The 144,179-nt window shown below is 33.6% G+C and overlaps 8 protein-coding genes across 12 annotated transcripts; 1 reads left to right on the top strand and 7 right to left on the bottom strand.

Annotated features, from left to right (window-relative positions):
- Positions 1-33,809: 33,809 nt before the first annotated feature.
- On the bottom strand, positions 33,810-39,510 carry LOC144847362 (acetyl-CoA acetyltransferase, mitochondrial-like). Its single transcript, XM_078703659.1, has 13 exons — positions 39,439-39,510; positions 39,027-39,083; positions 38,368-38,485; positions 38,121-38,216; positions 37,606-37,706; positions 37,352-37,444; positions 36,813-36,965; positions 36,348-36,399; positions 36,142-36,234; positions 35,547-35,660; positions 35,307-35,371; positions 34,725-34,882; positions 33,810-34,492 (listed from the first exon to the last, which is right to left on the bottom strand). Exons 1-13 carry the CDS (start codon positions 39,508-39,510, stop codon positions 34,372-34,374), a joined length of 1,293 nt encoding a protein of 430 aa, XP_078559785.1. The 3' UTR covers positions 33,810-34,371.
- Positions 39,511-39,729: 219 nt separating this feature from the next.
- Positions 39,730-48,214, top strand: LOC144848539 (uncharacterized). Of its 3 annotated transcripts, none has more exons than XM_078705334.1 (9): positions 39,730-39,813; positions 40,205-40,386; positions 40,507-40,554; positions 40,860-40,936; positions 41,100-41,154; positions 41,516-41,699; positions 42,118-42,224; positions 42,321-42,433; positions 48,066-48,214. In XM_078705334.1, the coding sequence occupies exons 2-9, from the start codon at positions 40,210-40,212 to the stop codon at positions 48,085-48,087; spliced, it is 783 nt and encodes a 260-aa protein (XP_078561460.1). In that variant the 5' UTR covers positions 39,730-39,813; positions 40,205-40,209; the 3' UTR covers positions 48,088-48,214. The 3 variants fall into 3 exon arrangements, with proteins under 3 accessions (XP_078561460.1, XP_078561461.1, XP_078561463.1); XM_078705335.1 differs by having other exon boundaries at positions 39,757-39,817; positions 40,208-40,386; XM_078705337.1 differs by having other exon boundaries at positions 39,765-39,813; positions 40,208-40,386.
- A 1,560-nt stretch (positions 48,215-49,774) lies between these two features.
- On the bottom strand, positions 49,775-55,174 carry LOC144848474 (uncharacterized). The gene is made up of 2 exons (XM_078705233.1): positions 55,095-55,174; positions 49,775-52,490 (listed from the first exon to the last, which is right to left on the bottom strand). The coding sequence occupies exon 2, from the start codon at positions 52,460-52,462 to the stop codon at positions 49,967-49,969; it is 2,496 nt and encodes an 831-aa protein (XP_078561359.1). The 5' UTR covers positions 52,463-52,490; positions 55,095-55,174; the 3' UTR covers positions 49,775-49,966.
- A 918-nt stretch (positions 55,175-56,092) lies between these two features.
- Positions 56,093-116,421, bottom strand: LOC144848461 (uncharacterized). 3 transcript variants are annotated; one of them, XM_078705203.1, is made up of 13 exons: positions 116,337-116,421; positions 77,278-77,426; positions 73,119-73,270; positions 72,769-72,867; positions 68,903-69,001; positions 65,461-65,562; positions 64,768-64,866; positions 63,558-63,656; positions 62,718-62,894; positions 62,457-62,570; positions 61,811-61,951; positions 60,411-60,581; positions 56,093-59,804 (listed from the first exon to the last, which is right to left on the bottom strand). In XM_078705203.1, exons 3-13 carry the CDS (start codon positions 73,227-73,229, stop codon positions 56,967-56,969), a joined length of 4,050 nt encoding a protein of 1,349 aa, XP_078561329.1. In that variant the 5' UTR covers positions 73,230-73,270; positions 77,278-77,426; positions 116,337-116,421; the 3' UTR covers positions 56,093-56,966. The 3 variants fall into 3 exon arrangements, with proteins under 3 accessions (XP_078561329.1, XP_078561328.1, XP_078561330.1); XM_078705202.1 differs by lacking the exon at positions 116,337-116,421 and adding an exon at positions 104,475-104,607; XM_078705204.1 differs by lacking the exon at positions 116,337-116,421 and adding an exon at positions 104,475-104,607 and having other exon boundaries at positions 60,417-60,581.
- On the bottom strand, positions 104,849-106,507 carry LOC144848263 (serine/threonine-protein kinase 36-like). The gene is made up of 2 exons (XM_078704977.1): positions 106,425-106,507; positions 104,849-106,172 (listed from the first exon to the last, which is right to left on the bottom strand). The coding sequence occupies exons 1-2, from the start codon at positions 106,505-106,507 to the stop codon at positions 104,951-104,953; spliced, it is 1,305 nt and encodes a 434-aa protein (XP_078561103.1). The 3' UTR covers positions 104,849-104,950.
- On the bottom strand, positions 110,983-112,215 carry LOC144848262 (uncharacterized; the record flags this gene model as incomplete). The annotated part of the gene is made up of 1 exon (XM_078704976.1): positions 110,983-112,215. A coding segment is annotated over one exon (420 nt), but the record flags the coding sequence as incomplete, so codon positions are not given.
- Positions 112,214-115,255, bottom strand: LOC144848471 (uncharacterized). Its single transcript, XM_078705229.1, has one exon. It carries the CDS (start codon positions 115,250-115,252, stop codon positions 112,295-112,297), a length of 2,958 nt encoding a protein of 985 aa, XP_078561355.1. The 5' UTR covers positions 115,253-115,255; the 3' UTR covers positions 112,214-112,294.
- Positions 116,422-136,315: 19,894 nt separating the features above from the next.
- LOC144848986 (uncharacterized) lies at positions 136,316-140,281 on the bottom strand. Its single transcript, XM_078705938.1, has 2 exons — positions 140,255-140,281; positions 136,316-139,777 (listed from the first exon to the last, which is right to left on the bottom strand). Exon 2 carries the CDS (start codon positions 139,753-139,755, stop codon positions 136,498-136,500), a length of 3,258 nt encoding a protein of 1,085 aa, XP_078562064.1. The 5' UTR covers positions 139,756-139,777; positions 140,255-140,281; the 3' UTR covers positions 136,316-136,497.
- Between the last annotated feature and the right edge of the window lie 3,898 nt (positions 140,282-144,179).

Here is a 144,179-nt window from a genome sequence, read left to right as displayed (position 1 = left end):
TATTAGGTGATGAACGGTGAGCTTGTAATCTTAGACTAGAACTCATCAATATATATTAACTATGTAGAGAGTGGGATTCATCCAACATAATATATTATAATATAGCAATTACAATTATCTATTACAGAAAGACGTATTCAATGCAGGTATTGTAAGATTGAGATAGAATATAGCTGAATGTTCTCATCATAATGAGTTATCAATGTAAAGCTAATGATGATGATGAACAATAAAGGGCGATCGTTATAAATGCAAAATGGTATATTCTAGGTAAAAGGATTGATCATTATAATGTTTCTGTTTGCTAGCCTATGTCAGTCTTGAGATGCTGTCCCAAAACACTTTGGAAGGAACAAAAAAGGTAAAACAAATATCAGCAAAAAACTAACAAATTATTAGTAAGTAGGTGTCAAATCTATGTATTTATGGTTGATAACAAAACTGCAGATTTAAAAAGAAGAAAACACATAATCTGCTGAGCTACTGTATTTATTTTAAATTCAGGTCTAGTATTTACGATTCTAAAGGAATTGTAATAACAAATTGAAAATATATAAAGAAAAAATAAATAGTAAAAAATAATTGAACAAATTCATTATTAGAGCCACTTTAGATCTGTTTGCAATTCCTAGATCTAAATTGTCTTGGTCATCAGAGATGTCAGTGTTTTCTAGATCTGTGTTTGTATAATCTGAGTTTTCATTTCCTAAGTTGTCTAGATCTGAGTTTTCATTTCCCAAATTATCTAAATCTGAGTTTAAATTAGAAAACCGATTACTACTGATCCATTCTAATTTAGCAATTGATGTTTCGTCTGTGATGTCTGAAAGGTCATTGCCCATCAGATTCAGCATACCTTTTTTCAATACTATTCCATTTCTTTTACATTCATTCAGTAGATACAAAATATAACCACCTGAAAGATTACAATCTGCTAGATTTACATGTTTTAGTTGTGGAGAGAGTTTTAATAAACAAACTAATTTAGTTTTTTCAATTGCAGCTAGGTTAAAAATCCAGCTTAAATCTAACTTGATCCATCTTAAAATAACACCTTCATGGCAGACATCTACAAGACTTTTCAGATTATTAAATGACAGGTTATAAGCACGCCACTGAAAAGTGGAATAAGCCATTACATTCACCAACTTAAAAAGTGTAACACCATCAATATCTGAAAGATTGTTTCCCTTGAGATCAAACATGCCATGTTTCAATACCACATTGGTTTTATCACATTCATTCAATAAATCTTTTATAATACTACCAGAGAGATGGCAATTTCTCATATCAAGACATTGTAGTTGTGGAGAGAATTTCAATAAACAAGCTAATTTTGATCCTTCAATTGAAGATAGGTCAAGTCCATTTAAATTCATCTTTTCCAATGTCAATATCCTACCATGTTGATCCCATGTATTTAAAAGACGTTTTATGTTATCAACTGACAGACTATAATCACACCACCATTTAGAAGCATAGTAATCAATACAAGTTAAATTTATCACCCTTAAAAGTGTAACACCATCAATATCTGAAAGATTGTTTCCCTTTAGAACAAGTATGCCAGGTTTCAATACCACATTGACTTTATCACATTCATTCACTAAATCTTTTATAATACTACCTGAGAGATGACAATTTCTCATATCAAGACGTTCAAGTTTTGGGGAGAATTTTAATAAACAAGCTAATTGTGATCCTTCAATGGAAGCTAGGTTAATCCCACTTAAATTCAATCTTTCCCATGTCAATATCCTATCATGTTCATAACAGGCATCGGAAAGACCTCTTAGGTTATCTACTGACATGCTATAATCTTTCCATTCAAAAGTAAAATAATTCATACAATTTGAATCCACCAACCTAAATAGTGTACTACCATTAATAACTGACAAATTGTTTCCCTTTAGAGATCAACCAATTCAGGTTTCAATACTACATTGTTTTTATCACATTCATTCAATAAATCTTTAATAATACTATCTGAGAGATGACAATTTCTCATATCAAGATGATGTAGTTGTGGGGAGAATTTTAATAAACAAGCTAATTGTGATCCTTCAATGGAAGCTAGGTTAATCCCACTTAAATTCAACCTTCTCCATGTTAATATCCTACCATGTTCATTACAGGCATCTAGAAGACCTCTTAGGTTATCAACTGACATGCTATAATCTTTCCATTCAAAAGTAAAATAATTCATACAATTTGAATCCACCAACCTAAATAGTGTACTACCATTAATATCTGAAAGATTGTTTCCCTTTAGATCCAGCATGTCAGGTTTCAATACCACATTGCTTTTATCACATTCATTTAATAAATCTTTAATAATACTATCTGAGAGATGACAATTACTCATATCAAGATGATGTAGTTGTGGGGAGAATTTTAATAAACAAGCTAATTGTGATCCTTCAATGGAAGCTAGGTTAATCCCACTTAAATTCAACCTTCTCCATGTTAATATCCTACCATGTTCATAACAGGCATCTAGAAAACCTCTTAGGTTATCAACTGACATGCTATAATCTTTCCATTCAAAAGTAAAACTAGACATGAAACTCGTCACTTTGACGAGTTAGTTATCCGCACCACGACAAACGCCACGTGCACGTCATACGTTGGAATATTGCACACAGATAAAGATTATGGCATTATGACAAGAACTGAAGAATATGACATGCTGTTAGTGCTGAATTTTGTGTCATATAGTATATACATGCAAACAGTATAAGCTGTATACATATTACATACAGTGTAGAATAGGTGAAATTACGGGACCCGCCATTTATTCCAATTTTTAACATGGCGACGGTATCAAAATGAAACACTTAGATAGCAATTTCAGAAGGAAATTATCTCAGGAACAACATATTAACGTGTAGAAGAAATTTGAATACGTAAAATATAGATGCGCACCCTTTTAAATGTGATGAACTATTACGCAAAATATGAAAATACGACTTTTTTTATTCAACTGGCCATATGATGACGTCACAACATCCGATTGGCAAAATGTTTACATGAATTCGTATCTACAATCCAATAGCTTCCAGAAAACGTTTTAATCGTGATTATCACATTTTATTCTTACGAGCTATTACAGATTAAAATTTACTGTAAAGATGAAATTAATGACCCACGTAATTAAAATTTTTAGGCATGATGACGTCATAAAAATTAAAATATTTTTATCTCATGCTAAAGAAAGTTGATTGACCTACACAATATATAAATGTAGGAGAAAAAGGAATACAGATAAGCGCGATGCGCTCCATTGAATGTGATGAGCAATAACGAAAGAGACAAAAATCCTATATTTTACATTCGTGTGGCCATACGATGACGTCACAATGTTTTTTTAGCCTTATTGATGCATGATCCGATATCTACAACTCATCAACTTCTAGATTTTGTAATAAAAATAAACGGTTAACGGTTTACTTTAGAAACTATGACTGTTTAAAAAAAGACATAATTTTGACGATTTTTTAAGCTTTTTCATAAAAAACGCGCACGAATTGTCTAATTCAACGTGTTCGTATGGCGTTATTTAAACTGGAAAAGGTCTAAATTGTTTTCAAAATCACTGGGAAAGGCTTGAAAAATATAATTCAAGAGAAAAAAATATGTTTTTAACGCTATGTGCGCACCGCGCGCATAAAAAATTGCGCGCCCGTGGGAATTTTTGACATGCTCAAAATGACAAGAAACGCGTAAAAAGTTGATTAGAAATTAATTTTGCGCATTTTGAAATTTTAAATGCGCGTGCGCGCGTAACTTCTTGTCAAACATGCCATTTTTAATCCGTAGAAAGTTTGCCCCTGATATGACTTAAATTTTGTCAAAGTGTCAATACTAAATGACTTTTGGTTTTTAATCTATGATCAATCATTGAAATTCATAAAATTGCGCATAAGTCACGTTGCGCAACTATGACGTCATTCAAAAATAGGAGGTGCACAACTTCACGTAAATGCCCATATGTTGTCAAAGTTATGAAATGTTATGTTTACACATTTTAGAGGAACATGACTCACAAAAAGGAAGGAAGGAAAGAAGAATAATACAGAACTAGACTAGATTTGAACTCGTCACTACGGACGAGTTAGGTTATCCGCAGAGCAAACGCCACGTGCACGTCATACGTTAGAATATTGCGCAGAGAAAAACGATTATGCCATTGAAAAAATATTTTGTGTCACGTCTAAGTATATACAGTTTACACTATATATTGTATACGTACTACATACAGTGAAGAATAGGTGAAAATAAGTGACCCAAGTTATTGACGCTTTTAGACATGATGACGTCATCACAATTTTTTTTTCAACGGTATATCATGCGAAATATAATTGATTGACCTAGACAATATAAAAAAATGGAAGGAAATGGAATACGGATAAGTGGAGATGCGCTCTATTAAATGTGATGAGCTATGAAGAAAGAGACAAAAATCCAATATTTTATATTCGAGTGGCCATACGATGACGTCACAATGTCCGGTTAGCCATATCGATTTATGATCCGATATCTACAACTCATCAACTTTCAGAATATGTAAAAAAAAGAAAAGTTCATCATGTAGTTTAGAATCTATGACTGTTTAAAAAAAGGCATAATTTTCACGACTTTTTGAACTTTTTCATCAAAAACGCGCGCAAATTATCCAATTTGACGTGCTCGTATGACGTGATTTTAAGTCGAAATTGTTTGAAAAGTTGGTAAAATTACTAGAAAAGGCTGGAAAAACATAAATCACGCATACACAAATAATTTTAGCGCTACGTGCGCACCATGCGCGCAAAAATGCGCGCGAGCGTGGGCATTTTTGAAATGCTCAAAATGACATGAAACGCGTAGAAAGTTGATTAGAAATTGATTTTACGCATTTTGAAATTTTAAACGCGCGTGCGCGCGTAACTTTCTGTAAAACATGCCATTTTTAATCCATAGAAAGTTTGCGCTTGATATAACTTAAATTTTCACCAAGTTTCAATAAAAAATGATATTTGGTTTTTTATCTATGATCAATCATTGAAATTCATAAAATCGTGCGTAAGTCACGTTGCGCAACTCTAAAATCATAAAACGAAGTTTCTTGCACATCTACAGTTAGAGGTAAATCTTCTGACAAAGTTATATAATCTTATGTTGACAAGTATTAGAGATACGCTGCGAACAAAATTCCGGGAAAGAAAGAAGAATAAAGAAAAAAAAAAAAAAAAAAAAAAAAAAAGATCCTGACAATAACAAGGGGTTATCCGCCAAGTGCGGATAACCAAAAAAAATATTGATCTCATACAATTACAAGGAGTTATCCGCTTGGTATACCAAGCGGATAACTAATAATTCATACAATTTGAATCCACCAACCTAAATAGTGTACTACCATTAATATCTGAAAGATTGTTTCCCTTTAGATGCAGCATGTCAGGTTTCAATACCACATTGCTTTTATCACATTCATTCAATAAATCTTTAATAATACTATCTGAGAGATGACAATTTCTCATATCAAGATGATGTAGTTGTGGGGAGAATTTTAATAAACAAGCTAATTGTGATCCTTCAATGGAAGCTAGGTTAATCCCACTTAAATTCAACCTTCTCCATGTTAATATCCTACCATGTTCATTACAGGCATCTAGAAGACCTCTTAGGTTATCAACTGACATGCTATAATCTTTCCATTCAAAAGTAAAATAATTCATACAATTTGAATCCACCAACTTAAATAGTGTACTACCATTAATATCTGAAAGATTGTTTCCCTTTAGATGCAGCATGTCAGGTTTCAATACCACATTGCTTTTATCACATTCATTCAATAAATCTTTAATAATACTATCTGAGAGATGACAATTTCTCATATCAAGATGATGTAGTTGTGGGGAGAATTTTAATAAACAAGCTAATTGTGATCCTTCAATGGAAGCTAGGTTAATCCCACTTAAATTCAACCTTCTCCATGTTAATATCCTACCATGTTCATTACAGGCATCTAGAAGACCTCTTAGGTTATCAACTGACATGCTATAATCTTTCCATTCAAAAGTAAAATAATTCATACAATTTGAATCCACCAACCTAAATAGTGTACTACCATTAATATCTGAAAGATTGTTTCCCTTTAGATGCAGCATGTCAGGTTTCAATACCACATTGCTTTTATCACATTCATTCAATAAATCTTTAATAATACTATCTGAGAGATGACAATTTCTCATATCAAGATGATGTAGTTGTGGGGAGAATTTTAATAAACAAGCTAATTGTGATCCTTCAATGGAAGCTAGGTTAATCCCACTTAAATTCAACCTTCTCCATGTTAATATCCTACCATGTTCATTACAGGCATCTAGAAGACCTCTTAGGTTATCAACTGACATGCTATAATCTTTCCATTCAAAAGTAAAATAATTCATACAATTTGAATCCACCAACTTAAATAGTGTACTACCATTAATATCTGAAAGATTGTTTCCCTTTAGATGCAGCATGTCAGGTTTCAATACCACATTGCTTTTATCACATTCATTCAATAAATCTTTAATAATACTATCTGAGAGATGACAATTTCTCATATCAAGATGATGTAGTTGTGGGGAGAATTTTAATAAACAAGCTAATTGTGATCCTTCAATGGAAGCTAGGTTAATCCCACTTAAATTCAACCTTCTCCATGTTAATATCCTACCATGTTCATTACAGGCATCTAGAAGACCTCTTAGGTTATCAACTGACATGCTATAATCTTTCCATTCAAAAGTAAAATAATTCATACAATTTGAATCCACCAACCTAAATAGTGTACTACCATTAATATCTGAAAGATTGTTTCCCTTTAGATGCAGCATGTCAGGTTTCAATACCACATTGCTTTTATCACATTCATTCAATAAATCTTTAATAATACTATCTGAGAGATGACAATTTCTCATATCAAGATGATGTAGTTGTGGGGAGAATTTTAATAAACAAGCTAATTGTGATCCTTCAATGGAAGCTAGGTTAATCCCACTTAAATTCAACCTTCTCCATGTTAATATCCTACCATGTTCATTACAGGCATCTAGAAGACCTCTTAGGTTATCAACTGACATGCTATAATCTTTCCATTCAAAAGTAACATAATTCATACAATTTGAATTCACCAACTTAAATAGTGTACTGCCATTAATATCTGAAAGATTGTTTTCCTTTAGATCCAGCATGTCAGGTTTCAATACCACATTTTTTTTATCACATTCATTCAATAAATCTTTAATAATACTATCTGAGAGATGACAATTTCTCATATCAAGATGATGTAGTTGTGGGGAGAATTTTAATAAACAAGCTAATTGTGATCCTTCAATGGAAGCTAGGTTAATCCCACTTAAATTCAACCTTCTCCATGTTAATATCCTACCATGTTCATTACAGGCATCTAGAAGACCTCTTAGGTTATCAACTGACATGCTATAATCTTTCCATTCAAAAGTAAAATAATTCATACAATTTGAATCCACCAACTTAAATAGTGTACTACCATTAATATCTGAAAGATTGTTTCCCTTTAGATGCAGCATGTCAGGTTTCAATACCACATTGCTTTTATCACATTCATTCAATAAATCTTTAATAATACTATCTGAGAGATGACAATTTCTCATATCAAGATGATGTAGTTGTGGGGAGAATTTTAATAAACAAGCTAATTGTGATCCTTCAATGGAAGCTAGGTTAATCCCACTTAAATTCAACCTTCTCCATGTTAATATCCTACCATGTTCATTACAGGCATCTAGAAGACCTCTTAGGTTATCAACTGACATGCTATAATCTTTCCATTCAAAAGTAAAATAATTCATACAATTTGAATCCACCAACCTAAATAGTGTACTACCATTAATATCTGAAAGATTGTTTCCCTTTAGATGCAGCATGTCAGGTTTCAATACCACATTGCTTTTATCACATTCATTCAATAAATCTTTAATAATACTATCTGAGAGATGACAATTTCTCATATCAAGATGATGTAGTTGTGGGGAGAATTTTAATAAACAAGCTAATTGTGATCCTTCAATGGAAGCTAGGTTAATCCCACTTAAATTCAACCTTCTCCATGTTAATATCCTACCATGTTCATTACAGGCATCTAGAAGACCTCTTAGGTTATCAACTGACATGCTATAATCTTTCCATTCAAAAGTAACATAATTCATACAATTTGAATCCACCAACTTAAATAGTGTACTGCCATTAATATCTGAAAGATTGTTTTCCTTTAGATCCAGCATGTCAGGTTTCAATACCACATTTTTTTTATCACATTCATTCAATAAATCTTTAATAATACTATCTGAGAGATGACAATTTCTCATATCAAGATGATGTAGTTGTGGGGAGAATTTTAATAAACAAGCTAATTGTGATCCTTCAATGGAAGCTAGGTTAATCCCACTTAAATTCAACCTTCTCCATGTTAATATCCTACCATGTTCATTACAGGCATCTAGAAGACCTCTTAGGTTATCAACTGACATGCTATAATCTTTCCATTCAAAAGTAAAATAATTCATACAATTTGAATCCACCAACTTAAATAGTGTACTACCATTAATATCTGAAAGATTGTTTCCCTTTAGATGCAGCATGTCAGGTTTCAATACCACATTGCTTTTATCACATTCATTCAATAAATCTTTAATAATACTATCTGAGAGATGACAATTTCTCATATCAAGATGATGTAGTTGTGGGGAGAATTTTAATAAACAAGCTAATTGTGATCCTTCAATGGAAGCTAGGTTAATCCCACTTAAATTCAACCTTCTCCATGTTAATATCCTACCATGTTCATTACAGGCATCTAGAAGACCTCTTAGGTTATCAACTGACATGCTATAATCTTTCCATTCAAAAGTAAAATAATTCATACAATTTGAATCCACCAACCTAAATAGTGTACTACCATTAATATCTGAAAGATTGTTTCCTTTTAGATCAAGCATATTAGGTTTCAATACCACATTGTTTTTATCACATTCATTCAATAAATCTTTTATAATACTAAAGGACAGATGGCAATTACTTATATCAAGACGTTGTAGTCGTGGAGAGAATTTTAATAAACAAGCTAATTTTGATACTTCAATTGAAGCTAGGTTAAGCCCACTTAAACTCAACTGTTCCCATATCAATATCTTACCATGTTCACAACAGATATCTATAAGACTTTTCAGGTGGTCAACTGATAGGCTATGGTCACAAAATTTAAACATTGAATACGTACAATCTGAATCCACCAATCTATATAGTACACTAACATCAATATCTGAAAGATTGTTTTCCTTTAGATCAAGCATGCCACACTTCAATACCACATTGTTGTTATCACATTCATTCAATAAATCTTTTATCATACTACCTGAGAGATGGCAATTACTCATACCAAGAAATTCTAGTTGTGGAGAGAATTTTAATAAACAAGCTAATTGTGATCCTTCAATGGAAGCTAGGTTAATCCCACTTAAATTCAACCTTCTCCATGTTAATATCCTATCATGTTCACAACATATATCTATAAGACCTCTTAGGTGATCAACTGATAGGTTATAGTCAGTCAATGTGAAATCAGCCTTGTCATTAGCAGCTAGATTCACCAATTTAGAAAGTGTAACACCATCAATATCTGAAAGATTGTTTCCCTTTAGATCAACCATGCCAGGTTTCAATACCACATTGTTTTTATCACATTCATTCAGTAAATTTTTTATAATACTACAGGAGAGATGACAATTACTCATACCAAGACATTCTAGTTGTGGAGAGAATTTTAATAAACAAGCTAATTTTGATACCTCAATTGAAGATAGGTCAATCCCACTTAAACTCAGTTCGTTCAATGTCAACATCTTATCATCATCTAAATAATCATTTAAATGATTAAGATAAAGATTAAAATTTAAACTGCAAAGTTCAAAATTCAGTTTTTTCAAGTTTGGTGAATATTTTAATAAATGAATCAGGAATTTAAAACTCACTGACTCGTCAACTGTTAAATCTGTGAAGCCAGAGTATTGAAATTGAAATTTGTCTATTACAGTTGATAGGATATCAATCTTATTGTCTTCCACAAAGGAATGCAACCTAAAATCCTCATATGAATACAAAAACAAATCATTATGTGTGATTATGAATAAATGAACGAACATAGCACACAAATTGGTTGGTTTAGTGGCTTCTACTGATTCCTTAATACGTAAAAGCCAATAACCAATCCGATAAAAAAAATCCTCATTTTCAAGGCATCTGCACATAAGTTGTATCAAATGTTCATTTTTCTCTACTTGAGTTGCCCTTTCCTCATCCATATCACATTTAGGGTTAATAGACAAGATATATCTATACGACTCGGTCATTTCTGCACATGTTTTTACCAGTTCTTTATCACTTGATATTTTTGTATCTAATTCTTTTATTACAGAATGTTTATGTTCTTCCTTTACATATCTGAAAAACTTTGCTAGTGAATTCAAATTAGAAGCTTTCACTTTCAACCAATGTTTCATTAATTTACCAGCATCAGCACCTAGGAATCCTATAGTGAATATGGTTGTCATATGTAGATATTTATTAGATATTATCATGTCACACTCCTCTTCCGTTATATCACCCAATTTACACTTCTCAGCAAGGTAAAACCCAGCTAATGCTTCTGAAACTAGCTTGTGTGGTGGAGAAAACATCTCATTTTTATCACTTTTATCAACAGGTGGATTTTTGTAAACAAATCCAATTTTAAGTGCCAAGTCCACTATTGATTTATCCTCAAACATATTTGTGAACTCAAACTTGTCAATTATTAGTTTATTTGTCTTTAGTCCTTCATAGATCCATTGACCTAATGCTAGTATTGGAGTTTTATATTCAACTGGAATTTTCTCAAAACTGGCAATTTCAGATTTTGTTTGGTCACTATTTACCTTGGATAAATATTGATTTAAAGTACAACAAATTAGTTCTTTGAAAAGATCTGATAAGTCATCTGGAAGGTTTTTGGATTTTTCCCATATTTTGCATATCATAAGTAATAACAAAGGAGATGAACACAATTCAAATACCGAATTTTCTTCTTCTTCTTCTTCTTCTTCGTATTTATTATCAATTAATTCAATAAATAATTTTTCCCCTAAATTTGGATCTTTATTATTTTCAAAGTACTTATAAATGTAGTCCTTTATACTTGTTTCACTGAATCCATTTACCTCCACATGCATATCACATTTATCAATAAATTTTGCAGTGTTTTCAGGTCGTGATGTTATTATTGTGGTATTTTTAAAATCTGTATTTGTAAACAGGACTACTGGATCACCAGCACCTTGCTTTAACTCATCTAATCCATCTAATAGTAAGATTATTTCCTCCCCATGGTTAATTATGAATTTTTTAATTAATTGTACAGACTCTTCATCGTTGTTTGTACCCATAAAAATAGTAAATGTTTCAAGATAATCTATATTAATAATAATGGCATCTAAGATTTTCTTTCCAGCCTGTAAGTCTCTGATATTTACTAGAAAGAATATTTTATCAGAAAATGTTTTATCTTTACCTGTAGCCCAGTTATAAGTAATGTATCTAAGAAGGGTTGTTTTTCCCATCCCCCCTTTACCTGTAAATATGATTTTACGAGAATTTATATCTTTTATCATCTCCAATATCTCTCCCAACGTTTTAGGTATTTTTTCTTTCTGGTCATGTTGGCTTCTGCTCTGTTTTGCAGCTTTTTCTTTATTCTCTTTCTTACTTGATTGAACTAACTTAAGATCAGTGAATAACTCTTCTATATCGAGGTCCTCAAGAACTACTGTTTCCAGTTTGTTGAAATCTTTATATAATTCTTGTTGCTTGTTTCTCAGGTATTCTTTAACTGTTTAAAAAAAAAATACATAAAGTTATTTTTCTTACTAAAAGGTGATAAAATGTGGTTATAATAACAACTTTTGTAGAAATGTTGTTCAATATTTTTTCAAATAAGACCATGGATCTCTGTTCCCAACAGTGCAATTTAATTCAGCCTTTAACCCACTGTTATCACTAAATTTGATAATCCCTCATAAAATGAGTCATCACTGTGAATCGGCCTTGAATCGTTTATTATAACATGGATATTTTTTTTTTTCAACATGAAATTTATCGAAACAGTTGGTGTTGAAATAATTTGAAAAAAATGCATCAGTAATTTTGATTCAAAAAAATTGTTTTTCATCTGTTTTATAAAAGTTATTGCGCACTACAATAGCAAATTCATTTCTGCGAACACAATTAAGCCCTTCACGATAATGGTGGATTCCAAATCATCTGAATGTTCGCTCAATTTTTAGTTTTATGAAAATCCTAATTTTGACAGGGGTTTTTTAAAGATGTATTGTCCCTTTGTCAAATTCCAAAAAAAAAAAAAAAAAAGATTTCGAAAAAAAGTGGGTCATTTTGAAGTATCATAATAGTTATTAACTTTCACCAAAAATTAGTCGAAAAAAAAATTATTTAACTGAAATACAGACGTTTTTTGGTTAAAAAAATAACTTTGACTTCCAGTCAAAGTTTTCGATCAAAACATATCTCATAATGCAACGCACTTATTTGGCTACTCTGTATGCATAATCATAAAACTTCTTTGCGATCTGTTTGAAAACACCTTCTCAACTGTGACTAGTTGTAAACAATCCTAATTAGCATCATGCATAATGTATACTCCTGGTTTGAAATCTTTGTTTACTTTCGCTCACGACAATTTTACAGACAAAGTGTAATCAAATTAATTTAGCTGTTAATTACGTAAAATTGTTGTTTTTGGCTCGAATTTTCGACTTAAAGTGAATAACTTTAATATTACTTTGATATGGCCAATTTAAATTTAGAATATTTTGAGCTTCATTTTTTTGTGTTTCAAGGGACAATACATCTTTAACCAATCAGAACAAAAATTACATGTCCAGAATCTATGAATATTCATCTTTAGTGTAGTGGGAGGAAATATTTTGTATGTATCCTTTTGAGTAACGATAATGATGAATTTAAAGCATGGCATCACTCAAAATATGACCAAAATATGACCTCTACGCTGTCAGCGGTTGACTAAAGTAGTTGTTTGAAAACAAAATTTGACAGGATTTTTTTTTCTCGAATTTAAAGATGTATTGTCACCCAAAAACATGAATGAATGAAGATTAATTAAATCAGACTTTGAATAGGGTATTTTGAAGTTTTAATAAAGTAAATCACTTCCGTAGAAAAAAAACGGGAAAAAATAATGTTTTCACTTATAAAATAACATGATAAATGGTTAAATTCAACCAAAAATCCATTGGCTGGCAGCCAATTTGACAATTTTTTTGCTTTAAATTACATTTTTTTTCAGGTAAATACATTTTTTCTATCAACTTCTACACCTGAAGTAAGAAGATTATTAGTAAAGTATGATTCACTGTAAATTCTTCAATCTTCCCTGATAAAACAACAGATTTATTTTTTTTTTACTAATGTATAAATGTCACCAATAAAATATGTGTTAATGGTTAAAAATGGTTAATAATTGCTGTAGATGATGATAAATACTCAAGTTATAAACATGAAGGCTAGTTTGGTATAGACTTTTAATTTGGTTTTTAAAATATTAATTAATTGATAATTTGTTTATATGATTAAACATTTTGAAAAATGGAACGATTCAGGGAGTAGACAGGACAGTGGGACACGATATCAATCTCAAGTGGGGGAGTTGAGTATAGATAATCTCACATTATTACCCTCTCAAATTTAACAAAATTTCTTATAAAATTATGACTTCACTCTTTGTTTTGCAGATGCTTGTGTTTTGCTAGATTTTGCAAAACTAAGAAAATGGCATAAATGATAACAGTAGTAAAACATAATAAAATTGAAATAAAATTATAGTCAAAAACTATGTTAAAAAATCAATTGTGAAATAAAAACATCTATAGTTTATAACTTAAAAAAAAATAATTAATTGCTATTATCTATGAGTTTCCATGACATGAATGATTGGAAATACTGTATATGTTTTAAAACTACAGGCAACCCAGGTAAGGTTCCATTAACGTTTCATTTGCAGTGCTCGTGCAAAAGTCGTGGAAATTGAATCGTAATGAATTAACATTTTAAAAATTGTAAGCGTGTGTATGCATGCGTTATATGCGCTGCGCATATAATTTTATAGTGATATAATAACATTTGATCTGAAATTTATGAGCACCAAATTTGGTTTAATTATGATTGCTGGCCATGAAGGAATACAGTTTTTTTTAATGACATTTTTGATTGCGCACCAGAAAAAGCTTATTACATAAGGACATGAGGAATCTACTCTGAAAAATTGATGTAGCTAGATGAAATTGAGACAAAACATGTTAAGGAAAGAATAAATTAATAAAAGAAATAAAGATTGTGAACAACATCATAATAATATATTGCATGAATGCATATAACATAATAAACATCATATTTTTTAGCTTATTAAAAATAATATTAAACAACTTACCCTCATTCATAACCCTGATCTGTTTGTTTTTTTCAGATACTTTAACAGCAATTGAAATCTTTGACTTTGACTTATTTTCTATCCCCCAAAAAATATCACTAGCATTTTTGTCAAGAAGTTTTGCAAACTTTTCTATTGACTGCTCTTCATCCTCTAGATGTTTATTCTGCTCCTGAAAGAACACAAAATCCCAAATAGTGGCAAAAGTATAATGACTTAGGCTGTAACGAGCAAGCATGGTTGATACTTTTGTTGTATTTTGTCGTAATGCTTTATAAAGTCTTTTGCGATATTCTGTTATTGGTTTTCCCTTTGTAAAGTTGTAATCTTCATTGTTGTTTGGATGCCTCAGTTTAAACTGTTCTATTAAATCTATCGCTTCCTTCTTCTCAGTAACTTTAGTGATGTCTAACAGAATTTCTACATCAGTAGGGTTATAACGAATATAACCTTTGCTTTCAAGTTCATTAAACCATTCCAGTGCTGGTACATCTTCTTTACTTAATACCATTCCAGAGCAGTGGTCATTGAGCAGAAGTCTTAGCCACAAACGGTGGTCACCTTCATATCTATCACTTAAACTTGCAAGGAATTTTGTAAATTCTTCTTTTCTTGCCATTTTCTAGTATAACATATATAAATAAATTTAAATACCTACAATTTAGTAATAATTATGTTACCAACATCAGTGATATATTATATAAATATAAAATAATTTTGTGTATATTCAATCTGCAGTACTGTTTCGGTCTTATTAGATCTTGTCACGTCAGTGCAGCTCAGGTTTCAAAATAATGCCACCACCCATAATATCAAACTTTGTATTATATTGTTGTATAGTATCTGTTACAATATATATTGATAGATTTATTTACATTTTGTCATCCTCCTATAAGGTAAATGTTGGAATGAACTTCTACTTATATAAAATAGAAATTTTGTTGATTAAGAAAATGAAATATATGTTATTTGATAGTATCTTTTAAATCAGTTAACATAAACTACTAATTACTGATTATTAAATAATTGTTTTAGTCCTACTTACAAGTTCATTATACATTTACCATTTATTTATTTATTTTGTTTACAATAAATAAGAATCATACCTTTGTGTTGCCAGGGATAAGTGTTGATGTAGTACTTGTAGAAGGTTGGTCTAAAAAGATAAAAATTTAAACTATAAATGTTTACAAGAACTAATTGATCAGAGACTGTTCCAGTTTAAATGTACTTCCTTGTAAACATAAATGTTATAAAAGCTTCAAGTTGTCTACCATATTAGTTCAATAATAATTGGTAATCATATTAGATTAGAATAATTATAAAATTAAAGTAAACATCATACCGTATGTTTTAGTTTGTTAAAATTAATTATTATAAAATTAAAATAAACATCATATTGTGTATAAACTTACCCTCATTCATAAACCTGATCTGTTTGTTTTTTTCAGATACTTTAACAGCAATTGAAATCTTTGACTTTGACTTATTTTCTATCCCCCAAAAAATATCACTAGCATTTTTGTCAAGAAAAATAATATTAAACAACTTACCCTCATTCATAACCCTGATCTGTTTGTTTTTTTCAGCAATTGAAATCTTTGACTTTGACTTATTTTCTATCCCCCAAAAAATATCACTAGCATTTTTGTCAAGAAGTTTTGCAAACTTTTCTATTGACTGCTCTTCATCCTCTAGATGTTTATTCTGCTCCAGAAAGAACACAAAATCCCAAATAGTGGCAAAAGTATAATGACTTAGGCTGTAACGAGCAAGCATGGTTGATACTTTTGTTGTATTTTGTCGTAATGCTTTATAAAGTCTTTTGCGATATTCTGTTATTGGTTTTCCCTTTGTAAAGTTGTAATCTTCATTGTTGTTTGGATGCCTCAGTTTAAACTGTTCTATTAAATCTATCGCTTCCTTCTTCTCAGTAACTTTAGTGATGTCTAACAGAATTTCTACATCAGTAGGGTTATAACGAATATAACCTTTGCTTTCAAGTTCATTAAACCATTCCAGTGCTGGTACATCTTCTTTACTTAATACCATTCCAGAGCAGTGGTCATTGAGCAGAAGTCTTAGCCACAAACGGTTGTCACCTTCATATCTATCACTTAAACTTGCAAGGAATTTTGTAAATTCTTCTTTTCTTGCCATTTTCTAGTATAACATATATAAATAAATTTAAATACCTACAATTTAGTAATAATTATGTTACCAACATGCTTCACTTTTGTCAATCAGTGATATATTATATAAATATAAAATAATTTTGTGTATATTCAATCTGCAGTACTGTTTCGGTCTTATTAGATCTTGTCACGTCAGTGCAGCTCAGGTTTCAAAATAATGCCACCACCCATAATATCAAACTTTGTATTATATTGTTGTATAGTATCTGTTACAATATATATTGATAGATTTATTTACATTTTGTCATCCTTATCCTTACGTTATCATTACTTGGAGCAATTCAATCAGTAATATATATTATTGGAATTTAAATATTTGATAAAGTTGAAAATAATAAGGACCACTTCCAACCATACAGTACTATATTGTATTTTACCATGTTGTATTTACAGTACTATATATTTGATATATGAATAATACAAATATGTATCAATTTAGTAGTTATAGCATTTAAGGAAATTATTATAGATAACCAAATGGTAGTTAATTCGTATTATACATTTTTGGTATTTTAGTAATAAGAGAGTGAAATATATGCATTTTACTCTTAAATAGTAAATATCGTATGATTATCAACAAAATTAATTTCTCAGCCATGAATCTTGAATACAAACTTTTGTGTTGCTATCAGTCAACCTATAATAGTAAACGTTTGATAGTACAGTAAGAAACTTGTCAAGCATGATATAACAAAATAAGTATGAGGTGCCAAATATGTAAAAACAAATTGTAGTATGGCACTACAAAAAAATAAGTATGAAGTGGTAAATATTATTTAAAAAAAGAAGTATAATGGCAAATGGCACTACAATAAAATAATTAAACAGCTATTTCATTTTTCAATGTTTTCATTTCATTGTCTGATATGTAAACATGTTTTAAGCGATTGCAGTTAAATTGTATACAAATAAGGAATGTTTATGAGTTAAAAATTAAATGGGGAGAAAATCTTTTTTTCTACTTTAATGATGCTGAGCAGATATTATTCAATACTCTTATCTGAGCTATTACAAGTATATTTCAATTACTATTCTTTGAAGTTGAATTATACAATAAAACTATCAATATGATATTCTTTAAAAAGGAAAACATATTTGTTAAATGAAATAACTGATTTCCATTTAAAATTGTATTATTTTGAGGGCCTATAGCAAGTAAATCAGCTTCCCGTGTCTCTTATACGTATTAGCTACTGTCAGCATACCATATTTATAACATTTATTATATTTTAAAACGTGTATAAATGTATGCATATCTAAATTTCAATAGATATATGTAACTAATAAATACATAATGGCATTTTGTACTGGAAATAAAACATTTATTATTTACCAGCCTAAACACCGACTTCCTTCTATTCTCAAAATGATTAAAAGTACAACTAAAGCAAACATTTATTTAATATGGTTAAAATACACTTTACAACTTACCCTGTTTTTGTATTGGTTGACACGGAAGTTCTGAAAATAAAAAGATGGAATTCATATTATACAGAGGTTCTTTCTATTATAGCCTTTAATTAAATAAGACAAAATATATTTTATAATAATAATAATCGTTATTTACCATTATTATTACGGTTGAGATATAATTAACTATTATATTTTATTTTATAATTGTTTGGCATTTTGGCATTTCTTTAAGTGTTTGATAAATTAAAATATCAATCAACAGGGCGCTCTTTCAGAATCATGCTTATAGAAAAAAACCGATTAACAATAATAAAATCTTGGAGACCCATATTATACTGTTGTAGGTTGGAATGTTGGTTGGTTTGCTTACATACAACGGAAAAAACTAATATTATATATGACTTTCAATAAGCTATTATGCTATTTGTCATTTAATTTCAATTGTTGTACAATATTTTTCAAAGTTGAATTTGTTGATATACTCGATTGATTGGGAACTTCTAACAAAACTATAATGTCCTTAGATCACAATGGTTAGGAAAACAATTCCAATCTTCCTGCCTCATTTGAGAGAGATAGAGATATATCTTTCTAAAACAAATTAATGCTTAACCAGCTTATAAATGATTGTGAAAATAACAAAATTGATATATATCAATTACTTACATCCTGATATGAAATCTACAGTTTTTATATATCAAAGATTTCCTGAGGGAATATTATGGAATACCTCATACAGTAGGTTTTCCTAAAAGGTTTTAGTCTAAAGCCACCTTGTTTTTGTACATAGCAACTTGTTTTTCTACCTGGCCTAGCCTACTGTACATCAATAGATTTGCGTTGCCTATAAATGTTTATTGTTATGCAAAGTGCCAACTCCCTATTTACTGCGTTGCGTGAGGAGGTGAGTTAGAGAATCAGTCTTGTGTGCCATGCTATGCTATTCAATAAAAAATTAAACTCTGTCTTTGAACTCTTCATTTATATAAAGAAAATGAAACCAGGTTATGTAATAGACACAATACAGTAAATTGAACATTGTTATTAGGCCTAGTATAATAAAGACAGTGCACTCTACAGGTTGATTTTGAATCACGAATTATTCACTAGCCTAGGGCCTCACACAATTTCAAAGCATCTAGCTTGAATATGAACCAACAACAAGCTAACCCCTATTGTTGTATTCAGTACTAAAACCTATTGTTGTATTCAGTACTTAGTTACACAGCATCTAACTTGAATATGAAAACAAATAACAAGCTAAAACCTATTGTGGTAGTCAATACTTTTTAAAAATAAAATCTTCTAGAGCAGAAAACCACACCTTGATGACCTAGAACAGTATACTGTAGTCGACAAAACTGCCTACTTTTGCATGGTATGCCTGAATCACCTAGAGAAGATACTGATCTAAAATTACAGACATTATTGAACTAAGCAATCTTGATCGAACCCATCGCCTAGGTAAAAGGAAGTTAGACGCAACAAAATCAAAACCGCGGCCGATTATCATCAAATTCTCGTCGTACCGTTCCCACTCAGAAGTCTTAAAAAACAACAAAAATGCTTAAATAATAGTCGATTTAATTGAATCTAACTAAATATCAACCTATTGGAAACATATCTGTTGCACAATAAATCTATTATTAAAGTAAAAATACATTTATAATTAACGCTACATGGTAATATTGTCTATTGAAAAAAAAAACTAAGGTGTAAAGAAAAAAAAACAACATACAATACTTGCTGCGAGTACATAGTTGCCAACCTGGAAGATCTGAACTGCATGATAGACTCCTCCACTTGGCATAGGGGCACCTAGAGCTCTGTCATGGCCCAGGGACAAACTCCCGGCGCCTGGGGCTCGTGAGACGAATTTGGTACGTTTAGGCGGTTTTAGAATGTTTACTTATGGAATGTTATCAGATTAAAAATATATTGTATTTTTAGGATATGTTTTTTGAATATGCCATTTTAATGTCACATACAGTCCACTGGGTTTTTGGTTAAATTTAACTGTTTTGTCTTTTTATAAGTGAAAACAGTTTTTTTACGGAAGTGATTGGCCTATTCAATGTCTGTCTTTACTAATCTTCATTTTTCATTAGTGGTTTTAGAGATTTAATAGTTGAAAATATATAAATAAATAGATTTTATCAAGGCTATATTTAGTTGGCATTAGTAACATAATTAACTATTAACTATTATTGCCTACTGCCATATCATAATTTGATATTAATTTAAGCTGATATTTTTGGCAATATTATTGTAATTTAAATACATAGTATAACAACAGTTTTACCTACAGTGCAATCTACAGAATATTAGAAACTTCAGGTAAAAAGAATATCATTCTTGCAATACTTTGTAGGTTTTCCCTTAAAACAAATCTATTAAACTCTATAAGCCACTTTCTCTCAAGCCAGGCAATCTACTCAGTATAAACGCTACTCTAAACAGTGGTCTGTACATTTCTATTGATGTTTATTGTTATGCCTTATAGCTTAACTATAATGTCCTTGGATCACAATGGGTAGAAAAACAATTTTGTCCAATCTTCCTGCCTCATTTTAGAGAGACAACAAAATAATGCTTAGCTAGCTTATATAATTGACTGTAAAAATAAAAAATTGATATCAACTTACATCCTGTACTGAATCTATAGTATATCAAAGACTTCCTGAAAGAGTAATTATGGAATACCTCATACAGTACATTTTCCTAAAAAGTAAGTTTTAGTCTAAAAAGCCACCTTGTTTTATGGAATTTCAATTTTTCTACTGAGCAATCCTACCTAGTCTGCCATCTTGCTTTTCTACCTGGCCTAACACATAACGTTACTATAAACCAATACACCTACGTTGCCTATAATATGTTTATTGTTATGCAAAGTGCCAACACCCGTTATACTGTGTTCTGTTAGTTACAAAATTAGTCTTGCATGCTATGCTATTTAATCGAAAATTGAACTCTGCGTTAATTCATTGTCAATCAATTCTATAAAGAAACTTTAAACCAAAAGGTTATGCTAACACAATACAGAACATTGTTATTAGGCCTAGTATAATAAAGACAGTGCACTCTACAGGTTGATTTTGAATCACGAATTATTCACTAGCCTAGGGCCTCACACAATTTCAAAGCATCTAGCTTGAATATGAAACCATAAGCTAAAACGTATTGTTGTATTAAGTACTTTTGAGTTACATGAATATGAAACCAAATAATAAGCTATAAACCTATTGTGGTATATCAGTACTTAGTTACACAGCATCTAGCTTGAATATATGAAACCAAATAATAAGCTAAAACCTGTACAGGTATTCAGTACTGTGGTTACACAGCATATAACTTCAATGTGAAACAAACAAATATTGTTGCATTCAGTACTTTTGAGTTACTGTACACGGAAATTGTTTCACACAAAGGAATTTAAAAATACAGATTTTGTAAACCAAAAAATAGCTAGAGATGAGATTCCAGGCCACATATTTCTATTTTTGTCTTTATTCCACACCATACAATATTGATTGCCTCTAGAAAATTCCCTGGCTACAACCCTGGACATGGCACCCTTGTCTAGTTATGTTACATATGGTAAAACAAAATATCCAAACAAAATTATAGTTTCAATCATGATTTTTTTTAAATCCTGACAATAGATATCTTGATAATGAATTTTGAAATAAAGTAGGCCTTTTTTGTCTGTCGCAGCAAACACAAACATGTCAAACCAAATCATTAATAATAATCTGTATGATGGTTTTCTCCCAATTACAAATTTAAATTTTTCAGTGATCTGTATAATCATAAGATTTGTAAAAATAATAGCAAACATATGTAGGTAGAGGTCTCAAGTTAATAGGAACAACTCTGGCTTACACTATTCCAATTCTAATGCTTGGTTCCCACTAGAGACAGTAAGGACGTAAATGAGTGAGTAAAGTGATTTGACTAATCAAGCGATGGACTATTCAAGTTGTCGCTTGTAATAGGTCAACTATGCTCTATCAAGAATAGTACATAAAGTTTATTGTTATAAAAGTTCCAACACCCAATTTACAGTGTCATAGGATGTCATATGACTTAAAAAATCACTCTTGCATGGTATTGGTAGCCTTTTCAATTGAAAAATTAACTATATATTTCTAATAAAATTTCAATAAAAAGGAAATATTATTTAATTAGGCTTCGTGTCACCCGCATTTACATTAGTAGGCCTACTGTACTATCTGGTAAATTAATGTTTCTATATCCTTTTAATTTTTTGTATCATACTATAGCAAAATTGACAATAGAAGAATTGTCGTTCGCGGTGGTACTGACTGGAGACAACATGTTAAGGCTGTTTTCTGCTGTAATTGTTGATATTTTCGCGGTAAGGGACCCAATCGCGAAATTCATGAAAATTAAACTACCACAAAAATAACAACATATCCAGTAATACAGAGTTGAGAAGAAGGAAAACTATGACGAGGATTTCCAGCAACATCAAATGACAAACATTTATTAGACAAGGATTGGCAGCAGCATCATCATCAGCTGTGGACAGAGAATGTTGGAGTGAAAAAGTGATGACCACTGCACTTGAGCAACCATATTTAAAAAAATTATTATGGCTTTTATTTCGTACTCATTGCAATAAAAGTTTTAATTGTGGGTAGATTACAAATATATAAAAAATCAATATAAATATAAATGTTGAACTTTCTGGCAGAAAACTACGAAAGCCCATTAATGCCATTTTAAGTATATGTTTATCGAACGTAATCCGTTCTAACGAATTAGTAATTCGTTTGAACGGATTAATAATCTGTTTAAACGAATTAGTAATCCGTTCAAACGAATTGCAACATATACAACAAGTGCCATATAAAGTATATGTTGTAATTCGTTTGAACGGATTACTAATCTGTTCAAACGAATTACTAATCCATTCAAACGAATTACTAATTTGTTTGAACAGATTAATAATCTGTTAAAACGAATTAGTAATCCGTTCAAACGGATTAGTAATTTGTTTAAACGGATTACTAATTTGTTTAAACGAATTACTAATTCGTTTAAACGAATTAGTAATTCGTTTGAACAAATTAATAATTTGATTAAACGGATTACTAATCCGTTTGAACAAATTACTAATTTGTTTAAACAGATTAATAATCCGTTCAAACGGATTAGTAATTTGTTTAAACAGATTACTAATTCGTTTAAACAAATTAATAATTTGTTTAAACGAATTACTAATCCGTTTGAACAAATTAGTAATCCGTTTAAACAAATTAATAATTTGTTTAAACGAATTACTAATCCGTTTGAACAAATTAATAATCCGTTTAAACGAATTAGTAATTCGTTCAAACAAATTACTAATTTGATTAAACGAATTACTAATTCGTTTAAACGAATTATTAATTTGTTTAAACGGATTGCTAATTCGTTTAAACGGATTACTAATTTGTTCAAACGGATTAGTAATTTGTTTAAACGGATTACTAATTCGTTCAAACGAATTAGTAATCCGTTTAAACAAATTAATAATTTGTTTAAACGGATTACTAATCTGTTTGAAAGAATTAGTAATTTGTTTGAACGAATTAGTAATCCGTGTAAACAAATTAGTATTTTGTTTAAACAAATTAATAATTTGTTTAAACGGATTACTAATTCGTTTGAACGAATTAGTAATTCGTTTAAACAAATTAGTAATCCGTTTAAACAAAATTACTAATCCGTTTGGACGGATTCCTAATTCGTTTGAACAGATTATTAATCTGTTTAAACAAATTAGTAATTCGTTTGAACGGATTAGTAATCTGTTTAAACGAATTAGTAATCCGTTCAAACCAATTGCAACATATACAACAAGTGCCATTTAAAGTATATGTTGTAATTCGTTTGAACAAATTAATAATTTGATTAAACGGATTACTAATCCGTTTGAACAAATTACTAATTTGTTTAAACAGATTAATAATCTGTTCAAACGAATTAGTAATCCGTTCAAACGGATTAGTAATTTGTTTAAACAGATTACTAATTCGTTTAAACAAATTAATAATTTGTTTAAACGAATTACTAATCCGTTTGAACAAATTAGTAATCCGTTTAAACAAATTAATAATTTGTTTAAACGAATTACTAATCCGTTTGAACAAATTAATAATCCGTTTAAACGAATTAGTAATTCGTTCAAACAAATTACTAATTTGATTAAACGAATTACTAATTCGTTTAAACGAATTATTAATTTGTTTAAACGGATTGCTAATTCGTTTAAACGGATTACTAATTTGTTCAAACGGATTAGTAATCCGTTTGAACAAATTAAAAATTGGTTTGAACGGATTACTAATTCGTTTAAACGGATTACTAATTTGTTCAAACGGATTAGTAATTCGTTCAAACAAATAAATAATTCATTTAAACGGATTACTAATTTGTTAAAACGGATTACTAATCTACGAAAGCACATTAATGCCATTTTAAGTATATGTTTTTCGAACGTAATCCGTTCAAACGAATTACTGATTACTAATTTGTTTAAACAGATTAATAATCCGTTCAAACGGATTAGTAATTTGTTTAAACAGATTACTAATTCGTTTAAACAAATTAATAATTTGTTTAAACGAATTACTAATCCGTTTGAACAAATTAGTAATCCGTTTAAACAAATTAATAATTTGTTTAAACGAATTACTAATCCGTTTGAACAAATTAATAATCCGTTTAAACGAATTAGTAATTCGTTCAAACAAATTACTAATTTGATTAAACGAATTACTAATTCGTTTAAACGAATTATTAATTTGTTTAAACGGATTGCTAATTCGTTTAAACGGATTACTAATTTGTTCAAACGGATTAGTAATTTGTTTAAACGGATTACTAATTCGTTCAAACGAATTAGTAATCCGTTTAAACAAATTAATAATTTGTTTAAACGGATTACTAATCTGTTTGAAAGAATTAGTAATTTGTTTGAACGAATTAGTAATCCGTGTAAACAAATTAGTATTTTGTTTAAACAAATTAATAATTTGTTTAAACGGATTACTAATTCGTTTGAACGAATTAGTAATTCGTTTAAACAAATTAGTAATCCGTTTAAACAAAATTACTAATCCGTTTGGACGGATTCCTAATTCGTTTGAACAGATTATTAATCTGTTTAAACAAATTAGTAATTCGTTTGAACGGATTAGTAATCTGTTTAAACGAATTAGTAATCCGTTCAAACCAATTGCAACATATACAACAAGTGCCATTTAAAGTATATGTTGTAATTCGTTTGAACAAATTAATAATTTGATTAAACGGATTACTAATCCGTTTGAACAAATTACTAATTTGTTTAAACAGATTAATAATCTGTTCAAACGAATTAGTAATCCGTTCAAACGGATTAGTAATTTGTTTAAACAGATTACTAATTCGTTTAAACAAATTAATAATTTGTTTAAACGAATTACTAATCCGTTTGAACAAATTAGTAATCCGTTTAAACAAATTAATAATTTGTTTAAACGAATTACTAATCCGTTTGAACAAATTAATAATCCGTTTAAACGAATTAGTAATTCGTTCAAACAAATTACTAATTTGATTAAACGAATTACTAATTCGTTTAAACGAATTATTAATTTGTTTAAACGGATTGCTAATTCGTTTAAACGGATTACTAATTTGTTCAAACGGATTAGTAATCCGTTTGAACAAATTAAAAATTGGTTTGAACGGATTACTAATTCGTTTAAACGGATTACTAATTTGTTCAAACGGATTAGTAATTCGTTCAAACAAATAAATAATTCATTTAAACGGATTACTAATTTGTTAAAACGGATTACTAATCTACGAAAGCACATTAATGCCATTTTAAGTATATGTTTTTCGAACGTAATCCGTTCAAACGAATTACTGATTACTAATTTGTTTAAACAGATTAATAATCCGTTCAAACGGATTAGTAATTTGTTTAAACAGATTACTAATTCGTTTAAACAAATTAATAATTTGTTTAAACGAATTACTAATCCGTTTGAACAAATTAGTAATCCGTTTAAACAAATTAATAATTTGTTTAAACGAATTACTAATCCGTTTGAACAAATTAATAATCCGTTTAAACGAATTAGTAATTCGTTCAAACAAATTACTAATTTGATTAAACGAATTACTAATTCGTTTAAACGAATTATTAATTTGTTTAAACGGATTGCTAATTCGTTTAAACGGATTACTAATTTGTTCAAACGGATTAGTAATTTGTTTAAACGGATTACTAATTCGTTCAAACGAATTAGTAATCCGTTTAAACAAATTAATAATTTGTTTAAACGGATTACTAATCTGTTTGAAAGAATTAGTAATTTGTTTGAACGAATTAGTAATCCGTGTAAACAAATTAGTATTTTGTTTAAACAAATTAATAATTTGTTTAAACGGATTACTAATTCGTTTGAACGAATTAGTAATTCGTTTAAACAAATTAGTAATCCGTTTAAACAAAATTACTAATCCGTTTGGACGGATTCCTAATTCGTTTGAACAGATTATTAATCTGTTTAAACAAATTAGTAATTCGTTTGAACGGATTAGTAATCTGTTTAAACGAATTAGTAATCCGTTCAAACCAATTGCAACATATACAACAAGTGCCATTTAAAGTATATGTTGTAATTCGTTTGAACAAATTAATAATTTGATTAAACGGATTACTAATCCGTTTGAACAAATTACTAATTTGTTTAAACAGATTAATAATCTGTTCAAACGAATTAGTAATCCGTTCAAACGGATTAGTAATTTGTTTAAACAGATTACTAATTCGTTTAAACAAATTAATAATTTGTTTAAACGAATTACTAATCCGTTTGAACAAATTAGTAATCCGTTTAAACAAATTAATAATTTGTTTAAACGAATTACTAATCCGTTTGAACAAATTAATAATCCGTTTAAACGAATTAGTAATTCGTTCAAACAAATTACTAATTTGATTAAACGAATTACTAATTCGTTTAAACGAATTATTAATTTGTTTAAACGGATTGCTAATTCGTTTAAACGGATTACTAATTTGTTCAAACGGATTAGTAATCCGTTTGAACAAATTAAAAATTGGTTTGAACGGATTACTAATTCGTTTAAACGGATTACTAATTTGTTCAAACGGATTAGTAATTCGTTCAAACAAATAAATAATTCATTTAAACGGATTACTAATTTGTTAAAACGGATTACTAATCTACGAAAGCACATTAATGCCATTTTAAGTATATGTTTTTCGAACGTAATCCGTTCAAACGAATTACTAATTCTTTTGAACGGATTAATAATCTGTTCAAACGAATTAGTAATCCATTCAAACGAATTGCAACATATACAACAAGTGCCATTTAAAGTATATGTTGTAATTCGTTTAAACGTATTACTAATCCGTTCAAACGAATTACTAATTTGTTTAAACGGATTACTAATTTGTTCAAACGAATTACTAATTCGTTCAAACGAATTACTAATTTGTTTAAACGGATTACTAATTTGTTTAAACGAATTAATAATTTGTTTAAACGGATTACTAATTCGTTCAAACGAATTAGTAATCCGTTTAAACAAATTAATAATTTGTTTAAACGGATTACTAATCTGTTTGAAAGAATTAGTAATTTGTTTGAACGAATTAGTAATCCGTGTAAACAAATTAGTATTTTGTTTAAACAAATTAATAATTTGTTTAAACGGATTACTAATTCGTTTGAACGAATTAGTAATTCGTTTAAACAAATTAGTAATCCGTTTAAACAAAATTACTAATCCGTTTGGACGGATTCCTAATTCGTTTGAACAGATTATTAATCTGTTTAAACAAATTAGTAATTCGTTTGAACGGATTAGTAATCTGTTTAAACGAATTAGTAATCCGTTCAAACCAATTGCAACATATACAACAAGTGCCATTTAAAGTATATGTTGTAATTCGTTTGAACGGATTACTAATCCGTTCAAACGAATTACTAATTTGTTTAAACAGATTAATAATCTGTTAAAATGAATTAGGGATCCGTTCAAACGGATTAGTAAATTGTATAAACGGATTACTAATTTGTTCAAACGAATTACTAATTCGTTCTAACGAATTAGTAATCTGTTTAAACAAATTATTAATTTGTTTAAACGGATTATTAATTCGTTTAAACGGATTACTAACTCGTTTGAACGAATTAGTAATCCGTTTAAACAAATTAAACAAATTAATAATTTGTTTAAACGGATTACTAATCTGTTTGAACGAATTAGTAATTTGTTTGAACGAATTAGTAATCCGTGTAAACAAATTAGTATTTTGTTTAAACAAATTAATAATTTGTTTAAACGGATTACTAATTCGTTTGAACGAATTAGTAATTCGTTTAAACAAATTAGTAATCCGTTTAAACAAAATTACTAATCCGTTCAAACGAATTACTAATTTGTTTAAACAGATTAATAATCTGTTCAAACGAATTAGGAATCCGTCCAAACGGATTAGTAATTTTGTTTAAACGGATTACTAATTTGTTTAAACGAATTACTAATTCGTTCAAACGAATTAGTAATCCGTTTAAACAAATTATCAATTTGTTTAAACAAAATACTAATTTGTTTACACGGATTACTAATTCGTTCAAACAAATTACTAATTCGTTCAAACAGATTAGTAATCCGTTTAAACAAATTATTAATTTGTTTAATTTGTTTAAACGGATTACTAATTCGTTTGAACGAATTAGTAATCCGTTTAAACAAATTATTAATTCGTTTAAACAAATTAGTAATCCGTTTAAACAAATTAGTAATTCGTTTGAACGAATTAGTAATTCGTTTGAACAAATTAGTAATCCGTTTAAACAAATTAGTAATTCGTTTGAACGGATTAGTAATACGTTTAAACGAATTACAACATATACTTTAAATGGCACTTGTTGTATATGTTGCAATTCGTTTGAATGGATTACTAATTCGTTTGAACAGATTATTAATCCGTTCAAAAGAATTAGTAATTCGTTTGAACGGATTACGTTCGAAAAACATATACTTAAAATGGCATTAATGGGCTTTCGTATGAACTTATTTGTGACAATGACAATCAGTAAATTGTTTACCAAAGTACTCAAAGTAAAGATTAAAATGCACAACTGCATTATAACGTCTAATGACAGGTTGACCCTTATCTCACTTTCTATTAATAGGCCCATTATTCTTAAGAAATCTCTAAAGTAAGTTTTACGACATTTACAAATACATGATGTCGCTTTATATTCATTTTTTATAGTTTCTTCAAACTTTGTAACGTTTGTTTAATTCTCTCTCATCTGATTCTCTAAAGGCACAGACTTTTTTGGCAATACCTCACCACTCTTTTAAAACCCATTTTTGGCCACTTTTTTGTCCTACATTACAATAATGTAAATGTCATTCTATTATAGATCCACTTATGATTTTAAAACCCAGTTAAAATTATATATCAGATAAGTGATGAAACTGTTTTGGTTTTTAATGTATGTTGCCATCTCTAAATTTTATATTTTCTTTTATATAGTCATGAATTTTAATCATAATGTTTATAAAAATGTTGTGTAATTAGATTTGAGCCCGGATACTGTACCAACAGGATGATAACTACATCAAAGTATATTTGCATCAGGGAGCTAAGTTACAGTATTTGGTCAGATGTTTGCCCTACTTTGCATAAATATCTATAGTAAGCATGTTTTAGGCCTACTAATGATCTTAGAATAAAACAAATCAAACAAACTTATTTGTACAAAAAAGATAACAGAACTTGCCTTAGCATGGTCAAATGAAAAGGTGTCTTGATAAACTTGGTTTCACAAAGAGCAGCACTACAGTGTGTGTGACTAACTGGTCAAATGAAAAGGTGTCTTGATAAACATGGTTTCACAAACAGCAGCACTACAGTGTGTGTGACTAACTGGTCAAATGAAAAGGTGTCTTGATAAACATGGTTTCACAAACAGCAGCACTACAGTGTGTGTGACTAACTGGTCAAATGAAAAGGTGTCTTGATAAACTTGGTTTCACAAACAGCAGCACTACAGTCTGTGTGACTAACTGGTCAAATGAAAAGGTGTCTTCATAAACTTGGTTTCACAAACAGCAGCACTACAGTGTGTGTGACTAACTGGTCAAATGAAAAGGTGTCTTGATAAACTTGGTTTCACAAACAGCAGCACTACAGTCTGTGTGACTAACTGGTCAAATGAAAAGGTGTCTTCATAAACTTGGTTTCACAAACAGCAGCACTACAGTGTGTGTGACTAACTGGTCAAATGAAAAGGTGTCTTCATAAACTTGGTTTCACAAACAGCAGCACTACAGTGTGTGTGACTAACTGGTCAAATGAAAAGGTGTCTTCATAAACTTGGTTTCACAAACAGCAGCACTACAGTGTGTGTGACTAACTGGTCAAATGAAAAGGTATCTTCCTTCAAAAAATGTGAAAAGCTAAATCAAAAAGCTGCATAGGCTGGGTAGATAAACAAACTCAAAATCAAAATTGTTAAAACTGCCTCAATATAAATATATAACACAAAATGTTTTGGGTATAGCCCATAGTCAAGTGAAGAGAAGTGTAACTAACATATATCAGTCACAATATTGTGAAAAGGTGTTATCTTTACACATGTACTGCGCATGCGTGAGGTCAGCTTTTTAACGAACCAATAAAAAAGTGGCTTGACTATATTTGCTAAATGGTTTTTATCAAGATTGGTGCGATAGCATTGTACGTCACAATTTGATAGGTAAATAATGTAATGTATAAAATAAAATAAATAATGTGACCCTCTGTTTATGATGGGATGTATTATTTTATTCCATTGGTTAAATAAGAAAAGAAAGAAAAGTATATTAAACTATGTTATTACATAAAGACATTTAGTTTTTTTCAGAACTAATACACATGGTGTACCGCAAACTTTATTTACTTTTATTTTACAGTAGTTGATACTAAACATAGTGACCCCCTGTTTATGTTGTGATGTATTATTTTCCTTAGGTAATATTGTAATGCAATAAGGTACTAATCAACTAATTTCATGTCCTAAAATTGAAGAGCACAACAATATTTATTTTGTGGTAGCAATCTTTTACTGTCAATAAATTTGGTCAAAGGTCACTCAACAAAGAGTTCAAATGAAGTGCTTTTAGTCTGATGTAAACAATCAAAGGTCATTAACAGAAATTGGTACATATCATAAAGTTAGTTAATTGTTTGTCATTAAAATTCAATTAACTGTCAACTTTCCTCAGAAACATACTATCTAGATGAGATATTTAATAATTGTGAAAAAAGTTCAATTGGCTTGAATTAGTGAGTTCCTATTGAAATTGCTATTCAAATATCTTCACATAAACACACTTGTAAAAGTAATTATTAATTGATGGATTCAGGGGATTTGAGGGTTATTCTTTTATTCTGAAGAGGCAACTTTTTATTTTTAAAGTGTAAATGTTATCAAACATATTTTCTGTCTCCCAACTATTTAGATTACAATAGAAATATAACAATGTTTAATTACAGTAAAGTGTCTGCTGGTATTGAGATGATTAATTAATTATTCATTATAGTCTTATACCTTTCAACAAACAAAAAATCAATGCTACTAAACATAATAAGATTTACTTATATATTATTTGGTTCTCATAGATGAATTACATCAATAACTACTGTCTAACACAATGGTTTGGCATACAGTACAAAAAGTCATGAAACTGGTGGAAAAATGTTAAAACAGAATAAGGCTATAAAAAGGCTTTAGTAAGTGGTAGGGCAAACTAAGCTGTGAGAATATCTTAACTTACAATACATTTTAGACTGGCTGGAGTTAAGCTTTGTCTCCTCACTCATCGGTTCAACATTTTATTTGGTATTATTATGTGATCAGCTAAGCTAAAGAAATTGAATACTGTAAATTGTTGGGTGAATATTTATAAGATTGTATTTTGTTTATTTTTATCGTTTAAAAGTAAGGGAAGTCTCTCACCTACTTATATCACCCTGGATACACTGGTCAAATATTGAACTAAATAGATACCAGGAACTAGGATCTAAATGATTACATCGTGCAGCAGCAATACTACAGATTCAATGGAGAATAACAAACTTTTGAGCATTAAGTTTGCTGGTTCTACTCCTAATGTGGTAATGTCATAAACTTCATAAAATTATTGAATAAAAATACAAAGTTACCAACCTGAAACAGTAGAGTTCACGTTTGAAGTTTGTTGGAACTAGTAGATTTGTGTTGGTTTGTTGCTGGTTTCAGAAAGCAGGTTCAGTCTGTGTTAGAGGCTTAGGTGCAGAGAAGAAAATATACTTCAGACGAATATGTACCTAGAGAGTAGTAACATGACAGGTTTAGGTCAAATGATTACCTTTAATCTCGCATATTGTCAAATTCATTATTCATCCCTATGTGGGGCAATTTCAAAATCAGGATTAAATAATAATATAATTTGTTTGTATATAAATAAATTACTACATAGTAGGCCTAATAATCAATAAAAACACAACAAATCACATCAAATTTAAACACTATACATCTTAAAACATCTACAACATTCCCTTATTTATAATAACGTTTGGCCCATATATATTTAAAACTTTTATTTAAGAGTTTAATACCGGTTGCAAAAAAATAATTTAATTTTTTGTATTGGGACCAAAACTGTTCACATGTTAAAATGCCATGGAGGTCTCTTAAATAATTAATACAAATAAAATTATTGAAGCTGGAAGCAGTACCCCTAGCAGAGGCATTGATAGGTCCTAAAGGGTGATCTAATCGAATGATGTGTTCTCATCTAATGATGATAAACATTTTGGATTCCATTTATGTATGAATTGTTTTAATTTATAAAATCTTTCATGGTATTATTAAATTAGTCCACACACTTACTTGACAATCAAATACACAGTGGTGCAGGACCCCAACAACTACACAGAATACCACTAGCCACTAGTAGCCTATTTAGAATCAATTTCTTTTTCATTTATTAAACAATAGTTATTATCAAATTTTAAAAAGGCATTGTTTCATTCATGCATGAAATGGCCCCAAAATGATGTCCTACTACTCTGTAGAGGGGGTTGTAGCTACTCTAGTTAATAGAGTAGTTGTAAAGTGAGCCCTCTATTGACGAGTATTAGGAAGCATTAATAGCGCAGACATGTTGGTTTTCTGATCGACTTGACACCGAGAGAGGGCGCCGCCGTGGCTAATTATTTAGCGCCCTCTATAATTGGTAAAAAGGTTGGATAAAACCATAGAAAATAACTCGGTTTGGTACTGTGCATTTTGTCATTAACCAATATGAAGGAATTAAAACAAAAAGTATCCATAAGGAATAAATAATGTAGAAGGTTTTACAGTGGGTTGATATTTTTTAATGTAGAATTATAGTATGTTGGTCACAACAAGAACCCTTTCATTCACTACAGTAGTATTAGTAATATATGTAACAAGATGTAGATAGCTTCAGTGTAATACTATACATTAATAATTTAATTAAAGTACAAGAAGTGAATTAATTGATCATATCAAGTTATTTTTCAACCTCATTTATCCAATGAATCTAAGATTTTCTTTGCAGCGAAATTAAAACGGACGAGTACATTTTAAAAAGGAGGACTTTTTTACATCTTCTCCGTGTTTAAAACACAGAAGGAGTTGCCTAATACTTTAACTACCATAATTAAACTAATAGGAAACCAAAAGAATATATATTTCAGTTAAGTTAAAGGACTTTCTAAAGCTTGGTTCCCAGGATGCAACGCAATTTACGTAGACGCAAATCAAGCGAGTTGACCAATGACAAGCGACTGATCGAATAATCCATTGCTTGCGATTGGTCAAATCATGTTGTTGCATTGGGTCTCTTGTGGGAACCAAGCTTAAGATGTCAATAATAAATAAGTTCACTTTAAGTGAAGCAAGCAGAAAAAATACTTCAGTTGCGTTGCATTTTAAGAATAACATTCTGTAGTCTTCTTTCAAATATTTTTTTCTTTGGTTGGTTGTGTTGTAACTAAGAAACTATTGTTAAAGATGCATTGTTTACGACTGTAAATCCCAATAGTAATATATAAATACAATCTTATTCCTTTCAGCACAGAATTCTTAAAAATATTTAAAGTCTTTCAATGACAATAGCAGAAGCTCCGCCACCTCCGTTACATATTCCGGCCAATCCCTTTTGTCCTGCGGTAAGATTGTGTACCATGTGACCAGTTATTCTTGCACCAGACATTCTGAATATAAAAGTATATACATTTTAGATCCAAATAAAAAAACAATTTGTCACAGGGTTGTGATAGTTCCTGTAACTAGGCCAAAAGTTCTGTTGTTGCTACTTCTTTATGCAATCAAAGAGTGAGTGAAGAAAAATTTCACTATATCTCATAATTATTTGGTAATGTCAAGAATTACTAAAAAAGAAATACTGTGATTTAACCCAAATATTTAGATGTCATGAGCACTTACCCAATGGGATGACCAATACTAACTGCTCCACCGTTGATGTTGACCTTGGTTGGGTCAAGGTTCAACGCTTTGATATTTGCCAACACTACAACACTAAATGCCTCATTCACCTCAAACATGCTGATGTCATCTTGGCTGACACCAGCTTGCTCCAATGCCTGGCAAATTCAAAACATGGTAGTTTTAAGCTATGTTTACACTATCAAACTAGTTTGACAAAAAAATGGGATTTGCCAAAATATGGTAGTGATATGACATCATCGTGTCCACATAAAGTTTGATAGTGTAGAGCTTTAAAGCCGAAACCTACAACTGGCAGCTTTGTGGTCATGTAAGCTAGGCCTGCTTCTGACCGCGGAGGTAGAAAATAAAGGAGAGAGCTCCAAACATTTTTCCACTTGTCATAATCCAATAACAGCATGTGCTATATCCCAGGATAAAAGTCACAGCGATCCTGTTAGCAAGGTAAGCTAACTAGCTGCTTAAGTTTTAACTGTTGCAATGGAACAAAATATACTCCGATATCTATATGTATACCGTGTTTCAAGCAAAAAATGAAGAGATAGCTTAGCAAACACTTACTTTTGGCATTGCATATGCAGGAGCAATTGGGAATTCAATGGGTGCGACAGCAGCGTCAGCAAAACCTAAATGAAATGAAGATGACAAGCAAGATGACTTTTAAAAAAGGACAGAAGTGAATGGGATAATCGTCGCACCATGTAAATAAGGTAGTAAGTGTGTGATAAATGGAGCATCTCTAACCGAACCTTGCCCGGACCACAATAGTTTAAATATAATAAATTACAGCTCTTTTCTTACCTAGAATCCTAGCCAATGGCTTCACACCAAGCTTGTCAGCAGCTTTTGCTGTCATCAGCACTAAAGCACAAGCACCATCATTGAGAGTGCTGGCGTTGCCTGCAGTCACAGTACCTACAGTAAAAACATATTTTATGAATAATTCAATTCAATTAAATTTATTCCGGATTTTACAATACAAACAATAACACATACATCAATATGCTACACCGGGGGACTCCAACAGCAAACTCAATCGCTTTCGATGGGACGTCCCAGCCAGCAGTGACACCCCTTTACAAATTTAAAATAAATAAAATAGATTTGCTAAGACCAAATTTTGGTTACTTCAAATCTGATCAAATACAAACTCATATAAGATCATAATAAAAAACATGACAGAACAATATAAAATTAATGATATTATTTAAGTCATAATACAAATAAATTTCATTAATAAATAGAAAAAACAACTAACTCTGATTGTAAATTATTATTACTGTCTTGAAATATTTTGTTTTAGGTATATGGATTGATTGCCGCTTACCTGGATGAACCGACAATAGCCGTTGCTCTCCCGGGAAGAGCTTATGATACAAAAAGTTCTTGTACTTACCATCTTTTTCAAATACTGCTCTAAGTGTCTTGATCTTATCAAAATTAACTTTTCCATATTCTTCATCTCCGGTAACCACCACATCTGGCTTACCTATCAAAAATAAAATATTAGCTCTAACTGAATTTGAATTTTACTTTATCGCACTAGTATATCTATCTAATTGTAAACACACATCATTTCTTGTTGTCATATGTCCTACACACCTCTCTTTTGTGGCACATTTACGTTGGTCATTTCTTTGTCAAAAACACCATCCTATTAATGAAAAAAATAATGTAATACAGTATTAAAATGTAACATATAATCTGAGAAATAATAATTCTGACATACATTTTGATGTTGGATGCAGTGATTATTATGGAGAAAACTGTATTTACCATTGAAAACTGCAATTGCAAAAACACTTTAAAATATGTTTTTCTATGGGGTTTTGGTCATTTTATGTGTATTAATAATAAGTCAAGATTGGATAAATATTGTAGTAGAGCTGTAGCTTGGGGTTATCTTGTCCAAGGCCTAGGGTTCAGCTTTTACCTACTGTAGAGTTATAATTCACAACTCCATTCTTCCTCCCCAGACCAAGTCGAAAATACATTTATAATATAAGAATGATTATAGTTAGTTCATCTATTATCAGGCAAAGTTGTATACAATTTGATCATGTTTACCGCTGCAGACTTTTGACTTTTCTTGTAGGAATTGATAGCAAACTCGTCTTGCTGTTCTCGCGATATGTCAAACTTTCTAGCCGTGTCCTCTCCGCAATTTCCCATGTGAAATTTGTTATAAACATCGGTCAATCCATCCTTCACTATTCCATCCTAAAATTTAAAAATATACCATTCAATAAATTCTCAAAAACCAGTGGTGAAGTCAATAAATATTTAAGGGTTCTCTTGTATTCAATTATAGATATGTTTTTCATACTTACGTAATGATACTTAAGAGAAATATTTTCCTACGTCAATAAATATTTTAGGATTTCCCTTACATTGTATTCAATTAGATAGAAGACAGTTTTTGACACTTACATAATCATACTTAAAGTAAATATTTTTATAAGTCAATAAATATTTAAGGATTTCCCTTGTATTTAATTAGATAGGACAGCTTTCAAACATACGTAATCATACTTAAGTGAAATATTTTTTTCACTTAAGTCAATAATCATTTAAGGATTTTAAGGATAGGAAACAGTGTCTCTTACCTCTAGACGATGGCCTCCATAGGATGGAGCAGAGCGACCCATTGTAAATGGAACATTTGACATCGATTCCATGCCACCAGCTACCATTACTTCCTACAAAAACAAGAGGCAAAAATGAAAACAATTTCTAGAACATTCTATAATGAAATCACTATGCCTTTAATAATAACATATTTATAGGGCCATTCCACTTCAAATAAACTTTCATTTTATGAACATCCAATTGATGAATTGTAAAAAAAAATGCTACATACCTGATGTCCACACATAAGGCTCTGAGCAGCCATCATGATAGACTTCATTCCAGAAGCGCATACCTTATTGATGGTAGTACATGGCGTTTTCAATGGAAGACCTGAATAAAGAAAACAAAATTATTGGTTTTTTGGGAGTTTGATATTTAGACACTGACACATTAGTTGACTTTTCACAAACCAGGTTAAGAATCTTGTATTGATATAGTTGACTATTAATAAACCAGGTAAAGAGTCTGGTGTTGAAATAGTTGACTATTAATAAACCAGGTTAAGAGTCTGGTGTTGAAATAGTTGACTATTCATAAACCAGGTTAAGAGTCTGGTATTGTAACAGTCGAGTATTCATAAGCCATGTTAAGAGTCTGGTATTGAGATAGTTGACTATTCATAAACCAGGTTAAGAGTCTGGTATTGTAATAGTTGACTAATTCATATACCAGGTAAGCCAGTCTTTTTTTCCATTTGATCAACAACGTGACTATGCTGATCATATATGGTTTTTAAATTCTTACCAGCTCCTAAAGCTGCCTGTCTGGTAGGGGCTTGCCCTTCTCCAGCCTGCAGTACATTGCCCATATACACCTCATCTACCTGCTCTTTGGAAATACCTAAAAATAAGCAAGATACTATCACCAATAAGTTCTGTATGAATTTGTTCGGTTATTTATTATGTGGAAATACAGTGGATGAAAAGATTTACAGTATATAAAATGAGCTTATTTTTTTTTTTCTATATGCTCATTCAGATACCATACATACCCGCTTTTTCAATGGCAGCCTGGATGGCAATAGATCCAAGCCTAGGGGCTGGCACAGATGACAAGCTTCCACCAAATGAGCCTATTGGCGTACGAACTGAACTCACTATCACTACATCCTGAAATTAAAAAAAAAACATTTTTTTTTTAGATTTGATTTTTATGTTCTGTCAAACTTTAGATATTATTTTTTGTTTATTTGTAAAGATTCAGCAGTTTCCCTTAAAGATATATTGTCCTCCTAAGAAAATAATTGTTTTTGAATGCCACATAATAGTTATTCACTTTGACCAAAAACTGGATCGAAAAGAAAAAAAATTCCATGAAAAAAATGTAATTTATAGCAAAAAATACCTAAATTGTCTCTCAGACAATGGTTTTTGGTTAAAACTAACCATTTCTTTTGTCTTTTTATAAGTGGAATAATTATTTTTTGTTGATTTTTTTTCTACAGAAGTGAATAACTTTCTTTAAAAAACTGCAAAATGGCCTATTCAAAATATGCTTTTATTAATTAATATTTTTTATGTTTTGAGGGACAATACATCTTTAAAATTGTGTAAAGTTATTTTTCAAAGGTCTACTCATGGTCTACTTTTCATTTTTTTTTAGTACTACTAGTACTACTACATTTTTTAACACGTTATTTTAAACACTTACATTCAAACCTGATATTGTAGTAAATCTGCGGGAGCATCCTCCACATACTCTGAAAACCTATATAAGAGATTTAAAAAGTAAAAAATAAGTCTACACATTGTGTGAATTTGTTAAATGAAGGCCCTCCCTGCACTATAATGCATGCACTATGCCTACATATACACTGCAGTGTGGCACTATTGCGCTCAGCGCCGGTAGTAGCGCGAGGGCCTTTTTATTCTAGCTAGGTAGACCTACCTAGAGGCTAGCCTAGCTAGGGCCAGGCTGGTCTGAAATTTAGTTAGTTAATAGGGCCTACTAGCTGAATAAATCCCTGTCTTTTAAACCTAAATATTTCTTCAATAATTTCATGAACATATAAATATCATCACAAATTCCAGAGACTTAAAATTATCAATTAAGTTTTCTTTACCTCTTTTACTCTCGTCAATTTACCCATGGGCGCTGCCATCTTGGAAATGTATAGACCATCAGAAGTTTCCATTTAGATTAAGGGGAGTTCTCAGTATAAAGCATTTCTTTTTATACAATAATTAAATGTATCTTATCTTATCAATCTTAAATAATTATTCTAGTTTGAAATGTAAAAGTAGAATATAGATATATGGAACAATGTTAATGTAGTTCATTAACGATTTAAACGTGTTTCCTTGTTTTTATAAGGAAATTATAAACCCCCTATTCAAAAATGGATTATTTGACACGGTCATTAAAGTTCAGTACGTGCAGTTTTTTCTGAATGAAAAATTAATTTTCATTTCACGATTTTAATTCTTCTGAATTAAAAGTAAGTATTACAATTACGATCATTGATGCTAATAATATTATTATAACGTATTCTAAAATTAGATTTGTATAATTGTGTTTTTGTTGAAGAATATTATATGAAAACGAATTATGTTATTCTCTAGGCCTGGGCCTATTGAGTATTGTGCATTGTGAGAGAGTGTTTGGACTAACCAATGATATATGTGTGGGTGTAGCTTCATTTGTAAAACTGCTACAACTAGGCTAGGCCTAGGAGCACTCGCATTCCATTCTTAAGTTATTATATATTTAACATTGTTTAACACTACTGTCTCAAAATGTCAATTTCACAAGTATATTCGATTAAAAACAATTTATTTTCATTTCATCATTATCCTATTTCATTTTCTATCTTTCATCCCTTTTTTCAGTAGAAATGGATGTTATCTTAATAGATGCAAATGCCAAAAAAGAAGAAAAACATTTTATTATTAGAAAGAAGAAGAAAGAAGAGAGAAGGGAACCGATAACAGTTTGTTATACATTACGAGATATAAACAAACAGCTAGTAAAAGCGTGGCAAGACATATTTGCCCCTCATCAACATGTTGTGGTATGATGAATATCTATACTTTTAATACTTTATTTCATTATTTGGACCAAACTCAAGAAAAAAAAGCACCTTTTCTATTCTTAAAACCATAATATTACTTTATCATTTTTATATTCATAGATAAGTGAAGGAGATATTTTTAAAGATGCCCCTGCAACTGATGCAATAGTAAGTTATAGATTTCAACTACCAAACTTAATTATTATCATTACAGTTATCTATTTATAATACAACTAATGTTTTTCATTTATAGTATTTATAGTCTTATTGCACAGAAAGTAAGTGTCATATAAGCTACAGTATTAAGCTTGTTAACCCATTACCTTCAAGGAAGTATCAAGCAAGATTATGAAATTGTATACATTTTTACTCTACACAGTGCTTTCCAAATAAATTCCACTTGATTCCAAGTACTGTGTGTGTAGCTTCTTCTGCTTTAACTTGTTACTGCTTTTATTTACTTACAACTTTAGGTATCACCGGCGAACAGTTTTGGTTTTATGGATGGCGGCATTGAATTAGCTTACTCAAGGCATTTTGGACTGCAACTGTAAGTACTGTAAACAGGATGTGCATTTATTATGAATACAACAAAAGACTAACTTACAATTCAAGATCTGTTATTTAAGATAAGGATTTAGGAGGGAAATTGTGTAACCATCAGACAAAGTCAACATGTCATAACTCTATGTATATACTTTTTTTTTTTCTAGAATGAGTCGATTACAAGATGCTATTGATACTGAAAAAGATGGGGAATTATTAGTGGTGAATATTTCAATTATTATTCTAAATTTACTAAAATTGCCAAGGATAGCCATAAGTGAATTCATTCACTGTCCTTCTCTATTGAATGTTCACATGACAATAAGATGCTACATAAACAAGTCTTTGGGAGTGGGGTTGTTCTACATATCGTCTTGAGAAATTGTTTTGGCCAATGCAAGATATTTTTTGTATAGCTTATTGAGTTACAGTATACGGTGTATGAATCATCTTCTGTTGGTCAGTAAAGTCCAGTTATTTTTTTGGCCAATGCAATAGATTCTATTATGTATAGATTACTGAGCTATACTGTATACCAATCATCCTCTATTGGTCAGTAATGTCCAATTATTTTTTCCAATAGGGTGATGCCTTAATTCTTTCTACACACGAACATGTGTTTGGTAAAACAGAACAATCATCATGGCAGGGATACAACCAGGACATACCAATTAAATATTTAATATCAGCACCAACGATGAGGGTTCCAATGGACGTGTCAAACACAATGAATGCCTATCTAGCATTTAGAGCTGTCATTTTAAAAGGTAACAGTTACACAAATTAACAATTGGTAAATAAACACATACATCAAACAACCTTAAAGATATGTTGTCCCCTGAATAAAATTAATGAAAAAATAGTCAAATTGTCTGCCATGCATTGGGGTTTTCGTTAAAATTTAACCATTTATTTTGTCCTTTTTAAGTGAAATCATTGTTTTTGTTCAATGGAAGTGAATAACTTTATTAAAACTTAAAACTGCAACATGGCCTATTAATTTGTCATGTTTTTAGAACAATACATACATTAGAAAATGCCAGGTGGGTGCTTCCCACAAAAGATATAAAAAAAAAACATCCATAAACCTCTGTCCGAACAATTTGCAATCGAGAAACAAGAATTACAATAATCTACTGTTGACTTCAATACATGAATATTTAAATATTGTATGTTTCTTTATAGTTAATAAACACAATAAGAACCCAGATAATGATCCTATAAGATCCGTACTGTGTCCTGGTCTAGCTACGTCATTCGGCAATATGGAACCAAGGCAATGTGCTTTACAGGTAATATACTTATACCAATACAGTAGTATTAAAATCATTTTGTTTGTATTATTAAAAATTGTCTGCCTCAATAACTAAGTATACCTTCTTTCACAGATGAAGTATGCATATGAAATTTATGAATTAGGGTTACATAAGAATCTAAGGCATCCAGAATCTCTCGGTGAAGTCTGGGAAAAGCAACTAGCCCTGTCATCAATAGGTGGAAAGTAAGTATAACATCCAGTACATTTAGAGGGTTAGGCCACACCCAATTGAAGATACCATAAGGGGTTCGTAGAGTTTGAATGAACAGTAGAGGGTTAGGCCACACCCAATTGAAGATGCCATAGGGGGTTCGTAGAGTTTGAATGAACAGTAGAGGGTTAGGCCACACCCAATTGAAGATACCATAAGGGGTTCGTAGAGTTTGAATGAACAGTAGAGGGTTAGGCCACACCCAATTGAAGATGCCATAAGGGGTTCGTAGAGTTTGAATGAACAGTAGAGAGTTAGGCCACACCCAATTGAAGATACCATAAGGGGTTCGTAGAGTTTGAATGAACAGTAGAGAGTTAGGCCACACCCAATTGAAGATACCATAAGGGGTTCGTAGAGTTTGAATGAACAGTAGAGAGTTAGGCCACACCCAATTGAAGATACCATAAGGGGTTCGTAGAGTTTGAATGAACAGTAGAGAGTTAGGCCACACCCAATTGAAGATACCATAAGGGGTTCGTAGAGTTTGAATGAACAGTAGAGAGTTAGGCCACACCCAATTGAAGATACCATAAGGGGTTCGTAGAGTTTGAATGAACAGTAGAGAGTTAGGCCACACCCAATTGAAGATACCATAAGGGGTTCGTAGGGTTTGAATGAACAGTAGAGAGTTAGGCCACACCCAATTGAAGATACCATAAGGGGTTCGTAGAGTTTGAATGAACAGTAGAGAGTTAGGCCACACCCAATTGAAGATACCATAAGGGGTTCGTAGAGTTTGAATGAACAGTAGAGAGTTAGGCCACACCCAATTGAAGATACCATAAGGGGTTCGTAGAGTTTGAATGAACAGTAGAGAGTTAGGCCACACCCAATTGAAGATACCATAAGGGGTTCGTAGGGTTTGAATGAACAGTAGAGAGTTAGGCCACACCCAATTGAAGATACCATAAGGGGTTCGTAGAGTTTGAATGAACAGTAGAGAGTTAGGCCACACCCAATTGAAGATACCATAAGGGGTTCGTAGAGTTTGAATGAACAGTAGAGAGTTAGGCCACACCCAATTGAAGATACCATAAGGGGTTCGTAGAGTTTGAATGAACAGTAGAGAGTTAGGCCACACCCAATTGAAGATACCATAAGGGGTTCGTAGAGTTTGAATGAACAGTAGAGAGTTAGGCCACACCCAATTGAAGATACCATAAGGGGTTCGTAGGGTTTGAATGAACAGTAGAGAGTTAGGCCACACCCAATTGAAGATACCATAAGGGGTTCGTAGAGTTTGAATGAACAGTAGAGAGTTAGGCCACACCCAATTGAAGATACCATAAGGGGTTCGTAGAGTTTGAATGAACAGTAGAGAGTTAGGCCACACCCAATTGAAGATACCATAAGGGGTTCGTAGAGTTTGAATGAACAGTAGAGAGTTAGGCCACACCCAATTGAAGATACCATAAGGGGTTCGTAGGGTTTGAATGAACAGTAGAGAGTTAGGCCACACCCAATTGAAGATACCATAAGGGGTTCGTAGAGTTTGAATGAACAGTAGAGAGTTAGGCCACACCCAATTGAAGATACCATAAGGGGTTCGTAGAGTTTGAATGAACAGTAGAGAGTTAGGCCACACCCAATTGAAGATACCATAAGGGGTTCGTAGAGTTTGAATGAACAGTAGAGAGTTAGGCCACACCCAATTGAAGATACCATAAGGGGTTCGTAGGGTTTGAATGAACAGTAGAGAGTTAGGCCACACCCAATTGAAGATACCATAAGGGGTTCGTAGAGTTTGAATGAACAGTAGAGAGTTAGGCCACACCCAATTGAAGATACCATAAGGGGTTCGTAGAGTTTGAATGAACAGTAGAGAGTTAGGCCACACCCAATTGAAGATACCATAAGGGGTTCGTAGAGTTTGAATGAACAGTAGAGAGTTAGGCCACACCCAATTGAAGATACCATAAGGGGTTCGTAGAGTTTGAATGAACAGTAGAGAGTTAGGCCACACCCAATTGAAGATACCATAAGGGGTTCGTAGGGTTTGAATGAACAGTAGAGAGTTAGGCCACACCCAATTGAAGATACCATAAGGGGTTCGTAGAGTTTGAATGAACAGTAGAGAGTTAGGCCACACCCAATTGAAGATACCATAAGGGGTTCGTAGAGTTTGAATGAACAGTAGAGAGTTAGGCCACACCCAATTGAAGATACCATAAGGGGTTCGTAGAGTTTGAATGAACAGTAGAGAGTTAGGCCACACCCAATTGAAGATACCATAAGGGGTTCGTAGAGTTTGAATGAACAGTAGAGAGTTAGGCCACACCCAATTGAAGATACCATAAGGGGTTCGTAGAGTTTGAATGAACAGTAGAGAGTTAGGCCACACCCAATTGAAGATACCATAAGGGGTTCGTAGAGTTTGAATGAACAGTAGAGAGTTAGGCCACACCCAATTGAAGATACCATAAGGGGTTCGTAGAGTTTGAATGAACAGTAGAGAGTTAGGCCACACCCAATTGAAGATGCCATAAGGGGTTCGTAGAGTTTGAATGAACAGTAGAGAGTTAGGCCACACCCAATTGAAGATACCATAAGGGGTTCGTAGAGTTTGAATGAACAGTAGAGAGTTAGGCCACACCCAATTGAAGATACCATAAGGGGTTCGTAGAGTTTGAATGAACAGTAGAGAGTTAGGCCACACCCAATTGAAGATACCATAAGGGGTTCGTAGAGTTTGAATGAACAGTAGAGAGTTAGGCCACACCCAATTGAAGATACCATAAGGGGTTCGTAGAGTTTGAATGAACAGTAGAGAGTTAGGCCACACCCAATTGAAGATACCATAAGGGGTTCGTAGAGTTTGAATGAACAGTAGAGAGTTAGGCCACACCCAATTGAAGATACCATAAGGGGTTCGTAGGGTTTGAATGAACAGTAGAGAGTTAGGCCACACCCAATTGAAGATACCATAAGGGGTTCGTAGAGTTTGAATGAACAGTAGAGAGTTAGGCCACACCCAATTGAAGATACCATAAGGGGTTCGTAGAGTTTGAATGAACAGTAGAGAGTTAGGCCACACCCAATTGAAGATACCATAAGGGGTTCGTAGAGTTTGAATGAACAGTAGAGAGTTAGGCCACACCCAATTGAAGATACCATAAGGGGTTCGTAGAGTTTGAATGAACAGTAGAGAGTTAGGCCACACCCAATTGAAGATACCATAAGGGGTTCGTAGAGTTTGAATGAACAGTAGAGAGTTAGGCCACACCCAATTGAAGATACCATAAGGGGTTCGTAGAGTTTGAATGAACAGTAGAGAGTTAGGCCACACCCAATTGAAGATACCATAAGGGGTTTGTAGGGTTTGAATGAACAGTAGAGAGTTAGGCCACACCCAATTGAAGATACCATAAGGGGTTCGTAGAGTTTGAATGAACAGTAGAGAGTTAGGCCACACCCAATTGAAGATACCATAAGGGGTTCGTAGAGTTTGAATGAACAGTAGAGAGTTAGGCCACACCCAATTGAAGATACCATAAGGGGTTCGTAGAGTTTGAATGAACAGTAGAGAGTTAGGCCACACCCAATTGAAGATACCATAAGGGGTTCGTAGAGTTTGAATGAACAGTAGAGAGTTAGGCCACACCCAATTGAAGATACCATAAGGGGTTCGTAGAGTTTGAATGAACAGTAGAGAGTTAGGCCACACCCAATTGAAGATACCATAAGGGGTTCGTAGAGTTTGAATGAACAGTAGAGAGTTAGGCCACACCCAATTGAAGATGCCATAAGGGGTTCGTAGAGTTTGAATGAACAGTAGAGAGTTAGGCCACACCCAATTGAAGATACCATAAGGGGTTCGTAGAGTTTGAATGAACAGTAGAGAGTTAGGCCACACCCAATTGAAGATACCATAAGGGGTTCGTAGAGTTTGAATGAACAGTAGAGAGTTAGGCCACACCCAATTGAAGATACCATAAGGGGTTCGTAGAGTTTGAATGAACAGTAGAGAGTTAGGCCACACCCAATTGAAGATACCATAAGGGGTTCGTAGAGTTTGAATGAACAGTAGAGAGTTAGGCCACACCCAATTGAAGATACCATAAGGGGTTCGTAGAGTTTGAATGAACAGTAGAGAGTTAGGCCACACCCAATTGAAGATACCATAAGGGGTTCGTAGAGTTTGAATGAACAGTAGAGAGTTAGGCCACACCCAATTGAAGATACCATAAGGGGTTCGTAGAGTTTGAATGAACAGTAGAGAGTTAGGCCACACCCAATTGAAGATACCATAAGGGGTTCGTAGAGTTTGAATGAACAGTAGAGAGTTAGGCCACACCCAATTGAAGATACCATAAGGGGTTTGTAGGGTTTGAATGAACAGTAGAGAGTTAGGCCACACCCAATTGAAGATACCATAAGGGGTTCGTAGAGTTTGAATGAACAGTAGAGAGTTAGGCCACACCCAATTGAAGATACCATAAGGGGTTCGTAGAGTTTGAATGAACAGTAGAGAGTTAGGCCACACCCAATTGAAGATACCATAAGGGGTTCGTAGAGTTTGAATGAACAGTAGAGAGTTAGGCCACACCCAATTGAAGATACCATAAGGGGTTCGTAGAGTTTGAATGAACAGTAGAGAGTTAGGCCACACCCAATTGAAGATACCATAAGGGGTTCGTAGGGTTTGAATGAACAGTAGAGAGTTAGGCCACACCCAATTGAAGATACCATAAGGGGTTCGTAGAGTTTGAATGAACAGTAGAGAGTTAGGCCACACCCAATTGAAGATACCATAAGGGGTTCGTAGAGTTTGAATGAACAGTAGAGAGTTAGGCCACACCCAATTGAAGATACCATAAGGGGTTCGTAGAGTTTGAATGAACAGTAGAGAGTTAGGCCACACCCAATTGAAGATACCATAAGGGGTTCGTAGAGTTTGAATGAACAGTAGAGAGTTAGGCCACACCCAATTGAAGATACCATAAGGGGTTCGTAGAGTTTGAATGAACAGTAGAGAGTTAGGCCACACCCAATTGAAGATACCATAAGGGGTTTGTAGGGTTTGCATAAACTTTTATCTTGAAGTGACACTTTTAAACTAGGGACTAACAATTGTTTGGCCAATCCTACCAAGTTCTAGGCTAGACCAGACATAATTTCTTTCATCAGTATCTCCCTGTTACAAACTGGCTATGGGCTTAGATACATGATGATCAACTTGATAAATGAAATCTAAACCACTGGACTTAATTTGGTCAAATTAACCTAGTAGCCGGCTAAATTGACCAAGAAAAGTCCAATCTGAACACTGGCTACAATTCCCTCAGGGTTAAATTAATCAAGTCTAATAGTTACTTTTATCGACCACTTACTATGGGCTCGGTAAAACTATCCACGTGGCTAAAAAGTCCAAACTTTTGGTAAAATTACGGTAAAACTAACTGCGTGAAAAGTGTTAGTGATGGTCAAATTTTACGATAACATTGGGTAAAGCTACCATTTTTCCAGGGATAAAGGGGTTAGGGTTATTAAATACTGTAGTGCTGTTGAAACAATAAAGGCTGGCTACTGTTTTTATTAAAAATACAGCAATTATAAGAAATTTGTTTACAATACATATTTTTTTAAACAATTTCTTAATAGAAGTGACCAGATTCAAATATAGAAGTTGAATTGAAAAATCAATTTTGTGTCATGAAAAGGCGTTGTATATCACCACAAAGTAAAAAACATGGGACATGCTTTTGTGAAGATGGTACCGTTACTCTTGTGTGTGATATGAAAAAGAAAAGTGGTTAAAAAACTAATTTTGTATGGAATACAAAATGGTCATTATATTACTACAAGCGAAGGCAATCCCAAAAGTGACTTAATTTTCAAGAGGTTGGGGAATGTAAAATTTTAAAAAACAACACATAAATACAGTAATTAAAAGTTGTTAAAAAATCATGGATGTTAATAATTTGATGATCTTAGAAATTAGTAAAAACTGTTGATTTTAACAAAAACATAAAATGAAAAAAACTTTTCCTTTTTATTACTGCTTGTGATTCTTTCTAATTATGCGCAAAAATGTAAGTATCGGTATCAAGTCGTATTCATAATTATCTGAACTGAGGGCGCTATATGAGACTACGGTAAGGTATATGGTCGGAACATTTGTTTTCAATATTTATTGAATTTCGCACAAATATGAAATGGCATTACATTAGTATGGAATTACTAATTTTTGTACTACCTAGAAAAATAAGAAGGTAGTTTTATTGTAGAAAAGTGTACTGATTTTGTGACATAAACCAATAAGGATAGGTCTTGCACATTAAAAATGTAAATAAGTGAAAACAAACTAAGTAAATGTACCACTATTATGTCTTATACTAGGTTCATATCTGTATTATTTTTAGTTTACAACGCCCCTCTTTTGCCCATCAGGTTGTCGGTTTTTACAATTTACATTGCCATTAGTAAATTTTGTGAAAAAATGTTTATTTTCTGTACTTTACCTCAACTCCATATTTTTTGTGCCAATAGTATTTTATTATGTTAAAGTAGAGTAAACATTGTATTGAAAATTGTTAGTAAACTTGGTTTCAACTGCATTATTAGGGAGTTTTCAGGTTGTTATGACCTAGACAGTGGCTATGAGTGCTCACTGGCTAAACCCAAGGGCTCCAGAGCTTAAGTAAAGGGGCCCCCAGAGCATGAGCAGCACTAGTGCAACTACCCAGCGTTGGAGAGCTTCTTGGGAGTGTTAAACAAGGGCCTTTCCCTCCTGTGTTACGCCACTGCCTAGGAACAAGTTAGGTCACTCAAAAAAAGTAGGGATGTGCTTCCTCAACACAGGTTTGGTGGTTTCTAGATGACGACCGACGTCATATGTCATCGTATTTCAAAAGCTCCATTTATACACAGAATCGAATACTTTTTGTTGTTCCTTTATACCTCAATAATTAAGGATGGTCTATCATAGACTAGCATTGTTTAGAATACAAAGGAATTTGTAATAATTGAATGATCCACCCAGTAATGGCCAATTTAAACAGACGAGCGGTAACAGTAAGTCATGTAGCTTTCCCACATCCCACTCCGCGTTTTGTGTAAATGATCGAAATAACAAATTTCCGCTTACCGTTAGCGCTCGTCTGTGTAAATTGGCCTTTAGTAGATAGAGCTTGCAGGTTAAATGGGTTTAAATTAAGCTGTATAGTTTCCTATTTGTGGGGCTTCCATGATTACTGTAATTCTATTTATAGGGTAATTTTTTTAAGTTACATACCGTACAATCCAGTCGGGATTTCATTTCAGCAAATTATACGAGTAAAAATGTATAAAATAACATCTTGCAAACAAAGTTAGTCAAAAGGTTGTTTATTATTAACAAATATGTAGTTAAGGAAATGTAAATGTTAAACAACATACTGTATAGAAATGTTCCAAGAAGTAAATAAAATTACAGTATATGAGAATTATACTGTACAATATAGTTGGTTTCTTTCATTTCTTATTACAGATCCAATTACTATAGTGTTACTAAATGTTGCTTATTAGACATTTTGCATTGCTGCAACAATGATGCTGTCACCAACAGAACAGTCGCCCTCTAACAGTAAGGTAGTGCCATCTGTGGATTGCATTATCACATGCTGGTTATTGGCAATGACGTCACCAGATTCCACTATCACATGCTGGTTATCGGCAATGACGTCACCAGATTCCACTATCACATGCTGGTTATTGGCAATGACGTCACCAGATTCCACTATCACATGCTGGTTATTGGCAATGACGTCACCAGATTCCACTATCACATGCTGGTTATCGGCAATGATGTCACCTGATTCCACTATCACATGCTGGTTATTGGCAATGACGTCACCAGATTCCACTATCACATTCTGGTTATTGGCAATGACATCACCAGATTCCACTATCACTTGCTGGTTATTGGCAATGACATCACCAGATTCCACTATCACATGCTGGTTATTGGCAATGATGTCACCAGATTCCACTATGACATGCTGGTTATTGGCAATGATGTCACCAGATTCCACTATCACATGCTGGTTATTGGCAATGATGTCACCAGATTCCACTATCACATGCTGGTTATTGGCAATGGCATCACCAGATTCCACTATCACATGCTGGTTATTGGCAATGATATCACCAGATTCCACTATCACATGCTGGTTATTGGCAATGATGTCACCAGATTCCACTACCACATGCTGGTTATTGGCAATGACATCACCAGATTCCACTATCACATGCTGGTTATTGGAAATGACATCACCAGACTCCAATATCACATGCTGTTCATTATTTCCATCGACGGCAATACACTCATCAGCAGTCTGTAGAACCACATGCTGCTTTTGACCATCCGGTCCTTCTTGGACAAACACAGTTGGACCATCTCCTTCCATTATTAACTGCTGACTACTGACATCACCATTCTCGCAGACTGTCTGTAAATAAACCTGTTGCCCTGCTTCCAGATTTTCTTTGTGTTGAACAACAATAGTCTGCCCATTTGATAAATAAATTTGGTGGTTGTCTTGCATCATTGCTTGGTTTGTTTGTTGTACCTGACCTGTTTGACTATCTGGTTGTATCTCTTGGATATCTTCATTACCAACTGGTGGCTGTGTCGATTCATTTTCTTCCTGTTGGCCATCTTCACACACCTGTACAATGTCTTTTACAGATGGTGTAGCATTCTGACAATCTTTTGATAATTGTTGGCACTGGTTGTCAGAATGGTTGTCTTCTTGTTCTTTCTCTGGAAGTACTGCATTTGATTCACTTTGTACTAATTCATTGACAGCCTCTTCCGACTCTGTCAAAACCATAACACTTTTTTTAGGAACTTGTGAAAGGGCAGTTTTAGCAGTTGCATCTGATAGTGGCACTTTTTTCTTAACGTTCTCTGTCACAACAGTTTCACAAGTGGTGACTACCATCTCTCCTCCTTGTTCATGGACATGGACAACCAAATGGTCACCCTCTTTCTTTTCCTTTCTGGCTTTCTTTACCAAATTTCTAGCTGATGTAATTGGTTGATCCATACATAATTTTGATTCCTTTCTACGGTTACTTATCAGCACTGCATTTTCTATCGATTCACCTTCTTTTTCTTTGTTCTCCACATGTTCTATAACTTTTTTAACAAATTCTATTTTATTTTTTCCAGGTTTATCCTGAATACAAGTGTTCCTTTTAGCCACATCTTTCACTAGTGGTTTCACAATGTAGTTCACAGTAAACCCAACTTCCCCATCATGAGTTCTTTGATGTTCTTTTAAAATATCCAGTAAAGCAAATGTTTTTTGACACATTAAGCAAGTGTAAACTTCCATGGGTTGGTTGTGAACTCTCACCATATGTTCCTTAAGGGGTTTCACTCTTAAAAATCGCCTATGACAAATGTTACACTCCAGGGTTTGTAATGTATGCCATCGACTGTGAATCCGGAACTCTGCAATATTTTGAAACTCTTGCTTACAAAAATCACAAGCATAAGAGCCATGTGTTTTCTGGTGAGTCCTAAACTCTTTGTACGAATTGAGTATTTCTTGACACAGATCACAGCAGAGTTCTTTTTCTGCAGTGCAGATGTACTGATGGCACATTATACTGGATCTCGAAAGGAACGTTTTTAGACAGGCATCACATTCATACTCCTCAGAGGTAAGTTCTTCTGTAGAAGAATTCCCATCACCTTGATCACTTCGGTATCTATATGGACGTTTTAAAGTTCTTCCAGACCTACTAGTTTGTGAACTAGGCTTACTACTATATTTTTTTGGGCTATCCTGTACTGCTGATGACTTCTTGGTCACTATCTTTTGTGGCCGTCCCCTTTTTCGTTTAATCTTAGAATCTTTATTTGATCGCTCAAAATTGTCAGTGGTAGTAGGCCTAGGCCTACGACATTCCTGTGATGGTAAACTATTCGATAGGCATACATCTTTGTTTTTCTGTGCTTTTCTTATTTTCAGAGTTATATCAGAAATTTTGTCCATGTTTGTGAACATTTGCTGTGATTGGTGTTACGATTTTAGTCTGAAACAAATAAAAAAAATAAGTTGAAACATCTACTGTAATAATCAATACGAAATAGGCATAATACGTGAAATTTGTTGGTCATCTACCTGCTGACTGTAGGAAATATAACAGTGGCCACAATACAGGTTCTAGCTAGGCTAGAAGAAGAACGGCACTACTGCAGTTTCGCACCTATAAACTGGGCATAAATAAGATTTCACGGTCACTCACCATCACCGCGCCGGGGGCAGCGGGTGAATGCTTTTAAATTTAAGCTCGACAGAGATTGATGCGAAACTGCATTAGCTAGCTAAAACTTTTACTACTAGGCCTAGGCCTAGCTAAGGGGCCTAGCTAGGGCTATCAATATCATATAGGCCTAGCTAGGCCTACTACTAGTACTACGCTACGCTACTACGTTAGTAGAGTAGTTACTAGTAGTAGTACTCTAGGCGGTGTCAGATGAAATCGGTCGCGCTTGAAATCGGTCGCGTTTGAAATCGGTCGCGATAAAATCAACTTCCGGTATTTTGTATGGCGCGCCGCTAGAGCTATACTTTTGATTATATCGGTCGCGTTTGAAATCGGTCGCGCTATTTTGTATGGATCGAGCGGGATGTATGCTAGAGCGGGATATACATTTTTCGTTTATATAGATTTAATTGATATTTTTTAGGAACTAGATTATTTATGTGGATATTTTTTACTTGGTTAATAAATATTTATTATCAATCATTAAATTAATTTTTTTTTTGTATTTCACAGGTCTCGGAGAAGGACTGTGTCTTTTCAAAATGGCCATTTCTAAACACGTTTAAATATTATATTAGGCATATAATAATTTACCTCTATTTATATGTACTGTAATTAATATATTATATAGAGAATATACGTCTGTCGTATCTATTATTATGCAAACAATTACGTATGGTTTTAGGATATTAATAAAATATATAGATAATATGCCGTTATAAATCAATCTACCGGCCTACAGTAGGACTATGATGTACAATGATAGATATGAGAATAATAATGTATGGATAATAAAGGTGGACACGATTCTCAAAGAGGTAATCTGCACTGATTTTTAAACATTTAGATTTACGAACGGCGTACGAATGTGAGACACTGAGTTGCACTTACTTATTTACATTAAATGATTATTATAAATGAAGAAATAAAAGATATTCAAATTAAAATCTATAGTATCGCCGACGTATATACGTAAATTATAGAAAAAGTGCTTTATTCGGAATTATTATGGATAAGCAAGCCTGTGAGCTACAGCGACTTTAATTGCTTTTGATTATCCTTGCCTCCTTATATTTCCACGTGTCTTGATTTGGTTCGATTTTAAAGGCTAAATAAAGAATGAATTAATGAATGAACATGATCTCATAATCGCGTCGAGCATCTATAGCTCATTGGATCGTTTCACAAAAACACGTGCAGGAGGCCTCTAGACGTTTCAAACGTATGGTTATTAGTAATAGACGTCATCTTTACTCGCCATGGACAACGATCGGACGTGTTTTGTCCATGGTTTGACACACTAACAAGTGCGTGTTTTTGAAAAAGGGGAAACCCCGTCAGCAAAATAACGTATTGTTAGAGGAAACAGCTGCACGATCATAGAAGGCGCATCACCGATATGGCTTGTTCGGGGGTTTATTTCAGTATTCTCGCCTTTTAACCATCCGCATATAATGATCATTTTACTAAAAACTATTTTAAACATTAGAAATAAAAATATACACGTGATTTGCCTCAACAATAATCATTATACACCTAATAATATCCTACATAACGGAAATTAATAAAATAGAAATAAAAATAAGGTGATCGAATAGTATGTTGTTAACGACATGGATATATAATCTGCCACAGTATGCATAAGTATAAAAATAGATACGCTGGCTTTACGGGCTATATTGTAAACATTATTGTTTTTAAATAAATTGTTCTCTTTTACGTAATTGTTTGCATAATAAAAGACACGACAGACGTATATTCTCTATATAATATATTAATTACAGTACATATAAATAGAGGTAAATTATTATATGCCTAATATAACATTATGCCTAATTAATATATAATATTTAAACGTGTTTAGAAATGGCCATTTTGAAAAGACACAATCCTTCTCCGAGACCTGTGAAATACAAAAAAAAAAATTATTTAATGATTGATAATAAATATTTATTAACCAAGTAAAAAATATCCACATAAATAATCTAGTTCCTAAAAAATATCAATTAAATCTATATAAACGAAAAATGTATATCCCGCTCTAGCATGCATCCCGCTCGATCCATAAAAAATAGCGCGACCGATTTCAAACGCGACCGATATCATCAAAAGTATAGCTCTAGCGGCGCGCCATATAAAATACCGGAAGTTGATTTTATCGCGACCGATTTCAAACGCGACCGATTTCAGACGCGACCGATTTCATCGTAAACCCTCTAGGCCTAGGCCTAGTATTAGTAGTAGTAGGCTAGCTAGTCATAGGGCCTTAAAGTAGCCTAGGCAGGGCCATTCTGACTCTATCCCACTCAGGTCCTTATCATATCGTTTTTTATTTGTTTACAGTTATATATTTAAAGAAAAATACTCTACCTTGACTCCTAGGCCCACTCACTCATCAGACGCTTCCCGCTCTCGGCGCTGCACTACAGTACATAATCAACCCAAGAAAACGCCCTCAATCGTTTGAGCATCACAATAATATATTTTATTATTCATAATAAATTTGTCTATTTTAAAAATATTTATACTGTATATTTAGACCTATCATATATCGTATCTGATTGACAAGTTGATTGGCTTTTGAATGTTTTATAGCGGAAAAAAAGAAGAGTTTTTTATTAATAGTCCAGTTAATACTTAAATAGTTTTTGATATTACTGTATTATTCAAGAAATGTTTTGCTTGGCATAATAAGACAATCAAAAATAGATCAAAATTCAAAAACGCTATAGGACAATTAAAATACCAGTTACCATGTCATTTTATAAATGAAAAAATTTTTTTCCCGGTTTTTTTCTATTGAAGTCACTAACTTTATTAAAACTGCAAAATGGCCTATTCAAAATTTGATTTTTTTCTTTTTTTTTCCTTTCATGTTTTTGGGAGACAATGGCATCTTTAAATTCAATTGGAATGTTTAAAATATTCCCTAGCCAGGATTTTTACATCAAAAAGTACAAGACAAAGCAGAAGAAACTGCTGGCTAGGTAAAGGACTGGAAAAATGGTGAGTTAGGCCTATTTCAACGGCACGAAACGAAACGAAAAAAACGAAAAAAAGGGGGGTTCTCTTCAAACCCCCTTGGCTACGCTACAGGCTTGTATACGCCTCGAAGGCTGTTTTTAGAATCTGTAATGTTAAGAGAAATCATCAACAAAAACAAAACTATATTATTGCCACCATACTAAATATGACACAACTTAATACCCCATGATTTTAAATCAATCTTTATTACCAATATCATAAGCATAAATATTTCTGTAAAATATGTACGGATGCTGAAAACAATATTCACAAAGTTTACAATATTATGAGCCTATACATTTTGAAAGCACATACAAAAACTACTATATTTGCAATACACTTTAGTATTTAGTTCAAAAAGCATATTTCAATTTTTTCAAAACATTATAAACTGAAATTTCTATACAATAAATGGAGTTGCTTGCACAATAAACAAATATTATTATTTATATAAAAGATATTTTTAAAATATCAAGTTATTTTTTTAAACTACTGATCGTAGAAAAAATTAGGTATCTCATATCTCAGACTTAAACATAATTCTGGTAGTGAATTCAATGTAATTACTAGGCATAATTGTTATTAAGCTCTGTCTACATTATCAAACTAGTTTGACAAAAAAAGTGTGATGTGACCAAATATGGTAGTGATATGACATCATCATGTCCATATATGGGCACATCACATTTTTTTGTCACATGTTTGATAGTGTAGACAGAGCTTTAGTCACTCGCGAAGTAAAGTTGAATAACCCAATAGTATTAATATAATATATTACATCTCATTCTGAATATGGGTATCGCAATTTATTAAAATTCATTAGAATCCTACAATATATTAATAGAACCATGTTTAAAAATAGAAATTGCATAAACACAATTTGTTTGCTTAGGTGCTAACCACACAAACACATTAATAACCAGTGTGGATAGCAGTTATAGATTTTGTTTACAAAATTCTACAAAGATATACAAAAAATATATACACATTATAAAGGTGAAATTACAGTTCAGGTTTTGTTTACATAGGCAAGATGTATTTAATAGATATTACAAATATAAAACACACACATTATTTATCAAATATTTTGAAATCTATAAAATATTTTTTTGTAAATAACTGAATTTTTAATTTAAACTGACTATATTATATAAATTATGTTAATTGAATGCATATAAAATCAAGATTTATGTTTTAATTGCAATTTTTCTAATTGTATTAATATCCAAATGTTGAGAAGGGATGTCTGGTAGATGAACCAAAATCTGAGGTCAGTATTCTACCTGTGTTGATAGTATTATTCAAGGTGTTTGTATTGGAACCACTCTTTGATGGCTGACTTTTGGCGACATCTCCAGATGGCCCTGGTTTGGTTTCACTTGATAAGAACTCTTTCATGAGGGAAACATCCAGCGGGTTCCGACGCCTGTTACCACTTCCTCCGGAATGTGTGGTGGAAGATGAAGAGATGGAAGGATTTGGACTGTGAAGAGTCGAGGAATGATTTTGTGGAATATCCAGTTGATCTAAAGATGGCACTCTGTGATTTGGAAGAACTTCTTGTTGAGGTTGTTGGTATCGTTTGTAAGACGAACCATCAGATTGCCTAGATTGTTGCGTGTTTGATGTTTGTAAAACAGGTCTTGACATCTGTTGTTTAGCATAAAGATCAGGTTGACTAGAATACTGTGCTGGTTTTACCACCTTGCGTGAGCTGTGAGGTCCTGTTTGATTCCTCTCAGTATCCGTTTGGAATGATTTGGATTTGGTCATTTGAGCATTTTCCGAGTCGGATGCATTCCTTGGTGGTGCTTGTTGCGTAGGCAATGCATTCCGTGAGTAAATGGTACCATTCATGTTTGTGACTACAAGTGGCTGACCAGATGTGTTGACTATACGAGGATGAAATGCAGAGGAAGACCTCTCTGAAGTGGGGGGTTTGGTACTCGCATGATTGGGAATGCTTGCAGTCTTTGACGGTGGTATAGATACGGCATGTGAATAATTGGAAGATTTGCGATAAGGAGGCGATTGTTCACGTTGATAAGGTCCATTAGTTGCACTATGAACAGACTGCGAAGACTCTGTAGTAGGCTTATCACCTATAGTCTTACGAGGCCCATTCTCTATAACATGTAAATTATGGATTTGCCGATTTGTATTCAGGAGTCCTTTGGAATGTGAAATTGGCGAGTTACTTTGTTTTTTCCCTTTAAGTTCATACTGACTAGTATCAATATATAAACGTTTTGTTGTGCTGCCCATACTTGGACCAGCATTATATTGAGGTGGTCTTCCATTTGGAGTATGTGAATTAATCGTATGATCCTTATTGTATGTCTCAATATAAGAATGTTTAGACAACAAAGGAGCATTTCCTCTTCTGTCTGTCCTTGTGATTGGTGAATTACTACTTATGTCCCTTCTATTGATTTGAGACACAACACTGTGTCCACTTGTATCTCTACTAGAAACAGGCGACATAGCACTGTTTACTTTTACATTTTTCATTTGAGAAACATTGTTTATTCTGTTTGTTTCTGTATTTGTGACTGGAGACACAGAATTGTGTCCTCTTGTTTCTGTTCTTGACATTGGAGAAAAACTTTGGTGTCCTCTTGTTTCAGTATTCCTTGGAGACACATGGCTGTATCCATTTGGTATTGCTTTTAAGTTTACATTTTGCTGAGGACTGCTCTGACCAGCAGAACCAATACCAGAGCTCATAGAAATCTGGTCATCTTCCGACAATGACCGATGTCTATCTTCAATCAAGTGATTCCTATTTAACTCTAATCCGCTATCAGGGCTAACACCATTGACCATTAAAGGCCGAGAAGGCGACACCGACTTAGCACGTAGTTCAACCTGTTCTGATCCATTCATTATCACATCAGATTTTCTTGCAGCTTGTCGACTCTTGCGGTCACGACTGGTCGCTTGAACTTTTTGATATGCTGGTGACATTGACCTCGACCTTATGTTATCTTTATTGATTTCAAGTTCACTTTTACTATTAACAATAACAGGATTTTTTACCTCTGGCTCTCGCTTAGGAGACAAACTCCTACTTCTCTGGTATGAGTTTGTGTTCTTAGGCGATGTAGGCCTTTTTGCTGGAGCCTCATTGTGGGGAATGGTTGCTGTCCCTGAGCTTTTGCCCATCACAAATTTATCACCTTTTTCTCCATCAATAAACTCTTTATGTACTTCAATTTCAACTGTTTGTTGGTGCTTTTTAACTCTATCTAGTTTATCTTGTTTCCACACAGCTTTTGTGAAACTATTAGTTCGAGTCTTTGGCACTGCCCCTGTGTGTACATATAATGATGTCAGTTTGCTATCTTTATTTGGTTCATTGAACTGATTTAAAGGCCTTTCAGTATTGCGAGAAGTTTGTTCATTTTTTTCTATATGCACATAGTCTTTACTATAAGGTTTAGTAGCATTTTGTGAAGTCCTGTTCTTAGGTACTACATCCTCAACAATCAAGGCGTTGTTGTGTGCTGATTTGTAACTCCTCCTACTTTCAGGAGATGTCATACCTTTTGATTTATCAGTATATTTAAAGTTATCAAGGTGTTGAGTAGTTCGATTTTGGTTTTGATCATGGAGAAACGGACTCAAAGCGCCCTCTCTTTCTAAAACACTATTAATAGTCGATCGAGTCTGGACATAACCGGAATCATCCGTTTTACATAAAGAATTACCACAAGCCGTTTCATCAGCTTGCATTTCGTTCACAACCCATTCTTTTAATTCCTCTTTAACATGTCCCATACGGTCTACATGCGTCTCTTCCCAGTCAGCTCGCTCGATTGTAGCACGGTGATGTAAACGATGCAAGCATTCGGTTTGTTCCGCATGGATACGTGACTTGCAGAGTTTATCAAGGCATTCTCCTTGATGCTCCATCTTTTTTTCAAGGTTGCCAATTTTACGATCTAATTTGTTATGACTATGTTCAATTTCGTGTATCATAACTTCTCTATTTGCATCAACCTTGTTCTGTATCTGAAGAAGTTGCGGAGTGCAGTTGCAACCAACAGATGATTTCTGAAATTTAAAAAAAAGCATTTCTATAACTTCATGACTTATTGATTGATTTTATTTCAGAAAAACAAATTCCATATCAAAAAATTACAATGAAAAAGAAATCACATTAAAATAAAATTTTCTTGGTTTTTTCCTTTTAGTGAAGCGACGGAGAAGATAAATGAAATGCACCTAACAAGATCATTTTCACAATTAATAATTCATATTTCAAACCGTAAACACATTTGCGGACCTACTCATAAAAAGAGGATATTCTCATAGAAACATGTTACTAGCACTACAATGCTTTTTATTTTATTTTTTATTTAGGTATTTCAACAACATTTTACGAGGGTGGTCCATCCAGCAGAAGCTGATCATTAGGGACCCTAAACATTACTTAATTTGACATTAACATACAACAATTAAAGTAAAATTAAAATAAATAGATTTAACACAAATTTTAAATAACAACAAAATAATTATAATCAAAAGGGAAATCAAGTAAATCAATAAATTAAATAAATTTCAAAATATATACAATTCTTTTGTCTTTATATTAATTTCAAACAAATAAACAATTATAGTATCTTTGATAATTATAGAAATAATCAATATATTTCATACAGTAGCAGTAGATTTTTGTTTTTCGGTGTAGAAGATGTGTTGAGACGGTCCTGGCTGCTTCATTACTCGTGCCATCATTATTTCTTCTTGAATTTTTTTCTGTTCTTTCACACGCTTTTTAAGTTCATGCTTATCAAAGCCACTCTCTTGCAACAGCTTTTCTTCAAGTTTCTGAAACCAATCAAAATACAATCATTTCAAATTTCTTTTCATTTTATTTTTATACTTTTTTAATTTCATAGGCATCCAACAGCGAGAAACTTGCCAATTACAGGATGGATAAACTATTTAATAATTTATCGTGCTTATACCCTTTTCACATCTGCAAAATGTAACAACTTGTAACAAGTTGTAACCAGGTTTGCATAGTGTGAAGACAATTTTGTGGAAAATCTCCCGAGATTTCATAGGGGTCCCTTGTAAAATCTCGGAAGAAAAACACACCAACAAGAGGCATGAGTTTTTGTTCCAAGAGTTCTTACTGCGCGCGCATGTATTGCCCTGGTATTAACTGACCAATCATTAGTATTCAAATAGTGCGCAACTATTCTTTCCTTCCAGGATTTCACAATGTTTGCGTATGCGTGTGTGAAAACATGTAATAAGTCTGGGAATCAAACCTGGTTACAACTTGTTATACAAGTTGTAACAATTTATGCAGATGTGAAAAGGGTATTAGTATCATTTGAGGCTTAGGGAGTGGAGTTGAAAGAGTCATGAGGTACTAACCCTAGAACTAGGTAAGAATTGAACCCAGGACCTAGGGATTGGAAGGCAAACACATTAACCACCAAGGTGAAGCTTCACTACAATTATTTTTAAAATTCAATTTTGACAAGGTTCTCTCTGGAACTCATTTCTCTGTGGCAGGTCAAACACATCTTCTGTTCTTTTGAGCAACCTAGGGACTGTCAACAAACATTTCAGCAGCTTGAGTCTTCAAAAAGATTGGATGAAATGCAAGTTCTATAGTCAGTGAGTACCATATTACATTTAGTAGTACCAAGCAACGTATATTAATTCATTTAATTTTATTCACGTTAAAGAATGCTTTGCATATATTTATGTTCTTGTTCATTGACTTCGGACTTGTGCCATCAACTGATATTTAAAATGTTTGTTTTTTTTGTGATTGATTGTAAAATTGTTTTATGTTTGTCATGAGGACTTATTTGAGTCTCTGTGTCGTTGTGTGTGTTTTTTGTTTTGTTTTATACATATGTTGATGTTTGCTGATTTTGTTTGAAATAAATATTTAATTGAATTGAATTGAAAGCAGAGTAACAACCACACTTTTCTAAATTAAAAACTTTGTGACTAGATGCTCCTTAAGCCACTGAAAATTAACTTAATTGAAAAAAAAAATGCGAGAAACCAGAATTTAACCATATATACTGTACCTTATCTTTGAGTTTCTTTTTACTAGCTTTGTCTTTTGGTACAACTAAGATGGAGTCAGGTTGATCAGTACTTTTTAGCTCTTTCCTTTTTTTGCCAGGGCTTGCAGGATTTTCTGCACCCTCCGTTTTGGTCCGATTATGCTAGAAGACGAAATTAAACCATTTGAAAAACAGGCATACCAATTAAGTACAACCTACAATGATGTGCCCAAATATGGTAATGATATGCCCAAATATGGTCGTGATATGACATCATCATGTCCATATATGGGCACATCAATTTTTTTTGTCACAAAGTTTGATTCAAAGTAGCAGTTAGGCATATAGAATTTTGGCATCTGACAGTTGAAAGAAAAAATTTGAATAAAAAAAAATTATCTGATGTCTTTTAACAGTAAGGTCGAGGAAATCTAACAACATGACACTGAGATCGCCTTGCCAAGATAGGAACTCCTAACAGTCCTTTGATCTTATGTCTGGCTGCGACAAATACCAACAATACTGTATTATGTACATATTGTCCACGGCGCGCAGTGTCTGTTAAAAGAGTGTGGAACTGATAGTATCGCAGCCACAGATAAACCCTTTGATCCCCGGAGCTCAGCATCCTGTTGTTAGATTGCCTTGGTATTAGTGTGTAGTGTACCTTAAACCTAACTTCCTTCTTCACTCGCGTGGGTGAAACTTCTCTACCAATGGCGCCAGTAGATTTTGAATGCTTCCCCTTTCTCTTAGCATTTTCCTTCTCTTGGTATTTTCTCTAAATAAAATACAAAATAATAAACTTATTATCATTGTCACTTTCTTTTTATATGGGAAATATAGATCAAATAAAGAAAATTTGATTTGATTTTGATGATTTTTTTTCCATAGCAATTTTCAAGATACAAATCATAAGTTAACATACCTTTGGGGCCGACATTATGATCAGAATAACGTCAGGATGTTCATTTTTGCGGGCTAGGTCAATGGAAGTTAGGTTGTTGTTATTGCGAATATTCACATCGCATCCAGAGTCTGTTAGAAACCTTGTGATTTTTTGTTTCCCAAGTCCAGCAGCCATATGCAGCGGTGTGTTTCCATCCTGTGATTAAAAAAATAAAATTTATTATGGTATTACCCTGTTGAAACACTGGTTCCCATCAGATCACCAAAGTTAAGCAATGTTGGCCACAGTAGAGCTTGGATGGGAGATATCACATGCTGTATAGATATATAACGGCTATCGGCCTAGCATATGAGAGGTGGGTTTGAGATGTGTATGTGCCATATTGCTTGTGTTCTAGGGTGTTCATTGCCTCTTGGATGGGATGTAAAGCTGTTGGTTCTGTGTATATGCATCGCCCTTGTGTATGATAAAGAACTTATTGGATAAGAATAGGGAATCCTCTACCAGTGTATGTTCTTTCCTGTACACTAGATCCAATGGGAGAACAGTGCTGTACTTTAAGCTCTGTCTTCACTATCAAACTTTAAGTGACAAATATGTGATGTGCCTACCTATATGGACATGATGATGTCATATCACTACCATATTTAAGCGTATCACTACCATACTTAGGCACATCACACCTTTTTTTTTTCAAACTAGTTTTTTATAATGTAGACAAGTAGTCACCCAGTGTAAATAAAGTAGATATACACATTTTAACACACAAAGATAATTTCCATATCTTGTTCATTTGTGTTCATTATTCATGAAAAGCATTACAAAACAAATACAATTGGCAACAGCAATTAATCATACCTTATTCTGTGCATTAACATCTGCCTGAGCACTGACCATTACTCTAGTACAAGCTATGTGGCCGAATCTAGATGCAACGTGAAGCGGCGTATCACCATGCTAAAACGAAATAAATAACGAAATTAGGCTAATCCGAAAAGCTATACACATTCTAAAGTTAAGACATGATAAATGTTTAAATCCAACAACAAGATCCGTATTAACCATTTAAACTAGATCTTATGGAACTAACGGACACATTGATTAATCTTGACATGTGTGTATAAACACAAACTAGATGTCCAATAATATGTTCTAAATGCACCATTAACCATTTATTTAAAACTAGATCTTATAATCAAAATTGAATAATGGTAACATTGATTCATATTAACCTGTTTGTCTACAGTCCCATTCCTTATGTTTTATAAAATCTAATTTAAGATCACAAACTACATTTAATGTAAAAATAAATACTATATGGTCCTATTGAGATAACTTTTTTTGTCTTCAAACGGTTAAAAATGTGAAAAAAGTTGATTCTAATAATATAAGCGGCTTGGTATAAATCACAACATGCATTTCGCACGGATTGGTTTTTCTTCTATCTATTGATTTTTAATCGATCGTGTTGCCCACAAGAAATGGAAAAAACGTTCACTTTTTAGCGAAAAAAAAATTGTAGGGAATGGGTATTTAACCATTCTTAAACCATAACTTAAAAAATTGAATATTGGTCAATTTATTCATCTTGATCTGTGTATCTATAAACAGACTTGATGTACATGTTCAACAACATGTTCCTCCCCTAAAGGGACACATCATATCCCAACGCTCTTTTTGTTCTCATTAAATTCTGTTTCAAAACTGACATTGTGGTCAACTTTTTATTGTCCCTCAAAAACATGAAAAATAAAGATTAATAAAATCAGACTTTAAATAGGCCATTTTGCAGTTTTAATAAAGTTATTCACTTCTGTAAAAAAAAAACCAATATTATTTCACTTATAAATAGACAAAAGAAACGGTTAATTTTAACCAAAAACCATTGTCTGACAGACGATTTAAGTATTTTTTGTTTTAACTTGCATTTTTTCAGGTAAATCATTTTGTTTTCGATACCGTTTTTTGGTCAAAGTAAATAACTATTAATATTATGTGACATTAAAATGGCATATTCAACACAATATGTTTAGTTGTTGTTTTAGTTCTACTACTGTAGCTAACTTACGGCATCTTTAATGCTTGGATGAGTCCCTCCTCTCAGTAAGTTCCTCGTAGTTTGGTTATGACCATTCTGGCACGACAGGTGAATGGCTCGTAATCCATACTGAAAGAAAAGCAACAAGTGTTTCATTCTAGTAGTAGTTTTCGCGCCGCTCCTTTAGGCAGAAAACGGAAGCATTAGGAAACAGTTACCATGCGGTGTAGCTTATAGTTTACTATGGCTGAAAAATCTGCAAACTCGGACTGGCCATGCACACACCCCAAAGCATGTCTAGGAAAAGAGAGTCTATGAAAAGATTTGCTGATAAACATTAAAATGCATATTGATGGTAGTTATGATCAGAAGAGCGGCGTTTTGTGTAAGAAATATTTCTTGTTCACAGTATATTCTAAATCAGAATTTGTGGCATTCAATAATAGACAAATTTGGTTTGCAGGTGGTTTTGGTTTTCAGGAAATCTGTATTCTAAACTATCATCATGCCAAAAACTATAGATAACATATTAAACTGTCTAACTTTACCAAAACAACTTTTTATTGAAAGCTGATGTAATCCATCTCGTTCTCTTGTTAATTGCCCATGAGGGATGAATAAAGATACAGTATATACTGAAGTATTATTTTGTTTAATTTGTAATAGAAATTGCTAATCTAAAATTAAATTGATAACAATCTTTATACTATGAATTAAACCTACTTTGTTGGCTGCGTGTAAGTTACTCTTTCCAAATTTAAGTAGCATATCAACTGATCTACTGTACCCATTCCAAGCTGCCTCATGCAATGCCGTGTTGCCATTCTGCCAAAAAATAAACACAAATTTAGGTTATATAATGTACATCTTTGCAACACCTCATTGGAAAATGATAATTTGTCCACTGATTCAAAAGAGATGAACAGATATGTTGTATTTGTACTTTACCAATGCACAGTTTACCTCTTTGTACAGCTAAATACTATAACTTGATTTTAGGTTATTACATCTTTGTAACACTAGGACATTTCATTGGAAAATAAGCACATCTGTGTCAGTGATTTCAAAAGAGCTATGCCAACTATACAGAGAGATATAGATTCATTTCATTTTTCATTTTCATTTCTTTATTCGACAACAAGCAGTCCAGGGGTTGCGACAGCAATAGAGCGCCATAACACATTTATGTTCTTTTACAGCAACCAGTGAATTGCCGTACCTCTATACTTGATTCAAGTGTGTACAGTAATTATTCTAGGGAGTTGTTAGTTGTTAATTAACAACTCTCCGATTATTCTATTTATAACTAAAATACGTCAATGCTTTGTGAGCGCATGTAAAGCTATTTCCACCTGCTTGCTTTGTGTATAGACGACACACAGGTATTTCATCCTTAGCAATCTCATTATGTTTTTTATTCTTATTATTTTCAAAATCGATGCATGGGTACTGTAATTGTTGATATGGTGGAGCGGTCTGGGTATTTCTTATAACTCAACATTGTATAGTGACACTATGATTATTATAAAATACCAAAATCACATTTACTCATGTTCTCCTAATTAAGATAATAAGAATACTGAATATGCAGTTAGTTAAATAATCAAATTTAACCCACAAAAACCAATGAAATTGAAAAGTAAATGAACAAGTCCTACCACAAAGGCACCAGGACAATGTGTCTACTTTAGAACAAATTAGAAATAACCACAAGAGATAGCCAGTAGCACTTGGTTTACTTAACTATTTACATTGTTACTAATTGATATCAAATATAAACAATCCTGTGAACTTGCTTGTATTATATAAACATCACAGGCACAGAATAAATTCTAAACCATCGGGTGATATACTGAAATCTAATTAATTAATTTGAAACGATAAGATGAGGAAATCTGTGAGAATGAGAAAAAGTCGCCCCAACTGAGATTCGAACCCAGAACCTTCTGCTTAATATGCAGATGTTCTAACCATTAGATTAGATAGAAACTCTTTAACACTCCGTACGGTGGAACAGCACTAGTCCCTCTAGTGCCACATGATATACAGTACTCATACTACTATAAAATATAACTGTACAAATCTGTAAACAGACGATTTCAATCAACTATCAATTATCTCAATTGTTCAATGACACAAACGACTGTCTCCATCTGGTGTAATCGCAGGTGTGTCAGTTTGTGTCAATGGGACAACCTATCAGGTCATGAGTTTTAAACAAACTCTTTTACCTAAAGCCTTGTCTACACTATCAAACTTTATGTAACAAAACGACACGATGATGTCACATCACTACCATATTTGGGTATATCACTTACAGTACATATTTTGGCAATTTGATAGTGTAGCCTGAGCTTAAATTAAATTTATCTGAATAAAATCAACAATAAAGTTTTCTAGTCTTCTACAATTTCTGTACTTTTCTCCAGAAATTGTGTGACAAAATGCTTAAATGAAAACATTGAGGTCAGGAATTGTTTCCAATTTTCTTCCTCATAGAAGAGGATTGGTTATTAAAGTACAGTAGTAAAGCAATCACTCAGCAAACAGAGAGCAACCAATTGTGACACAAAGAGGTCAGGGTTCATGTAGGTGACGACAAAGGTCTTGTTGTAAATGTAAACATTTTGATGAAAGTAAAAATGAGGAATGGCTGAGGATATCTGAGACAGTCAATGAGTTTTAAAACACCCCCAATGATTGTTGTGAGACAAATTATACCTTTCTAAATTTATATTTTTCCATCATTTGGATCAATTATCTTCAATTAAAAAGTTTATAAATTTCCAAAAAAAAAATAGTTTCAAAAACTATTTTAAGGACGATGAACAACTATGAGCTATTTTTTCATTTTATAATATATCACAAATGATCGATCACCTCAGTCAATTAGGCGCCACAGTCACATAAGCAAAAAACAGTGGTTGGTATAACAAATGTAAGAATCGCGGAGTACGGTCAATGAGAGTCGTTAGTTAATGCCATGTGTACAAGTTTAAGAACTGGTAAATTCAGTATCAAATTAAATGTGAACATTTACACACATACTGACATTTTAAACTTAAAAGTTGCATAAAAACAAGATCTTCATTTAAATTTTTTAAATCGCACTCAATTTTAAAAGTTTCTGGCATGCAGAGACAAATAATAGCACAATTTTTCTTCATATTCTTATGATGATGCTAAAGCTCTGTCTACACTATCAAAATGTATGTACCCATATATGGACATGATGATGTCATATCACTACCATATTTGGGCACATCACACTTTTTTTCTAGTTTGATAGTGTAGACAGAGCTTTAGATTACAAATAATAAACTCAATAATTCAAAATAGTCTCATTAAAATGTAATTAAATCTGGAAAAAATTAGCATTGCATACCATTAGTAATTTACAATTAGTTTTGACAATCATTTGAATTGTTACATTACAATTAAGATGTTTTAACATAAAAGTGGGGTCAGTGTTTGTGGGTCGGTTTACCAAGAACAGAATCTACTGTTCAGTTTTATTACCTCATTCATAAATCATGGCTTTAAGTTTACTGTGGAAATGTTGATACAATAGTAAATTCTATTCATGTTAAATCAACTTGAATTTACATAAAGATTACTCAAATATTATGTAGAATAGGAATGTAAATTAAAAAATCAGCTTCATATTATTATAAATATTATTAAAATATCGTTCTTATCAGGTGCGGCTTTAGGCGGGGACTAAACAGGCTTTAGCCACCCTGAAATTTAACAGCCATGTCTTTTTAAAATAAAATAATTTTTATTTATCTGTAACCCAACGGATCGTTTTTATCATTTATAAAATATTTAGCCCCCCACCCCCTATAATGCTGGATCTGCCCCTGCTTTCTGTTTGCAAGTACAGTACTGATACTCAACAAACTTTTGTCGACTTTTCAAATATTATATATAGAATAAGAATATTATATATTACAAAATATAGTACAGAATAATCATCTTATTATTAATTAATATTAAATATTGTTGTTTATAAGTACAACAACTACTTCTCTACTCAATCTTCTCCCATACAATAAATTTAATTTGCTTGGCATCGTCATGTAGATGCATTTTTGCAAGAGGAATGTCACCTAGAATACTTTGTTAAGAACAACTATGAAACGGAAAATGTGTTATATTTTACCTCATCTTGTCTGTCAACTGCAATGCCTTCTTCTATAAGAGCCTGTACAACATCGACATGGCCATCTATCACAGCTCTGTGCAATGCAGTGCTGCCATACTAAAATAAAACGATTAAAAACATTAAATTGTATCTCCTTACTTACAAATGAACAGTCACTTAATTTTTATTAGTTATCCGCTTGGTATACCAAGCGGATAACTCCTTGTAATTGTATGAGATCAATATTTTTTTTCTGTATTATTAGTTATCCGCTTGGTATACCAAGCGGATAACTCCTTGTAATTGTATGAGATCAATATTTTTTTTCTGTATTATTCTTCTTTCCTTCCTTCCTTTTTGTGAGTCGTGTTCCTCTAAAATGTGTAAACATAACATTTCATAACTTTGACAACATATGGGCATTTACGTGAAGTTGTGCACCTCCTATTTTTGAATGACGTCATAGTTGCGCAACGTGACTTATGCGCAATTTTATGAATTTCAATGATTGATCATAGATTAAAAACCAAAAGTCATTTAGTATTGACACTTTGACCAAATTTAAGTCATATCAGGGGCAAACTTTCTACGGATTAAAAATGGCATGTTTGACAAGAAGTTACGCGCGCACGCGCATTTAAAATTTCAAAATGCGCAAAATTAATTTCTAATCAACTTTTTACGCGTTTCTTGTCATTTTGAGCATGTCAAAAATTCCCACGGGCGCGCAATTTTTTATGCGCGCGGTGCGCACATAGCGTTAAAAACATATTTTTTTCTCTTGAATTATATTTTTCAAGCCTTTCCCAGTGATTTTGAAAACAATTTAGACCTTTTCCAGTTTAAATAACGCCATACGAACACGTTGAATTAGACAATTCGTGCGCGTTTTTTATGAAAAAGCTTAAAAAATCGTCAAAATTATGTCTTTTTTTAAACAGTCATAGTTTCTAAAGTAAACCGTTAACCGTTTATTTTTATTACAAAATCTAGAAGTTGATGAGTTGTAGATATCGGATCATGCATCAATAAGGCTAAAAAAACATTGTGACGTCATCGTATGGCCACACGAATGTAAAATATAGGATTTTTGTCTCTTTCGTTATTGCTCATCACATTCAATGGAGCGCATCGCGCTTATCTGTATTCCTTTTTCTCCTACATTTATATATTGTGTAGGTCAATCAACTTTCTTTAGCATGAGATAAAAATATTTTAATTTTTATGACGTCATCATGCCTACAAATTTTAATTACGTGGGTCATTAATTTCATCTTTACAGTAAATTTTAATCTGTAATAGCTCGTAAGAATAAAATGTGATAATCACGATTAAAACGTTTTCTGGAAGCTATTGGATTGTAGATACGAATTCATGTAAACATTTTGCCAATCGGATGTTGTGACGTCATCATATGGCCAGTTGAATAAAAAAAGTCGTATTTTGATATTTTGCGTAATAGTTCATCACATTTAAAAGGGTGCGCATCTATATTTTACGTATTCAAATTTCTTCTACACGTTAATATGTTGTTCCTGAGATAATTTCCTTCTGAAATTGCTATCCAAGTGTTTCATTTTGATACCGTCGCCATGTTAAAAATTGGAATAAATGGCGGGTCCCGTAATTTCACATATTCTACACTGTATGTAATATGTATACAGCTTATACTGTTTGCATGTATATACTAATTACTATATGACACAAAATTCAGCACTAACAGCATGTCATATTCTTCAGTTCTTGTCATAATGCCATAATCTTTATCTGTGTGCAATATTCCAACGTATGACGTGCACGTGGCGTTTGTCGTGGTGCGGATAACTAACTCGTCAAAGTGACGAGTTTCATGTCTAGTTCTTCTTTCCTTCCTTCCTTTTTGTGAGTCGTGTTCCTCTAAAATGTGTAAACATAACATTTCATAACTTTGACAACATATGGGCATTTACGTGAAGTTGTGCACCTCCTATTTTTGAATGACGTCATAGTTGCGCAACGTGACTTATGCGCAATTTTATGAATTTCAATGATTGATCATAGATTAAAAACCAAAAGTCATTTAGTATTGACACTTTGAAAAAATTTAAGTCATATCAGGGGCAAACTTTCTACGGATTAAAAATGGCATGTTTGACAAGAAGTTACGCGCGCACGCGCATTTAAAATTTCAAAATGCGCAAAATTAATTTCTAATCAACTTTTTACGCGTTTCTTGTCATTTTGAGCATGTCAAAAATTCCCACGGGCGCGCAATTTTTTATGCGCGCGGTCCGCACATAGCGTTAAAAACATATTTTTTTCTCTTGAATTATATTTTTCAAGCCTTTCCCAGTGATTTTGAAAACAATTTAGACCTTTTCCAGTTTAAATAACGCCATACGAACACGTTGAATTAGACAATTCGTGCGCGTTTTTTATGAAAAAGCTTAAAAAATCGTCAAAATTATGTCTTTTTTTAAACAGTCATAGTTTCTAAAGTAAACCGTTAACCGTTTATTTTTATTACAAAATCTAGAAGTTGATGAGTTGTAGATATCGGATCATGCATCAATAAGGCTAAAAAAACATTGTGACGTCATCGTATGGCCACACGAATGTAAAATATAGGATTTTTGTCTCTTTCGTTATTGCTCATCACATTCAATGGAGCGCATCGCGCTTATCTGTATTCTTTTTTCTCCTACATTTATATATTGTGTAGGTCAATCAACTTTCTTTAGCATGAGATAAAAATATTTTAATTTTTATGACGTCATCATGCCTAAAAATTTTAATTACGTGGGTCATTAATTTCATCTTTACAGTAAATTTTAATCTGTAATAGCTCGTAAGAATAAAATGTGATAATCACGATTAAAACGTTTTCTGGAAGCTATTGGATTGTAGATACGAATTCATGTAAACATTTTGCCAATCGGATGTTGTGACGTCATCATATGGCCAGTTGAATAAAAAAAGTCGTATTTTCATATTTTGCGTAATAGTTCATCACATTTAAAAGGGTGCGCATCTATATTTTACGTATTCAAATTTCTTCTACACGTTAATATGTTGTTCCTGAGATAATTTCCTTCTGAAATTGCTATCTAAGTGTTTCATTTTGATACCGTCGCCATGTTAAAAATTGGAATAAATGGCGGGTCCCGTAATTTCACCTATTTTACACTGTATGTAATATGTATACAGATTATACTGTTTACAGCATATCATATTCTTCAGTTCTTGTCATAATGCCATAATCTTTATCTGTGTGGAATATTCCAACGTATGACGTGCACGTGGCGTTTGTCGTGGTGCGGATAACTAACTCGTCAAAGTGACGAGTTTCATGTCTAGTTAAGTATTATTATTATTGTTACATTCTACTAGCTTCTCTTTTATACAAGGCAAATGGCCATAAAGGTTCTATTTGGCATAATAATCATTTGTTAATATTTTGGCACATGCAGTGTGCCATACTTATACTTGAGCTGGATGAGACTTGGGGGAAAGTTTAGGTATAATGTCATACCAGGTGAGGTGTGCAGGGACTGTACAACCAGTCAAAAGTTTAATTATTTTAACAAAGCTTTCACCTACAGTAGCTCTCATAGATTATGATCTCTATATAATCTAGAGTATTTTACTGTTTAAAGATCTTACTGGCCACACTTCATTATAATAGTATTTGAAATTAATTTGAATTTGAATTTAAATTTGCACGATGGGTTTGTTACCCGAAAGTTTTGCAATTTCTTTCTGGCTGTTTAACTTTATCGTTTTGATTTAGCTTTTTGCTTATATTATTTTGTATATTGAGATCTAGCCACTGATACCCACAGCATTGTCATTTTTTCAGTAATTTGCCTTATGATTAACATTTAACACACTAAATATATACTTACCACATCTTGAATGTTGATCTCACAGCCTAACTGTATACAGACCTTAGCAGTTTCTGCTTGGCCATAATAGGAAGCATAGTGAAGAGCAGTCCGACCATACTATAAAAGAAAGTCTAATTAAAATACAAATAGATTGGAACTGAGACAAGATAGGTTATCAGCTTTATTACACATTGTATTGTAACATACACATTGAAGTACATGTGTGCTGAACATATGTTATATTTCATAACATAGGAAATTATTTTTAAAACAATTTCATCTCTCGAATTAATATTTCATCCTATATTTTCAAATAAAGTTGCATCTACAGTATGTACATTACTTCTAGGCCTATATTATTAGCTTACCTTGTCAATATCAAACCTAGCCCCATCTTGCAGAAGCTCCTTAATCTTGCCCTTTTCCCCCTTGCTTGCAACTAGCCGTAGCTTATCTGATAGCTGGCTTTGGGTGGCCATTTAGGCTACCTGTTAACTATGACTCGCATTGCCAAATATGTCTGAAATAAAGAATAAAGAAACAAATAATACAGTATAAATTAAATAAAAAATTGGAGCTTAAGATAAATTTACAGTACTATACTCACCTACCTTCCAAAATAAGATGTAAAAAGACAAACATATAAATTCTTTTCATTAGCTATCAGTAGGGTTGTTTCTATAGCATACCTATTACATTTAGAGAGTTCAATTCACTGAACCCTAATTTAGTTGACCTATGCAACAAAATTATAGTTACTAAAGGCTACGCAAATATGTGAAGATTTAAATCATCCTTTATATAAATAATATGATACAAAAAGACTTAACTTGCTGAGAATGTGCAATAGTCGGACAAAGTTTAATTCATTTGTACCATATTCCATCAGACTTTTAAATGACATATAATTTTGTGATCTAATCTTTTTTATTTATCTGTATACCATTTTGATGTTTTTATATTTTAATGAAATGTGTTTTATATAAGTGTTTTAACCTAATGTTTTATATACTTTTATATTATTAAATACACTCAATATATTTTCCTTTTTACTGAGGACGAAACAAAGTAAATTGAATTGAATTGATAACTAAAAATAAAACTAAAGTAGTGTATGTATGTCTTAAAAACAAAACCAGTAACTAAAATTGAACTACACAAAATACTTACTGTACTCAACAGAGAATATTACTTAGAACAAAAGAATTAAACAGTATACAGTAGGTCTACTCTCTGGAATACTCTCATGGGTTTATGTAAGAGAAGAGGTTCTACCAGGGAACAAAGTACTGTAGGAACAACATACAAAATATTTGTTGTTTTCAATGACATCCAAAGAACTACCACTTACCTGTCCATACTGTTGGGCAACATGCTGAGAGGCATAATGCCAAAATAATTATGTTCCTCAGTTGCGATTTAGATTTTGGCTATGGTAGGCTTTAACAGTAATACCACAACACAGCTGTGTGTAATATGAAGCTACTGTAGACTTCACTACTACTAAACTAAAGCTTACCAACTATAGCTATTACCACAACAACATGAATAAAACATGTACTCACTGTATAGTTTCTACTACTATAAAATACAATACAAAGATGAAACTTAGGATACTGTTGATACAAAAGGCAGTTGGGAAGCTAAGTCCATGTCATCAGCATCAATGGTTACAAAGGGTACATGGTGAGAGGCATAAAGCCAGTTATTACAGTCCCAGTGGAAACAGGTTAAAATACCCACATTACACAATGAATTGCATTCCTGTGTCAGTGTTTACAAGCTGTACATCATGTTGAGTGACATCACTCAAACTGTGTCAATCCCAGTTGACAACTGATAGGAAATGGTTAGGTGTTAAATACCTGTATTATTGCCTAATTAGATTCATCCTGTGTGAAAGAATGACTTTGACAGTAACTGTCAACATTTTAATGTTATCTGTTCACCCATGTTTACCATATGAATAGATTTTCAAACTATTAAAAGTTGATCAAACCATAGAGATATTCGAATATCTCTATGATCAAACATTACAAAACAAATCTGCAAAACCAATTGATGCACTGAAGCTTATACACTGTATACGATGCAATGTCAAATCTGGGAGTTGTTATTTTGTTTGTATCTTATTCCAATTCAATTTCAATACTGTACTAACTATATACAATGTAAAATCTTGGAGTTGTTATTTTACAGCTCTTTGGTAAATGTACAACAGTCTTATTGGTCCCGGTCCAACCAAAATTGGTAACAATAATAACATGAAAGCAAAAATGAACTGCAAAACTTGTTCACACATAAAAATAAGCAACATTCCAATTGAATTACCATTTTTTATACCGACTGGCCTTACATACAGTACAAACACATTATAACTTCAAAGGAATGTAACTAAATGAATGAAAAATGACATTATGTAAACTAGGAGCACATCAGATGTTGTAAAGTATTGAAATGTGTTGAACCCAAGGTCTTTATTTCACTACAGCAAACTGTAAAAATACTATTGTTGTACCACAAGGACAAAAGAATAGAATAGACCATGGAACTGATTTAGACAAAAGGGAGTTAATCTTTGATGGCCATGTCCACAATTATTATAATTAATACACTGTAATCAATAGACTTGTAAATAACATGAACAAATAGTGGATTATTATTATTAGTCTCATTAGGCTAAATGATATTCTTATCTAGTGAATTAACTAATGATGACACCATAAAAAAAAACTCTTAGCAAAATTTCAAAGACAATGTGCCGTGCAGTTGTAGAGGCATTTAGACTTTGAACTTTTTATGATTTAATAATAAATATTAACAACAATTATTTTAACTTAGTAATATTAATATTCTAAATCTAAGAATAAATTTTAAGGATATATTGTCCCCTGAACAAATCATTTTTTTGTTGAATATGCCATTTAATGTCATATAGTTATTCACTTTGACTACGGAAGAGATTAACTTTGATTAAAACTGTAAAATGGCCTAAAAGTCTTTTTTTATTAAACTTCATTTTTCATGTTCTGGTTCAAAGCTGCAAACATAGAAACTGGGTTATTCCATGTAATATTCTATTTATTGAATATCAATTTTGACCTTACCTTATATGACCTTGAGTTCTGTTTTGTAGTTGTAAATCAAATACAAGTCCCTGTTCTTACCTTTTTACATACCCATTGTAATTTTAGATGATGGAGAACAGGAAAGGAAATGAAGTGTGCAAACTTACTTACTAGGGCCCTGTTTCTGCTGCCAACTAAATACCGTATATTATACGGTATTTTTTGAATACCGTATATATACGGTATATTTTTGGCAGCAGAAACTGCGCTCATAAAAAATATACCGTATTTTGTATACCGTATTTTCCCCACAAAATTTGTGGATAAAATACGGTATTTACAAATTTATACCGTATTTTTTGTACCCGTTTCTGCTGCCAATAAAAAATACCGTATTTTTTTTTTACATGACAAAAGGTCACCATTCGTGTTTTTATTGTCTGTCGCTGTTAGCTGCTTTACACACATGTATAGATATATTCGGCGAAAATGTGGAGCGAATACGTCACAGTTTTACTAAATAAATGTGTGTGGGGAAGCTAAAATGTCTGACCAACTAAAAGGTAATAAAAGGGACAACCACATTTATAAAGACATTTCTAAAAAAATAAAGCAGGAGTATGGAATAAACTTGTCTCCAAAGCAAGTAAACTCAAAGGTGAAGAGCCTGCGAAAGCAGTACAACATTGCAAAATACAATAACTCGGGGAGGGAACGAATTAATTGTCCCCATTACGATGTTTTCTGTGCTCTCACAACATCTCTATCACTAGGGCTAGGCTATTGAAAGTGAGACGTAAAACTTCCTTTATTGCGACTTTTAATTATCGATCAAATAAATGAATGGCAATTTGGGTAAAAAAGATGAAATTTAACACGACCACCCAAGAAGTATTGTTAGCAGAAACGGGGTACTAAAAAATACGGTATAAAAAATACCGTATTTTATACCGTATTTTTATACCGTATTTTGAGCAGTTGCAGCAGAAACAGGCCCTAGGAAGAAACACGATGAAGTCTGCCCATACCTCTCAATTATTTTAGAAGATGGAGAATATACCCAAGCAAATAATAATAATAATGGTAGTCTTACATAGCGCCTAATACAATGTTTCAGTTTATGTCCAAGTGCAAATCCATCACAAAATATCATAGATAACAAAAAAAAGAAGAAAAGCAGAGGAACCATTTACACTGCTCCGTTCTCTGGCACTGAAGCTCTCATGAGAGCTCGTCAGAACAGTATTCACAGGAACTCAGGTGAAAAAGGCAAACTTTACTTGGTAGGAATATAAGAGCATTGCTGGTGGATTTGGTGTTAAAATCCACATTTAATTTTGATAGGAAGCCTGTTCAGTCTTATACACAGGCTTAAAATTATAATTTTCTATGGAGGACAGAGGAAGATTTCAATTAACAGGACTACACATGCAAGGACAAAGAAAGCTTGAATACTTACACTTGGCAGAATATTAAGATGGTTGCTGATATAATATCTGTCGTTCCTCTAACATCTACATTTAGCCAATGGCTACAAATCACCTTGCTAAATCCACTTGGTATTAAATCCCTCAGCAATAGCTAACACTTGCTTAATCTGCTTTTAATCTGAAATGAATAATTTTAAAAAGAACTTAGAACCATAATAACAGAATTGAAAAGATTATCTGAACTTGACATAATTCTAAAGTTTTTACAATTCTGACTGAGTAAAGATTTAGAAGTTTGTGTAATAATCTCTGTTATGCGAATTTCTTCAAGTAAATTCTCTTGCCTTTTGATAGAGTACAGTAGTACGTAAGCGCTGCCTTAAAATGGACCTGAAATGGATTTTCGATTTTTTTCATTTTAGAATGACGTTTTGGGGGCTATTAGGTGTTGCTAGAACGTATAATGTTACAAAATATAAATTCGCCCTTTTGGGGAAAGCCCCATTTGAAAATCAAAAAAATTCGCGGGTGACGTCACTTTGCGAATATATTCCTATCCCTCCAATGGACAATTTACAGTTTTTTGGCTATAACTCTTGAAATCCTTGGAGTATTTTCTAAAAAATGCTTGTGCTTTTGCACAAACATATTTAGAATTTTTTTATATAAAATTATTACCGTATAAACGGTTATTTATTGAGTAAATGACGATTTAAAATCTCCAAATCGACGGTTTTTTTCTGGCAATACCGACGTTAGCCTGGCAACGTTGTCCAGGATACAGCGCCGTGTGCAATGATGCGTATCCATATTTTTCCGTTCGTGTATTTTCAAAAATAGAATTTTGTATATCGTTCGTAATTTATACTGCTAAAATAAATGTGTTAGTTTCTTTAGTTTTTAGTTTAGCAGAATTAAATTAGTAATATGAGATGGTAATTTATTTGTCACGAATAAGGCAGTTCGAAAACGAATTTGATTCATATTTTACTTTGGCTTGACAATGAGCAGCAAGTTGTTGATATCGCTTTGGATGCACATGAAACGGAGCCTCGCATGGGTGTGTGGAGGATCGACTCCGCGCGCTGGGGCCTAGGCCTAGTAAAGGTTTGGGAGGTAGGCCTAGGCCTTCTAAATTCGGGTTTTAGAACAAAGTACATTTTAGGGCACTAAATTTCAACAACATTATATATTGAATAAATTAGTATTAGTGTCACGCCATTATTGCAATGGCGTGAGTAATTTTCGCTAATTTACCAAGGTATCTTAAAATTTCGTTTTTTCTCAAAATACTATACATTTTGTTTTTATTTGTATGGGTTTGTGTTAATTTGATACATTTAAATAACATGTGTGAATTTCTTGAAAATCGAAAGTCCATTTCAGGTCCATTTTAAGCAATCTACACTATACAACAGTAGACATGGAGTAATTAGGATTTGACATTTAAATAAAACAAATGATGAGTACAGTAATTAACTTTAAGAGGCAATTTATTAAGACTATGATAAAAGTTCAATGCTCTGGTGAATAAAACTTTGCTATTAATAATTGTATGTAATATTAATAATAATTGTATGTATAAAATATCATTTTGTTTTGTAAATTTTAAGTAAAAATCTCTTTCTCCCATATCCAGGAGATATTTTTTTTTTTTACTGTTAAAATGATATTTTATGATACATTTATTGTAGAATAACAGAAAACATAATTATTAATTACGATGCAATACTGTTTACATTTCAATCAATGTAAAAAAATAAATTAACAAATATTTTCTTTACTCTAAAGAGGTAAACATTGCTGAGAAGGAATTTAGTAGTCCCTTATATAGTTAGTTATTAGTCCCAATAGAAGACAACTCAAACCATCTTCACTACATTGGAATTCTACATTTTTTTTAACAGTTGTAATTTTTTTCCAATTTGATAAATGAAATTACACCTTACAGTGAAATAGTACTGTACTTACATCGCAATATGAAACTTAAATTCCTATTGTCTATTGTCAGATAGAATCCAGGTAGTACAGTAAAGTAGTACAAAGTAACACACATCTAAAGCGTCTGATCTTTAGTCACCGAGTGATTCAACCTATTCTCCAAATATTCCCAAGAGTTCTCACAGAATTTAAAAGCCCACAACAAATTTCTCGCTTTTTTTATTCCAAAGAATATCATAAAAGATGCAAAACTATGAGATATTGTTTCTTATTCTTTCTTAAGCAAACAACCTTTTACCCCAGAATACAAAGGAAACAAAAGATGTTGAAAAAACAAGTTTAACACACAAGTACACTCGAATAGAGTATCAAACACTACCACGACGCTGAGGGAGGAGTGGAAACATTGAAATAATTGTTTTTTTAAATCATAACTTTGTTTTAACTGTTTTTCTATTGTTTGAAATAGTAAAGAATTTAATAAAATAACTATTAGGCCTTATTTATGGTCATTGTTGTGAAAACGACAACATAGCAATTACATAAAGGGAAGAATAAGATTATTTATTCTTGAGTGAAGAAGGATAGTGAAGTTGTGTAACAATGTGGTTCAAGTTACCAATTTGTTTTAGGTCTTTTTTCAGGAGTGCAGAGATTTGAGAGGCTGCCTGGACTCTTAGTACCTTTTTCTTTTAAGGTCTTTTTCTAGTTAAATAATCTCAACCTTCTCCCTCCCCATAATTTAGGATTGATTCAGATAAAGACTAACTGTATACACACTGTAGGTTCTAGACTGTGTTTCGACAACCATAAATATTTTGGCACATATTGCGTTTCATACGTATAATACTTCATTTCTAGACAAAATGCCAACACCAACTGGTGGACTAACATGAAAAAGACAAATTAAAGACAGACTTGGGGCAAGTCTACTGTATAACTAGCATTCATAATCTACAGTACCTGCATGCAAGATATACCTAGTCCAAAATGGACTGAAGACTAAAAATGCTATAGAAATCAACATCGGCTTCTTAGCAGATTTTAGTTCAGATCTTAGTTCATGAAGGCCTGTAACTCAGAACTATAGAACCTGCTCATTAGAAAATTATTTATATCAAACCAAGATAATTTTGACAAAGTAGTAGAGTTACCTTTTTGCTGCACGGTTTTATACCAGTACTGTAGGCCTGCAATATACAAGTATCAGTAGCTCAAGGAACAGAACTGTATTATGCAAAATACTAACTGTATTTTTTAAAAGTATGATGTTTGAATTTCATTGTGTGTTTGTTCATAGAGCAAAGAAACTATGATTTGTCAGACCAGGGAAGAGTGAAGTCAGACATAGTTGACAATGACAATGGAGAGAAACCAAGCAAATATACAATTTACACAGTCATTATCAAGATAGTCAAGTCAATACAAATTTAGACAATGTTCATTCAGTGTAAATAGCTGTTTACTTTGAAGTGGACTGCAGCGGTGCTGGTTGTACATCGCCAGTAATGTTTGTACGGTTCATGCAAATTGTATTGACTAAAAGTAAATAAATGGCTGCGTTTCGGCTTCTCAAAACTGACACTGACTATGAATCAATAGAATGCGTTCACTCAACCACAAAAGCTTTCTAAATACTTTACTAGTGTAGGACTATCTTTTTGCTGTTGTTTAGCATCTGTCCCATTAGGCTTTAACTATACAAAAGTTACTTATTTTAAAACAGGAAATTCACTACTAATACTATAGCATTATGGTTTTAACTTTATCATATCAAGTATAGTATTGTTGAGGACAGAACATTTTCATTAATGTTTTGTTACCAATTAGGCCTAATACTGTACTACTTTTTGTATTGCTATTCTTTAATAAAAATTGCATAAATTGTGAATACTATTTTTATAATATAGTATATAAAATTTTACACAAATACTGTATCAGATCGTAATTCTTTTACAATTTTTTTCTGAGAGAAAATAGCTAAAAATTACTAAATCCTTGAAGACTTTCTTTAATATACAGTAGGATCATATTTAAACAGGAAGTTATTAAATTAAATAAATTCTTACTAAATTTTTTGAAAAACTAAGAGGAAGGCTTCACTGTTACTTCTTTTAAAAAGCGATCCAACAAAAGAAGTATAATATCTAAAATAATATTTTAGATTGGTTTCAAATATATCCATATCTGATACCATCTTTCTTAAGCACCACAAAGAAGATCATTTCCAGTGACTGGGCTTAAACCAAAGCTTTGTTTCTAATGATAGGCAATCCTTTGGCTCTGATATAAATTAGGCTTTGTTTCAGCCATGGCCTTTCTCGTTTCATTTTAAGCCAATTGAAACTGATCGTTTTGTAAGCAATCGGACGGACATGTTTGATCAGGAATCATGTTACAAAGACCTTAAGTTAAAGTAATATTTCTGAATATAAACTTGAGAACATATGGTATAATAGTAGCGCATTTTATAAATATAGTGTTACTGTGGTGTAGCCAAATGTGTAGATTCAGCGGACACTGAACAGTACTATATAGAGTTAAACACTCAGGTTATATAATATACTTGAGAACTTATGGTATAGATAGCGCCTTGTTTTAAATATTACCCAGCTAGCAATGACACGTTGGGCCGACGTTGGTTTAAGGTCAACAGTTACGTTGGCCCAACAGCTTTATTCGACGTAGGCCCGACGTAATTTTTTCCATCGGCCCTTAGTGGGCCCAACGTGTTGGTCAGACGTTGGTACAACGCGTTGGGCCAACGTCGGTATAACGTCATTGTTTACGTTGGCTTATGAACTTTCTGCGACGTAGGCCCGACGTAGATTTTTCCATCGGCACTTGGTGGGCCCAACGCGTTGGGTAGACGTTGTCCCAACGCGTTGGGCGAACGTCGGTATAACGTCAATGTTTACGTTGGCTTATCAACTTTCTGCGACGTAGTCCCGACGTATTTTTTTCCATCGGCCCTTAGTGGGCCCAACGCGTTGGGTAGACGTTGTCCTAACACGTTGTGCCAACGTTGGTATAACGTCTTTGTTTACGTTGGCTTATCAACGTTCTGCGACGTAGGCCCGACGTAATTTTTTACATCGGCCTTTAGTGGACCCAACGCGTTAGACAGACGTTGGTGCAACGTCATTGTTGCCATCTTTGGCCTAATGCGTTGGACAAACGTTGACCCAACCTCTTGGTTTAACGTCGGCTGAACGTCATAGAATACGGTATCCCAGCTTTTGATGACGTTGGTGTAGTAGAATCAGTACATTAGATACATTTTGCAGCCCAATATGTACGTTGGAACATCGTCGGTTCAATGACAACTTGGCGCAAAGTGACAAATATGGCATTAACCCTGTTGTAAAAACACAGATATGATGATAAAACAATATTTTAGCACTGGGTGATTTAAACTAATGGGTTTGTAGAGTTTTGCAACTAAAACCCGATAAAAACAGACAATACCAATATTAACAAAAGTATTATGTTAAAACAACGTTTTAGCTTTGGATATTTTCAGTTACAGTTGTAACTAAAACTATTTAAAAACAGTTGATAATACGCAAGACGCAGATATATGTTAAATAATGTTTTTAATAAATATATCCTATTATTAACAGATACCGTAGAGACAAAACAATTTAACTAAAATTATACAACATCTGTTTCCTAATAGAAAAAATACGGTTTAATTTTAAAGACATAAAGTACTGTAGGTCTACATTTTATATTACTGTATAACTTTACTATTCTATACAAAATACAATAAATACATATTAAAACAACAATATTTTTTACTTAATTTCAGTCATACCAGTCAGTAAAGACCAGTGTATTTTTCTTTGGCTTAAGACACGTTTATACTGTACAGTACTACGATAAGTAGATAAACATACTGTACATTTTTCTTACGGAAAACAAAAGAAATCGACAAGGTTTTCAACCTAGAACTATGGGATAACTATTTATGCCATTTATGTCTTTGTATTGTGGTCAATAAGAACAATAACATTATTATCACGATATTATTGCTCTTACTAAAACTGACGTCATCTGATTCATTGTGAAAATATTATTTTCATGAAAGACAGCATAGGCCTAAATGGTTATCCTACAGTTCTAGATTGAAAATGTAATAAAGAATTCTAAGGTTATTAATGTACTGTATATACCTATATAAACACAAATGTTTGTTTCTTATTAAGATCTACCTTAAGTAGGCCTACTTCTTTTTATGTTACAATTACAATTTGCAACACTGTACATAATTCGAACTTCAAATAGTTCTAGTTGTGTTTCTCATTCTAATTCAACATTAGTGTCCTTATCAAATTTAAAAAGTACATATCATATCGCACATAAGATACATTGTTCTACGACTGTAAAGCAGAGTGACGATTGGACCATTTGAGGTATAAATTGTTGCCACGTCATCCGGTCTTATACTGGTATATTTCTGTAAAAAAATTATTAACGATATGATAGAAATGTGTTTATGATATGATGATGCTAAAAATGCTGTGTTCCAATTAAAAGAGGGATAAATTATATTTTGCTTAAAAAATTGTCAGTGTAGTAGGCTACATATTAGCTTCATAAAACTACAGACAGGCATGCAATATCAAATGGCGATTAATAAAATATGGGATTATATTTAGCAGTATTAAGATCCTATCCTATAACTATGACATAGAAATGAATACATATTACAATACTCTAATAATGACAAGAGGTATAAATTAATCAATACGTATTTATTTTATTTTACGAATATTTTGATATTCAAGGTAATAGCTATATTTTAAGTAACGTATTTAATCAAAACTATAAAGAAGTGGTAGTGTTATGCGCGATTTGAACGATCACTCTATCAGATGTATTACAAGAATACGAATATATAGGCCTACAGTACTGTTACACCGGTTCACTCAATGGCAAAACGGTGATGTAAAAACTTGGATATATATCAATTGTACGATTTGTAATCAACGAAAACATTTTAAACTAACCTAAAGTTTAAAAATACAAAATCTTACCAGCAAAATAATAACAAGCAACATTAACTGAAGAGCAAGATGATAGCAGTTACCAATTCGAAATTCAAATGGAGACTTCCGTCGTTAGGCAAAGTACAGTTAAGTGAATGGAATGTGACCTAGGTTCTCCCATTAGAGTAATTAATGTCACTCGTAGTGGCTAAAACAATATAATTAATAGTTTTTATCAGAGGAGGGCTCTCTGTATTCTGGTTCCCTGGTTTTAGTTATATGGTATACCTGAGTACATCTCACTGAAGATGCCTTAATTACAAATTTTAACTCCAACTACACGATGCTTCTATTTAAGTCGATGTCCAAGAGTTGGGATGACGTATGGAATCCAACCGAATGTGTAACTATCAGCCAATTATGATATGTTTGACGTTCGGCTGACGTTGGATCAACAACTTGCAGATGATGTAGACATGCACCTATTTTTTTTCAAACTTCAAACGTTGGGTCGACGTTAGAATTATACACATTGTTAGCCGATGTCGGCGCAACGTGAAAAAATGACTATAGTGCGTACGGTCGATTTGCTAACGTTGATCCAACGACTATGGAGACGTTAAATCAATGGAAATTTGTCAAATTGCCAACGTTGCGACGACGTTTGAACTACATGTCAAGTAGATGACATTAGACAGTACTTGTTTTTTGTAAAAATCCAAACGGTGGGCTGACTTTAGATTTCCTACGCAATTGTTAAAACTATTAGCCGACGTCGGCGCAACGTGAAAATATGACTATTATTGCGTCGACATTTGCTAACGTCGAAACAACGACTACAGCGACGTTAAATCAACAGGAATTTGCTGACTTAGAAAATTGTATGTATTTCCAACGTTTCGACGACGTTTGAATTTTGACAACTTTTAGCCAACGTTGGCGCAACGTGCCCACGATATTTCGACGTTTAAATGACGTTGGATCAACAACTTGTATGACGTTAGAAGACATGCACCTATTTTCTGTTAAAATTCTAACGTCGGGTCGACGTTAGAATTCCTACTCAATTTTTACAACTATTAGTCGATGTCGGTGCAACGTAAGACAAATGACTATATTGTCGACATGTTCTAACGTTAAATCAACGACTAATGGCGACGTTGAACCAACGGAAATTTTCCGACTTGACAAGTTGTAATATATTGTCAATTGGCCAACGTTGCGACGACGTTTTAAATTTGACAACTTTTTACAACTTTTAGCCAACATTGGTGCAACGTGCCCACAATATTGTCGACGTTGGACTGACGTTGGATCAACAACTTGTATGACGTTAGACATGCACCTATTTTGTGTTAAAATTCCAACGTCGGGTCAACGTTAGAATTCCCACACAATTGTTACAACTATTAGTCGATGTCGGCACAACGTAAGAAAATGACTAGGCAGCGTCGACATTTGATAACGTTGAGCCAACAACTAATAGCGACGTTAAATCAACGGAAATTTGCCGACTTAAAAAGTTGTAATACAATGTCAAATTGCCAACGTTGCGACAACGTTAGAATTTGGACAACTTTTTACAACTTTTAACCAACGTTGGTACGACGTGTCAAAAACAACTCTAATATGTTGACGTTTGTAGACGTTGTGCCAACCAATGATAACGACGTCAAACAGACGTTGGATTTATGTTATCCCAAGGCACATTTGTCGGCACATTTTTCAACGGAAATACGACGTCGGCAAGACGTTAGACTAACAACCATTAAATTCACGACTTATAGTAAACGTTGTCATAACGTTGTAACAACGTCGGTAATTTGCCCGCGACTTTGTCGACGTCTGCCAACGCTTGCCGACGTCGAGCCAACGTCAAATTGCTAGCTGGGTAGTGTACTGTGGTGTAGCCAATGTGTACTGTAGATTCAGATACGGAGACTGACGAGTACTGTAAAGTTAAACACTGTTTTTAATGTTAATTTTTAATAGCAAGCTGTAGTTGTGCTGGACAGGTTATATAATATAAACTTGAGAACATTGTAGTATTATAGCGCCTTGTTTTAAATATTGGTGTTACTGTGGTAGGTGAATGTGTAGATTCAGATGCGGAATAGAAGAATACTGTAAAATAAATTTGTTTAGCAAGCTGTAGTTGTGCTGGACAGGTGTCAAGCCTACTAAAAGTCACATAATCCAAATTTTAATTTCACCTACCACTAATGGCATAACGCAGGGAGGAAAGGCCCCTGTTTAGCACTCCTAATGGGCCCTCCAACACTTGGTAGTTGCATTGGGGCTGCTCATGCTCTGGGGCCCCTTAACCCCTCAGGCAACTGGGTTTAGCCAGTGAGTGCTCATAGCCATTACACCACTGTCTAGGCCTACGATGCTGCAATGGAGGATCTGCATACTTATGGGATACACCGTAATGAAGAAGAATAAGAAGAAATAAATTGACATTAGATAATCTGTGAAAGGTGGAAATCAAAGGGCAAAGTAAAATAACATTAATGTCTGTAGATAGAGTATACGGTACCATAATGAAAATCCAAGCACTGTAATTACTAAGCTCAATTCAATGTTATCATCAACAAATGATATTTATTTAGAAGATTGTATGATAAACCTTTATTTACAACTGGTTGGGCAAGAAAGCAAAGTAAATAGAGTGTCATAACACATAATGTTTTTTTATTCAATAACATGTACGATATAAATCATAAGTAGGTACTGTATGATTGAACATGTGATGTTTGATAAAAGTTAAGAGCACATGAAAACATTTTGTGGAATGTGGTCTATAGATACAGTACACGAAGATCTAAAGGAGGGAAAGGAATATCTATAGGGAAGAGAAGGGGAAAGAAAGTTAAGTACGATTGTTCTTAGATCCATAACAGGAAAAAGCTGTCTACAGTAATTTCCACTTTTATCAAAAAAGTCAAAAACCTTATCCTAATATCATTGTACAACCACTTAAACGTCAATAATGATATCTTAATATTTACTTACTCAATATTTATTATTTATATACTGTGGATGACACAGGTATGTGGGTAGGGTACGTTAAGACACTTATAGATAAAATAAAAAACAGTTTACACCGGTAGGCATAATTGTAGTCTGTATACCGAATTCTATGAATTTTTTGAAATAAATAAAACATTTAAATGCAATAAACAAATATATAATAATAAACCCCTATTGAATTGAGTTGACCAAATATTCAACCCTTGACAAGATACCAAGGACATGACTCAATGATTTCGTAATAATCAAGTGCTTTTATATTATTGTATTTTTCCATCAATGAAGCATTAGTCTTATTGAATAGAAATCAATTCATGCTAGGTGTGAATATTGCTTGAGGTAGGATAAAAGGTGCTGGAATGCACCTCTGCTATATATCAATTGTGATTGGTAGACATGGTTGATCCTAGCTGTATTTGAAAACAACAAAATACTGTAGGACCCTATGGTATCAGTTACAGGATACTACAGTTTTATACAATGCATGAATGAAAGATTTTCCTGAAACAAGATCTAAGTTCTGTACTGCTTTTTTAATAGTCACCATTGCCAAATGGGAGACATTTGAGACCAAACAAAATGTCCCCCTTAATAACACACTGTATATTTCCCCTCAACAGGAAAGTGTCTCCTTATACTAATAGGGATGTCCCCTGAATAGGGAGAACAAGGAGCAAGAATCTATCTATGCGACATTTATATAGCGCTATTTCGGAAAGATCAGAGCGCTTTGCGTGTTTGTTGATTATTAAACTTATCCAGACTCTGAACAGGAAATAGGCTAACCAAAAACAACCCGTTAATGACAATAAAATAAAAAAAACAACGAAGATGATGATGACTATAACAAAACATACTTTCTATATAATTTCCTATTTTTTTATTAGATCAACTAATAAAATAGTAATATATATTTTGTAGACTTTTTACACTAAAGTTTATGCATCTTTGATTTTTTTGTTGATAGATAGTAGTAAACTAGTATTAATTACTTATCTAAATAAAGTCTTAACAGTTATGGTCAAATCTCCCAAACCATACTTTCACTAACATATCACTATTCTTGGTCCAAATCATTGCACAATTTAAAAGCTTCCTATCAATTAGCAGACCTATGTATGTACATTGTTAGGCACAAACAAACTTGAATTCTCTACAGTACTGCACCTCCCAAGGGCATCAAACCAGCTGACACAAGTGTGCTTTACCTGACAGTGAAACCACAAAGCTGAGCAAGATGTTTTCATGATAGGTAAACATTTATCAGTACAAAGCCAATCAAATGACCAGTAACAACAGTAAATCACAAGAAAGAGATATTATTTGAACAGGAATAACAAAATTCTATGCGATACTGGTCAGATTTCAGTACAGGTGTTTATACAGAAAGCTATTGTGATTTTTGTGGTAGAAATCTCAGGATATATATTACGAGTTATTTCGGTTTTCTCGGATTTATACAATGAAAAGAATTACACAAACCAATAGTGGTGTTAGTAGTCTATGATGAGTGCCACTTTCCTGGACATTAGCCCTGCTCTCTGGAGACATGAGAGAACAATAAAGTAGAAAAATATTTTTACACCCCTAGATAAAAATGGGACAGTCCACAAATGCATAACCCTGTCATGTCACACAAACTGTTTCAAAAAAGGACATTTTTGGGATGAAACCGACACAAAAAAAAAAGATTGGAATTTAAAGTACAACAGTAAAATGTTGACATTTATAGATATTATTTGACTGGTCACTCACAAACACCTTACAGTGAGCTACTCCCAATCCCTGATAAACGACTGTTCGTTTTTGTTTGATGAGCACATTTGAGGATTATCTGCTCAGAACAGCCCAGTCAAATATGCCTTATGAGTATTTATGGTGACCTATATTGCATCACTGACAACCAACCAATATTATTCAACCTGTTTGGTAGAGCATAGAAATATTAGCGTCAATTTGCTTAAGCTTTTAATGCTCAAAAGCTTCTATTGAATTCAAGAAAAGAAAAAGTTTCCGGTTAAATACAAAACACTATTTTTTATGTTGTTGAATACATGATTAAAATTGTATAAACGAAAAGATGGAGCCTACTAGTTTTTTATTATCTACTGTATAATTTTGAAATTAAATTTTGATGGTACAATAATACCTTGAGCTTTTTTAATGTTCTACCTGTTCTATCAAAATAGCATTATATTTTTTTATAAATTTGTTTTTGTTTTTTAGGCTGCTTCAACTGTTAAGTCAGACACCTACTGTACTGTACCCTCTAATTACAAAAAGATCCAGAGACACCAGAATGGATGAGTTGAAGACAAATTTTGATTTGTTAAAAAATGGCACCAACATCCTAAAATCGTAAGACTTTACAGTAAGGATTATTGCGTTACAAAGTTGCTGGAAATTGAACGCGTAGTATGTGAACAAACAACTATCAGACCCATCGCAGTACCAGTAGAAAGATCCAGAGACACCAGAATGGACGAGTTGTAGACAGAGACGTAGTGACCTCTACGAAACGGCCTGAATACCCAATACAATGGATCGAGCGAATGGAGCATAAAATGCGACAACTCAAGGAAATCAACCAGGAACTACACAAAAAGAACGTAGAATTAACCAGTCGCAACCGACAAATCGCGATCTACATCAACAGATCAACGTCCTGGAAAGCGTTGCTCCACCTACTGCTATTTTAGTTAATGATAATCACAAGTAGCTTTCTGTATAAACACCTAACACCTGTATTGAAATCTGACCAGTATCACATAGAATTTTGTTATTCCTGTTCAAATAATAATAATATCTCTTTCTTGTGATTTACTGTTTTTACTGGTCATTCGATTGGCTTTGTACTGATATTTATTTTATTTATAGATCAACTAAATTATGGAATTCTCTACCAAATAACATAAAATCAGAACTCTATAATATGTCTTTGGCAACTTTTAAATCTTCACTATAGAAAACATATGTATTAACCTTTTTGCCTTCACAATTGTAAATAGTTTTATATCTGTTTTCTTTCTTTTTGTTTTTCTTTTATATTTTATTTTTGTTGTAAATATGTTTACTGAACCACTTTGGAAATCAGTACATTTGTATTGAAAGTGTATTTCAGTTTAAAGAAAGAACAAATAAATAAAAATGATGTTATTCCTGATAGTGTAAAGATTAGACTTTTGAAATTTCATGAAGATAAAAGTAGCTAAATTGTTGGTAGAACATTTATTTACCGTCGAAAAAAACAAATCACTATGTTAATGGTAGGAATAGGGCACTAAAATTAGACAGTAAAAGAATGGAAATTGTAAAAACCGAAAATTTCGCCAGCACCATCGGGTGACATGTGGAAATGATGTATCAAATCAATAGATCAAAATAGACACCACATGAAGACAAGAGATAAGTAAACTAAGACAATATAACTGAAGATTTTTCAAATGTAAAGTAAAAAATGTCACATGTTGTAACTTAATTAAAAAAAAAAAAACATTATTTGTAATGAACTGCATCTTCATTTAGTGTTACTATCTTTCTTTTTTTATTAGAGTTTTGATTGATAATAATTCCGTTGGATAATGGTATAGTCCGTTACCAGAACGCCCCCAAGTGAGACACACCCAATTAACATCGTCATCATTTCTTTTCGTAACGCCGTTGTATGTGTGTACGTGCAATACAGAAACGAACAGACATTCCTAGAATTCCTGAGGAGTTACTAAAGGATATATAAAGAACAATAAAGAACGAAGCTACAGTAAGTGTTGTAGTCTAGTATCACTTTACGTGAAAAATAGACAGGCTTAATAGCTGAAAATAATTGTTGAAATTCGATATTTTAGGGTGATCCTAAAATAGAAAGCTACGTTTAAAGCCGTTATTCTAGGCTAGAAGCTCAAGAATAGAAACAGATATGTTAGGAAAAAAAATGCCCAATTCAGAATGCGTTAAGTGTAGGGGTCCCCACCCTACGGTGAAGTGGGACCGGCACCTGGAATGTATTAATTGGCGTACATGTTGTGAGATATCCTCGTGCGACACTTGTGTACCTTCTAAATCTAAGTTTAAATCCCTTCCAGGCCTAGTGAACGCGCTGAGCCTGTTGTACCATCCTCGGAGGTGAGTCAGGCTGAATCGGCAGGCCTGCCTGCGGTCCCAGGGGTGAATGAGATTTCTTCGGAGATACTGCAAGCCATCAATGCAGCAGTGAGAGTTCTGCCGAGGGATGAACCCGACGTACCCTCTCACAGTAGACATCATCCCCCAGTTCCGTATAGCAAACCTAATTCTACGATTGTCCGTCTATCCAGCAAAGAGAATATGACAGTGATAGGACAATGGTCTCGCTCTCCGATGAGGAGACTTTACGAGAGCGACACGGGCCTGGGGAGGAAGGCTTGCAGGCGCTCGTGAATCGGATGGTCCCTGCGGTGCTGTCATTTCCTACTGCGAGTCAAAGCCCATTCCGTCCTCAAAGCACTTCTTGACGTTCAGGCTACGCATGCCGTTCAAGAAGGTTTGTTCATGCTCGGTTACTCCACTAGATCCGGAGCTTGTGGAGCGCGTTGATCTGATTGTGAAGGAGCCTACTGTAAGACTCGCAGGCCTATGCCTTATGATTTAACATCAGCTTTTCTGGTGCTGCAAATACAGTTAATAAATGGATATTTAATACAACTAAGAAACAATTTTATTTGATATTTTATCAAAAAACAACTACACAATATAGCTCGATATATTATATTCTTTGATCTGCATTTTAGCAAAGGTACTTTGGTTTTAGCCTTCTCAAAAGTTGACTGATTAAGTTTGATCACTCATGGCTCATCACAAAGACATTGTAGTGGTCGGAGAAGGAATAAGCGGTAAGTATATTTGAGCAAATTTGATAATGTGCGGAAACATACTAGACTTAAACAGGCTTATTCACCGGTACTGCCTGCGGTCCTGGGGGTGAATGAGATTTCTCCGGAGATATTGCAAGCCATCAATGCAGCAGTGAGAGCTCTGCCGAGGGATGAAGCTGACGTACCCTCTCATAGTAGACCTCATCCCCAAGTTCCGTATATCGATATAGGCTCACAGCAAACCTAATTCTACAATGGTCCGTCTATCCAGCAAAGAGAATATGACAGTGATAGGACGATGGTCTCGCTCTCTAATGATGAGACTTAACGAGAGCGAGACTGGCCTGAGGAGGAAGGCTTGCAGGCGCTCGTGAACAGGATGGTCCCTGAGATGCTGACCTTTCTTGGTGTGGATTTTACGTACCACGAGTCAACGCCCATTGCATCTTCAAAGCTGTTCTTGACATTGGGGCTACGCATGTTGTTCAAGAAGGTTTCTTCTCCACTAGATCCAAAGCTTGTGGAGCGCGTTGATCTAATTGTGAAGGAGCCTACTGTAAGACTCGCAGGCCTATGCCTTATGATTTAACATCAGCTTTTCAAATACAGTTAATAAATGGATTTAATACAACTAAGAAACAATTTTATTTGATATTTTAAATATCAAAAAACGACTACACAATATAGCATGATATATTATATTCTTTGATCTGCGTTTTAGCAAAGGTACTTTGGTTTTAGCCTCATAAGTTGACCGATTAAGTTTGATCACTAATGATGGCTCATCACAAAGACATTGTAGTGGTCGGAGGAGGAATAAGTGGTAAGTGTATTTGAGCAAATTTGATATTGTGCTGCAAACATACTACTAGACTTTAAGTTAAACAGGCTTATTCACCCTCTGAAAATCGTCTAGTTATAATTTCCAGTTGAATTTGAGAGGGGAACGCCAGCAAGCGAAGTGAACAACCCAGGCTGGGGAAAATATAGGGTCCAGGAGCGAAGGGTCCAGGAGCGAAGGCTCCGCCCTGAAATGAAAGGTCGCATTTTAGAGTAATATAGGTCATTTTAGTCAGATCTGGTCAATTTCCTGTATAAATACGTATGAATTTGATAGGAGGCTAAAAAAATAAGATAAAAAAGTAGGTTAGGCCTATTTTTTTTTAAGTAAGTAGGACATTTTAAAGAAACTGACTGACGCATCTAAATGAAAGTGTGTTTGTATTTATAAACTACGTGGGAACATGTACTGGTAAACACGTTTTCTACAGAAGTAACACACTTTACTGTAAGATTCAATACATTTTGCTTGGCATAATTAAAGCTATAGAATGATAGAACTACAAACTTGGTTAAGCTATTAAGCTAGTTACATCGCGGCTCTGAGCGTTCCGGAAGCTGTGAAGGAGTGAGTTTGTGAGGACCAAAGTCTGGATCCAGCTAAGTCAAACTTTCTGAAACCGGAGGAAATCCTCATGTCCATCGACAGGGCTGCCAGTGAAACTCTAAGGGCTACGTCTATGGCAGGATATTTGTCATCTTTTCCTCGGCTGCGGCCCGGCATATAAACATTCTCAGCTCAACGGACATTGCGCCATCAGTTCACCACAACCGACTCCTTTGGTGCTCAAGATCTGTTTTTTGGCTCGTTTTCACAGAGAGGATAAGTGGGCTTGGGAGAGGAAAGCTTGTTGGGAAACAGGGACAGTCTCGCGACCGCCGCCTGCCCCTGCTGCTCCTCAGCAGATACAGCCTCCCTCTCTGCCACAGCCTATGCAAAGAGATCAGGCTTCACAGAATCCTCGTCGTGGTATGAGAACTAGTGGCGGGAGAGACACTCACCACAGAGGTGGGCAACCCTACAACAACGTGAAGCGGCGGTGATGGCCCGGGAGCGCCTGTCCCTCCATGCGAGGACGATCAGGTGGGGGGTCGTCTAAGACAGTGTGCGTGGGTTTGTTGAGACCTTGACAAAGGACAAGTGGGTACTCTCTACCGTAACGCACAGGTATCGCATAGGTATCGCATAGAATTTTCGAGCCCGACTTACGAGGACTCCTTCAGAGCCGTTAAAGAGAAATGCGTTCATGGCTGGGCACTACTCCAAAAAGGAGCTGTAGTGCCAGTTCAAAATCAATATGTGATCCTGGGTCATGAGTCCACCGTTTTTCTCGGAGAAAAAAAATTGGCGACCCATTTTAAACCTAAAAAGTCTGAACAAACAGTACATTAGGCCCGCAGCTTCAGGATGGAGACTGTCTCATCTATCCTGTTGGGACTAAGACGAGGCGACTAGGCAGCCACAATAGACCCAAAAGACGTCTACTTTGTGCTGGTTGCGTCACCTATACCAATTCATTGCTCTGCCTTTCGGCCTCTCAGCAGTCCAGCGTGTGTTTACACGCCTAGTATGAACGCTGGCATCACCAACACGGCATTCAAATTTTCATGTATCTAGACGATTGACTGGTTGGCTCAGTCCAGCCTATCATTTGTCCGCCTCGTAACGGAACAAGCAGGATTCATTTTAAACAAAGGTCTTCTGCCTACACAGAATCTTCTTTATCTCGGAGCTCAAATAAATTTGGTAATGGGCAGTGCGTGTCCCTCCATCGAGCAAGTGGCAAAGGCAAGAACCGCAGTGGTACACATTATCAACACTCATTCTCCAATGTAGTTCGACTGGCTACGTACATTAGGGTCACTGGCCAGCTTCGTCGTCCTCGTTCTGTTCTGCCGGCTCAGGATGCAACCTCTACATTTGCACCTCCTGGCAGCATACTGCCCGAAATCAGACTCACTTCAGAAAGTGGTTGTAACGAATGCTTTCATTATCTCGCATCTCCGCTGGTGGCTTGCGGAGTGGCTCGCGGAAGGCAGGTTGATTGTGGGCAGACCCATACAAAGGTCAATTCTCGGACGTCCCCGAGCTAGGTTGGGGCAGCTAATTCGCATCTCTGGCCTTTGGTCAACAGAGGAGACGTGTTCTCACATCAACCTTTGGGCAGTCAAACTTTCTTTGAAGGCTCTTACTGCCCCCATCTGGCAGACCTAGTACATTTCATGCAGAACACATGGATAGTAGATGCAGTGATGGAATGTGAGGATGCAGAAAAGGTTCGAAAAGTGATTGAAGAGAAGACAGGGGATAACTTTTAACTAATCAAAAGAATGCGACGAAAGTTGAGCTGGGTATCCAAAGGTGCAAAGTACTGTCAACTCATCCGAACTGCCAACCATGTCGATCGATATGATTATGTATTAGCCTTGTATTAATAATGGAGAACAGAATCTTTACCGAATCTTTACCGAAGAAAGCAGTATAGAGATGGACAATAATGCGAGAATTACTTTTAGAAGGAAAAGTTAAAACATCCCTGAAGGTACACATTTGGGCAGGAAATTCAACACGTAGCATATATATTATGTCATTTGAATATTTAATATTTTATGTGTTGTACTGTATGTTTTATGGAGGGCCCTAAAATGATCAGTTCTATTTGGAACTGGATAGGCTACCCTCAGTAAAGATGGTAATAAATAAATAAAATAAATAAGTAGTCGGGGACGTCTTCTGATTTTTTAAGGAATATTGAAGAAGGAGTATTTTGTTGATGAGATTCTTAGTAAAACACTACAACCATATCTTAACTCAGTGTTTGCAGACAGCAATTATCGCTTACTTTAAACAATGATCGAAAGCACACATCAAACTATGCTAAAGCCTATTGACCGTCAACAACATCAATTAGTAGAAGTCACTAACCGAGAGTCTGTAGTGATTAGCTATACACACATGTAACTATGTATGCTAATTCGGAATTGGTTGAATAAAACGGTTACTGCCTCTGCGGCAGTCAGTACATAGAAGCCATGTCTGTCGTTTCATTGTTTCGTTTCGATCTATTACATTGGCGACGAGGATACGTAATTATGGCGGTGTAGCATGGTTTATTGGCTCATGTGGCTCCTTTTGACGTATGGCGAGTCAAGTACATTGGCCACACGATGAAAAAGTATACGGAAATATAATATAGTATATGAGTCACCCTTTTGTAAAAATAATTAAAAAGCATAGAAGTTAAACAAAAACAAAAAATAGATTATTAAATAAAATAATAAAAGAAATAAATCCAAACAATCATAACTAAACCCAAAACCATCTGGGAATACTGCCACCAACTAGTTCCGTGATAATCAACATGATGATTGTGGGAACTTATATATAATATAAAAAAAAAAGTGATGATAAAAAAAAATATCCTGAACAGGAAAGGCTAGATCCATATTCACATTCACATGGTTGTAGTGAAATTAACCTACAGTAACCACTCAAACACAGGATTAAGACACACAAATAAAAATTAAGAAAAATAAACTATCATGCAAAACATTAGTGTGACATTTATGGTCAGAACGGAACATTTAAATAAACTAATAAAAGAAATTCATACATACTTTAATTTTTTTAAATAGTTTAAAACTTACCAAAAATTTGCCTCAAAACAATTCTTAATGCACTCTGGTATAATCAATTATCAATCGACATACATTGTCGTTAAATGACATTGCTTTTGAAAAATAACTTACAATCAAACACGAGTTGGCGACACACTATAGAGGCTAGAGTTACAAGCCGCGTCCTTATGAAAGCTTGTGATCTGACAAACTTATTAATACTGTGTACGCCACTCAAATTAAATACAACAGGATTGTATCAGTACTATTATTAAATGAATATATTTGGATGCGTATTTAGATTAATTAGCTCATAAACCTACAAACAACCGCATCTTGTACTTGAGTAAACTCTTAGATGCGCATCAAAGTGAAATCTCTGAGCCGCAACACACTGATGATCTTAGTGACATCCATTAGATACAACAACTGCATTCCAAGATTTTAAATCAATCATCTTTCATCGCTGATTGTTGTACTTCTTAAGGAGTTAGAGATTTGGGAAAAAAAGAGTTGCAACAAAAAATCAAATGAGATTTTGCACATTGTGACCTAGCCCTACTTTTACAATGCATATTGTATATGCTAAAGCAAACAAGAATATTAATTATACTGTAATATGGTAGTTATAGCTGTACAGTCTGGATGAATACAGAACAATACTCTACAATATTTTTTTAACTGTATATTACATACACCTGTACGTATTCATGAATGGTGTAACGTAAATAATTATATACAGAGTGTATAATTAACATACAGTACTGTAGTATACAACTTACTAACTGTAGTCTCAACAAATATTATGAGAGCGAAGTTATAATTCAATGTTTTCATCTTTATTGAATCATCATAAAAAAAACATTACCTACGAATTCTGAATTGAATTTGATAATGAAAATGTTTGACAATCCAATGCACAGTGCAAAGGCAGTGACCATGTTTTGTAGTGTGTGTTCAAGATAAAATACGTTTTGACTCTTCTCATTGCCAAACCTTGCTTTATTCAGATAACCTAGTTGTACAGTACAGTAGTATTGACACCCTAAACATACTACAGGATAAGCTTCAGAGATCAAAGGGTTTATCTGTGTCTGTGTTAATCTGAATATGTATATTACAGTACTGTTGGTATTTGTCGCAGCCAGACATAAGATCAAAGGACTGTTTAGCAAGGTGAGCTCAGTGTCTTGTTAGATTTTCTTGCTTTACTTTAATAACAAACAAAATTCTTACTTAAATAACATGGAATTTATTAAAAAATTAGATGAAAATCCGCAACCTTTTCTATAATCTTTGTACCGGTCACAGCTTTATTTCATCATTTATTGATCTTGAAACTGATGTATTTCGGACAAATACGGATTAACGAAATTAGAACAATGTTCTTGATAATCTAACTTCAAGATTTAGGTTTCTAGTTCAGATTAAAGATCTTTTCCTATCCAGATTGCAGTTGTACTTGTAATTGTAATGAATCGATCAAACTTATGTCAATTATGCTATATAAGTCCATTTCATTTGTTTCAATACAAAGAGAGACCTCTGGTCCATTTTAGAATAGAAAGTCATATTCATTTTTGCAGAAATTCTATTATTTTAATTTAATTTTTAACTGTTGCATATCTTGTTGTATTGTATTTTTGTGAGGGTACCTAATGATCAGCTTCAGCTGGATGGACCACCCTCGTAATATATTGTTGAAATAAAATTAAAATAAATAAAATAAATCTCTTTTTTTTTAAATGATTTTTAAACTAAATATTTATAATGCAAAAATCTTACTTTGTTGTAAATCATTTGTTAATAAAAATATTCCTATGCTTACAGGTTTACAGCACACACTGCAACCTTGAATTGAAATTGAATTGAAATATTTTATTTATACTGGGCGACCTCTTCAGTCAAAGACTGGTCTCCCAAAGGGCCCAGTTACGATTAGTGGCTGTGATGTACTAATACACCGGGGTAACCCGCTACTCGTCTCGAAAGATGTACTAGGTGCACACGAGCTAGATGTGTACACTGGACCTACGGTTTAAACCTAAGGTTTTATATGTGTGCATCCCGGTGAGAGATTTGCTAGGCAATATGAAAGGGGTACGATATTAAAGTTCCTTCTTAAGTACTGTACCTGAATAAACCGATAATGGCCTACATTATTCTCCTTAAAGAACTTGAAAAGTGGAAAATTTAATGCAAAACTCCTCTATACAAATGGAATCATGCCTAGAAATCACCAAAATTTCTTTTCGAAACATGAAAAGAAATGTTAATATTCTATCAATCAGTAATTATTAATCAGTAGATTTTTCAATGCGAGTTCAACAACCTACCGTACAGCAGGTTAACATTATGATATTGACGCATACTGTACAGCTGTACAGTATGATACAAACTAGAGTGATTATCATCAAAGTCAACAACAATAGACCACTTATCAAAATGATATGTTTATCAAAATACAAACACTACATTGACAGATATCGTTTAAAAAGTTTATTCTCCTCAGTTATTGTACTGTGTTATCTGTAATGTTATCCTGGTTTAGTATACTGTATAGAACAAATCTAAGGTGAAAATGTTCATGATTTTATACTAGTGAATAAAATATGGATTTTAAAAGATATTTTGGATATGTATGTTTTAAAATAGTTGATTCAAAGAAAGAAATAAGAAAAAAAAAACTATAAAAAATGTGAACTTCTATCTAAACATCCAAGTTAACATTATTTTCTTTTTTTTTGTCTTGTGTGAGTTCATCTCACGTTTATTTAAATTCTCATTGGTGAATATATTATATACATAAGTACATTTATGACAATTAAAAGTAAGTGTTTAAAGTAGTTAAAATACAGGTATATTTACATAATAAGATGCTTGAATTCAGTATTAACCATATTTGTTTTCATAAAAATTTTAGATACGATGTTAATTAAAATGTAAAAATGAAAAATGGCGGTAAAATACATGATTAAAATTTTCTTGTTAAACTATCTTATTTGTGCTCTTATTTGTGTTCGAGTAGAGAGGCTATAAACTCAGGGGAGGAAAATGTAGTGTCATTATTATTATTTTCTATGTACAATATACTATAGTACTGTAATAGATAGTTATCATACTGTACTGTACGTAACACTAACTGTGAAAAAATCTAAATTCATTGTCAATGTCATTTACTGTATGTATTTAACTGTAATGTACTCTGTCACACTGTGGTACTGTACAGCATTTTACTATAACAACATAGTAAAGTTCTATTGTAAATATCCTTCTAATGTTACATTCAAAAAGGGGTCGAGGATCATCACGGGTGAGAGGGTAATAGGTCTGTACATTGGCCCCACCTAATGTGCTGGAATGCTGCCATACCACAGCCTTGCTAACCTCTGCTCAACAGCAAATTATGATTCGTCTGGTTTATATAAAGTTCCCTGCAGTGATTGTGTTCATTTTGATTAAATACAATTATGGATTTGGATACTGTGTCAAAATACTGTAGTCTGTCATCACAACACGTTTTAAAATCACATTTACACTTCTACTGACAATAAATTATGTTCCATCAACAAAAGTGCTTATTACTAATCTATAGTATAACAGTAGTACCCTGTGTGGTATACTGTACTATAGTACTGTATCTGTTTTCGAATGACAAGACTTTTTCTACAACCAATATCCAACAGTTTTCTCAAGATTTGAGGACTTGATAAAAGGGAAATATGATTTCATACTGACATGCATTTGTTTTCCGTTTTGTTTTAAACATTATAATCTTAAACGGCAGTACGAAAAGAAATGATGACGCTACTACGTTGGATGGCTCCCTCTTGAGGGCGTGGTTACGGTTGCGTGCATTATCCGATAGGGGTGCGATGATAGATATACGGATTTTTCTTTTCCGTAAATTGTATCCTCTCTTCGGAGAGAGAGGCTATATTGTCGGTTTATCCAGGTAAGCAGGCACGAAATAGACATTATAATCTTAAATAAATCAAGTTATAACAGTAGTTTTCTAATATACGGTGGGGAAACGTTTCGTCATCTCAAAAAGAAATGGTGAGGTATGTATGGCGTTGCTGCCAAATGAGGGTGCGGTCATGGATGATACCACTACTGTAGCTTGGTGGCAAATACTATAAGAATATTTTTACTTTTAGATTTGTTCTCCCCTCAAAGGGGAATGTAGGTTTATCCAGGCACTGTACAGTATGCTAGTCACGTACAGTAATGCACTAAATTTAAATTTTCATATAATAATATTCGATAAATGTAGCCATTTTCAAATTTTTCAACAGGAATACATACAGTAACAGTAAGGCATACATCCCATTTAAAAATGTTCATCATGAAACAAGATTTGAAGATTTAATAATAATATCAAAATTACCATCACCAAAAATACATTGTCACTGACCAACGATTCAATAATTGTGTTATATTGGTGTCCACTTGATCTAAAAGTCTCTAATAACAGCAAAGTTGCACAAAAGGACAAGACAAATGATCTATTTTAATGACAATTAGTATTTACTTTGGTGAGAAAACGAACGCGGTATCAAACATGCTACAACAGTTTCGAATAATCGCAATCAATACCAACCACAACGCAATGATAAACTATCTTTTAGTTGATGAATTTGAATCAATAATATTTTCTAAATATGATACATTATTGTTTGAACTATTAATGCAAATATTGATGGGCATTCTATGACAAGATCGCCGTCAGCTGTAAACAATACTCCATTCTATAGATTTTCACCAAGAAATTATCTCTTTAATTAGCCGCATCTATTTAATCTTTATTCATTGTTATACTGTAGTATTAGTGAGCATGGTTCTATTTACTACTAGTACTAGCATCATTAAAGAAGCTAAAATAACATATTTATATTGGACATAAAGTGTAAAATTCCTTTAAAGATGTAATGTCCCCAAAAAACATAAAAAATGAAAATTAATAATCATAAAACTTTAAATAGGCCATTGTGTGGTTTGGCATTTAATCATTTCCATAGAACAAAAAATGTGTTTACTTTTATATAAAAACACAAAATAAATGGTTAAATTCAACCAAAAAACCCATTGGCTGGTAGCCATTTTGACCATGTTTTGCTTGAAATTACAGTTTTTTCAGGTAGATATATTTTTTTTAGATCCAATTTTTGGTCAAAGTGAATAACTATTATGTGACAATAAAATTCTTTCAAAAAAATTATGTTTGCAGATGGACAATACATCTTTTAATCAACACAAAGATTATTTTTAAAATGTGTAGTTCTGTTTTATTCTGCATTCAAAACTTTTAATTATAATGGTAACCTGATTCTCATTCTTTATACTACAGCTACAGTAGTGAGTCTTTGATTAAAATAATTGAATAAATTATAGGTAAATTACAAGTTCAAAAGTATATTACTATGTTTCACGTTCACAGCAGTTACTACAGTAGCTTATTTCTATAGACTGATTGATAATATTTATAAATCTAACATAATTATTACCATAATCAGTTCATAGGTTAGACAAAATTGTAACACTTACTGTATTCATAGCCTGACTCTATGAAAATACTCTTTTTGCTTCATTTAATCCAAAGTGCCTATAGCTATATTTTATTTGTATTGATCAACAGAAAGAACAAAACTCTCATAGTTTGTGGAATGGCTTACTGGATTTAAAATGTGAAAATTCAGAGGGTTTTGTGCTATTGCTATATGTTTTATAAATAAACTGCTCTCAAACTTTTTTTTTACGGTGAAGTCGATTAATGGTCTAATGCTACTACACTGCACACTAACCATTTACCAGTTGCTCAGATTTATCAACTGAAAAATAAAGTGTGAAATGGCTCTAGATGACAAATGGTATTTTGACAGTTAACACTAGTTTAATAGCATGGGGTATTATTATTACATCCATGGTGGTTTGTATCCTATTAAAATAATATGCCAATCAAATCGAATCGTACAGTTATTAATTCATATCATTTCAAATCCTGTGCACTAAATAAAATCACAACTAGAACCTTGCAAAGCTTTATATTACTCAGGGGTTTTTCTACCAGCAGTAAAAGTTAAACATGTCATCTGCTCTAACAAATGTTATTGCTTGTTGTAAGGTATTTAAAAAGTGAACTAACGTTACTGTACTGTACCTGCCATCAAAACTGTATTGTTAGGGACTTTTAGATTTTAACGTCGACTATGTTACAGTCCCGAGTACCAGTGGACGTATGGAATAGCACCATGGAGGAGTACTACTATAGAGATTACACATGAGCCAGTGTGTACACTGGACCTACGGTTTATAGTCCTTATCCAAGAAGACTCTACCACCAGAACCCTTGTCGATGTTAATATGGCAAGGTATTACGGTTCCACTGTCTTAACAGCTTGGCGACTCACATTCACTCAATCTATGTTACACTGTACGAAATACTATACATTTGGGCTTCCAATTTAAATGCATTTGGACATGATGGTTATATGGGATAAAACTATTCCTAGTCTAAATTTAACCATTGTTTCTTTATTTGATTATGTCTGTCAACAAATCAATAGATCAATTGTCCAATGTACAGTTATCAAGGTTACAGCCAGTGTTCACATCACATTGTATAATTATCTTTAAGCACATTAGTCCTATACTTAAATTCATTATTCAAATTCCTTTTATTTCTGTTGTACAGTAAGTACGTTTGTAGTGGTTTATTGAGTATTGTCATGAGAGAAGCTTGGGAAAGCGAAACAAAGAAAATAGACAAAATCCAAATAAAAGTAGTTGGATTTGAGATTATCTCTTTAAAAGCCATCAATAAGGATTATTGTTAATCTTAGTATTTGTATCCAGTTTTATTTTAGAAAAGATTTCATTTTTATCTGTGTTTTGTTCCAACGACATTAGATATTATTAGTTAGTAACAAGTGAAATTATACCTGCCAACTTTTCAGTGGCCAAGGCGCGAGAGCGCCTTTTATGTTATGACTCAAATTAATCCAGAAATATGCCCTCTATATTTAAATATTTAGGCTTTCTTGTACTATATCAACCATAAAATACAAATTATAAACATAGGCCTACTGTAGGCTAATTAATTAAATAGCATGCAGTCAAAGGCTATTTTTGGACTTCAAAAAAGGCAAGTTAATTTCAAAATAATGTTTTTTCTAAATATTTTTATGGACGTTTGAGAAATAGCCACATACTGTATGTACGAGGAACAAAAAATCAGCCTTCATGCGTGAGACTAGCGCAGGTATACGAAAGCCATGTGAATCGCAAAGTTACGAGTTTCAGCAATTGCACAGGGAGGAGGACTAAACTGTACAAGACCTAAACACTGGTGAGATGAATAGAAGAAGAATAACATATAGAATACTGTAGATAATGTAGGGTATTAAAAGAAAAATTAAGTGTATTGAATTAAATTTGTGTCAATATACTATACTATGTCGTGAAGGAAATAATTATCATTTTAACAAGAAAAAAAGCATCAATTATTTACTTCAATAAACACAAACACATTTTAATCAAACAAAAACCACCCCACTTAATTATGTACAGTATCATTGGTTTAATATTATATTTATTATAATTATTTTGTTTGTAGCCAACATGCATACGAATAAAATAAATTAAACTACCTAGGCCTAGGCTAGATAGAGGCATATGCCCCAGGCTCACTTACACAGTAGGCCTACTACAGTATGCTCATGGTCACCCTTTTTAGTATACTGTTGTCTAGCATCTCTACTCTTGTCTCACTCACTCCCCTAATGTAACATATATGCTGTAGGTAGGCCTAGGGCCTAGCCTAGTTAGTTTTTTTATTTAGGTTAGTTAGTAGTAAGTACAGGACACTCAAAACTCAGCTCACTCTCTCATCAGACAGTTAATTAATAGGAGTTATGCTACTATCGACTGACAAACTCAAATCTAAGCTCCTACCTGTATTCAGTGCCTGTATGTTGTCCTGATTATTATCCAAAAAGCGCTTTTGTAAACTAGGTTAGGTTTCTAGTAGAAGTTAAATTGATTTGACGAACACATTTCCATGTTGTTGTTATAAACAATCATCGTCGTCTGCTTAATTCCCTTACTAAAAAATGTTTCCAATAGTTTGGTCTATAGATGGCGCTATTTAATTTTTGTATAAAAACTTCGAAAACTTTTATATAATAAATATTGCCTTATTATAATAGACTGTATTTAATTATTTTAACCTAAATTAATTTAAAAACAAATAAAATTCCCTGTAAAAAGTATTGTAGTTAATGTTCTTATTTATTTTCCTTGATATCAATAGTACGACACTGTTTTTGTACGTTTATGCAAAATAAATGTTAAAATCTTCAGGTGTCTTTTATAGTTCATTGTCGAATATCGACCGGAGGGCGGCCCGGTTTCCTACTAACTGTACAAAGTTATTCTGCTACTGTCGGCATCTGACTCTTAGCAGCTACCTTCTTCAAATCCATACACTTTCTGGTTATTTTAAGACCGTACAGTAGTGCCTCTAATGTCAGTCGAGCTGATGGATTTTCCACAGTGCAATAGTTAGCATACTGATTCAAGACTTTCAGTCCGCTATATTCGCTTATGTCCTTAAGTACAGCGCCCAATGCATAGATATCTGTTGCGACGGTAGGTGGTGATCCTGTTAGAAGCTCTGGAGCAAGTTCTATATATTTAAGGCATTTAACCTTCGCAACTTCTTCGGTCATATTAAAACCACGTTTAGTCGGTGTGTCTATTGCGCAAACAAATCCGAAATCTACTATCTTGATTTCTAATTCTCCGGCGATTGAATGATAAAGCATAATGTTTCTTGAAGCTAAGTCATTGTGCAAGAGGCCGTGTTGATGCATGACTTGTAAACCTTTTGCAATCTTCTCAGCGAGTTTAACGCATCCAAGTGGAGACACTGAGATGTCTTTATCCTCTGATAAGAAACACAAGTCAAGCAACGTCATAGTTTCTATACTGTGGTAAACGTTGATGAACTCCATCAGGATGTAAACAAACGACTTGGTTTCGTGGATACCATGAAAATTAGGAAAGTAGTCAGATGATCGTAGGAGCTTCATGGCTCTTGCTTCAAGCTGGACTTGTTGGCGTTCCAATTCTGTTGCAACAGGTACTATTTTTATAGCGTACATTGGTGAACGCCTGCCTTTGATATTAGCAAGTGCAACTTGCCCATAAGACCCGCCTCCAAGGTGATACGGCTGCTTTGTATCTGGTTGAATAATGTTCATGTTCATCTGAGAGAATTCAAAGGATTCGACGTCTGGCAACATTGCTGACAATCTTGCAAGACCAGGTTGGTTGTCCACTGCTACTTTAGCTTTATCAATGTAAACTGTTTCTGGTTGACTTGCTTCTCTTGATACCACATATGTGTTACACCTGGTTGCTGGTTTCACTCCTGACGACGACACCGATGACGTATTCTTTTTAGCCATGTCCATCGGTTGATCCTGTTCATCTTTGTCAACCGAGCCCTCCACTTCGATGAGCGGGGCGACTTTATTTTTAGGCAAAAACACTGGAAAGTATTTGCCAATAACTCTACGGATGCTTTTAATTCTATGTGCGTCTGGCCCTTCTCCCGAAGCTTCATCGGCATATGGTTTTACATTAATCCTAAAAAAAACATTCGTATTATAGTGTTACAGACACTATAACAAGACAATATAAGAAGAATATACTATGAGTAAATTATTTGCCCAGTGCAGTTAAGAACAAAACAAGCCGCATCTGCAACAACGGCGCCCAGGTACGGCGGCGAGAATTAATAATCCAACCACTCTCTCACTCCCCCAGCTCTCCCCGTCCTACTCTCTCAGCTCCCCAGCTAACTAAAGCTAGGGCTATACACAGTAAGTACCTACTCACCGATTGACTTTAACATGGGTATTTCTCCTTCCAAAAGTAAGGTTGCGCATTTGAAGTTTGCGAAACCAAGATCGGCGAGGCATAATATCAACCTAAAATAAGACCGGAGGTGTTTCATAAGAAATAAATATCATAATGTGATCTGTTATTATTTTTCTTTTTTGTCGAAATATTTAAAATTAATTTATATCAAAATATTACAAACTGTTTCTATACTTACTTTTAAGTAAATGAAAGAAGAAAAACGTAGATAAACGAAAGTAAATGTCAAGATAAGCTGTGAATAACCGGTAGAAAACTATGTTCCTGTCGATAATAACAATGTGAATTGTGTTCTGTTGATACGTTACTAAGTACCGTACGTGCCATGGAAAACAGTTTATAAAGCTACGATTGGCCAGATTAAGTCACATGAATTCGAACGCGCGCTTGGAATACGCTGTACATGGAAACGGCGCGTTGGCGCTTAAACCACGTGACTACTAAGTTAGCGGTGGCCCAGACAAAAATCATGTATGCCGTTTTAGTATTTATGATTTAACATAAACAAGACACAATTACCGCCAATTTACACAGACGAGCGGTAACGGAAGCGGAAAACCGCGTGTTTGTCAACGTAGAATCTGTATCTATCCTGCAGATTGGGTTTCCTCGCGCTGGCATCCAAACCACGTAGCTCCACACAACCAACCAAATGCGAGACAGAGTCGTTTTTTTGTTTTGTTTCGTTATATATAATAAATGTTTGAACAAAAGAAAACATTTAATCGGACAATATCGAGGCCAGGTCCTTATTGTGAAACATCTATTATATATTTCTACCATAAAATCTTATTTAATTCATATAATTTAAGTTTAATCCTACCAAATTTAACTATATCATTTCAAGATTCAATATTATGGACAAATGGCAATATAAGAAGTAAACAAAGTTCTTTATTTACCTTTTGTACGGACCCGAACCATAATGATTATTTTTTGTTTTATACCATTGTAAGGGTGTCTAGAAAACTAAGATTTTTTTTTAATGGTGGGTTGTACCATTATATCAAGGGTAATGTATTTTAGTGACTTTTTAAAATTCAATTCAATTCAATTCAATTCAATTTCTTTATTGCTGCAAATGCCATCAAGGGCTAATGTCCGCTTAAACAAATATATACATAATTATTTACATATACAATTTTTGTTATCATTGCTATAGTTATTATTTATGAGTATTAGTATTGTTGTAATTATTATTGTTATTATTATTATAATTAATATTGTGTAATAAATAAATTATAAGTCACATCTTAAGGGCAGTTTTTATGTCAAGTACAGAAGAGGAAGACACATTAAGATGAAAAGATTGAGCGAGTAAGAGTGAGTGAGTGAGGTAGAGTAGAGCGAAGAAAACGAGTAGTATGTCCTTTAAAGGGAAGATGAGAAGAGTGTCGATTATGGCGAAAGGCCATTGACATAGTACGAACAGGAGGAAGAAATGGACGAAGAGGGTGTTCTGGGGACAGCACGATTGCACAAAGAAATTTAATTAAAAAATACTGTTGCCTTAAAGAGAAGGGAATAATATTGAAATAAGAAAAAAATGGCGGGATATGTAGAATAAGTAGCATAATAAGAGAGGAGTTTAGCGACATAGAGTTCAAGGCGTTTAATTCGGGCGATTTCACATTGAGGGAGGAGACCATGTAGAGCAAGAGTATTCAATAGTAGGTTGTATGTATGATTTATATAAGAAAGCAATTAGAATCAAGGGAGTGTTTAAGGTATTTAAGAATAGAGATTTTTCTGAAAGCAGATTTGTAGACAGAAGAAATTTGAGTGTGCCATTTAAGGTTGTCGGAAATTTAAATGCCAAGGTACTTTAAATGATGGACCTGTTCTACTATAGTTCCATGAAGGTGTAAAGGGGGGAACACAGTAGGTATTCTACGGAAGTCAACATTTAAAATTTTACATTTATTAGGGGCGAAGGTTAAACCAATGTTGAGGGACCAGGATTCTAAATGAGATGCTAAAATGGGCAATTGATCAAAATAAGGGTCTTTAAATGAACTTAATATAATTAGATCATCAGCATAAAGGGAGAAAGGACAAGAAAAGCTAACAGTGTCATTAATAAAACATTAGCTTTAAATGATGTACGCTGGTATCTGTTGGAAAGCCAGTTGCTAATCCAATTCACAAGAGTGGAGTTAATTCGAATATAATGGCGTTCTTCCGACGGATTATTTACCTTCAAGGTTTGGCCCCAAAAAAAGGCAAACTTACAGCAATTTCAATATTGTTTTTTCCATAAATTGTCTCCCTATATAGTTCTAGTTGTGTTCTAATAAATATTAATTGGTTTGAAGGAGGTTTGCGCAGCTTTTTTGGGGGGTTTGCGCTGTGAAATCAGTAATTTTCCCAAAAATTGAAGTTTTTCACCCAAAAAAAGGCAAACTTAAAGGAATTTCAAATTTTTTCCCCATAAATTGTCTCCCTATATAGTTCTAGTTGTGTTCTAATAAATATTAATTGGTTTGAAGGAGGTTTGCGCAGCTTTTTTTGGGGGTTTGCGCTGTGAAATCAGTAATTTTCCCAAAAATTGAAGTTTTTCACCCAAAAAAAGGCAAACTTAAAGGAATTTCAAATTTTTTTCCCCATAAATTGTCTCCCTATATAGGTCTAGTTGTGTTTTAATCATTATTAATTGATTTAAAGGAGGTTTGCGCAGCTTTTTTTGTTGTTTGCGCTGTGAAATCAGTAATTTTCCCAAAAATTGAAGTTTTTAACCAAAAAAAAGGCAAACTTAAAAGAATTTCAAATTTTTTCCCCATAAATTGTCTCCCTATATAGTTCTAGTTGTGTTCTAATAAATATTAATTGGTTTGAAGGAGGTTTGCGCAGCTTTTTTGGGGGGTTTGCGCTGTGAAATCAGTAATTTTCCTAAAAATTGAAGTTTTTCACCCAAAAAAAGGCAAACTTAAAGGAATTTCTAATTTTTTTTCCCATAAATTGTCTCCCTATATAGTTCTAGTTGTGTTCTAATAAATATTAATTGGTTTGAAGGAGGTTTGCGCAGCTTTTTTTGGGGGTTTGCGCTGTGAAATCAGTAATTTTCCCAAAAATTGAAGTTTTTCACCCAAAAAAAGGCAAACTTAAAGGAATTTCAAATTTTTTTCCCCATAAATTGTCTCCCTATATAGGTCTAGTTGTGTTTTAATCATTATTAATTGATTTAAAGGAGGTTTGCGCAGCTTTTTTTGTTGTTTGCGCTGTGAAATCAGTAATTTTCCCAAAAATTGAAGTTTTTAACCCAAAAAAAGGCAAATTTAAAGGAGTTTCAAATTTTTTCCCCATAAATTGTCTCCCTATATAGTTCTAGTTGTGTTCTAATAAATATTAATTGGTTTGAAGGAGGTTTGCGCAGCTTTTTTTGGGGGTTTGCGCTGTGAAATCAGTAATTTTCCCAAAAATTGAAGTTTTTCACCCAAAAAAAGGCAAACTTAAAGGAATTTCAAATTGTTTTCCCCATAAATTGTCTCCCTATATAGGTCTAGTTGTGTTTTAATCATTATTAATTGATTTAAAGGAGGTTTGCGCAGCTTTTTTTGTTGTTTGCGCTGTGAAATCAGTAATTTTCCCAAAAATTGAAGTTTTTTACCCAAAAAAAGGCAAACTTAAAGGAATTTCAAATTTTTTTTCTCATAAATTGTCTCCCTATATAGTTCTAGTTGTGTTCTAATCAATAATAATTGTTTTGAAGGAGGTTTGCGCAGCTTTTTTTGTTGTTTGCGCAGTGTTTGCGCAGTTTGCGCAGTTTAGCAATACCCCTTTACACTTCGTCTCGTACACTGCGTTCATCTAATAAACTTCTCCTTCATGTTCCTAAATGGAAACTTCTGACATATGGCCATCGTGCATTTTCCACCCGTTTTGTGGAATAAACTGCCAATCGACATAAAGACATCTGAAAACATCAACACTTTCAAAACACGACTAAAAACCCATTTTTACACAGAGGCATTTTCTGCTTAACTTTGTCAAGCGCCTTCGAACATTATTATGGATACTGGCGCTATATAAATCTGATTGATTGATTGATTGATTGATAGTTTTACGAATATCAAGCATTTCAATAATGGTAACCGAGAGAAAACATCCAAGCCAGTCCTAAAACCTTTTTTACCCGAGTCATTATCATTCCGAGAACCATCGTCTACACTTCCTACAAATACCTTAGTTTTGTAGATCTTAGTTTTCTAGACACTCTTCCATGAGGGCGTATGAAAGAAATAAAAGTACTATACATTATCACAGTTTATCAAACTGATGAAAAAACAAGAAAATTATACATTGAAAAAGAAAAAAAAGGTATATAAAATGTATATTAATGGATTAATAGATTTAAAGTTAGTAGATAAAATTAAAATAGAAAAGCTAACAATTATAAAACTCACTACAACAAAACAGGCTTAAATTAAGAAGAAATTAATCTTTTGAAATTGTTTATTTAGGGAAAGAGCTTTTTTGTGTTTATATTTCGTTCCAAATTTTGGCTCCACGGTAAGCAAAACACATTATGTGTATGATTGTCAATGAACTTTAAAACCCCTAATTACTTGACAAATATGTGAAATTGGCAGGGACTGTCTAAAAATCTATATTGTATTGTAGTTACTAGCAATTTATTTGAAAAGAAGTCTTCTCATTAGTTTGCAAAGTATAGAAAAATCTTCAAATTTCCACAATGCCACAACATTCATATGGTGCCTCTCCTGTGTGCATTCTCATTCTTTTCAAAATTCCACTTGTCACAAGTGGGAATTTGAAAACGCATTTGAGAATACACACAGGAGAGGCACCATATGAATGCATATTGAAAAGTTTGACGGCACCCATTTCCTTAGCGGAAGCTCGAATATGGTGGAAAATCAGGAACTTTTGAACTAGTGGGTCGAGGCAGACGGATACGAATATTAGGTGAAAGAAAAGTGTATTCCTTATGGAGGGGGTGGTCTGTTTGGGAGAGTATACGTTTTACCAAGGAGAGAACACCTACATCATAGTTGAAATTAAGTACGGATACATCAACTCCAATAACCCGCCTGGCCCTTCTGGTAATTTTATTTAATAGTTCCTTATCTTTTTCATATAAACAAGCCTCCAAGATAATTCTACAAAAAGATACTAAGACACTTTTGTATGAAAGAAGCCAATCACAGTAAGTATTAAAGTTTAAATTTCTTTCCATGGTCACATTCATATGGCGTCTCTCCTGTGTGCACTTTCAAGTGGTTTTTCAAACTCCCACTTTCTTTAAATTTCTTCCCACAATGTTCACATTCATATGGTGTCTCTCCTGTGTGTACTCTCAAGTGCACTGTTAAATTCCTACTTTCTTTAAAGTTCTTCCCACAATATTCACATTCATATTGTGTCTCTTGTGTGTGTTCTCAAATGTTTTTTCAAATCCCCTCTGGTTAAATTTCTTTCCACAATGTTCACATTCATATGGCGTCTCTCCTGTGTGTACTTTTAAGTGGTTTTTCAAACTCCCACTTTCTTTAAATTTCTTCCCACAATGTTCACATTCATATGGTGTCTCTTCTGTGTGGGTTCTCAAATGTTTTTTCAAATCCCCTCTATGGTTAAATTTCTTTCCACAATGTTCACATTCATATGTCGTCTCTCCCGTGTGTACTCTCAAGTGCACTGTTAAATTCCTACTTTCTTTAAATTTCTTTCCACAATGTTCACATTCATATGTGTCGCTCCTGTGTGTGTTCTCAAATGCGTTTTCAAATTCCCAATTCGGTTAAATTTCTTTCCACAATGTTCACATTCATATGGTGTCTCTCTTGTGTTTATACGCACATGTTTTTTCAAAGTTCCACCGTCTTGAATTTCTTTCCACAATGTTCACATTCATACGGTGTTTCTCCTGTGTGTATTCTCAAATGCGTTTTGAAATTCCCACTTGTTTTAAATTTCTTCCCACAATGTTCACATTCATATGGTGCTTCTCCTGTATGTATTCTCAAATGCATGTTCAAATTCCCACTTGTTTTAAATTTCTTCCCACAATGTTCACATTCATATGGTGCCTCTCCTGTGTGTATTCTCAAATGCATGTTCAAATTCCCACTTCGGTTAAATTTCTTCCCACAATGTTCACATTCATATGGTGTCTCTCCTGCATGTATTCTCAAATGCGTTTTCAAACTACAACTTTGTTTAAATTTCTTCCCACAATGTTCACATTCATATGGTGTCTCTCCTGTGTGTACTCTATAATGCATGTTCAAATTCCCATTTCGGTTAAATTTCATTCCACAATGTTCACATTCATATGGTGTCTCTCCTGTGTGTACTCTCAAGTGCATTGTTAAATTCCTACTCTCTTTAAATTTCTTCCCACAATGTTCACATTCATATGGTGTCTCTCCTGTATGTATTCTCAAATGCGTTTTCAAATTCCCACTTGTTTTAAATTTCTTTCCACAATGTTCACATTCATATGGTGTCTCTCCTGTGTGTATTCTCAAATGCGTTTTCAAATTCCCACTTGTTTTAAATTTCTTTCCACAATATTCACATTCACATGGTGCCTCTCCTGTGTGTACTCTCAAGTGCATTTTCAAACTCCCGCTTTGTTTAAATTTCTTTCCACAATATTCACATTCATATGGTGTCTCTCCTGTGTGTATTCTCAAATGTTTTTTCAAATTCCACTTTGTTTTAAATTTCTTTCCACAATGTTCACATTCATATGGTGTCTCTCCTGTGTGTATTCTCAAATGTTTTTTCAAATTCCACTTTGTTTTAAATTTCTTCCCACAATGTTCACATTCATATGGTGTCTCTCCTGTGTGTATTCTCAAATGCATGTTCAAATTCCCACTTGTTTTAAATTTCTTCCCACAATGTTCACATTCATATGGTGTCTCTCTTGTGTGTGTTCTCAAATGTTTTTTCAAATTCCACTTTGTTTTAAATTTCTTTCCACAATGTTCACATTCACATGGTGTCTCTCCTGTGTGTATTCTCAAATGCATGTTCAAATTCCCACTTGTTTTAAATTTCTTCCCACAATGTTCACATTCATATTGTGCCTCTCCTGTGTGTATTCTCAAATGCATGTTCAAATTCCCACTTCGGTTAAATATCTTCCCACAATGTTCACATTCATATGGTGTCTCTCCTGTGTGTGTTCTCAAATGTTTTTTCAAATCCCCTCTATGGTTAAATTTCTTTCCACAATGTTCACATTCATATGGTGTCTCTCCTGTATGTATTCTCAAATGCATGTTCAAATTCCCACTTGTTTTAAATTTCTTCCCACAATGTTCACATTCATATGGTGTCTCTCCTGTATGTATTCTCAAATGCATGTTCAAATTCCCACTTGTTTTAAATTTCTTCCCACAATGTTCACATTCATATGGTGTCTCTCCTGTGTGTATTCTCAAATGTGTTTTCAAATGCCCACTTTGTTTAAATTTCTTCCCACAATATTCACATTCATATGGTGTCTCTTCTGTGTGGGTTCTCAAATGTTTTTTCAAATCCCCTCTATGGTTAAATTTCTTCCCACAATGTTCACATTCATATGGTGTCTCTCCTGTGTGTATTCTCAAATGCCTTTTCAAATTCCCACTTGTTTTAAATTTCTTTCCACAATGTTCACATTCACATGGTGCCTCTCCTGTGTGTACTCTCAAGTGCATTTTCAAACTCCCACTTTGTTTAAATTTCTTCCCACAATGTTCACATTCATATGGTGTCTCTCCTGTGTGTATTCTCAAATGCGTTTTCAAATTCCCACTTGTTTTAAATTTCTTTCCACAATGTTCACATTCATATGGTGTCTCTCCTGTGTGTACTCTCAAGTGCATTTTCAAACTCCCACTTTTTTTAAATTTCTTTCCACAATGTTCACATTCATATGGTGTCTCTCCTGTGTGTACTCTCAAGTGCATTTTCAAACTCCCACTTGTTTTAAATTTCTTTCCACAATGTTCACATTCATATGGTGTCTCTCCTGTGTGTGTTCTCAAATGTTTTTTCAAATCCCCTCTATGGTTAAATTTCTTCCCACAATGTTCACATTCATATGGTGTCTCTCCTGTGTGTATTCTCAAATGCGTTTTCAAATTCCCACTTGTTTTAAATTTCTTTCCACAATGTTCACATTCACATGGTGCCTCTCCTGTGTGTACTCTCAAGTGCATTTTCAAACTCCCACTTTGTTTAAATTTCTTTCCACAATGTTCACATTCATATGGTGTCTCTTCTGTGTGTGTTCTCAAATGTTTTTTCAAATCCCCTCTATGGTTAAATTTCTTCCCACAATGTTCACATTCATATGGTGTCTCTCCCGTGTGTACTCTCAAATGCATGTTCAAATTCCCACTTGTTTTAAATTTCTTCCCACAATGTTCACATTCATATGGTGTCTCTCCCGTGTGTATTCTCAAGTGCACTGTTAAATTCCTACTTTCTTTAAATTTCTTCCCACAATGTTCACATTCATATGGTGTCTCTCCTGTGTGTATTCTCAAATGCGTTTTCAAATTCCCACTTGTTTTAAATTTCTTGCCACAATGTTCACATTCACATGGTGCCTCTCCTGTGTTTATTCTCACATTCTTCCCACAATGTTCAGTTTCGTCTTCGTCTATATCTACATCACTCAGTTGTGTTTTAAAATCATCTTCATATAATGGTGTCTCCTGGTAGTGTTCACATTTTAATTTGTCTGTCCGTGTATGTATTCCTAAATGTACCTTCAAATCACTGAACTCAAATTTATCTCCACAATGTTCACATTTATATTTCATGATGTTGGTTTTTCGTTTATTCCTACAAATTGTGACAATGTAATAACTAGAATTATAATGTATTTACAGATTTTCATACTGTATTATTATTATTTTGTATAACAAGCACGCACACAACAATGTGAACAGTTGACAATAAAAATAACAAATCAACCAACAAAACAATGAGATATAGGATAACGTGTGGCCAGTTGATCCTCTCGGGTCCGCTATTTGTATTGACGCGTTCCGACTTCAATTGCAACTTGATGAAGTATAAAGAACACTGTTCAGCCTGTTACTTTGCTGGCGAGATGTTTTTTGGTATTGTGGCCTCCTCCCCACCTCCTCCTTCCCTTTTTCGCACCTTTCGTGTATTGCGACTCCAAATTTGTTAACCTACTTGGATCAGTAACGGGACGATTCGGCCCTGAGACGATTCGGCCCTGGGACGATTCGGCCCGGGACTATTCGGCCCGGGACGATTCGGCCCGGGACGATTCGGCACACTTAAATTTATCGGCTTTGATATGCATTTATAAGCATAAAATAAGCTTTTTTCCCCAAACTTTATTTTCAGAGAGACTATGGGGTAGTACTACTAGGGATAAAGATGCAATAAAGCAAACATTTTGAAAACATTGTCGAAAATGATCATTTTTTAGTCACGCGAACGATGTAAACAAGTTACGCCCTCTGTTGGCCGGTTGGCGAATTCACGAAATAAACACAGTTTTCGAAGTAATAAATTGAATATAAAATTACGTTTTTTTAGTAATTTATTATATATATATTATATCAAGATTGTCATTATCAATAAATACGGATTGTTAACACCTTTAAAAACTGGATAAATACCAAAAAAAATGAATATGAATTTGGTCTAAAATGAGACGTTTCGGCCCACAAAGTGAGACGATTCGGCCCAAAAGTGGGCCGAATCGTCTCACCAAAAGTGGGCCGAATAGTCCCGGGCCGAATCGTCTCAGGGCCGAATCGTCCCTGAACCCTTGGATCGATCCATTATCTTTATCCTAAATACTACACCTGAATAAGTTTTTACAGACGTGTTTCTATGTCGCACATAACATTCTACACAACTTACTATTAATTACTTCTAAGGCCTTCTCGCGAATTTCGCCAAAGAACTTATAACACAAGAATCTTCTGTTAATAGTCCGATCCCGAAAACACGGTATCGGAAGTACTGGGTTAAAAGGTCAAAACTGGGCTACGCCATTTCACAGCATGGAGCAGCGCCCTCTCCAAACTAGGAAGTCAAAACAAAGATCTTAGAAAAGTAAAGATGGAACACTCTACGCGAAATGCGTGACAGCGTCAAATGAATAAGTGATCGGACGTCACGCTGTGAAAGTTCTCACGCTTAGACAAGTTTCGAACTTTCACAGCGTGACGTCCGATCACTTATTCATTTGAATGGAGGAAGAATCTAAGTCTACATAAATTATTAATAAATAGTTATTAATTATGATGAAGGATAAAAATAAAAAAAGTAGAGGCAGATACTGTGCAGCAATTAATTGCAAAAGCAATGCAAAGAGCAATCCAGAACTTAATTTTTTTCAATTTTCCTAAAGATAAAAACAGGTAAAATGTTAGCTAGCAAGTTGACTAGCCCATGCATGGCTTACCTAGGCCTAGATGAGGCTTAAATCAATTCTTTGGGCTTTTTACTGATTTTAATATTTTATATATAAATTTTATGCCTAGGCCTATTGATAACATCTGGCGGTTTATAATTTATTCTGTGCCTGTTAATTTATATTTTATTGACCTAGGCCATAGTAGGGTAGACTAGGCCTATATTCATATTATATATACTTAAGCCTATATAGAATAGGCCTAATATCTATGTAGTCTATGCCTTTGTCTAATATTATCAATTTGATCTTTATTATTAAAAAAATAGGCCTATGAGTATCATTCATTGAGTCATTTTATCATTATTAATCAAATTATACCTATTATACCGTATTTCAATAAATCAGGTGTGCTAGATGGGCCGTAAACAAAAAACGTTCAGAAAATTGATAAAAAAAAAACAAGTTCCTACATTCACCGTCGCAATTGCCATTTATGTAACCTTCATTTTGAAAATTCACAAGTTTACGGGACGATCAGTGTGGAATGCGGTGCCCACATTATTTAACATTCCGAACCCACCACGCACTTTAACAATTAGTCAAAAACTACCAACAAAGACCGTCGAAGATGTATTTCAATCTGTTAAATGTTGGAATAATAGTAAGTACAAATCAACAATGTCATAAATAATTTTTTATGTATTTTTACAATATTTATTCTGGATGGACACTTTTTGTTGTTGCAGAACGTGTTCGTTCTCATTGCAATCACACATACGCATCATCAATATCTTTTAACTCCTACTTCAGCACATTGTGTAGGTGAAGGATGTACAACAAGTAAGTAGACCTCCTTATATCATCATATCATATATTCATTGTTTTGTAACAAAAGAACTGTTTAATAGTTATGTATAATCAGTGTTTATAATTAACAAATATACGTCCAATGTTTCGATAGCGATTATCAATCTTTTTTATTTTTATTTAGGTACATTATCATTGCCATCTACTACTACTACACATGGTTGATGATATCATCGGTAAGGCTAAGTGTATGCCAAAGAGAACTTTAGATTTTTGTTCCGATCAATTGAAAACATTTAAAAGAAAACCAAAGGGGCGTATGTATACCACATCACACAAACTGTTTGCAATGGCATTGCGCTATCAAGGGGCCAGAGTCTACAAGTTTTGTAGAAAAAAATTCAACCTACCGCATCCAAAATCCCTCAAAAGGTGGCTACGTAATATAAAGATAGGGCCAGGTTTCAATGATGTCACATTTTCATCGTTGGCAATCGACGAAATGCCTATAAAATCAGCCATACATTTCGATAAGAACAACGATCGTATTGAAGGTCTGGAAGACTTCGGCAGCATTGACATAACGAAAAAGGTTGCAACACAGGCCCTCGTTTTTATGTTACGAGGGTTGACTTCAAATTGGAAGCAATCACTCGGATATTTTTGGCGAATGGGACAACACCCAAGGATACATTGGCTTGCCTTCTGAAAGAATGCGTTCGTCGTTTATTTGAGGCTGGTTTAACTGTAAAGGCAGTTATAGTTGACCAAGGGTCTAACAATAGACGAATGTACAATATCATGGGTGCATGTGAAACTAAGCCTTACTTTTATTATCACCAACACAAGGTGTACGATCCTCCACATTTGATAAAGAGTGTCTCCGCAACAACCACCTGAAGAACCACGAACTGATTGTGGATGGAAATGTCATAAAATGGGACCAAAATGTTTTTTATTTTTATTTAATTTGGATTTATATAGCGCTTTTCCAAGTGACCAAAGCGCTGTATAATTGATAATACTATATACTCAACTAATACTTACAAAAACAAATATAGAAAATGGAATTAAAATACAAAAAAATATATATATAAACTATAAGGGCCTATACAAAAGTTACCGTAATTTCATTAACATTATTTAGGAAAGAGATAGGTTTTTAAAATTTTCTTGAAATATTGCACATTTGGGGCTTCACGAATATAAGATGGTAAGTTATTCCACAATCTAGGACCGATGAAAGAAAAACACTTATCGCCAAACGACCTCTTGGTCTTGGGGATGGCAAGACGGGTATAGTCTTGGGTAGATCGAAGTCCTTGCCGACCAGAATGGTGTTTGTTTATAAGGTCCTGTAAATAACCAGGTGCTGAGCCATACAGACAGTTGTACACATGCACTAAGATCTTGAATTCAATCCTCTGCTGGACAGGCAACCAATGCAGCTCCCCAATGAGAGGAGACGCAGTGGTGCGCTTGCTAGCTTGAAAAATAAGACGCGCAGCGCTATTTTGCAGTGTTTGCAAACGTCGGACGTCTGAAAAGCCAATCCACCGAGCAAAGAGTTGCCATAGTCCAGTTGGGAAAGAATTAAAGATCTTACTGCATGTGTACATGTAGAGCGGTCTATGAAACACCAAATCCTACTCAAATTACGAAGATGGAAGTTTACCCTACTACGCAATGTACTAACATGATTTTTCATAGAAAGTTGGTTATCAAGCATGATACCAAGATTTTAAATCTTACTGGATGGGGTGATTATAGATTCACCGATTTTCAAATCAAGTTGGGATATAGCTTTAACATGCCTATTAAATGAAATCAAGAAAAACTCAGTTTTTGAATCATTTAGCTTTAGTTTGTTGATCATCATCCACGAATGTATTTCAGTAATGCATTCGGTAAGTTTAAACGTAGCAGCGGAAATATCCTCCTCCGACTTTGAATCAAAGCTAACGTAAAGATATGTCATCAGCAGTGATACGCTACTTCAAATCGCCTAATAATATCTGCAACAGGTTGCGCATACATAGTAAAGATAGATGGACCTACGATGGACCCTTGATGTATACCATATCTCAAAAAATGATTCTGCGAGTATTCGCCTAGGACACAGACTCTATTTACACGTTCATGATGGTAACTAGCAAACCAGTTTAATGCAGTACCGGATATACCAAATTCACTCTGCATTCGATTTACAAGGATGTCATGGTCTATGGTGTCGAATGCAGAGGAGAGATTTCGTAGGACCAACATAATTGATTTACCTTTGTCAAGTTCATTTAACATATCATTCTTAACCCGCAAAAGGGCAGTTTCCGTACTATGAGATGATTTATAAGCAGACTGGTACGGTTCAGTAAGATCGTTGTTCTGGAGATGCTCTTTAAAACTAGAGACTGCAGGATATTCAATTATTTTACCTAACGTTCGGAGGTTGGAGACAGGCCGGTAATTTTTAAACACATCAGGATTTAAGGTTGGTTTCTTAATCAAAGGGGTAATACTCGCTTGACGAAGGATAATAGGAAACATCCCCGCTCTCAGAGAATTATTAACAATGGACGTGATACTCGGCAATAATGTATCAATATATCGTTTCAATAACCAAGTGGGCATAGGATCCAGTGGACTTGTTTTATTAGGAAGTTTAGTGATAATTTTCCTAACATCTTCCTCGTTCAGTTTTACAAAAGTATCTAACATATTTACACACTTACTTACTTTATCACTAAGGAAATTATCATCAGAATTTAAGATTTGACTGACATTGTATACATTATCATTCTTATCATTATTTATATGGCACATTTGATCAAGTTCAGATCTAATGTTAGACACCTTATCAGTGAAATATTGTGCAAATTTTTTGCTCAAAACAAGGTTAGAGGAACTTGCAGGAAGTTTACTGACAGATGAATTTAACAGACTATTAATAGTATTAAACATGGTTTTAGCATTTGCACTATTTAGTGTTTCTTGGAAAATGTTGGTTTTTACGTTCCTTGATAAGTTTAGTAACTTTGACATTTTGCTTAAGGCACATTTCACGATTTTCACCAGAGAGAGTTTTTCTCAACTTGCGTTCAAGTTGTCTCTTACATTATCAGTATACCATTTAGGTTGTCTGATCAGCTTCAGGGACCGTGATTTCTCCGGGCAATGTTTATCAAGTACTTCGCGAATAGAACTTTTATAACTCAGCTTGAGAATTGGGATCATTTTTCAGAAGAATACACTTCGTCACACGATCGAGATCAGGTATGAAGGATTCCATGGATGTCTGGGTCTTTAAACGATCTACGGGTGATAATTCTTCTTTCGGGACATGGTTTAAACCTATTTATGCTACACTCTATCATGTTATGATCAGATCCATATCTGCATGGTGATACAGTAATGGAAGACTCGCATGTAATAAGATCATCCTGTGGATCAAATAACATGATCAAGCGTATTTCCACATTTATTCGTTGAGCTGTTAACGTACTGTTTCATGTTGTGTTCTGCCAAAGAGGTTAAAAATCGCGACACATCTTGTTTTGTAGGATCATTAACATGAACATTCAGATCACCCATAATCAATGGTTTGCCAGGGAGTGTAGATACAACACCCAGGAAACTGTCAAACTCTTCAAATAATTGATTGTGTGTAAAGCCATTTTTCTTTGAGGGTGGTGGTCGGTATACAGCAATAAAACGAACAAACTTTGAGTTGCCATGCAGTTATTGAAGCATGTTCAAAAGTGACGGTATCTATTCCCGTAGGTGAAATACCTAGCTTCAGACTTGATTTGCTGATGATTGCAATACCGCCGTGTCTATCGCCAGGTCTTGGAAAGTTTAAGAAAGAATACCCTAATTAATGGCGTACATTCACCAATAAATTAAATAACAGGGTCTTCTTCAGACAACCAAGACTCTGTGATAGTCAAAACATCAACATCTTTGTCGAGAATATAGTCATAAATTGTTTGAGTTTTATTACCGATAGATTTTGTTTTCCAGCAGTGAACATCGAGATACTTTTTACTTTCCACTTTTATTTTTTTTTTTTTGCACATTGATTATTATAAGTAATGACGCGAAGTTCCGACTTCCTCTGAGAACATACATCAGTTTACTTGTTTGCCAATATTCTTGATTTCATTCAACGTGTAACGTACAAGTGACTTCATAATGAATGCAAGTCAGATGAGTTGAACCATTCACTCCGAGCAAGAATTCCGATTATACTGTATGTAATGAAAACCAGAGTTCGCAGAAAGTTCAGTTCAGCTAGAACAAAAGAATCAGCTGAGCATGACTAGACTTGAAAAACAAGCCAGTCTAGGCTTGTCTGGAATCAAAGCAGAAGACCTCATACAGACTACTTTCCCCTATATTACTTACTTCTTTCCCCTATATTACTTACTTCTTTCCCCTATATTACTTACTTCAGTATATTCAGGTAAACAGTTAGGCCTAGGCAGTGTAGTAAATTTGACAACAAAAGTTACAGAAGGAAAAAAGTCACAAACTTCACCAGACTTGGAAAAACAGACAACAGGTAGTAACAATTTAAGTAAAATCAGTAGAACATCAAGAAATTTAAATCAGAATACAACGCAAATTTTAGAAGATAATTCAGGAGCTATTCAGACACACTGCCGCCACCGTAGCAGCGCAATACCAATTGAATTTTTCAACAAGGATTCAAAATCGCCATTACGGATGGCTCCTAAGTTAACGGCGAAACACATCGAATTACCTCCGTTTTCGCCAATGAGGCCTGTGTTTGGCAACGCAACTGTTAAGTAACAGCGTAGCGTCAGGTATAAAGACGTGCATCGCTGGGAATACTTCCACCAGATGCAATGCGCACAGCAGACTTCATTAGTAAGATGGACAAGCTCTTTGACTCATGCAATGCTTGACATACAAAGAATGCGAACATCTACAAGCGGGCTGCTACGAAAGATTTCATGTAAAGTTTTGGGAAGAATGTTTCGAATGGATCTCGTCGTGGTCAGTGAATGACGGCTCAACAAAAAAAGTAGCTTGTATCAACGGATGGCTAGTAACACTAAAAACAATGATAGGGTTACATCGTGATTTAGCCTACTAGTAGATCATGCGTTCAAGTTCATTTTAACGGGAAGGTTAAACTAAGATTTCCTCGAGAATCTGTTTTCAATTGTTAAAGGAAGAGGTGGTTAATACAATCCGATGGCGTATGAGTTTCGAGCATCTTTAAAAGAAATACGTGTAACAAACTAATGATTCCTTTGGGTAACTCAAATTGTATGCCCGGATTCCGATCAGCAATTTGTTCATATTGACCAAGCAACACTCCAACTGGTGCCACAGACAACAGCGGGCATACGCCAAACCACCACAGACAGGCCCGTAGCCAGGGGGGGTTTTTATGGTTCGGGCGAACCCCCCCCCCCCCCCCCCTTTACAGCGAACCCCCCTTAACCAACTGCGAACCCCCATCCCCGACATGCTCAATACCTCACCCTCATCTCCGGAAATCCTCCAAATACGTGCCACTCATACAGTACCTTCTTCCCTGTATGAGCGTACTTCGAGGGATACGTGTCTGTAAATTTCTAAGAGTTGCAAATGAATTGCCGATTTTAACCTGAAAAATAAATGTTTGGTCCCTGCATGTAACATGATATTGACGCGTCTCACAGCGTGCTGGGGCACGAACGATTCGTACAAAGGACACCGCCAGACAACTGCGTACCAATTGTTTAGATCATCACTGGCAGTCAGGCAATAATTTATAATTTACTCATAGTTAATAATCGTCATGATACTCTCACTTTCAAGCATCTTCGCTCCAGTAATGATATGTCAAAATTTTGCATCCCGACCAGATTCACCAGAACTTGGAATTCCATACCCAATGAGATTCGCGATATTTTTGTTAATGGTTCATTTATTAATTTTAAATTATCTCTAAAGCTATATTTTAAATGTCGGAGAGAAACCTTTTAACTTTTTAAATGAAATGAAATGTCTATGTTATTTTAGTATATATTCTTGTTATTTGTAATTTTTGTGTTGGAGAGACACACCTTACCGGTGACAGCGTTTTGTTTTTGTCTCTCCTCGGCTTCATATATATATATATATTTCTATGTTTTTGTAATTATTATTTTCTGTTTATTGCCGAAATGAATAAAATAAATAAAATCATAGAGGATTATAGTGAATATTAATATTTTACACTATAATATCTATGGTATCATGTACTGTAGTTCACATTATGGCATCCGATTATTTTTTTCTAGACCACCAGCCGATACGTACTCAAATGTATCAATATCACCATTTACATTGGCATATTTAATTTCCTCAACAAATTGCTGTAAATAAATATTATAGATAGAGCTATAATAAGAATTGCATTTGCCTTTTCGGGGCTTCTCCTAGACGTACGTTCGCATTGAACTTATTGAACAAAACAAAATACCTAGTAAACGATAAAACAATCGGCGGTTCCGCACACAGAGCACGCGCATCTAACATACGGAAACAAATGTTATCGTCCTTTAAATAGTCCACGAGTCCAAGTACGATCGTTTTGCTCATTGGTAGCATGCTGCATGAGAGTGTCTTTTCCGGCCATCTAGGGGTGTCATTTAACAAAATTCGCTTCGCCTCAGGCCCCACCCCAGAGGGGGGGGGGGGGGGGGGGGGTTGGGGGGGGGGGGGGGAATGGACCCAAATACTTAGTGTCCGAACCCCCCCTTGACAAATCCTGGCTACGGCCCTGACAGATGTAATTGAACACGATGGCTCCATTAGAGCAGATGATTGTCTAAGTTGTTTAGATGAATTAACATAACAGAACTTAACACACTTGTATACGTGGCTGGTTATATGTTGTGAGAAATGTAGGCCTACTATCAAAGCACACCAACTGCAAGCATTGCGAAAGCTCTATGAACGGTTGTAATCGGCACCTAGAAAGTCCAAAACAGTTTTTGACGCATTTCAAAGCATACGTGCCTAATGACAGAGACGCATTTGGTGGCTTAGTAATGCCAAGTGAAAATGTCATTACCTTAGTATCGGTCTGTGAAAAGATTTTTGTCACAAACAAATACTTACATACATCAAACATATGTAAAAATATTCACCTCCGAGTTTCTGCTACATTAGACAGATTTAACATGAAATTAAATGTATGTAAACCTGACATCGAAACAATGTTTATTGCAACATACATTAACCTTACAATATTCTATTCTGTAAAATGTTTTACACATGTAATTTTGTGATTGTGAATTTCGTGAAGACCTTTTTGAGCATGTTAAACAATGGTAACGATACATAACTTTCTAAGATCTTTGGTCAAAACTATTAATTACTATAGAGGCCTCAGGTCTCTGTATATGAATATTACATATTAATACAAAATATAGTAAAATTCAGTCTTTTCGAAACTAAAAATATGTGATTTCTCTATGATGATCAACTACAAAAATAATCTAGTTAATAAAAGTAGTTTTGCATAATTGTGTTTTGGTTATAAAAACCAATGTTGTCAAAAACCAAACTGAAAGTTGGAAAATTACAAAAGATCACATAAGATACCTAAGGAGCTTACAAAACAGAGAATTAACAGACACAGGCCGATAGTTTAAACAAGAAATATTTCTTACAAAAAACGCTGCTCGCTTATTGACGTAACAGTTTTAAAGATATATTGTCCCTTTGAAAAATATTTTTTATTTCAAATTTGTTTTTGAATTTGTCATTTTATTGTCACATAATAGTTATTTTACCTGAAAAAATGTAATTAAAAGCAAAAAATACTTCAATTGTCTGTCAGACAATGGTTTTTGAGTTATAATTAAACGAATAACTTTGATATGAAACAGACTCAATTTAGTTTATTTTATTGCTAAGGTCAAGTCTGGAGGTCACTTCATCAGACCTTTAGATACTTCAAGTGTGAAGTATCATATTACAAACAAAAACTTTCCTGGACTGTTTTGATAATAATTCAATGATTATCTGACAGCAAAATACAGTATTGTCATGGGACTCATAAATACCAGAAATTCAGTTGGTACCTATAAATTATAGTCGAGTTTCAATTTTAACAAAAATGTCAAAGTGTAGTACGTAACTGCTGCTTGATTTCATCTAATAAATGAGTCATCTCCTGTGACGTAGCGGGTTAGAGCAGCAGCGTGAAAATTAGCCTCTTTCCACTCGGGGGGGAATACAGCAAAGTAAGAGAAATAGTAAAGAATTTGGAAAGAAAAGTGACACACTCAGGAATAAAAAATTTAATAATAAAATTACTTAAAGAATCTGGGCCAGGGGTTTTGGAGTTACTAAGATTCTTGGAAGCAGAAAGAACATCATTAATGTAAATATCTATAAAGCCATGCAAAGGAGGAGGCACAGAAGACTGAAGGATAGAAAAAGAAGAATCAGACGAACATTGGGTAGCAAACATCAAATTAAAATGGGCAGAAATTACATGAGGGGAAATAATGAGAGTGCCGTTGGTGGATTTAAATATGGAAGACACTTTTTTATTGGACGGGAAAGGGTAGAATCGGATTATTCTATTATTACCACTAAAGGTGGTTTATTTCTTTCTAAGGTATAGTTTTCAGTAAACAATTTTAGATTTTCTGGTGGTATATAAAGGCCATTGTTGTCTACACATAATATCATACACACAATTACAGTATAAAGAAATGGCAATTCATCCAGTTGATTTTACAACCAGACCATTTTAGTAATTATATTTATTATTAAATATTTTCAGTGATTTATATAATAAATTGCTTGCTTCTTGTACTTATCTAGCATATTACATCCATGTAATAAAAAAATAAATTTAATTTCAAATTACTTAATGTTAATTTATTTGTGATAGTGTTGATAAAAACATTTGCAAATTTGAAAAAAAAACAAAACAAAAACAATTACTATTAAATATAGGTCTGTAGCTCTTACTTAATAAACCTGGTATAATAATAATTATTATAGTGTGTGTTGTGAATGTAAAGTACAAATAACTCATTAAAACAAAAATAATTTTTTTTTGTAAAGTGACCATCACCTGTCTCTGTTTTCCCATATGTCATCACCCTGAGAATGGCCCTACTACCACAAGGACAAGTGTACTGTAATGCCAAGCATCTCCTGTCTGTATTTACATTATTTTATGATAGTTAAAATGTTTGTTATACATTTTACAACCATGTTAATATTATTAATAATATTTATTAATAATTATTATTAGTTTACATATGGTAGTTTCGAAAAAGCAATATCAAATTGTATTTTTACATGGCTAAACCATAGGAACAGCGACATAATATTTATCCAAATGATAATATTGTAGTAAAATTGATACGAAAGCATGGGGAAAAGAATGGGGGGAACGCTTTATGGGTCACACGGGACTAATCATAGTTGTGGGGTTATAATAGGCATTAAAAACCGATTATCAGAGCTCAAACATAAACTAATTTATGACGATAATGTAGGTAGAATTGTAGGCGTTAGCATAATTATAAATAAATTAACGTATTACTTATGGAACGTTTACGCTCCTAACAATAATACTGAACGAAACAAATTCTTTGAAAACATAGCTGATATAATTTTAAAACACTCTACCAATGGTAAAATTCTGTTAGGTGGTGATATGAACATTGTGCTTAACAACTCCCTTGACAAAATTGGTGGAAGTAACACCCAACCTACAAGTGTAAACACTTTAAAGTCGTTACTAGAAATGTTCGACCTCTCTGATATATGGAGAGCCAAACATGCAAGTGAAAAAAGATTCACATAGAAACAAAACAACCCTTTAATATATTGTACTCTTGATTACTGGTTTTTATCGTCTGATATGGATACATTGGTTAAGTCAATTAAAATTGCAAGCCCCAAATCCGACCATATGGCAGTACACTTAACTCTACAATTTGAAGATGAAAATCGCGGAAAAGGTTACTGGAAAATTAATAACGAGCTACTTAATGACGATAAATTCTGCATTGGAATTAGCGAATTAATTGATAATTGTATAGAAACCTACCAGAATCAACTTACAGATGCCGAATTTTGGGCTGTATGCAAAAACAAAATCCGGACATTTAGTATTACGTACTCACAATTATACAAAAAATCAGACAAATCTAAATTAAATAAGATAGAGAAAAAATTACAAGAAGCTCAAAACAATTTTTTTTTAAATCCAGAAAGTAACTTGTTCAAACTTAAATATAACAGTTTAAAACTCCAATACGAGACGACTTTCGAGAACTATGTACGAGGTATCCAAATCAGATCACGTATACAATGGATTGAAAAAGGTGAAAAATCTTCAAAATTTTTCCTCAATCTAGAGAAAACTAACGGTTCAAGAAAAAATATTACATGCTTACGAGACAAATAATGATATCCTAGCAAAATGTGAAATCCTAAAAGCACAAGTAGAATACTTTTCAAACATTTATAAATCGGATAAGACTAAAGACCCAACATCATTCCTTAAAAACGTAACCTTACCAACATTAACTGAAGTCCAAAAACTAGCATGCGAAGGCCCAATTACAAACATTGAATGCCAAGATATTTTGAAAACACTACAAAACAATAAAAGCCCTGGATACGATGGACTCTCGCCCGAGTTCTACAAAAAATTCTGGCCAATAATTGGAAATTTAGTCATAAAAGCTTTTAATGATTCATACAACCGCGGAGAACTAACAATCTTTCAAAACAGAGGAGTTATAACACTTATTCATAAAGGCAAGGGATTACCCCGGTATAGTCTTGATAACTGGCGACCCATAAGTCTCCTTAACGTTGATTACAAACTAATTACCAAATGTTTAGCAGCTAGACTTAAATTGGTTCTCCCTTCTTTGATAAACAATGATCAAAACGGCTTTGTTAAGAGTAGAACCATTCATAACAATTTAAGGATATATTAAGATATACGCAAACGAATAAGCTTCCCGGAATAATGCTATGTGTTGACTTTAAAAAAGCATTCGACTCGATTGAAAAAGATTATCTTATTGATTTACTACCCAAATTCAATTTTGGAAAATCCTTTATCAAATGGTGTTCAGCGATATTAAAAAACTGTTGTAATTGTATTATAAATAATGGACATCTATCGGAATTTTTTGAAGTAGAGCGAGGAGTGCGCCAAGGATGCCCTATTTCAGCATTCCTTTTTGTACTAGCAATTGAACATGTAAGATTAGACAATCCAATGCCATTACCGGAATTAAGCTTCCGATAAATGTGTGTAATAAAAACGAAGTAAAAATATCATCATTTGCTGATGATACAACAATATTTATCGACTCTATTCAATCCCTTGACCAGGCGCTTGATACCCTTGACAATTTTGCTTGCATTTCAGGACTAAAAATCAATGCCCAAAAAAGCGACGCTCTTTGGATAGGCTCACTCGCGTTCTGCTCGGAAGAAACAGAACGAATAAAATGGAAATTACACCCTGATAATTATATTAAAATATTAGGCCTAGTATTCAACCCGAACGTTCCTATCGAAAAAATCAAAATAAACTGGGAAAATAAAATGCAACAATCAGAGCATGGAAAGGTAGACACCTATCGATGATTGGCAGGAATATTATAGCATGGAGAATTATTTCTCCATGATTATAGTAAAAACGTTATTGGCTTCAAAATTAACATACCTAGCTTCTACAGTTATTCTACCGAACGAAATCGTAAAACAATTAAACACAACTTTTTTTTAACTTCATATGGAATAGAGCCGAATGTGTTAAAAGAGGAGTAATTACATCAACATTATACCGCGTCGGACTGAACATATTTCACCTGCCAAAAAAACTGTTAATTGATAACGCAGGTATAAAGAAAGGTATATAAGATTATAAAATAAAGATAAAAACGCAGTTAAGTTGTATTTATTTTCAAGAATTAAAAAGATAAAAATTGTTAAAAAGAGAAAAAAAGTTTGTTAATTGATAATGTATGTACCAAGAATATAAGTATAATTAGATTTTAAAAGAAATGAAATGCATTGATGATGACATGTATAAAAAATAGAAAATAACTATGGTGAATAATGATAATTGGTATAGAAACAAATACAAAAATCATTAGTAATCAAACAGATAACAAAATTGCAATTGCATAAATATATATTACTGTTTTTATATGATGTTTGTTTGAAATAAAAGTGGGATGATCCCACAAAAAGAAAAAAAAATATATCAAATTGAAAAGAATACCAGAAACATGTTTTCAGACACAATATTTTCTTCCACACAACTCAATAAGAACATACAGCCTGGTATATTTATTTATTTGATATTAACATTTGTTTCCACTAATTTGCATTTAGATATTATATAGGCCCCTAAGGGTATATTCAAGAGAAGTAGCAACATTTTTATTCAATGAGTTTTTTGTAATCCTGTCTGGTTTTTTTTTTCAGATTTTATTAACACCACTAAATTATACTGCAGATTAATAAAGATCAAATTAAATATACGCCATAAAGCATCCAAGTATTGTGGGGAATAGTTATATAGAATTACATGGATACGACCTTTTGTTTGAAATCGAGTGAAACCCCCATAGCCGAGTTAAGACCCTGGGATACTTCTGCCCATGTTGCAAGCCGTCTAAAGCTCCAGTAGTCCCACTTTCGGGGTTTTTTCTTCTGTCTTCCAAAGGGACACTGTATTGATTGATGGAAAGTGCCTGTTTCCAGTCACCTTTAGGGTCAAATCTATTATTTTAACTGTTCCCTTGTATATAAAAGTTCTACTGGATGTCCTATTATTAATGAAACTGACGCCGTTTTTACACCAGTAGCCAATCCGATGGGCAAGAATTTGGCTTGGTGGGGATCAACGTCTGAATATTATAGCAGTATAGTTCACTATATATCTTTTGATTATAGATACCTGAAACAACTTTAGTTCGGAGTTGAATGGAATACAAAGATTATAAAGTGTTTTTAAAAGTCATAATCAATCATATAAATTATATATTAAAATTATAGATAAACAGGTTGTTTATTAATCCCATTGGGGCTACTAGTGACCTATGGGGGTACTGTACTGTACAGTCACAGGACAATTAACATTCTTGGTTTGGTGACCAGTGAATACACTTGCTTGCTTTTAGCACAGTTCAGTTAAAATCAGAATGCCAAAATTAAAATTCTATGTCCTCTACTTCCAGTTCCTTTATTAGATCATGGTATGCTCCATGGGATTTTCGCCGCTGTATCCATGCTTTTACTCACACAATGCGTTTATTTTGCAATCGTTTTTTCTTCTGCTTGCGTTTATTTAGTTCTCTTACCATATACAAAATGATCAAAACTTTCGAAAGTACTACACTAAATCCATTTTAATTTAATATCACAATTTAATTCTAAATGATAAATGAACAGTTATTTACAATTTATCAAGCATTTTTTACCACTTTTCATAGCAATTACAGGATTTTATTTGATTATAAATGTTACCATATGATTAACAAAAAATAAATAAACGTATCCCTCGAATAAACACATCCCTCAAATTAACTCCGCCTCCCCACCTCCGGAGAGGGCCCTACCAAACATTAAACACTGTACTTTAATATGTTATTAATCATCTAAAACACGACGTCTGTGAAACAGAGTAGGTTTAGTTTTACGAATATCAAGCATTTCAATAATGGTAATCGACAGAAAACATCCAAGCCATAACGTCCTTCTAAAACCTTTTTTACCCGAGTCATTATCATTCCGAGAACCATCGTCTACACTTCCTGGATAGGGAACGAGCGAAGCGAGCTCATCCTCTAGTATTAAGTAATTTGAAATTTAAGCTGTATTGTCCCCCAAAAACATTAATTAATTAATAAAATTAGACTTTGAATAAAATATTTTGTAGTTTTAATAACGTTAATCACTTTTATAGAAAAAAAATTAATGTTTTCACTTATAAAATGACAAAATAATTGGTCAAATTCAACCAAAAACCCATTGGCTGGCAGCCAATTTGACAATTTTTTACTTTAAATTACAGTTTTTTAGGTAAAAACATTTGTTTCAGATCCAACTTTTGGTGACATAAAATGGCATATTAAAAAAAAGAAGAATTATGTTTTCAGGGGGACTAGTCCGGTGGCAGGAATCACCACCCGAAAGGGGACAAATTGCCATCCACCATCCATATTGACCAATCATAGAACGTACCTATAAAACCAAATAAAAACTTATATTTAATAAAAATTGGATGTGTTCTCATCCTGTTAATCAATCATACGCAATGTAAAAGAGCGAATACATCATTTCATCAGTTGACATAAGGTCAATTTCATCAGTTGACATAAGGTCAAAGGTCAAAATTTTAATACACGTATTAGTTAACAAATAAATGCAAAGTTGTCCAAACTATGATATTGATGGTTTTACAAGTAATCAAATTATTTGATTAGTAAAGTTATGTTATTTCATTAATATAATTTTGATTAATATAATTATAATACTGTATTTAATCAAATCAGACTTTGATCAGGATAGGAAGCGAATAGGAAGAGATAAGGGGTCAAAGTTCAAAATTGACCAATTATAACAATGTATATGTATTATAACCAATTTATTGAAGTTCAATTTGGTCTTTTAATACATTTGTATTGTTATAGGTATCTATTCAGTCGCCTTATAAACAAATACTTTGCAATTAAAGGTCAAATGTCAATATTGACCAATCACACAATTTGCATATAAACCCAAATAAAAACTAACATTTAAGACAAAATGTTATGTTTTATCATTCTGTTAAGACACAATCAAAAGAGCACATTTATCATTACACAAGTTGACATAGGTCAAAGGTCAACATTTGAACAAGTGATATACTAAATAATGCAAAGTTATTCAAACTATGAGATCGATGTTCATAAATGTAATCACGTTATTTGATCTGTGAAGTTATGGTATTTTTATATTTTTTCTAGTGCGCATTATTTTTAATGTATTAATATAAAACTGTAAAATAAATAATAAAATTATTAATATTATTAATATTATGACGGTTGAAATGTTATGATGTAAAAATGTTACGCTGACCTTCAATGATTTGCCACTATACAATTGCATTTATTAGGGCTACAATATTCGTTTTTGGATAATAAACTATATATTCATCACAACCAGAGAATACCAATTCGTACAGGATAGGGCATAGGCAGATCCAGGTGGCCAAACTCAATCCACAACTCACTACACAGACAGACCACAATTTTTATATAGCCACAGATAGTTTGGCCCATACAGGAAAGAGTTTCCTGTACACAAAAGATTCTAAAATAACCTATATGGATTTGCCCGAATGAACCCTCTAAGGACCCTTTTTGGATCTCTATGTGGTGTGCTACATAAGGCCCTGTATTAGAAATTAATATGGGGTAAATAGTTCATAGATGAACTATGGAATAAAACTAAAATGTTCACCCTCAATCTTTAAATAACATTTATGGACTTGCCCAAATGAACCCAAGGGCCGGTCCTTCATGGACCTTTCGGGGTTCTCTATCAGGGTCTAAAAGAGACCCTATATTGGAAATACTGTATGTGGGGTGAAAATGTGGGTTCATAGAGATATAATAAATATCCCTGTGCACCCTCGATCATCCATAAGGAACATTTTAGTGATTTGCCCAAATTAACCCAAGGGCCGGTGGTTCTCCATGGATGGACATTAAGCCCCATAATGGAAATACAAGGGGTGACACTGTGAGTTCATATAGACAGGCGCGGCCCATGGAATAAAGCTGCCTGTGCACTCTCGATCCTTAAGGAACACTTATGGATTTGCCAAAATTAACCCCCCAAAGGCTGGTCCTCCATGGATGGACATTAAGCCCCATAATGAAAATATAAGGGGTGACAATGTGGGTTTATATAGACAGGCACATGGAATAAAGCTGCCTGTGCACTCTCGATCCTTAAGGAACCGATTTGGATTTTGCCTAAAATGAAACAACAGCAGGTCATCTATTTAGACCCTTCTCTACTGTATGTTCAGTTCTACATTTGGCCCCTGTATCGGATCAATGCATTTGGCTACATAAGTTACTGTGTTAGAAATATATCGGGTAACTAAAACTGTAGGTTCCAATATTAAGCCATGGAAAAAGCCTGTCAACCCTCAATCCTTTTAAAAGGAACCCATATGGATTTGCCAAAATGAACCAAGGGTAACTTCTGAATTCTCTATGAACCGTACATTCAGTTTATTGGAGATACATGGATACCTGATTGAAATTGCTCAAATGTTTCTGAAAGACATTGTACTGTATAGTAGTAGTATTCCCCTTCCACACCTCTTTGCATTAAATCCGCCCGATAGGCTCTTATGTACAGGATTTTAAGCAATAATCACACTTGTATTTTTCAAGCAGTATAATCTATTGGATTGAATAAAAATATCTATTATAAACAATTTGCCGTTAGAAATCTCTATGCCATGTCGTTATTTAGATGAGAAAAACAGGTCAAAGGTTAAAATTACAGAAAAATAGTGTTTCAGTCACTTTTTGAAAAAAATGTTGCATTATGGCAAGTATAAACATATATACATTGTGAACAATTTGATACCAAAATTGGCTCCTTACGACAAATATTTATTAATTTATGTTTTTATAACCTTATTCAATTATGTCAAAGGTTAATAACCACACTTCCAGTCATTTTCAAGCAATATCATCTGTTACACTGAATATAAATGTATATCTTGGGAACAATTTGCTCCTATTTTTAATTCTCTCCGACCTGCCGTTACTTAGATATAGCAAAAAGAGGTCAAAGGTCAAATTGCTAAAAATAGGGTTTCCGGTCAATTTTACAAAGAAAGGTCTGTTAGAGCTAATATAAACATATACATTGTGAACAATTTGACACCAAAATTCTCTCACTAGGTCCAGAATTTCCAGAGATATAGCATGTTTTTATATTGATCAATTTTGAACTTTGACCCCTTATATCTCGAAAACGCTTCCTATCCTGATGGCAATTTGTCCCCTTTCGGGTGGTGATATCCCACATCCTGCCACCGGACTAGACAATATATCTATAAATTAATCTGGCCAAATACTTTAAAAAAAAAATCAATAAATAAATAAAGAAATTGTATTTTACCTTGATTTTAAATGCATTTGTGAAAAAATAAGTGGAGGATAGTAATACCCTTTTTCATAAATAGCTTATTGTTTAAACAAAATGCATTTATTTGTTTATTACATAATGTAATATGCTAAATAAGTACAAAAAGCAAGAAAATTATTTAAAAAATCACTGAAAATATTTATTAATAAATAATACTAAATGGTCTGGTTGTAAAATCAACTAGAAATCACTGGACGAGAGAAGTCCTTGATCAATGTCAGGACCAATCAAGGTGCTTTAAACAGTCCTGGCTTTGTTTGTATCAAACCTGTTAGTGGCGGTAATTATCGCTGTTGGTTTCGATAGAATAAAATAAAATTTAAAAAAATAAAATTGTTAGAAATAAACCCCTTTAGTGGTAATAGAATAATCTAATTCTAACCATTAAAAAGTCACTAAACATAAATTACCCTTGATATAATGGTACAACCAACCATTAAAAAAAATCTTAGTTTTGTAGATCTTAGTTTTCTAGACACCCTTCCATGAGGCCGTATGAAAGAAATAAAACTACTATACATTATCACAGTTTATCAAACTGATGAAAAAACAAGAAAATTATACATTGAAAAGGAAAAAAAAGGTATATAAATCGTATATTAATGGATTAATAGATTTAAAGTTAGTTGATAAAATTAAAATAGAAAAGCTAACAATTATAAAACTCACTACAACAAAACAGGCTTAAATTAAGAAGAAATTAATCTTTTGAAATTGTTTATTTGGGGAAAGCTAAACTAACTTTTGTGTTTATCAATTTCGTTCCAAATTTTGGCTCCACGGTAAGAAAAACACATTATGTGTATGATTGCCAATGAACTTTAAAACCCCTAATTACTTGACAAATGTGAAATTGGCAGGGAATGTCTAAAAATCTATATTGTATTGTAGTTACTAGCAATTTATTTGAAAAGAAGTCTTCTCATTAGTTTGCAAAGTATAGAAAAATCTTCAAATTTCCACAATGCCACAACATTCATATGGTGCCTCTCCTGTGTGCATTCTCATTCTTTTCAAAATTCCACTTGTCACAAGTGGGAATTTGAAAACGCATTTGAGAATACACACAGGAGAGGCACCATATGAATGCATATTGAAAAGTTTGACGGCACCCATTTCCTTAGCGGAAGCTCGAATATGGTGGAAAATCAGGAACTTTTGAACTAGTGGGTCGAGGCAGACGGATACGAATATTAGGCGAAAGAAAAGTGGATTCCTTATGGAGGGGGTGGTCTGTTTGGGAGAGTATACGTTTTACCAAGGAGAGAACACCTACATCATAGTTGAAATTAAGTACGGATACATCAACTCCAATAACCCGCCTGGCCCTTCTGGTAATTTTATTTAATAGTTCCTTATCTTTTTCATATAAACAAGCCTCTAAGATAATTCTACAAAAAGACACTTTTGTATCAAAGAAGCCAATCACAGTAAGTATTCAAGTTTAAATTTCTTTCCATGTTCACATTCATATGGCGTCTCTCCTGTGTGTACTCTCAAGTGCTTTTTCGAATGCCCACTTTCTTTAAATTTCTTCCCACAATGTTCACATTCATATGGTGTCTCTCCTGTGTGTACTCTCAAGTGCACTGTTAAATTCCTACTTTCTTAAATTTCTTCCCACAATATTAACATTCATATGGTGTCTCTTGTGTGTGTTCTCAAATGTTTTTTCAAATCTCCTCTATGGTTAAATTTCTTTCCACAATGTTCACATTCATATGGCGTCTCTCCTGTGTGTACTTTTAAGTGGTTTTTCAAACTCCCACTTTCTTTAAATTTCTTCCCACAATGTTCACATTCATATGGTGTCTCTCCTGTGTGTACTCTCAAGTGCTTTTTCAAATTACAACTTTGTTTAAATTTCTTCCCACAATGTTCACATTCATATGGTGTCTCTTCTGTGTGTGTTCTCAAATGCGTTTTCAAATTCCCACTTGTTTTAAATTTCTTTCCACAATGTTCACATTCATATGGTGTCTCTCCTGTGTGTACTCTCAAATGCGTTTTCAAATTCCCACTTGTTTTAAATTTCTTTCCACAATGTTCACATTCATATGGTGTCTCTTCTGTGTGTGTTCTCAAATGCGTTTTCAAATTCCCACTTGTTTTAAATTTCTTTCCACAATGTTCACATTCATATGGTGTCTCTCCTGTGTGCACTCTCAAATGCATTTTCAAACTACAACTTTGTTTAAATTTCTTTCCACAATGTTCACATTCATATGGTGTCTCTCCTGTGTGCACTCTCAAATGCGTTTTCAAACTACAACTTTGTTTATATTTCTTTCCACAATGTTCACATTCATATGGCGTCTCTCCTGTGTGTACTCTCAAGTGCATTGTTAAATGCCTACTTTCTTTAAATTTCTTCCCACAATGTTCACATTCATATGGTGTCTCTCCTGTGTGCACTCTCAAGTGCATTGTTAAATTCCTACTTTCTTTAAATTTCTTCCCACAATGTTCACATTCATATGGTGTCTCTCCTGTGTGTACTCTCAAGAAGTGCTTTTTCAAATTCCCACTCTGTTTAAATTTCTTCCCACAATGTTCACATTCATATGTCATCTCTCCCGTGTGTACTCTCAAGTGCTTTTTCAAATTCCCACTCTGTTTAAATTTCTTCCCACAATGTTCACATTCATATGGTGTCTCTCCCGTGTGTACTCTCAAGAAGTGCTTTTTCAAATTCCCACTCTGTTTAAATTTCTTTCCACAATGTTCACATTCATATGGTGTCTCTTCTGTGTGTGTTCTCAAATGCGTTTTCAAATTCTCACTTGTTTTAAATTTCTTTCCACAATGTTCACATTCATATGGTGTCTCTCCCGTGTGTACTCTCAAGTGCTTTTTCAAATCTCCACTCTGTTTAAATTTCTTTCCACAATGTTCACATTCATATGGTGTCTCTTCTGTGTGTGTTCTCAAATGCGTTTTCAAATTCTCACTTGTTTTAAATTTCTTTCCACAATGTTCACATTCATATGGTGTCTCTCCTGTGTGTATTCTCAAGTGCTTTTTCAAATCTCCACTCTGTTTAAATTTCTTTCCACAATGTTCACATTCATATGGTGTCTCTTCTGTGTGTGTTCTCAAATGCGTTTTTAAATTCCCACTTGTTTTAAATTTCTTTCCACAATGTTCACATTCATATGGTGTCTCTCCCGTGTGTACTCTCAAGTGCTTTTTCAAATCTCCACTCTGTTTAAATTTCTTTCCACAATGTTCACATTCATATGGTGTCTCTTCTGTGTGTGTTCTCAAATGCGTTTTCAAATTCCCACTTGTTTTAAATTTCTTTCCACAATGTTCACATTCATATGGTGTCTCTCCCGTGTGTACTCTCAAGTGGTTTTTCAAATCTCCACTCTGTTTAAATTTCTTTCCACAATGTTCACATTCATATGGTGTCTCTCCTGTGTGTGTTCTCAAATGCGTTTTCAAATTCCACTTTGTTTTAAATTTCTTGCCACAATGTTCACATTCATATGGTGTCTCTCCTGTGTGTGTTCTCAAGTGCTTTTTCAAATTCCACTTTGTTTTAAATTTCTTGCCACAATGTTCACATTCATATGGTGTCTCTCCTGTGTGTGTTCTCAAATGCGTTTTCCAATTCCACTTTGTTTTAAATTTCTTGCCACAATGTTCACATTCATATGGTGTCTCTCCTGTGTGTGTTCTCAAGTGCTTTTTCAAATTCCACTTTGTTTTAAATTTCTTGCCACAATGTTCACATTCACATGGTGCCTCTCCCGTGTGTACTCTCAAGAAGTGCTTTTTCAAATTCCCACTCTGTTTAAATTTCTTTCCACAATGTTCACATTCATATGGTGTCTCTTCTGTGTGTGTTCTCAAATGCGTTTTCAAATTCTCACTTGTTTTAAATTTCTTTCCACAATGTTCACATTCATATGGTGTCTCTCCCGTGTGTACTCTCAAGTGCTTTTTCAAATCTCCACTCTGTTTAAATTTCTTTCCACAATGTTCACATTCATATGGTGTCTCTTCTGTGTGTGTTCTCAAATGCGTTTTCAAATTCTCACTTGTTTTAAATTTCTTTCCACAATGTTCACATTCATATGGTGTCTCTCCTGTGTGTATTCTCAAGTGCTTTTTCAAATCTCCACTCTGTTTAAATTTCTTTCCACAATGTTCACATTCATATGGTGTCTCTTCTGTGTGTGTTCTCAAATGCGTTTTTAAATTCCCACTTGTTTTAAATTTCTTTCCACAATGTTCACATTCATATGGTGTCTCTCCCGTGTGTACTCTCAAGTGCTTTTTCAAATCTCCACTCTGTTTAAATTTCTTTCCACAATGTTCACATTCATATGGTGTCTCTTCTGTGTGTGTTCTCAAATGCGTTTTCAAATTCCCACTTGTTTTAAATTTCTTTCCACAATGTTCACATTCATATGGTGTCTCTCCCGTGTGTACTCTCAAGTGGTTTTTCAAATCTCCACTCTGTTTAAATTTCTTTCCACAATGTTCACATTCATATGGTGTCTCTCCTGTGTGTGTTCTCAAATGCATTTTCAAATTCCACTTTGTTTTAAATTTCTTGCCACAATGTTCACATTCATATGGTGTCTCTCCTGTGTGTGTTCTCAAGTGCTTTTTCAAATTCCACTTTGTTTTAAATTTCTTGCCACAATGTTCACATTCACATGGTGCCTCTTCTGTGTTTATTCTCAAATTATTCCCACAATGTTCAGTTTCGTCTTCATCTATATCTACATCACTCAGTTGTGTTTTAAAATCATCTTCATATAATGGTGTCTCCTGGTAGCGTTCACATTTTAACTTGTCTGTCTGTGTATGTATTCCTAAATGTTCCTTCAAATCACTGAACTCAAATTTATCTCCACAATGTTCACATTTATATTTCATGATGTTGGTTTTTCGTTTATTCCTACAAATTGTGACAATCAATGTAATAACTATATAATGTATTTACAGATTTTCATACTGTATTATTATTATTTTGCATAACAAGCACGCACACAATGTAAACAGTTGACAATAAAAATAACAAATCAACCAACAACAAAACAATGAGATATAGTATAACGTGTGGCTGGTTGATCCTCTCGGGTCCGCTATTTGTATTGACGCGTTCCGACTTCAATTGCAACTTGACGAAGTATAAACAACTATAAACACTGAAGTATAAACACTGTTCAGCCTGTTACTTTGCTGGCGAGATGTTTTTGATCTTGTGGCCTCCTCCCCACCTCCTCCTTCCCTTTTTCGCACCTTTCGTGTATTGCGACTCCAAATTTGTTAACCTACTTGGATCGATCCATTAACTTTCTCCTAAATACTACACCTTAGAATAAGTTTTTACAGACGTGTTTCTATGTCGCACATAACATTCTACACAACTTACTATTAATTACTTCTAAGGCCTTCTCGCGAATTTCGCCAAAGAACTTATAACACAAGAATCTTCTGTTAAAATAGTTCGTACTACTAGTAAGTACTGGGTTAAAAGGTCAAAACTGGGCTACGCCATTTCACAGCATGGAGCAGCGCCCTCTCCAAACTAGGAAGTCAAAACAAATATCTTAGAAAAGTAAAGATGGAACACTCTACGCGAAATGCGTGACAGCGTCAGACGCTTAGACAAGTTTCGAACTTTCACAGCGTGACGATCACTTATTCATTTGAATGGAGGAAGAAATTAAGTCTACATAAATTATTAATAAATAGTTATTAATTATGAAGGATAAAAATATAAAAAGTAGAGGCAGATACTGTGCAGCAATTAATTGCAAAAGCAATGCAAAGAGTAATCCAGAACTTAATTTTTTTCAATTTTCCTAAAGATAAAAACAGGTAAAATGTTAGCTAACAAGTTGACTAGCCTATGTATGGCTTACCTAGGCCTATTCTAGGCCTAGATGAGACTTAAATCAATTCTTTGGGCTTTAAAGTAACTTACTGATTTTAATATTTTATATATACATTTTATGCCTAGGCCTATTGATAACCCTGCATATGACCTGGCGGTTTATAATTTATTCTGTGCCTACCTAGGCCATAGTAGGGTAGGCTAGGCCTATATTTATATTATATATACTTAAGCCTATATAGGATAGGCCTAATTATTTATGTAGTCTATATGCCTTTAACATTATCAATTTGATCAAGTTATTATTAGTAAAAAATAGGCCTATGAGTATCATTCATTGAGTCATTTTATCATTATTATACCCATTATACCGTATATCAATAATTCAGGTGTGCTAGATGGGCCGTAAACACAAAACGTTTAGAAAATTGATTTAAAAAAACAAGTTCCTACATTCACCGCCGCAATTGCCATTTATGTAGCCTTCATTTTGAAAATTCACAAGTTTTGGAGTTTACGGGACGATTGGTGTGGAATGCGGTGCCCACATTATTTAACATTCCGAACCCACCACGCACTTTGACAATTAGTCGAAAACTACCAACAAAGACCGTCGAAGATGTATTTCAATCTGTTAACTGTTGGAATAATAGTTAAGTACAAATCAACAATGTCATAAATCATTTTTTATGTATTTTTACAATATTTATTCTGGATGGACACTTTTTGTTGTTGCAGAACGTGTTCGTTCTCATTGCTATCACACATACGCATCATCAATATCTTTTAACTCCTACTTCAGCACATTGTGTAGGTGAAGGATGTACAACAAGTAAGTAGACCTCCTTATATCATCATATCATATATTCATTGTTTTGTAACAAAAGAACTGTTTAATAGTTATGTATAATCAGTGTTTATAATTAACAAATATACGTCCAATGTTTCGATAGCGATTATCAATCTTTTTTATTTTTATTTAGGTACATTATCATTGCCATCTACTACTACTACACATGGTTGATGATATCATCGGTAAGGCTAAGTGTATGCCAAAGAGAACTTTAGATTTTTGTTCCGATCAATTGAAAACATTTAAAAGAAAACCAAAGGGGCGTATGTATACCACATCACACAAACTGTTTGCAATGGCATTGCGCTATCAAGGGGCCAGAGTCTACAAGTTTTGTAGAAAAAAATTCAACCTACCGCATCCAAAATCCCTCAAAAGGTGGCTACGTAATATAAAGATAAGGCCAGGTTTCAATGATGTCACATTTTCATCGTTGGCAATCGACGAAATGCCTATAAAATCAGCCATACATTTCGATAAGAACAACGATCGTATTGAAGGTCTGGAAGACTTTGGCAGCATTGGCATAACGAAAAAGGTTGCAACACAGGCCCTCGTTTTTATGTTACGAGGGTTGACTTCAAATTGGAAGCAATCACTCGGCTATTTTTGGCGAATGGGGCAACACCCAGGGATACATTGGCTTGCCTTCTGAAAGAATGCGTTCGTCGTTTATTTGAGGCTGGTTTAACTGTAAAGGCAGTTATAGTTGACCAAGGGTCTAACAATAGACGAATGTACAGAATCATGGGTGCATGTGATACTAAGCCTTACTTTTATTATCACCAACACAAGGTGTACGATCCTCCACATTTGATAAAGAGTGTCTCCGCAACAACCTGAAGAACCACGAACTGATTGTGGATGGAAATGTCATAAAATGGGACCACATTGTTTTTTATTTTTATTTAATTTGGATTTATAGCGCTTTTCCAAGTGACCAAAGCGCTGTACAATTGATAATATTATATACTAAACTAATACTTACAAAAACAAATATAGAAAATGGAATGAAAATACAAATATATATATATATATATATAAACTATGAGGGTCTATACAAAGGTTACCGTAATTTCATTAACATTATTTGGGAAAGAGATAGGTTTTTAACATTTTCTTGAAATATTGCACATTTGGGGCTTCACGAATATAAGAATGGTGTTTGTTAACGGTGTAAGTTAACGTTTTCGCCAATGAGGCCTGTGTTTGGCAACGTAACTGCTAAGTAACAGCGTAGCGTCAGGTATAAAGACGTATGCATCGCTGGGAATACTTCCACCAGATGCAATGCGCACAGCAGACTTCATTAGTAAGATGTACAAGCTCTTTGACTCATGCAATGCTCGACATACAAAGAATGCGAACATCTACAAGCGGGATGCTACGAAAGATTTCATGTAACGTTTTGGTAAGAATGTTTCGAATGGATCTCGTCGTGGTCAGTGAATGACGGCTCAACAAAAAAAGTAGCTTGTATCAACGGATGGCTAGTAACACTAAAAACAATGATAGGGTTACATCGTGATTTAGCCTACTAGTATAGATCATGGGTTCAAGTTCATTTTAACGGGAAGGTTAAACCAAGATTTCCTCGAGAATCTGTTTTCAATTGTTAGAGGAAGAGGTGGTTACAGATACAATCCGATGGCGTATGAGTTTCGAGCATCTTTAAAAGAAATGATGTGTAACAAACTAATCATTCCTTTGGGTAATTCAAATTGTATGCCGAATTCCGATCAGCAACTTGTTCATATTGACCAAGCAACACTCCGACTGGTGCCACAGACAACAGCGGGCATACGCAAAACCACCACAGATGTAATTGAACACGATGGCTCCATTAGAGCAGATGATTGTCTAAGTTGTTTAGATGATGAATTAACATAACAGAACTTAACACACTTGTATACGTGGCTGGTTATATGTTGTGAGAAATGTACTATCAAAGCACACCAACTGCAAGCATTGCGAAAGCTCTATGAACGATTGTAATCGGCAACTAGAAAGTCCGAAACAGTTTTTGACGCATTTCAAAGCATACGTGCCTATGACAGAGACGCATTTGGTTGCTTAGTAATGCCAAGTGAAAATGTCATTACCTTAGTATCGGTCTGTGAAAAGGATTTTTGTCACAAACAAATACTTACATACATCAAACATATGTAAAAATATTCACCTCCGAGTTTCTGCTACATTAGACAGATTTAACATGAAATTAAATGTATGTAAACCTGACATCGAAACAATGTTTATTGCAACATACATTAACCTTACAATATTCTATTCTGTAAAATGTTTTACACATGTAATTTTGTGATTGTGAATTTCGTGAAGACCTTTTTGAGCATGTTAAACAATGGTAACGATACATAACTTTCTAAGATCTTTGGTCAAAACTATTAATTACTATAGAGGCCTCAGGTCTCTGTATATGAATATTACATATTAATACAAAATATAGTAAAATTCAGTCTTTCGAAAGTAAAAATATGTGATTTCTCTATGATGATCAACTACAAAGTAGTTTTGCATAATTGTGTTTTGGTTATAAAAACCAATGTTGTCAAAAACCAAACTGAAAGTTGGAAAATTTCATAAGATCAC

The sequence above is a fragment of the Antedon bifida genome, chromosome 7 (genome assembly GCF_963402885.1).
Source record: "Antedon bifida chromosome 7, ecAntBifi1.1, whole genome shotgun sequence".
In the NCBI taxonomy this organism is placed as follows: Eukaryota; Metazoa; Echinodermata; class Crinoidea; order Comatulida; family Antedonidae; genus Antedon; species Antedon bifida.
This window is presented reverse-complemented; position numbering and strand designations above follow the sequence as displayed.

What these genes read in the sequence shown, in the direction of transcription:
- LOC144847362 (XM_078703659.1), bottom strand. Translation starts at nt 39,510, where the DNA reads ATGGAAACTTCTGATGGTCTATACATTTCCAAGATGGCAGCGCCCATG. An exon ending in GGCTGCCATTGAAAAAGCGG is followed by an intron (nt 38,217 to 38,367) that starts GTATGTATGGTA and finishes GCTTATTTTTAG; the next exon opens with GTATTTCCAAAGAGCAGGTA. An exon ending in AGTATTGGTCATCCCATTGG is followed by an intron (nt 34,493 to 34,724) that starts GTAAGTGCTCAT and finishes TTTTATATTCAG; the next exon opens with AATGTCTGGTGCAAGAATAA.
- LOC144848539 (XM_078705334.1), top strand. Translation starts at nt 40,210, where the DNA reads ATGGATGTTATCTTAATAGATGCAAATGCCAAAAAAGAAGAAAAACAT. An exon ending in CCCCTGCAACTGATGCAATA is followed by an intron (nt 40,555 to 40,859) that starts GTAAGTTATAGA and finishes TTACAACTTTAG; the next exon opens with GTATCACCGGCGAACAGTTT. An exon ending in TAGAGCTGTCATTTTAAAAG is followed by an intron (nt 41,700 to 42,117) that starts GTAACAGTTACA and finishes GTTTCTTTATAG; the next exon opens with TTAATAAACACAATAAGAAC.
- LOC144848474 (XM_078705233.1), bottom strand. Translation starts at nt 52,462, where the DNA reads ATGTTCACAAACATGGACAAAATTTCTGATATAACTCTGAAAATAAGA.
- LOC144848461 (XM_078705203.1), bottom strand. Translation starts at nt 73,229, where the DNA reads ATGGCCACCCAAAGCCAGCTATCAGATAAGCTACGGCTAGTTGCAAGC. An exon ending in AGATCAACATTCAAGATGTG is followed by an intron (nt 69,002 to 72,768) that starts GTAAGTATATAT and finishes GTTTTATTTTAG; the next exon opens with TATGGCAGCACTGCATTGCA. An exon ending in ATCCAAGCATTAAAGATGCC is followed by an intron (nt 63,657 to 64,767) that starts GTAAGTTAGCTA and finishes ATTTCGTTTTAG; the next exon opens with CATGGTGATACGCCGCTTCA.
- LOC144848263 (XM_078704977.1), bottom strand. Translation starts at nt 106,507, where the DNA reads ATGCCTCGCCGATCTTGGTTTCGCAAACTTCAAATGCGCAACCTTACT. An exon ending in ACCCATGTTAAAGTCAATCG is followed by an intron (nt 106,173 to 106,424) that starts GTGAGTAGGTAC and finishes TGTTTTTTTTAG; the next exon opens with GATTAATGTAAAACCATATG.
- LOC144848471 (XM_078705229.1), bottom strand. Translation starts at nt 115,252, where the DNA reads ATGAAATATAAATGTGAACATTGTGGAGATAAATTTGAGTTCAGTGAT.
- LOC144848986 (XM_078705938.1), bottom strand. Translation starts at nt 139,755, where the DNA reads ATGAAATATAAATGTGAACATTGTGGAGATAAATTTGAGTTCAGTGAT.